Source organism: Salvelinus namaycush, chromosome 34 (assembly GCF_016432855.1).
Source record: "Salvelinus namaycush isolate Seneca chromosome 34, SaNama_1.0, whole genome shotgun sequence".
In the NCBI taxonomy this organism is placed as follows: domain Eukaryota; kingdom Metazoa; phylum Chordata; class Actinopteri; order Salmoniformes; family Salmonidae; genus Salvelinus; species Salvelinus namaycush.
Genome location: NC_052340.1, coordinates 12637237 through 12766729, shown reverse-complemented (window position 1 = coordinate 12766729; position 129493 = coordinate 12637237). Strand labels below are relative to the sequence as shown.

Below are 129493 nucleotides of genomic sequence, written 5' to 3'. Positions count from 1 at the left end.
TTAGCTGCTGCAAGCCTATGATATGAAGGCAGTGCGCCCCGGAGCTCCAACTGACTGACAGTTCAACTTGAGGTGAGGAGGTCTATTTCAGGTCTACCAGAGTTACTCCTACAGTGGGGAGAACAAGTATTTGATACACTGCCGATTTTGCAGGTTTTCCTACTTACAAAGCATGTAGAGGTCTGTAATTTTTATCATAGGTACACTTCAACTGTGAGAGACGGAATCTAAAACAAAAATCCAGAAAATCACATTGTATGATTTTTTAGTAATTAATTTGCATTTTATTGCATGACATAAGTATTTGATCACCTACCAACCAGTAAGAATTCCAGCTCTCACAGACCTGTTAGTTTTTCTTTAAGAAGTCCTCCTGTTCTCCACCCATTACCTGTATTAACTGCACTTGTTTGAACTCGTTACCTGTATAAAAGACACCTGTCCACACACTCAATCTTGGTCAGGCAGGTGACCAAGAACCCGATGGTCACTCTAACAGATTTCCTCTCTGGAGATGGAAGAACCTTCCAGGAGGACAACCATCTCTGCAGCACTCCACCAATCAGGCTTTTATGGTAGAGTGGCCAGGCGGAAGCTGCTCCTCAGTAAAAGGCATATGGAGTTTGCCAAAAGTTTGGAGTTTGCCAAAAGGCACCTAAAGGACTTGGACCTCTGGATTCTCTGGTCTGATGAAACCAAGATGGAACTCTTTTGCCTGAATGCCAAGCGTCACATCTGGAGGAAACCTGGCGACATCTCTACGGTGAAGCATGGTGGTGGCAGCATCATGCTGTGTGGAAGTTTTTCAGCAGCAGGGACTGGGAGACTAGTCAGGATTGAGGGAAAGATGAACCGAGCAAAGTACAGAGAGATCCTTGATGAAAACTTGCTCCAGATTGCTCAGGACCTCAGATTGGGGTGAAGGTTCACCTTCCAACAGGACAACGACCCTAAGCACAGCCAAGACAATGCAGGAGTGGCTTCGGGACAAGTCTCTGAATGTTCATGTGGCCCAGCCAGAGCCCGAACTTGAACCCGATCGAAAATCTCTGGAGAGACCTGCAAATAGCTGTGCAGCGATGCTCCCCATCCAATTTGACAGAGTTTGAGAGGATCTGTAGAGAAGAATGGGAGAAACTCCTCAAATGCAGGTGTGCCAAGCTTGTAGCGTCATACACAAGAAGACCCGAGGCTGTAATCGCTGCCAAAGGTGCTTCAACAAAGTATTGAGTAAAGGGTGTGAATACTCATGTAAATGTGATGTTTCAGTTTTTTATTTGTAATATATTTGCAAAAATTTCTAAAAACATGTATTTGCTTTTTCATTATGTGGTATCGTGTGTCGATTAATGACGGGGAAAGAAACTATTCAATCCATTTTAGAATAAGGCTGTAATGTAACAACATTTTGAAAAAGTCAAGGGGTCTGAATCCTTTCCGAATGCACTGTATGTATTATTTTAACTGACTAATAAAATGAATCAATCAATCCAAACTGTGCAGCAGCCAACTGATGAATTGAAAAGAGACATCTGTTACAAAACACCAAGTTTAAAGAAATTCGGAGATTGTCAAGCCAAGCCTTCAATACTGGGTAAGCCTACAAGGTAGGGAGGGATGTATTTTCCGTTTGTTGAGATTTTCATAATCTATTTATTTTGGTGTTGAAAACGCAAACCATGATATTGAAGTGCTCTAAGTAGTCGGCGGTATACTTTGTTTATTGGTTGTGTGGTGCATTGGCACAGAAACCTGTTGGTTGGAAAATTTGTTGTATAGGTTTTATAGAATTATAAATATGGCATCAAAATGTACATCTGATTTCCCCCTTGCTGATCATTGTCTGCAGCTGGCTCTGATCGTGAAGTAATAAAACAGGCAGGGAGAGTCTCGTCTGCGGTGGTCGGCGAACCCTCAACCTTCAGGCCCCTAGCCCTGTGTGGCATTGACAGTGCCACAAAAGCATGTTATATCCACATTTATAAAGACATGGTCGCTACAGTTATTGTTAATTTTGGTCGTAAACATTCTTTTGGGTTAATTCTATGAAGGGGGAGGGTTTTCCATTTATTTTACAGTACAAGTGGAGGCTCATGTGAAAAAACATGTTTAATGTTGGGGAGGGAGGTGCATCATTTTTTTATGACATCTTGAGTTGGACCATCCCATCCCCCCCAGTAAATTTCGATCTGTCCCTAACCTACATTAACGTTCCCTACACACCTGCAAAGCAATCCCTGGATTCTTTGGATGTGCAAGTACATTTCACTTATGTCAAAATAAAAATTTCCGTTGGTGATGACTGATGACTTTTTGATGCATTTGTTTGTAATGATTTCTGCGATTTTTGTAGTGTACGAAATATTCTGTAACACAATAATCACAATCTACCAGTACATTTGCCACCAAACATCACTCTTTCCGATATAGCTAATTTATAAGTGAAAACAAAGTTACTTTTATTTTGAAAGACTAAAAACGGTTGTCACGACATACCACAGCCACAAAGTCATAAACCCCACCCATTTGTACAATTTATCTTCTTGGGTTTTTAAACTTAACCTTAACCACACTGCTAACTCAATGCCTAACCCTAACCTAAAATTAAGACCAAAAAGCAAATGTTTGTTTTAATGAATTTTTATGATAAAGCCACTCTGACTTTGTGGTTGCAGTAACTAGTAGAAACCACTAAAAACCCATGCCTCGACCCGGAAGAACATGTGACCTATGCCGGTCGAGTTGTTTTAGGTCAGTCGGACAACAACACTGCTAACAGCACTAGCGACACTTATTTTGTAGCTAACGTGACATAGCGCTAGGCCAACTTGGCTAATAGCGCGTATTTACGAAGATTTGTAAGTGCGTTGTGATTTTGACAAAAATGTCAGTTTTGCAAGGACAGATTGGCTCCATTTTGGAGATAATGGTTAGAGCGACTGTTACAGAAATTAGCAAAGTTATCGAGGGTTCTGCCTCGTCTGAAGTACCAACAACGGGAGATAACGCGAGTGAAGCCCCAAACGAACAGGTATATCTGCTGATTGTGTAAAGTAAGGCATTTTGTAAACTAGCCCGCTAGTTCATTGCACCGACGTTGCAGCCTCCACTCCACTCTGGGGCGCAATCATTACGCCGAAACCGTTTACTCCAAACGGAAAATGTATACGAGAGTTTCTATTGGACAAATTCAAGAGGAGACCTACCCATTTCGTTCAGTTTGGTTCTGCGCTATGCAGAAATCGCTCCGCCATTTCATAGTTTCTGAAATTCTGATAGTTCGCCTAGTTTTAGTTTGTGACAAAACAATTAAGTATAGACTGTACTTGCTTGTTTGTAGAGAATCATTGTACCATCTAAACCGCTGTGAAATCTCTTCCATAACCAAAAATATTGTATTTACCAGTGGTGTAAAGTACTTAAGTAAAAATACTTTAAAGTACTACTTAAGTAGTTTTTTGGGGTATCTGTACTTTACAATTTATATTTTTTGACAACTTTTACTTCACTATATTCCTAAAGAAAATTATTTCTGAGTATTGGAGTGTGCCCCTGGCCTGGGGTGCAATTTTCACTGGGGATGGGGGGACTTTTGCATTTTGACACCCCCCCCCCCCCCCCCCCCCCCCACACACAGTTTTATAAGTGGAATGTGATACAAAACTAGGCAAAGGTGTGCTTTAGGACCATGCGGTCGGGTAGGCTGTTTGGAGTGTTTTATCTGACTGGATTTAGGGATCGGCGTTCATTAACGGGACAGTTGTAAATCATGCAGCGCCTTGTGTGACGATCACAGATTTTAGAGAAACAACAAATGTTGGTACATATAAGTGTCTTATATTGGCTGAAAGCTTGAAATTCGTTAATATAACTGCACTGTCCAATTTACAGTAGCTATTACTACTAACAAATGCCAAGCTATTGTTTGAGGAGAGCTCCTAACAAAACACATTTTTTTCACAGCGATAGGTTTGATAAATTCACCTCTGAAGGTGAATTGTGTACTTACACTCTGAAATCTTGCTCTGATTTATCATCCAAAGGGTCCCAGAGATAACATTAAGTGTCGTTTTGTTAGATAAAATCCTTTTTCATATCCTAAAAAGGTCCATGTAGCATGCACGATCGAGTTTGTATTTCCACTCGTTCAATTTGCAAAGAAAGGAATCTGTGAAAATCTAACCCTAAATGCTGTTTCAACCAGTCAAATCACGTTCATATGTATTCCTCAGAGATCCTAGAACGTAACCAGAATTCACTATATCATTAAGGGTGTAGTATATCCTATAGGACACCAAATTTGGTCAGAGAGCGACGCCTTCATGGCACGCCGATGACGCGGCCGGTCTTTATTTGATCTACAGTATCTTTGTCAAATAAGCACCAATCGGGGTCAAACAAAGCTAGCTAGATAGCCTATGAGGTGGGCTTTACGGTAGTATCCGTAAACGCTGTATCTGTCGCAAAATGTAGATGCTATCCTTTTGCGCCAGCATGCCTTTTCCTTTTGGACAAAAAATATACAGTTACGCATCCTGCGTGGCGCAGTGGTCTAAGGCACTGCATCGCAGTGCTAGCTGTGCCACCAGAGACTCTGGGTTTGAGCCCAGGCTCTGTCGCAGCCAGCCGGGCAAATGTAGCTTGGGCGAATGTTCCCATTGACTCCGTAAGGCCAGCAGGCTAGTCTTTTCTTTTTTTAAATGTTTTATGTCTCATTATTATTTTTATTGGTACGTAACTGTTATGAAAGTTGTATTGTCAATTTTGTTTTGTATTTAAAGGCCACTTTAAATGTGTACATGACACTGCAACAAAATTTCCCCATGGGGACAATAAAGTCAGTAAGTAAGTATAATCAAAGTTGCGCCCCTACCCCTGACTATCACTAAACAATTTGCAACAAAAAATTGTGTAGTCTGGTTTGCTTAATATAAGCAGTTTGAAATGACTTTTACCTTTTGATACTTAAGTATATTTAAAACCAAATGTTTTTAGAGTTTTACTCAAGTAGTATTTTACTGTGTGACTTTTACTTGAGTAATTTTCTATTAAAAGGATCTGACCCCTCTTTCAATTTTCGCCTAAAATGAGATGCCCAAATCTAACTGCCTGTAGCTCAGGACCTGAAGCAAGGATATGCATATTCTTGATACCATTTGAAAGTAAACACTTTGAAGTTTGTGAAAATAGTTTAGGAGAATATAACAGATTAGATCTGGTCAAAGATGATACAAAGAAAAAAACATGTTTTTTGTACCATGTTTGAAATGCAAGAGAAAGGCCATAATGTATTATTCCAGCCCAGATGCAATTTAGATTTTGGCCACTAGATGGCAGTAGTGTACGTGCAACATTTTAGACTGATCCAATGAACCATTTCATATCTGTTCAAAATGTTGTATCAAGACTGCCCAAATGTGCCTAATTTGGTTTATTAATACATTTTCAAGTTCATAATTGTTCACTCTCCGCAAACAATAGCATGGTATTATTTAACTGTAATAGCTACTGTAAATTGGACCGTGCAGTTAGAGTAACAAGAATTTAAGCTTTCTGCCAATATCAGATATGTCTATGTTCTGGGAAATGTTCTTGTCATGCTACATCATGCTAATCGCATTAGCCTACGTTAGCTCAACTGTCGTACTGGGGGGGAAGCGATCCCGTAGAGGTTAATCTTTACTTTTACTCAAGGATGACAATTGAGTACTTTTTCCACCACTGGTATTTACAGCTGTTTGTAGCTGGTTTACAAGACGCAAAAACGAAACTAAAGCACGGGAAACATAGAAATAGCTCACATAGAACAGATCTCCCGCTTCTTATGCTTTCTTTCAATGAGAATGACGGATCAATGAGAACGATAGATCTATAACTCATGCCTTTGCAGATTAATTAAGACTGTTTTAGGTATGAACCGGTCCACGGGGATACAAGTGTATTGCGGCTGAATACAATGCGTTTTGGATGGTAAGATGAAACCATCAGTATCGCCATCTGACAGCCTTTGGGCTACATTCTAAACTGAAGACCATGATTAGTTGATTATTGGAGTCGGGTGTGTTAGTAGGGGCTGGGGCAAAAGTGTCACCAAACAAGCCCAGAGGACTGGAGTTGTCCGTCCCCAAAGAGGAAGAGGCGAAGCGAGAGGGATATTTGGGATCAAGTTTCGTAATGATTAGGTTGACATAAGTAGGACACGTGACATCCCGGCAACATTGAGCTGTGCCTGGTCGTCACTAGTTACCACAGCCACAAAGTCATAATCCCTGCCTGGTTCTACAATTTCTCTTCTTAAAATGTGATTTTAAAGTCTAGCCCTTACCATAGCCATGCTGCTAAACTTAAATGTTTTTCATACATTTTGATGATATAGCCAATTTTGACTTTGTGGCTGGTGTAACTAGTGGCAACCATTGTGCCTCTTATTCACACGCATATCTGCACTTTCATTGGCTAGAATGGTCCCACCTGATCTTGGTTCGTCCTGATCTTACCGCCTCCTGACTGCTGTTCCATTTTTGAGGATATTTGTTTTTATTGTTACAGTGGCCGCAAGAGTATCTGGTCAATATAATAGATAGTCTGTGCCATCCCTTAGCCCGCCCTACCATACCTCCTCTGTCTCCGTATGTATGTTTAGCCCAAAAATAGTATGGCATGTCATACTCTTTTTGGCTAGATAGCATCCGATACCTGGGCTACATATAGTAAGACGGGAGTGCTTTTTCAGTTGCTCGGATGCTTTCTTGGGTGAAATGGTAGTTTCAGACACTTGCAAATTTAAGGGTAGTTGGCGGGTACACTGTTCGGATGCTGGAATTATTTTTGGACAAACGTGCGAAGATATTGTTTGACAATCAGATGAAAGCAAGACTGGTTGTGTTCATGCCACATTGAAAGGTAATACATTTTTACAGTTAAAATTATGTCTTTACTATAAACCCACACTAGAAGTGCCTGCATCCGTAATGGGTCAGCGGTCAAACGACCTCCACTCATCACTGTCAAATGCTCCCTGAAACACTTCAGTGAGCAGGCCTTTCTAATCGACCTGGCCCTGGTATCCTGGAAGGATATTGACCTCATCCCGTCAGTAGAGGATGCCTGGGTATTTTTTTTAAATGCCTTCCTCACCATCTTAAATAAGCATGCCCCATTCAAGAAATTTAGAACCAGGAACAGATATAGCCCTTGGTTCTCTCCAGACCTGACTGCCCTTAACCAACACAAAAACATCCTGTGGCGTTCTGCATTAGCATCGAACAGCCGTGATATGCAACTTTTGAGGGAAGTTAGAAACCAATATACACAGGCAGTTAGAAAAGCCAAGGCTAGCTTTTTTAAGCAGAAATTTGCTTCCTCCAACACAAACTCAAAAAAGTTCTGGGACACTGTAAAGTACATGGAGAATAAGAGCACCTCCTCCCAGCTGCCCACTGCACTGAGGATAGGAAACTCTGTCACCACCGATAAATCCACTATAATTGAGAATTTCAATACGCATTTTTCTATGGCTGGCCATGCTTTCCACCTAGCTACCCCTACCCCGGGCAACAGCACTGCACCCCCCACAGCAACTTGCCCAAGCCTTCCCCATTTCTCCTTCTCCCAAATCCAGTCAGCTGATGTTCTGAAAGAGCTGCAAAATCTGGACCCCTACAAATCAGCCGGGCTAGACAATCTGGACCCTTTCTTTCTAAAATTATCTGCCGAAATTGTTGCAACCCCTATTACTAGCCTGTTCAACCTCTCGTGTCGTCTGAGATTCCCAAAGATTGGAAAGCAGCTGCGGTCATCCCTCCCTTCAAAGGGAGGTACACTCTTGACCCAAACTGCTACAGACCTATATCTATCCTACCCTGCCTTTCTAAGGTCTTCAAAAGCCAAGTCAACAAACAGTTTACCGACCATTTCGAATCCCACCACACCTTCTCCGCTATGCAATCTGGTTTCAGAGCTGGTCATGGGTACACCTCAGCCACGCTCAAGGTCCTAAACGATATCTTAACCGCCATCGATAAGAAACAATACTGTGCATCCGTATTCATTGACCTGGCCAAGGCTTTCGACTCTGTCAATCACCACATCCTCATCGGCAGACTCAATAGCCTTGGTTTCTCAAATGACTGCCTTGCCTGGTTCACCAACTACTTCTCTGATAGAGTTCAGTGTGTCAAATCGGAGGGCCTGTTGTCCGGGCCTCTGGCAGTCTCTATGGGGGTGCCACAGGTTTCAATTCTTGGGCCGACTCTCTTCTCTGTACACATCAATGATGTCGCTCTTGCTGCTGGTGAGTCTCTGATCCACCTCTACGCAGACAACACCATTCTGTATACTTCTGACCCTTCTTTGGACACTGTGTTAACAACCCGCCAGACGAGCTTCAATGCCATACAACTCTCCTTCCGTGGCCTCCAACTGCTCTTAAATACAAGTAAAACTAAATGCATGCTCTTCAACCGATTGCTGCCTGCACCTGACCGCCCGTCCAGCATCACTACTCTGGACGGTTCTGACTTAGAATATGTGGACAACTACAAATACCTAGGTGTCTGGTTAGACTGTAAACTCTCCTTCCAGACTCACATCAAACATCTCCAATCCAAAGTTAAATCTAGAATTGGCTTCCTATTTCACAACAAAGCATCCTTCACTCATGCTGCCAAACATACCCTCGTACAACTGACCATCCTACCGATCCTCGACTTCGGCGATGTCATTTACAAAATAGCCTCCAATACCCTACTCAATAAATTGGATGCAGTCTGTCACAGTGCCATCTGTTTTGTCACCAAAGCCACATATACTACCCACCACTGCGCCCTGTACGCTCTCGTTGGCTGGCCCTCGCTTCATACTCGTCGCCAAACCCACTGGCTCCAGGTCATCTACAAGACCCTGCTAGGTAAAGTCCCGCCTTATCTCAGCGCTCTGGTCACCATAGCAGCACCCACCTGTAGCAAGCGCTCCAGCAGGTATATCTCTCTGGTCACCCCCTAAGCCAATTCCCCCTTTGGCCGCCTCTCCTTCCAGTTCTCTGCTGCCAATGACTGGAACGAACTACAAAAATCTCTGAAACTGGAAACACTTATCTCCCTCACTAGCTTTAAGCACCAGCTGTCAGAGCAGCTCACAGATTACTGCACCTGTACATAGCCCATCTATAATTTAGCCCAAACAACTACCTCTTCCCCTACTGTATTTATTTATTTTGCTCCTTTGCACCCCATTCTTTCTATTTCTACTTTGCACATTCTTCCACTGCAAATCTACCATTCCAGTGTTTTACTTGCTATATTGTATTTACCTTGCCACCATGGCCTTTTTTTGCCTTTACCTCCCTTATCTCACCTCATTTGCTCACATTGTATATAGATTTATTTTTCTACTGTATTATTGACTGTATGTTTGTTTTACTCCATGTGTAACTCTGTGTTGTTGAATGTGTGAAACTGCTTTGCTTTATCTTGGCCAGGTCGCAATTGTAAATGAGAACTTGTTCTCAACTTGCCTACCTGGTTAAATAAAGGTTAAATAAAATAAAAAATAAAGTCATTTGGACTGCTCATGAATTTAAAAAATGTTTTATTACTCTGTCATTTTTAAAGTCATGCCCCTCTCCATCCTTGACTATTCCTTAAGTCTATAAAACACACTGTCGTTGTTAGAATCATATCACAAACAGAACTGGTATTATAAACAGTTTTAGGTGGACATGTCTTTTTAAGTGGTTTTCCACTGTTGCCTCTCCTCCCGACGGTAGGGCCTGCGCCCCTCCCAATAGTTGAAGGTGCTTTGTCCACTTGATAATCACCCTGATGATTGCCTCAACTGAACCTAAACTATACCACAACTAATTTCACACTTATCACAACAGATCAAATAAATGAAGTAAAGTATGATGGGGAGAATCGGTGAGTGAGGGGACACGGACGATGCATAATTATGTAATCACCAATTGTGAATGAAGATCAGGGCGGGCCATTGTATTGATCTATCCTAATTATAATCGGTCCAGCGAATCCAAGCGGTCCTATCAGTCTACTCTGGCCTACTTGGAGTAAACAGTCAGTGAGGGCGTGCATCATATACAATGGCAAGAAGACCAAGACAAATGGATGGACATGCTGTGTTAGCGTTGCTACCAAATTTGAATGAAAATGACTGATGGTGGGGTAGAAATTCATCTTGATGACATCTGATATCAGCACAAAACGTTGTAACAGAGAGCAGTCCCTATAAAACATTAGCAACAAACTCATCAGCTTTCGTTGTTTATGTGCATGCTTTAACTGATGCCATTGTGTGAAGACGCACACCATGTAAGCACGAGCTGACAATAATTGACTTTTTGACTGCTGTCATATCAACACTTATATTCATTAAAAAGCCATTATTGCTTTTGTGCAGATGCTCACTATTTATCAAGCACACCTGACGCTTATAATGATGTTTAGGCTACTGATGTTTTCATCATTCCACCGCATATGTTGCTGGCAGTGCGTCTCGGTGGTTGGGGTATGGTTATAAAAAATGATCTGTTACTTTCGTTCCAACACATGCTTTCTTTTTCATAGTTATAACAAAGGCACTCCATGTACAATTGACTGAAACCTTGTGCGTTTTTTTAATTATTTAATTTTGTGTAGAAATGTATCCTACAGTAACAAACTAATAAATGCTTTTGTGTTATTTGAAAACAAAATGTGTTCATTCTGTTACCTAAGACTTTCATGGACACAACCAAATGATTATTTTTGCGATAGTGTATATGAAATGTATTAATTACATTGCTAGAATGTTGCAGTCAGAATGACTGCTCATTAGCTTGAAGGGGGGATCCCTCAAGGCCCAGCGGTTCTAGGAGGTCCCATGAAAAAACAACATGCCCCCTATGGAAATCGAATGCCCGCCAACTGATTTGTTCTGGTGCCGGCCCAGCCTTAGCCTGGAGACCTGACATTTGATTTTCATTCAATTCAGCATCGGGCGTAAATGAGTGTTTGGATCAGTAAAGTTTCCTCTCATAACCTCTACAAACCGGAATGTGAAATAAAATTACATTTTAACTTACTTTACCGGTTGTCTGTGTGGTTGGTCCTTTTGCAGGTAGGAATGTAGTATAATTAAATCAACTTTTCAAAGCTTTGGTAGTGCGTTCGGATTTCTATCACCTGATGTATGAGCACTAGATGATAATGCATACTTGCCAAGCTCATGAATGTGTTTACATGGTTCTGCGCATGCTTCATGTGATAGAAATCTGAACACACTACCAGCGCTTTGAAAAGTTGATTTAATTATACTTTCCTGTGGATATATTATCTCACATTCCTACCTGCAAAAGGACCAACCGCACAGACAACCGGTAACGTTAAAATATCATTTCAACTTTCTGGCTTGTAGAGGTCGTGAGAGGAAACTTTCCTGATCCAAACGCTCAATTAAATGAAATTCAGCTTTGGGGTTTTAGGCTACCCATCCCTGACCTAGGGTATGTGTTCTACGTCTTGTTAATTGAGCTAATCCATTACGCTAGTACTTGCCACAGGGTTGGCTCAACTGGAAACATGTTTGTATATTTTAGATCTGTAAGCATTTATCATAATCGCCAGAAATACTTGTCAGAGACGTTTATAATGGTAGCTAGCTAGTTAAGTAAACTGAAGTTTGTTCTGTATGCCCTAAACTTGCTTTTGCTCTTTTTACTCAGTTTACCCAGTTGACCTCATTCATGGAGATACTGGCAAAGGAGGCTGTGGACCAAATCTGCAAGCTATTCAACGAGTGCTCCTCCGTTCTGCATCTGGAAGTGTCTCGGAGTCAAACTGAGAATGAGGACTTGAAGAAGAGGCTAGATGCGGTTGAGACCAAACTGAGGACTGTCTTAGAAGGGAGTGGAGGACAAGAGAACACATCAGCCAATGGCTGCTGCAGTGAAGTCAAGATCATCCACCAGTTAAAAGGCACACAACCAGGTGAGAGTTGGCATTATTTCAGATAAGCCATCAATCTGGTTTTAGAGTGCTTTGGTACACTGTTACTAAAACCAGTGCTTTTGAATTCAATATAAACCTTTTTGATTTTGACTGCAATATTTTTCAGGCGTATGCGCTGGTGATGCAGAAGTGAAACGATCCCCCATCCTCCACCTGTGGAAAGGGAGACTTCCCTCAACTGTAAACGAGGTAGGCTTATTTGCCTAACTGACAATATTCTGTGGGAAGTTTAGATCTTGGAAAGCTGTCTGGAATTACTAGGGGGTACAGAAAGTAATAACCTATTTACTTGTCTGTATCATTATACACCATTTGGTACCAGGTAGTTACCAATTGTATTTAATTATTGGAAGTGAGTACAAGAAGAAGCATTTTATCCCTTTGTGAAGAGTTCTGTTGTTTTATAATATTATATGGATATAGAGATATATACAGTGGGGCAAAAAAGTATTTAGTCAGCCACCAATTGTGCAAGTTCTCCCACTTAAAAATATGAGAGAGGCCTGTAATTTTCATCATAGGTACACTTCAACTATGACAGACAAAATGAGAGAGAAAAAATCCAGAAAATCACATTGTAGGATTTTTTATGAATTTATTTGCAAATTATGGTGGAAAATAAGTATTTGGTCAAAAACAAAAGTTTCTCAATACTTTGTTATATACCCTTTGTTGGCAATGACAGAGGTCAAACATTTTCTGTAAGTCTTCACAAGGTTTTCACACACTGTTGCTGGTATTTTGGCCCATTCCTCCATGCAGATCTCCTCTAGAGCAGTGATGTTTTGGGGCTGTTGCTGGGCAACACGGACTTTCAACTCCCTCCAAAGATTTTCTATGGGGTTGAGATCTGGAGACTGGCTAGGCCACTCCAGGACCTTGAAATGCCACTCCTTCGTTGCCCTGGCGGTGTGTTTGGGATCATTGTCATGCTGAAAGACCCAGCCACGTTTCATCTTCAATGCCCTTGCTGATGGAAGGAGGTTTTCACTCAAAATCTCACGATACATGGCCCCATTCATTCTTTCCTTTACACGGATCAGTCGTCCTGGTCCCTTTGCAGAAAAACAGCCCCAAAGCATGATGTTTCCACCCCCATGCTTCACAGTAGGTATGGTGTTCTTTGGATGCAACTCAGCATTCTTTGTCCTCCAAACACGACGAGTTGAGTTTTTACCAAAAAGTTATATTTTGGTTTCATCTGACCATATGACATTCTCCCAATCTTCTTCTGGATCATCCAAATGCTCTCTAGCAAACTTCAGACGGGCCTGGACATGTACTGGCTTAAGCAGGGGGACACGTCTGGCACTGCAGGATTTTAGTCCCTGGCGGCGTAGTGTGTTACTGATGGTAGGCTTTTTTACTTTGGTCCCAGCTCTCTGCAGGTCATTCACTAGGTCCCCCCGTGTGGTTCTGGGATTTTTGCTCACCGTTCTTGTGATCATTTTGACACCACGGGGTGACATCTTGCGTGGAGCCCCATATCGAGGGAGATTATCAGTGGTCTTGTATGTCTTCCATTTCCTAATAATTGCTCCCACAGTTGATTTCTTCAAACCAAGCTGCTTACCTATTGCAGATTCAATCTTCCCAGCCTGGTGCAGGTCTACAATTTTGTTTCTGGTGTCCTTTGACAGCTCTTTGGTCTTGGCCATAGTGGAGTTTGGAGTGTGACTGTTTGAGGTTGTGGACAGGTGTCTTTTATACTGATAACAAGTTCAAACAGGTGTCATTAATACAGGTAACGAGTGGAGGACAGAGGAGCCTCTTAAAGAAGAAGTTACAGGTCTGTGAGAGCCAGAAATCTTGCTTGTTTGTAGGTGACCAAATACTTATTTTCCACCATAATTTGCAAATAAATTCATAAAAAATCCTACAATGTGATTTTCTGGATTTTCTTTTCTCATTTTGTCTGTCATAGTTGAAGTGTACCTATGATGAAAATTACAGGCCTCTCTCATCTTTTTAAGTGGGAGAACTTGCACAATTGGTGGCTGACTAAATACTTTTTTGCCCCACTGTAGGTATAGATATGCAGTACCAGTGAAACGTTTTGACACACCTACTCATTCAAAGGTTTTTCTTTATTTTACTATTTTCTACATTGTAGAATAATAGTGAAGACATCAAAACTATGAAATAATACCTATGGAATCATGTAGTAACCAAAAAAGTGTAAAACAAATCAAAATATATTTGAGATTCTTCAAATTAGCCACTCTTTGCCTTGATAACAGCTTTGCACACTCTTGGCATTCTCTCAACCAGCTTCACCTGTAATGATTTTCCAAGAGTCTTGAAGGAGTTCCCACATGCTGAGCCCTTGTTGGCTGCTTTTCCTTCACTCTGCGGTCCAACTCATCCCAAACCATCTCAATTGGGTTGAGATCGGGTGATTGTGGAGGTCAGGTCATCTGATGCAGCTCTCCAGCGGTCCTCAAGAGAGCCAGTTTCATCATAGCGCTTGATGTTTTTTGCGACTGCACTTGAAGAAACTTTCAAAGTTCTTGAGATTTTCCGCATTGACTGACCTTCAAATCTTAATGTAATGTTGGACTGTCGTTTCTCTTTGCTTATTTGAGCTGTTCTTGCCATAATATGGACCTGGTCTTTTACCAAATAGGGCCATCTTATGTATATCACCCCTACCTTGTCACAACACAACTTATTGGCTCAAACGCATTAAGAAGGAAAGGAATTCCACAATTAACTTTTAACAAGGCACAACTGTTAATTGAAATGCATTCCAGGGTCCTCATGAAGCTGGTTGAGAGAATGCCAAGAGTGTACAAAGCTGTCATCAAGGCAAAGGGTGGCTACTTTGAAGAATCTCAAATATAAAGTATATTTGGGTTTAACACTTTTTTTGCTTACTACATAATTCCATATGTGTTAGTTCATAGCTTGTAGAATAATAGTGAAGACATCCAATGTAGAAAATAGTAAAAATAAAGAAAAACCCTTGAATGAGTAGGTGTGTACTAACTTTTGACTGGTACTGTAGATGGATATAGATGGGACTCTAAACCTGCGTTCCATTAAATCACTTTCCCTCTCATCTCAGCACTCCAACATGGAGCACACGATCGAGTCAGTTATTATCAAAGAAGAAGGCTTAGAAGATTACCTGTACAGCAGCACCTCAGACCCAAGTTATTTTTTAGAGAGCCAAGCCCAGGAGTTGAGTGACCCAGAGAACCCCTCAGAGGACCCAAAGGACAGAGGCGGCGCCGCAGGGCCAAAGCATTTGAGAAAGCCAAAGATCACTGGGGCTCGTCGGGCAAGGCCCAAAAAGGAGAAATATCTTAGCTGCAAGCACTGCAGGAAGACATTCAGCAAACTGATCCAGCTGAAAGCTCACCAGGCGATCCATGCAGCAGCGGAGAAACCTTTTAACTGCAAACAGTGCGGTAGAGGTTTTTCCTTTAAACGCAGTTTGGATGCACACCAGCTGCTTCACACAGGAGAGCGACCACACACCTGTGGCGATTGTGGTAAAGCTTTCACCCTAAAGCAGCTGCTCAAGAATCACCAGAGACTCCATGCAGGGTTGAGACCGTTCCGCTGCGATGAATGTGGCAAGAGCTTTAACCGGGCCCACGGTCTCAAGATGCACCAGATCGTCCACACGGGAGAGAGGAAATACAGCTGTGAGATCTGCAAGAAGAGTTTCAGCATACCAGGAAATCTCCACAGGCACAAGCGTATACACACTGGCGAGAAACCGTTCCGTTGCGATACGTGCGGGAAAAGCTTCAACCAGGCAGACACTCTGAAAGGACACCAGCGGATCCACACAGGAGAGAGGCCATTTACCTGTGAGACGTGTGGGAAGTGTTTCATTCAAAGAAGTGCACTGAAAATGCACCAAAGAACCCATGCAGGAGAGAACGCCTTCCTCTGTGTGGTGTGTGGGACAGTACTGGCTTGCGTCAACTCTTTCAAAACACACCTTCAGGCTCACACAGCAGAGCTGCCTTGTATTTGCTCAGTGTGCGGTAGTAGTCTCAGTTCACTCACTCACCTCAAATCGCACCAGCAACTCCACACTATGGAGAAGCCGCACAGCTGTGGCCTATGCAACAAGAGCTTCAAGTCAGTCAGCTACCTGAACATACACATGAAAACTCACACTGGGGAGAGACCGTTCACCTGTGACGTGTGTGGAAGGATGTTCACTCAACACAGCAGCCTGAAAACCCACCAGGCAGTCCATACTGGGGAGAAACCTTTCAGCTGTGGAACGTGTGGGAAATGTTTCAGCAACACTGGGAACCTCAACAGGCACCAGCGGATACATACTGGAGAGAAGCCTTTTAGCTGTGACCTCTGTGGGAGGAGCTTCAACCAGGGCAACAGCCTCAAAGCACACAAACAAATCCACACAGGGGAGAAACTATTCATGTGCGACAAATGCGGGAAGAGTTTTTCCTACCTGAGGAATCTGAAAGATCACAAGTGCTACTATATCTAAAACCAATAGGCATAGCCTCGTATTGCGATGGACCACACTTGGTTTGAACAATTGTCTCGGCATTAAAAATGCATTTATAGGTCTACTAACATATGAAGTGTACTGATTAGATTGGTTGCCAAAAAAGCCTTTTTTTCAAAGTTTTTAAATTTGTATAACCAGTTGCCTTTCTGGGGTAGACATACTTTGAGTGGATTGGCTGGTGGTCCAGTAACTGTTCAATGAAGCAGAGCCTAATTTATTTGAGAAGGATGTACATCTGTGTTCTTTCTTGTCTTGTGTACCTTTTATTACTGTTGTTATCTCGTAATTTGTGTGCCAATGGTAAATAAAACTCCTGAAATGAGTCCTTTGTGGGTGTGTTGGTGTGTGTGTTTGTTGTTGCTATCCGTGCATATAGTTCCTCTAACAGCTGCAACATAACATTAATGCAAATTATCGGGTGCCTATAGGTTGGTGTCCCTCTATGGCGCCTTGTATGAAGTGCCTCAGATGAGACTGATAACAGACTCGTATGGATATTACGTAACAAGGAGAAACAACAGGAAAATAAACCTGTATTTCAGTTCATTTTTGGCACCGATATAGCAGATCATCCATTTCACATGAAATTAATTCGAATTGTGTCGATGCATGAATTCCTCCGTGAACAGATTCTTGACTGTGGACTTGTGGTGTGCCGCCCATCTACATGTCTGCATTACCAGCAACTGTGTTCCCAAGCCATACCTCAGCCAATGTCACTATGATAGAAATGTGCAACGCTCTCTTGCACAGTATGATAGAACTGTGCAACGCTTTCTTGCACAGAAAAGTAGATGTGAGCCAGTGTCCTGAATGGAGCCAAACAAGTTTAAAAAATCTATGAATAAGCCAAGGCAACACTGTGGGTGATGTCAAAGGAAGTGTACATGTGACCAGAAGATGATTATCTTCAGCACTAATAGAAGTTCATGTGCTGTGGTAGAATGAAATGGTTCTGTATTATGCCTGCATATTCATAATTCATGTTAGGTTACCTTGGGCACTTCAAATATGCAAATCCTCATAGGGTAATCAATGAAAGATGTTCCTAATATTGTTGCACACTTCACATTGATTCATTCATTTAATATGTGGTTATGGTGGTCTGCCTCGCACCCATCTATGGTCATCCTTCCCTCCAATCCTCATTCCTGAAAATCACAAGTCTACATATGTTGCCTGTCAGTCACATTGATGGGTATGGCATAATGTCTATGTTTAGACCAAACTCACCAAGACTGAAGATCTTTAATTATTTTCCCCAACGTTCTCTGATGTACTCCATGCACATAATAGCAGATAACTTGTCATATATATATTAAGGGGCACTTCCTTGCCACCCAACCACTCTTCAGCAGCACCCCACCTAGAATGCAGTGCAGGAGGTGAGGGACCAAACCTTGTGTTCCGCTGTCAGGAGCCTGACCTGACCCTGTGTTCCACAGTTTCCTAAATTTCTTTCCATTTAGGGTTAATCACATTCAACCTCAAAAGGTTGACTCAAGGCTCCCTCATGAACGCTCAGCAGTAATGCCCCTCAGCACTTGTAGGTTAATGTATCTTTGAATCTGCACAGTGGGTACGCAGTGATGTCTAGTGGCATTTAGAAGAACAAGCAGTTGTATCTCTGAGTGTGCGACTGCATGTCTTGAGTTGGAAAGAGTATGTTTTGTATCCATGGATGGGCGTTTAGTCATAGATTATAGAATAAATGCCTCAAGTTGATTAATTCTGAACAACACTCCTAGTCTAATTCACATCAAGATCACACATGGCAGATATTGTAAATTATCAAGAAATTAAATGAAATTATTTGTTTTACTTCAAAGAAAAGCATGAATTTTCAATAAAATATTTAACACCATTCCATGGTATTTTAATCTTTACACTATATCACTTACTCTTTACAATGCATGTGCAATAGACAGTTGCATGAAAGCATAACCATCTGAAAACAAGAAAGAAAACCAAAATGCTGAAACTGCAAAAGTATGTCAAAGAAAACCGCTAGCTAGAACCCAAGCTGTAAGCACTGTCAGCATCTCTAGGGGAAGTTGGTGTCTGGGGAAGCATGCAAAGCTCACACAGGGCTTTAAAACGTGTGCAGGCTGTGAAATGGGTCGGTTGAGTGTGGAACACATGGGTTCGTCCTGTAACGTCTGGGTGTTGTTGATGATCCAGTTACTGATGTACAGGATGGGTGATCTGCAAGAGCAGTCCCAGGGGTTCCCCTCCAGGTGGAGGACCTTCAGGCTCTCCAAAGGCTCCAGTGTCCCATTCAAAAGAGTACTGAGGCGGTTTGATTTCAGGTGAAGTTTCTGGAGACGGTGAGGGCCTTGAAACATGTCAGGGTGTAGCTGTTCTATCTGGTTGTTGTCTAAGTCAAGCTCCTGTAAGTCGGCCAGGTGTGCGAAGACTTGAGGGTGCAAGGCCACCAAGCGGTTGTTCTGGAGATGGAGTCTACGTAGGTCAGTCAGGGAGCAGAAGGTTGCATATGGGAGATCACGGAGCTGATTGAAGCTGAGATGAAGCTCCTTTAGTGTACCTAACCCATCAAAGCCTGCAGGAGTCAGTGCTGAGAGGCGGTTGTTATCCAAATCCAGCATCTTGAGGCTGCGAAGTTTAGAAAATACGCCTGTGGGAAGATCTTCGATCAGGTTTTCATTCAGCAGGAGCTCTCTCAGGTTTCCAAGGGTAGAAAACAGCTCAGGTTTGAGAGCTGTGAGACGGTTATTGAAAAGCTTCAGGGAGTGGAGTTTAGCCAGACCATGGAAGATGGACTTAGGGAGAGACCTGAGGTGGTTATTGTTCAACTGTAGCTCCCTGAGGCTCTTGGTCTTGTGGAATAGGCCTCTGGGAATCTTGCTTATTGCGTTGTTGTCCAGGTAGAGTGTCCGTAGCCTGCTCAGTCTGGAGAACAAGGCATTGTGGAGGTCAGCTATCTGATTGTTGTCCAGCTGGAGTTCCCTTAGCTTAGACACCATGTGAAAGAGCCCTGGTGGTATGTATGAGATCTTGTTGCTGTCAAGTTGCAGCTCTCTCAGCAGAGTTAGGTTGTGAAACAGGTTCTCTGGAAGGTATGTAAGCCTGTTGTGGTAGAGATCCAGAAGCTCCAGTCTGCCTAGATATTGAAACACTTCAGAAGGGAGGGATTGGAGGTTATTGTAGCTCAGATCCAATTGACCGAGATGGGCTAGACCGCTCAATGAGTCCTTAGCCATTATGCTCAGGTGGTTATTATTCAAAACCAAAATCCTTAGATGGCTGAGCTCAGAGAAAGCATCTTCTGGTAAAAAGGTGATGCTGTTCTTCTGGAGGTACAAGCTGTGCAGCTGTGACACATCCTTCAGGGCAGCAACGGGCACAGAATCTAACCTGTTTCCACTGAGGTCCAGATGACTCAGGTTAACTGCTCCACTGAATGTGCCATTCCCAATGCTAACCAAGTTGTTCTTAGACAAAATCAGCTTTACCAATTTGGATGAGTTCTCAAACACCCCTTCCTCGAACTCCGCAATACTGTTGCTGCTCAGGTGAAGGTCAGTGAGTGCCGGGGCTCCACCCAGTGCCCCGTACTGCAGGCTGTTGATCTGGTTCAGTGTTAGAATGAGCGTCTTTAATTGACCAAGGCCTTGTAGGGATCCTGGTTGCAGGGCCTCCATGTTGTTCTCACTGAGGTCCAGGAAGGTGAGTGCTGAGAGGCCTTGGAGCTGCCCAGGGCCCAATGAACCCAGGTAATTACCCCTGAGAAACAGCTTGACCAGGCTGCTCATGTTGGGCCAGATGAAGTTGGAAGTCAAGGAGACATTGAGACAGTTCTTGGTGAGATCCAGGAACTGCAGCTGCTCCAGTCCACTGGTGGGGAATGCCTGGATCAGGTTGTGGGCCATATAAAGCTCCTCAGTACCATCTGGGAGGTTAGGGAACTTCTTCAGCCTCTTGTCCGGGCAGCTGACTGTGATGTTGTCCAGACATTCACATGGTGAGGCAGGGCAGGTAGCAGCTACTGAGATGAGGGCCATGATGACCGTGCTTAAACTCACCAACATTGCGAGGAACTAATGTTGATATGACAGGAAAAGAAATTGGGTCAATGTGAGATCTGAAACAAATATATGAAACTTCTGTTGTGACATAATTCCTGTTTACCAGTACGCATCCTGCTCAACCGTGTCAATGTAATCTATGCGATTTCATTGTTCCTTTCTTTGGATATTCAGCACAATGTCTTGTTAATTATGTGAAAATCTTGCGACACTACAAACTTGTTGGACACATTTGCAGTTTGTTTTGGTTGTGTTTCAGATTATGTTGTGCCCAATAGAAATTAATGGTAAATAATGTATTGTGTCATTTCAGAATCACTTTTATTGTAAATGAGAATATAATCTGTTTCAGAACACTTCTACATTCTTGTGGATGTTACCGTGATTATGAATGAATAATGATGAATGAAAAAGTTACAGGTGCAAAAAGATCATGCCCTCAAAACATGCTAACCTTTTTGGAGGGGGGGGGGGGGGGGTATGATATTTATGGTAGCATCTACATTTACAATAAAAGTGAGTCCAAGATACATAAAGTGCTTTCATTTCTAAACGATAAAACAGATGAAAATACGCTCAAATGAAATGTGACATTCTGTACTGTACATAAATACTGTACTGAATGAAAACATTTGATCACAAATCCAAAATGGCGGAGTATAGAGCCAAATTAAAGGTTTGTCTATAAACATATCAGTACTGTATAGCAATGAGTACAATATAATTACACTGTTTTCCAACTTAACAAATATATAGTTTCCCTGTCACTTATTATAAAATGGGACCCAACGGTTTGCTTGGGAGTGACACAATCTGTCTTTACAGTAGATTCCCGTATGTAAAATTCCATGATTAAAACTTTTGAGATTTAAGGGTCAACCTGCAGTTCAAACAATAACAAGCGACACCCCGCCACTCTTTTGGTTAAAAGCTGAGGGATGGGGCTGCAGAAATGTAACACTCAAATTCATGGACATAGCTATGGATACAAGGAAAAGTATAGTTTAAACCATGTTTTGAGGCTTTACATTGTTAGTTTACAAGTACAATGTTTACTAACAAAGGAGTAAAACAAGCTTATATTTTTGGTCCTGATGGGGTACGACAGTTGAACTAAGCTAATGAGGCATCCATAAGTTATATTCTTCAAGAATCAATGGGTATAATATCATTAATTTTAAAGTCTAAAAATGGATGTAGCAAGGCCAATTGCCCCTTTAAGGACTTGCATGTTTATCATATTTTAGTAATGACAAGAGTGTAAAATATGTGCATGCATTTCATTCTCACTTTGAAAGTAAGAGTAAATGCACAGTTGCATACAAATATTTAACCAAAAATGATATTCACTAATCATAAGTCATCTTACCTTTGAGGAGGAGAGATTTGTGCTGCATGTGATTGTAGTGAAGTCATAAATTGTCAAAGGCACTTGCTTTTATAGGTGAGGGTTTTAGGTGTCGGAAACTTTTTTTCAGAATATTACAATTTGTCAGCACAAATGTTGTGGTTTTAGAGCCTCTATCTGTGACATCAGATCAGTCTCATATTTGATTACCACAGAAAGCTAAGCAGGTGTCTAGAGGTGAGAGATGCATGTCAGTACCAAGAAAATGAAATAAACCACTTCAAAGCTTCGTCTGTGACTGCACTGCAATCAGTCTAGTCTGTGTCTATGGTAAAGTATTCTGATAATATCTTGCTGTGTTTGATAATGTAGAACAGGTATTCCCAAACTGGGGTACGCGCAATGCTGTCAGGGTACGCCAAGTAAAAATGTGATTCACAAGTTCATTTAAAAAAATATATATATATTCACATTTTCAAACAGTCCATTTATATTTTCCAACGGGGCTATACATCTGGGTGAGGTTTTTTCTCACCTGAGTAGCCTCGTTTCACTGCCAAAAATAAAATTAAACTATCTAGTGTTCAGCGAAATAACAACACAATGTCAAATACAGGTAGCCTAGTCAAATAATTAACATCCAATCACATTAATCGTTACTCTCTCGCGGGAATTTATGTAGCCAAACGTAGCTGCTGCTCATTCCGTTTGCTCGAAAAGGAATAAATGGTTAAAAAAAGTAAGGCATCCATAGAGACACATACCAGCTCTACTGGTAGTACTGCTACTACCATCAGTACTACACCTGCACCTGTCGACGACACAAGTTGTTCTGCTTCCACGAGCACATCCAATGCTAGCATCAGTAATTCTACATTAGTTGTTAGCCCAGCTAGCATTGACACTGACAGTTGTGAATCTGATGCAGCCGGAGAGCTACTGTTCCCTTACCCAGGAAAGCACTGAACAACAGACAGGGACGTTGGACCATCGAAAAGGCGCAAATATGATGAGAACTACATTGATTTGGGATTCACTTATATTGGGAGTAGTGCCTTTCCTCAGCCACAGTGTGTTATATGTGCAAAAGTACTATCTCACAACTTAATGAAACCTTCACTCTTGCGCAGACATTTAGAAACAAAACATACCAATTTGAAAAATACGCCACGGGAGTTTTTGAGCGAGAATTAAGGTGACTTTCGAGTAGTAAGATATGCATAAAAGTAACAGATACCATTAATATGAAGGGGCTAGAAGCGTCTTATAAGCTACCGAGTGGCTAGGTCAGGCAAGCCCCATACTATTGTGGAGGACTAATTCTTCCTGCTGCTGCGGATATGGCTGGGACAATGCTGGAGGAAAGGCCAAAAAAAACTATACAGACAATGCCTTCATCAAACAACACTGTTTCACGACGCATCAGTGACATGGCAGGGGATGTTTTGAAACAATTACTTTGCATACAAGCCAGTGAATTCTATGCATTACAGCTGGATGAGTCAACAGACGTGGCGGGCCTGGCACAGCTCCTGGTATATGTCCGTTACGTTTATGGGGGGTCAATTAAGGAAGACATCCTCTTCTGCAAATCACTGGAAACCAGCACAACAGGAGAGGATATTTTTAAAGTACTGGACAGCTTTGTGACATAAAATGGACTTTGGTGGTCAAGATGTGTTGGTATCTGTACTGATGACGCAAAAGCCATGACAGGGAGACATAGTGGAGTGGTAATGCGCATGCAAGCAGTTGCTCCCGACGCTACTTGGGTACACTGCAGCATCCACCGAGAGGCTCTTGCTGCCAAGGGAATGCCTGACAGCTTGGAAAGACTTTTTGGAAACTACAGTGAAAATGGTTAACTTTGTTAAAGCAGGGCCCTTGAACTCTAGTATATTTTCTGCACTATGCAATGATATGGGCAGCGACCATGTAATGATTTTACAACATACAGAAGTGCTGTCTGCAACTATATTCAATGTGCGGGACAAAATTGAGGCTATGATTAAGAAGTTGGAGCTCTTCTCTGTCTGCATTATCAAGGACAACACACAGGTCTTTCCATCATTGTATGATTTTTTGTGTGCAAATGACTCAAGCTTAAGCTTCGCTATGTCAAATGTGACATAGCGAAGCACCTGAGTGATTTGGGTGTGCAATTACGCAGGTACTTTCCCGAAACGGATGACACAAACAACTGGATTCATTATCCCTTTCATGCCCTGCCTCCAGTCCACTTACTGATATCTGAACAAGAGAGCTTCATTGAAATTGCAACAAGTGGTTCTGTGAAAATGTAATTTAATCAGAAGCCACTACTAGATTTCTGGATTGGACTGCTCTCAAATCAAATAAAATTGTATTAGTCACATGCGCCAAATACAACAGGTGTAGATCTTACTGCCTTGGCAAATTGCGCTGTTATGACACTGATGCCCTTTGCAACCACGTACCTATATGAAAGTGGATTCTTGGCCCTCACTAGCATGAAAACTAAATACAGGCACAGACTGTGTGTGGAAAAAGACTGAAACTCTCTCCAATACAACCCAACATTGCAGAGTTATGTGCATCCTTTCAAGCACACCCTTCTCATTAACCTGTGGTGATTTATTCACAATTTTTGATGAAAAAATAAGGTTTTATATATAAGATGGCTAAGTAAAGAGCAAAATTATTGATTATTATTATATTATTATTTGTGCCCTGGTCCTATAAGAGCTCTTTGTCACTTCCCACGAGCCGGGTTGTGACAAACTCACACTCATTCTTATGTTTAATGAATGTATCCTATAGTGTGTGTGTGGCAGGCTTACAATGATGGCAAAAAATAACATTTGAGAGTGCGCTGACACTGGTGCTAGAGGGGGTACGCAGCTGGAGGTTGAATGTTTGAAGGGGTACGGGACTTTAAAAAGTTTGGGAACCACTGATGTAGAAAATGCAAAAGGCACACACATTTTGATGGAAAATATACTATTTGTAAACAATTATCTGATACTTTATTATAACATAGTAATGTAGTGTGCAGAGAGAGCGAGAGAGCGAGAGGAAGAGAGAAAGGAAGAGAGAGAGTAAGAGAGCGAGAGAGTAAGACAGAGAGAGAGTGAGAGAGAGTGAGAGAGAGAGAGTAAGAGAGAGAGAAGCCTGCCACACACACACTATAGGATACATTCATTAAACATAAGAATGAGTGTGAGTTTGTCACAACCCGGCTCGTGGGAAGTGTAAGTAAGAGAGAGAGAGAGTAAGCGAGAAAGAGAGATAGAGAGAGTAAGAGAGAAAGATAGAGAGAGAATGCAGCAATGGTCTGTTTAGCTGGTTCACTTCCTATTTATTTTTTCCTTCTATAATGTATCAGTTTCAATCACCAAGCGTATATCTGAGAGCCTTGAAGCATGGCAAGTAAGGCTATGCTAGATGAAAGTGAGACCTTTTTGTAAGATGTCTTTCCAGGCTCTTTTTCGAGTGGCTCTTGTCTTTTTCACCCTTTTAAGCATTTTGTGATCAAGTTGATCTCATAATAGATGCAGACATTAAGGTTAATGGTAGAGAGTGGGACTATTCAATTTGTGACCCAAAATGTGGCAAGAGGTCTAATCTAAATGCTGAAACTTGAAACAAGGATGAAAGATTAAAGTACTGTAGGCCAATGTGCTTCCCCGGCTGTTTTGAATAGGCCTCCCTGTGGTTCCAGTTCAAACTCACACCAGTTCGGAGACTGGAAGTATTTTGACTACCTGATGCTGCACTCTACCCTCTCTCTTATATAGACTACACAAATGGAAGAGGGTTTTCGGGCTCAAAGCAGCAGGCGATCACCATGTCACAATTATAATGTTAAAAAGGGGGTTTGCTGACGATGCAACAGAACACTGCCACCACATAACAAGTAAAAGAAAACAGAATCATTGACAACCACAAGATGACGCCATCACAACAGTTATAAGGATGCCTCTGGCCATGATGAGGCTACTACTCCACTAGGTGGCCCTCTATAACGTAACACAATGTGCAACACAGCACAGAGAGCAAACAGGATGACATTGCAACTTCTCACTAACAAGATGTTATTTAAAAATGTCAATCAACAAGGTAAAAATAACAAGCAAAACTATGATAATTATACATGAGATATTAGAAAAATAATTTCAAAAAATGCCAATCTTGCCTATTTCAATGTTAACCTAACCAATGCATTATTCTGTTGCCCATATACTCTTGAAAACCATAATGTATACAATCAATGGTCTTTATTTGTATCCATTTGATTCCTTTAACAATTTGCATTCAAATTAACAGTTGGACAACATCTTCAAGCATATTTGAATTACAGCCAAGTCTCATCAAATATAATGATTCTATTGCCTGATTTTGATCACAAAAAAGGTATTTGTAAACTTTGAACAACAACATCCTGGGGTTCAGGGACAGTCAGGATTAGACAGACACTTGATCAAGGGCAGAGCGTAGCCTCCAATGTGCCTCCAGACCTCATAATCTCTGCCAGATTAGAGATTAATGCAGTGGGAGGCATGGGGGGATGGCCGTGGTACTGCCTACCAACAGCTGTAATTAGAGCATTGAGATGACTAGGTCTGAAATACAGTAGGTCAACTGGAATAGAGAGAAGTTGCAGTAGTTTGTAACTCTCCTCCATTTGTGTCAGCGCAGAAACAACCAGCCTCTGAGGATATGTAAAGCTTTTTGGTTAACAGCTGATACTGTTCATGTTGCCATGTGATATATAGGTCTACACTGAGTATGCATGTTTTTTAATAATAATGTAGAAGCCAAATAGTTCACATGGTTCAATACTCTCTCAGCTGAAGTTGTAAGGTAACATGTTTGGAATGAATGGGCTACTAATGGGTTATTAATACAGTACTAATACTATTAATTTATGAAGCTATATCAAATCAGATCTGCCAAGAGTCTTGAGTCAGACAGTGGAGGCTCTGTTGTACAGCGGACCTGACTGGAGGTGGTTTGTGTTCCGTTCCTCAGGGTCAACCAGGGTTGCAGTGGTGGGGCTGGGCCCTGGTCGATCACCCTGACCCGCTCCGTGTGCACACATCACTTACAATCATGTCTAGGCTCTCTCCATGGTACATGGAAAGAGCAGCACCATCTGACACCCACACTTTACCTGCCTTCGCACATACTCCATTAGGAGTATTGAAAATTCCACATAAAGTGGTTCCCAAATGATTTGGTCCCAAATGACTGCCTAATGATGCTGAGGGACTAGATGCTGATTAGAGAGAGTTTGACGTGTGGAACTTGTCAGGTTCACACTGTTTCTCAATAGTGACTCACTTTCACACACTGCTCTTCTGTGCTCTCATACTGCTCTATCACCCATGCGAAACCAAGAAAAGCGCTAACACAACATTCACTATATGCCTATCTCAATAACAAAATACCAAGTGCCCGGGGACCACAGCAGAATGAGGTGTTCATGGGCCCGACCCTCTCGTGTCCGATTTGTACAGGTGAGACTATAGTCTTTGGTGATGTGCTTCTGCTGTCATCACCCACAATATAGATAGATTAAAACATATACATTATATACACCAGAGAACAGATGGTTTGTTCTCACAACAATATAAATTACAAGTGGAGAGAAAATTACATAAAAGTGCAGTAGTTTGTTGCTTTGTTAAAGTGTGTCTTCTACAGACAGGGCCCTGTCGCCCCTGTTGTCAAATGCCCAAGAGATGCTGTCTGCAGCGTCAAGTGATGACATTACTGTACAGAATATTGCTTGCCACCGTGGTTGACGTGTGGCTGGTGCTGGTAACTGTTGTTCTACATATGAATGAATGGGGGGATTGTCTCTTTAAGAATATGGGGGAAGGGTGTGTTACTGAGCCTCCGACGCAGCCCTGCCTATTATTTCTCTTGACGTTCTTCCCTTTTGCTCTTGTCATACAGTTTGGTGATGCCGTTTTCTGTAGGCAAATGTTTCAACTGATAGTTATGTAGGATATCTGCGGTAGTCAAAGTTAAATCATTTTTCGAACGTTGAGTGTTATTCGACGGCTACTTTTTCAGGAAGTGGTCCATCACGTGCAGAAAGAGAAAGGGGGTAACGGTACATTCGCCGATGCTCTATCCGCAATTGTCATGTCGTATTGTTTCTTTTGACGGTTAATTCTTTATTAATCAACTATGAAATGTGGGCTGACAATTAGGCTTAAGTCGTTCAGTGTTTTGCCTTGGGAGTGGTTGGTTTTGCGAGCATCATTTGGCACCCCCCCCAAAAATACATATTTTTCAACGACAGACATCCACCCATGGTCGTGGTACGCGCAGACTACCTGACCAATGTTTTTTGTTTTTTCAATTGTTTTTTTTATCGGATCTAACAAACTGCTCTGTTCCTGACATACACCCACATTCATCACTGGAAACAGAATTGCTTTCAAAAAAATGTTTTAGTATAGTAATGGTGCGATAGTGACAAGAAACATATTTTGGGTTCATTTTATTTCCAGAATGAGGTATATCATTGATGCCTTTCTTCACATGAATCAACCAAACATGAAGTGGATAGCCTAGAAGGCTATTCAGACAGTTTTCTAGACAATTGTCTGTATATTGTCGTGTTCGGTGTTGCCTTTTTACAATGAAAATGAGTATTTGAGGATACAATTCTGTCTCACTGCTCTCGAACCTGGGGTTGCCGGTAGGAAAGGCGTCTATTGCCTTGGCACACTGGCTAGGCGGTGGAGCGGCCAATGTCGACTGTTATCTTCGGTAGAATATAATCCTGTATATAACTGTTACCTACATAAAAACCAAGTAGCCTAATAGAAAGGATACCTCAGGGACAATGTCTTCTCGTGCAGCACTACCTGGGAACGAGCGGAAATCGGACCTCGTAAGTATTTAATACATTTTAATGTCTTATATCATCTTTTGTAGAGGTCTGACTGTCATGTGCATTACACCCTTTAAATGAACGGAACAGTGGCATGGAATCAAGCTTGGTGACATATCAACGTACTAAAAAATGACAGGAGGATGCATAAAGCAGATACAATCATTGATTGCTGGCTGGCTGTAGCCTATTTGCACTGCTGTTAAAACCATCGTTCATTCACTCTGTACATGTTGTTCAAGTGAACAGAATAACCCATAATACATCATTTTGAGAGAGCACATGCTGTGCCTAGAAAATCTGGAAATCAATAATGATACATCTATAACACTGTCATACCATTATGTAATAATATGTCAATTCAATGTGACACACATGTGGCCTAGCTAATGCAGTGGCAGGTTTGTATACAGTCTCCCAGGCACAGATATGTCACTTTGGTTTCATTGTTTGCTTCACACACTTTTTTTAGGAATGGTGAAAAGAGAACATTCCGTTAATCATCATCGAAAAACTCTATACCTCTTCTAATTCCAGTCAATCATGAAGGGGATGTTTGGCTTGAGTCTAGTCTGCTCAGTACGGTATGATGTAGAATAACAGAGCTTAAAGGACAAGTAGCTCACCAGTTTTGCACAGACCTTCTTGACGGATGACTGGCATTTAAAGACGTGGATGTTGATTAAGACAGCCCCCCGCACCTCTCTGATTCAGAGGGGTTGGGTTAAATGCGCAAGACACATTTCAGTTGAAGGCATTCAGTTGTACATCTGACTAGGTATCCCCCTTTCCCTTTAAAGCTAGCCCGTTTTATATGTTTATTGACAGTGATCCTCGGCCAAACACTTTTAGAAGTGTGAAAATCCACCCTGTATTTTGATCACAACATTGGACAGGCCCCAGTTTATTTCTTTATTTACATAGACGAACAATAGATAGATAGACAATTATATTAGGCCATGCCCACATAGCATATTACAGTCTGCTGATTGTTGTTGCTTTTATTTGTTGATCATCCTCTGCTATAATAAATATCCATTAAAATCCTATATCTAAGCAGGTCTCACATTATCATGCCACTGACTTGGTCCTTCCAGGAAGGAATGGCATGCAAGAGTGACACCCTCAAAGGCAGATAGATTCACTACAAAAGCATTTGAGTTGAATTGACAAAGCATTTTTGACAGGTGGATATATCGGAGAGGTGTAGGGTCTGTCTAACCCTGCTGTGCCCACCCTCATCCATAATATTAGGGCATGTCAGGATGTTGGTTGATTGGTGTGGGTGCAGGGCTAAATTAGGATAATATTACGCTACTACAATACATGGCGTGAGCTTACATTGTTTTTCAAAAATATTTATTAAAAGAAAGGGCATAGAAATCTTCGAGACATTCTTGTTGTCCTTTTCAGAAACTTCCAGAAGGACTTCCATTGTTTGTTTACATCACATCAAGTGACTAGACGAGAGTAAATTTTTGATAACATGATTCTTTTAATTACAACCTCTATGCTCGCTTCGAGGAATACAACACAGAGTCTTGTGTGAAAGCCCCTGTTGTTCCAAATGACTGTGTGATCTCGCTCTCCGTGGCTGAAGTGAGTAAAACTTTTAAACAGGTTAACACTCGCAAGGCTGCCAGGCCAGACGGAATATCAGGGCATATTCTCAAAGCATGCGCAGACCAGTTGGCAAGTGTGACATTTTCAATCTGTCCTTGCTTGTCCTAGTCTGTAATCCCAAAGACAGTTTTAAAGAAGCATGATATGAAGAAAATGTAGTCAAAACAAAATCAAATGCTATTTGTCACATGCGCCGAATACAATACACCTGTATTCGGTGCATGTGACAAATAGCATTTGATTTTGTTTTGACTACATTTTCTTCATATCATGCTTCTTTAAAACTGTCTTTGGGATTACAGTGAAATGCTTACTTACAGGCAGTCCCTTAACCAACAATGCAGTTTAAAGAAAACTATGAAAAGTCTATTTCAGAAAAAAGAATAGCATACTTGTCCTTATGTGGCTATGCCAAATGGTTGTGGGCTACACTAGTTCATTTAGCAGACAAAATTTGCTTATAATTCCATGGCATTATTTTTTATTATTTATAGTATGAAGAATACAAAGCTGAATAAAATAGAAACATTTTCTCAAAACGATTTGAGGGAGTGCACTCATGCGGCTATTCTGTGTTGAGTGGTTAACAAAGAAATAGGTACTCCTATATGCTTCATTTAGAGTTATTAATGTAACTTTAGTTGTTCTACAAACGTTGGGCTATATGTTTTGATTTTTAATACATTGTGAGGCTGCATGATGAGACGAATGATTTGAAAGAAGTTGCTTGAAAGCAACTTCTTTTTGCGCATGCTGTACACACTCCAATAGTCTCATTCGCAATTTGACAAGGACTTCATAATGCCTTGAATTTCACGGTGGCATTCCCCTTGATGGCCGTAATGCACCCTAAAAAATCCATGCCTTTTGCACCCCGGAGTGTTGCGTTTTGCCCTTCTCCCTGAGTGTGCTGCGCAATCCGAAGCGTCTATCACTCACACGGCTTTCCGTCATGTGATCGGGTCTTTCTCACAGGCTACAAGTTAAGACAGACACATTGGGGATACAACTGCACGTGTACTTATACAATCCCGAGGTGCATATTGAAAATATTTGAAGAACTGTCCACATTTACTTTTCGTCAGCCAAGAAGATGAGTAGGCCTAACGAACAGCAAAAGCACTAGCCTATGTCAATCTACTATCCCCCATAGTACAGAAATCGACCTATTCTATTCTGTGCGAGAATTTTTTTTCTCCAAACATAGCCTGGTACGGTTGTGGGATGCGATAGATCCCAAATTATTACAACCACTAGCATCAAAAAAACTTTGTTATGCAATGTGGCTGACGCAACGGATCAGAACGGTTTGCTTAAAATGTTAATAAACTATTAGGCTATTTCTTCACATTATAAGCGCAGCAATGCGCACATGGTAGTAGTCCGTAAGCATGAATGTTCCATTAGCGGAAAACACCATTATCAAAAGTGACCACAAATGCAATTATGCATGTACAGTTGAAGTCGGAAGTTTACAAACACTTAGGTTGGAGTCATTAAAACTAGTTTTCTACAAATTTCTACAAATTTCTTGTGAACAAACTATAGTTTTGGCAAGTCGTTTAGGACATCTACTTTGTGCATGACACAAGTAATTTTTCCAGCAATTGTTTACAGACAGATTATTTCACTTATAATTCACTGTATCACAATTCCAGTGGGTCAGAAGTTTACATACACTAAGTTGACTGTGCCTTTAACCAGTTTGGAAAATTCCAGAAAATTATGTCATGGCTTTAGAAGCTTCTGATAGGCTAATTGACATCATTTGAGTCAACTGGAGGTGTACCTGTGGATGTATTTCAAGGCCTGCCTTCAAACTCAGTGCCTCTTTGCTTGACATCATGGGAAAATCAAAAGAAATCAGCAAAGACCTCAGAACAAAAATGTGTAGACCTCCACAAGCCTAATTCATCCTTGCGAGCAATTTCCAAACGCCTGAAGGTACCACGTTCATCTGTACAAACAATGGTACGCAAGTATAAACACCATGGGACCACGCAGCCGTCATACTGCTCAGGAAGGAGATGCGTTCTGTTTCCTAGAGATGAAAGTACTTTGGTGCAAAAAGTGCAAATCAATCCCAGAACAACAGCAAAGGACCTTGTGAAGATGCTGGATGAAACAGGTACAAAAGTATCTATATCCACAGTAAAACAAGTCCTATATCGACATAACCTGAAAAGCAGCTGAGCAAGGAAGAAGCCACTGCTCCAAAAGCGGCATAAAAAAGCCAGACTACGGTTTGCAACTGCACATGGGGACAAAGATCATACTTTTTGGAGGAATGTTTGGAGGAATAAGGGGTAGGCTTGCAAGCCGAAGAACACCATCCCAACCGTGAAGCACTGGGGTGGCAGCATCATGTTGTGGGGGTGCTTTGCTGCAGGAGGGACTGGTGCACTTCACAAAATAAATAGCATCATGAGGAGGAAAAATTATGTGGATACATTAAAGCAACATCTCAAGACATCAGTCAGGAAGTTAAAGCTTGGTCGCAAATGGGTCTTCCAAGTGGACAATGACACCAAGCATACTTCCAAAGTTGTGGAAAATGGCTTAAGGACATCAAAGTCAAGGTATTTGAGTGGCCATCACAAAGCCCTGACCTCATCCAATAGAACATTTGTGGGCAGAACTGAAAAAGCGTGTGCGAGCAAGGAGGCCTACAAACCTGACTCAGTTACACCAGCTCTGTCAAGAGGAATGGGCCAAAATTCACCCAACTTATTGTGGGAAGCTTGTGTAAGGCTACCTGAACCGTTTGACCCAAGTTCAACAATTTAAAGGCAATGCTACCAAATACTAATTGAGTGTATGTAAACTTCTGACCCACTGGGAATATGTTGAAAGAAATAATAGCTGAAGTAAATAATTCTCTCTACTATTATTATGACATTTCACATTCTTAAAATAAAGTGGTGATCCTAACTGACCTAAAACAGGGAATTTTTACTAGGATTAAATGTCAGGGATTGTGAAAAAAACTGAGTTTAAATGTATTTGGCTAAGGTGTATGTAAACTTCCGACTTCATCTGTAAGTATTCAGACCCTTTGCTATGAGACTCGAAATTGAGCTCAAGTGCATCCTGTTCCCATTGATCATCCTTGAGATGTTTCTACAACTTGATTGGAGTACACCTGTGATAAATTCAATTGATTGGACATGATTTGGAAAGGCACACATCTGTCTATATAAGGTCCCACAGTTGACAGTGTGTGTCAGAGCAAAAACCAAGCCATCAGGTCAAAGGGAATTGTCTGTAGAGCTCTGAGACAGGATTGTGTTGAGGCAGGGTCCCCCAAGGGTCCCCCAAAAAAATCTGTGTCATTGACGGTCCCCAAGGACACAGAAGCCTCCATCATTCTTAAATGGAAGAAGTTTGGACCACTAAGTCTCTTACTTAAGCCAGTCACCTGGCCAAACTGAGCAATCAGGGGAGAAGGGCCTTGGTCAGGGAGGTGACCAAGGACCTGATGGTCACTCCGAGAGAGCTCCAGAGTTCCTCTGTGGAGATGGGAGAACCTTCCAGAAGGACAACCATCTCTGCAGCACTCCACCAATCAGGCCTGTATGGTAGAGTGGCCAGACAGAAGCCACTCCTCAGTAAAAGGCACATGACAGCCCACTTGGAGTTTTCCAAAAGGCACATAAAGACTCTCAGACCATGAGAAGCAAGCTTGAACTCTTTGGCCCCATCCCTACTGTGAAGCAAGGTGGTGGCAGCATCCTGCTGTGGGGATGTTTTTCAGCGGCAGGGACTGGGAGACTAGTCAGGATCGAGGGAAAAACAAATAGAGCAAAGTACAGAGAGATCCTTGAGTGGCCCAGCCAGAGCCTGGAATTGAACCCGATCGACCTGAAAATACGAGCAATGGACATTAGACTGGTGGAAATCTGTCATTTGGTCTGATGGGTCCAAATTTGAGATTTGTGGTTCCAACCGTCGTGTCTTTGTGAGACGCAAAGTAGGTGAACGGATGATCTCCGCATGTGTGGTTCCCATCGTGAAGCATGGAGGAGGAGGTGTGATGGTGCTTTGGGGTCACTGAGAAATGTCCTTGTTTTTGAAAGAAAACCCATTTTTTTGTCCATTATAATAACATAAAATTGATCAGAAATACAGTGTAGACATTGTTAATGTTGTAAATGTCTATTGGAGCTGGAAATGGCAATTTTTTTATGGAATATCTACATAGGCGTATAGAGGCCCATTATCAGCAACCATCACTCCTGTGTTCCAATGGCACGTTGTGTTAGCTAATCCAAGTTTATAATTTTAAAAGGCTAATTGATCATTAGAAAACCCTTTTTCAATTATGTTTGCACAGCTGAAAACTGTTGTTCTGATTAAAGAAGCAATAAAACTGGCCTTCTTTAGACTAGTTGAGTATCTGGTACATCGGCATTTGTGGGTTCGATTACAGGCTCAAAATGGCTAGAAACAAGACCTTTCTTCTGAAACTCGTCAATCTATTCTTGTTCTGAGAAATGAAGGCTATTCCATGTGAGAAATTGCCAAGAAATTGAAGATCTTGTACAGCGCTGTGTACTACTTTCACAACCAGAATAGAACGAGGAGTGGGAGGCCCCGGTGCACAACTGAGCAAGAGAAGTACATTAGAGTGTCTAGTTTGAGAAACAGACACCTGTTTGTGTCATGAACAAAGTAGATGTCCTAACTGACTTGCCAAAACTATAGTTTGTTAACAGGAAATTTGTGGAGTGGTTGAAAAATGAGTTTTAATGACTCCAACCTAAGTGTATGTACACTTTCGACTTCAACTGTATGTAAAACACAGGGACATCCAATTCTCTTCTGCACTGGCCCTTTAACTTCTCTAGGATATGTGGGACGCTACCGTCCCACTTGGCCAAAAGCCAGTAAAAATCCAGAGCGCCAAATTCAAATATATTACTATAAAAATCAAACTTTCATGAAATCACACATGAAAGACACCAAATTAAAGCTACACTTGTTGTGAATCCAGCCAACATGTCTGATTTCAAAAAGGATTTACGGCGAAAGCACACCAAACGATTATGTTAGGTCAGTAGATAGCCACAGAAAACACAGCCATTTTTCCAGCCAACGAGAGGAGTAACAAAAAGCAGAAATAGAGATAAAATGAATCACTAACCTTTGATGATCTTCATCAGATGACACTCATAGGATTTCATGTTACACAATACATGTATGTTTTGTTCGGTAAAGTTCATATTTATATCCAAAAATCAGAGTTTAGGCGGGACGCTACTGTCTCACTTGGCAAAAAGCCAGAGAAAATGCAGAGCGCCAAATTCAAATTAATTACTATGAAAATTACTATAAAAATCAAACTTTCATTAAATCACGAAAAAAAAGAAAGTTACCAAAAAAAAAAAAAGAAAGTTACCAAATTAAAGCTACACTGGTTATGAATCCAGCCAACATGTCAAAATTCAAATTGGCTTTTCGGCGAAAGCAAACAATGCTATTATCTGAGGATAGCGCAATAGTAAACAAAGAGAGAAAAGCATATTTCAACCCTGCAGGTGCGACACAAAACGCAGAAATAAAAAATATAATTCATGCCTTACCTTTGACGAGTTTCTGTTGTTGGCACTCTAATATGTCCCATAAACATCACAAATGGTCCTTTTGTTCGATTAATTCCGTCAATATATATCCAAAATGTCCATTTATTTGGCGCGTTTGATCCAGAAAAACACTGCTTCCAAATTGCTCAAACATCTCAAAGGTTACCTGTAAACTTTGCCAAAAAAATTCAAACTACTTTTGTAATACAACTCTAGGTATTTTTTAACGTTAATAATCGATAAAATTGAAGACGGGATGATCTGTGTTCAATACAGGATTAAAACCAACTATAGCCAGCGTTCTGCTCACGCGCTTCTATCTAACAGGACACTTAATGTGACTCTCATTCAAGATGGCCGTACTTCTTCATTACACAAAGGAATAACCTCAACCAATTTCTCAAGACTGTTGACATCCAGTGGAAGCGGTAGGAACTGCAAGCAGGTCGATTAGAAATCTGGTTTCCCAATGAAAACTCATTGAAAAGAGAGTGACCTCAAAAAAAAAAATCTGAATGGTTTGTCCTCGGGGTTTCGCCTGCTAAATAAGTTCTGTTATACTCACAGACATGATTCAAACTGTTTTAGAAACTTCAGAGTGTTTTCTATCCAAATATACTAACTATATGCATATCTTATCCTCTGGGGATGAGTAGCTGGCAGTTGAATTTGGGTATGCTTTTCATCCAAACGTGAAAATGCTGCCCCCTATCCTAGAGAAGTTAACAAAAACCACATGTTGGTTGTCCTTTATGTGACAGAAATGTTGCATGCCAGGGATCAAAATGATTGACCTGCTCTTGGAGTCAACTGGGTCACACACTCCTCTTGTTTGAAATCTCTCCATGGAAACCCAGGAGTGTTTTGCTTCCCAGTCCACTTTCCTCCCAGTTCGACATCTATGCTGAGTGAAAGGTGGTGGCATAAAATGAGAAAGCCCACACCGGTCTCCTCCCTAACATGTTGATCGCGCCATACCTCCCAGAAAGCCCCATCTGTAATTAAAATTATTTTAGATTGTATCGTCTTCCTCGGTCTCGTTCCCTGGGACATCCTGGGGGTGTGTGGGAGAGTGAAAATGTGTTGCATGGAGGTTGACGTAGTGTATCAGGATATGTGCACAGTAGGGTGGGACGGGGCTTCGATATACTTAAGATTTTGGTAAATCATTGGTAACAACAAACCAGACCTGTGAGGCTGTTGGCCTAAAATGAAGAATTTCTTGAGGGTAGCATATTTGGCTCAGTAAACAGTTGATACAACCACCATTTTCAATATTCACATGAGTTTTTCTGCTAGAATAGATAATAGGCCTACACATTGAAGTAGACTACTAACCAGAAGGTGACATGATGTTCAAACTCCAAGTGGGGTTTCACTTGTGTTGTGCCCTTGTGTAAGACGTCTTCCTATATCCTTGTACATCAATCTGTGTAAGCCTAATCATTGTAATTCCATGTCTTTAAAGCAAAGGAATTTGTTATGTAGGTCAGGCTAATGATGCTTATTCAATGGAATATTATCTCCCTATCATCATAACTTGAAAAATAAACCTAACAACACACATGGTGGCACACATTAGTCATCCAGATTTGAGATTTGCATAATCGCACTTGCTTCGCACCTCCCGCTCCAGCATGTCCCAGGGATCCAAGTCGTTATGAGTCAGGCCACTAATGCTGTCTTTGCGCTGATACAGATTCGCACCCCTCTGCATTGTGACATCCTCTGTATGCCCCTCATTCTCTCGCTTCTATCAGCACTATCTGGTAGAGGGACCTTTACTGTCACTCTCCAGTTGCCCAGCCAGTCCCATGAATGGAGCCCATGTAGGCCTCGTTTCTGTTGTTTTGATCAGTACCTTTACTTACCTCTATACATTTCTTATCCAGCTCAGCTTGCAAATTCGGCCGATATACAAATAACCCTCCATATTGTGAACAAACTCTTAGTCATACATTTTGCATATAAACTTTTTGTTGTATTTACCTGTCAATAGTTTATGGCCCTTTTGCAAATAATTCACATTCCTGTATAATGCAACCAGATGCAGGTCTGAATGAATGAACAGGTTTTTCCTGGTGGCACAGAACAGAGCCATTGTGTGGCCTTGCGTTGATGGATTCATGATTTGGCTGTCTCTAAATGGAAAGGACTCCTCAAATCCCATTGGAGCCATGCAGGTCACGTAGGAATGGTCACAGTCTGTTGAATTGCATTGAACAGAACCTCGTATCAATGGTGGGCTATACATGACCTGCTCATCTTGGTAAAGATGACTATCATCTAGTAGAAATTAACTTGATTTACTCCCATTTATATGACCAAGTAAGCCTAAGTATCAGGCCAGTTTTTGGTTGTGTTGAACTGGTTTATTTGGAAAGCTGTCAGGACAGGAGTCTATTTGAATTGCTTCAAGAACATTAGCACACAGCTCCCTGCACTGTTACGTAAACGCTGCACTCTGGTGTCACTTTACCTGTGTGTCTATAGGGCTGAGTAAAGGGCTGGGCGATACTGTATATCGTGGAGACTAGTATACCGGTATGGATTTTTACAATACCGTCTATAAAGGTATTTTGAAACAATGCTAAATAAATGCAAAGTTCTACAAATTTGACTATTTCACTGTCAATGTTGTCCTAGTTTGGTTGAGTATAAAACCAAGAAAGACCAATAAAAGAACCAAGAAACCAAGAAAAGAACCAGAACCAAGAAAGACCAATAAAATCACTTTGAAATAATGTGTGGCCTTTCTAGAGTCATTCACTACTTATAGAACTTATTAAGATCTTGTAATATTCAGAAACTTAAGATACCGCCATACCGTGAAACATATTGTGATGTGATATTTTGTCCATATTGCCCAGCCCTAGCTGAGTGGGTTACCTAGCGATGCATAAGACATCTGTTTCACCTGGGCCTACTGTCGCTTTCCAGAGCGACTAGGCTGCGCTAGAGCATTCCACTCCTGTGTTCGACCGCTACTCGTTATTTGTTTCACATTTTCATTGTTGGATATAACAGACTGTAAAACACCAGGAAATCAGCTCCCAAGTGATTTTAATTTTGGAAATCTTTTCCCAAGTATTCCCATGCATAATAGAGACATATTTGATCGTATACCAATAATAATAATTGATTGGATTTATATAGCATTTTTCTACCAACTGAGGGGGGAAATGTGTAGCACCCACCTCAGTGATGAACGCCGACCATTTTTGTGACAGAACGCTCACCACACATCAGCTATCAGGTGGAGAGGTGAGGAGTGATATATATACCTATTAGGAATGAGGGGGGTGAGTAGGTGGCCATGAACACTGGGGTGAAAACCCCTACTCTTACAGTAAGAGACATCTTTAATGACCATAGAATCAGGACACCTGTTTTAACGTCCCATCCAAAAGACGGCACCCTACGTCGGACAATGTTCCCAAATGTAATCAAGGTTTGAAATGATTATGTTTTAATCAAATATTATATCTGTTGAGGCTTCTTGTGGTCAATTTGCAGTCAAAACATATTTATTTCATTATGTTCCGGCCCCCTGACCATCCGCTCAAGCAAAAATTGGCCCGCGGCTGAATCTAGTTGATGATCCCTGCAGTAGATGGTAGAGTCATGAGTCCTAGTTTCATTTCATGCCTAGTTTCATACAACAAATTATAGTGGACTCATAGAATGTGGTAGGATCTATCCTGTTTATATAAGCCTAGCTAGTTTCACTGCACAGTACTGCTCGTCCTCCCCTGGCCTCGGCGTGGAGCGTCTGTTGATGTTGGAAACGTCGCATGACATGTCACAGCACTCCACAGAGATTCTGCAAAAGTGAAGTGGAGGGGCCTCCCGAGTGGCGCAGCGGTCTAAGGCACTGCATCGCAGTGCTAGAGGCATCACTACAGACCTGCATTCGATCTCAGGCTGTGTCTCAGACGGCCGCGACCGGGAGACCCATGAGGCGGCGTACTATTGTCCCAGTTTCGTCCCGGTTAGGGGATGGTTTGACCGGCCGGGATGTCCTTGTCCCATCGCGCCCGGGCGCATGCACGCTGATTTCGGTCGCCAGCTGTACGGTGTTTCCTCCGACGCATTGGTGCGGCTGGCTTCCGGGTTAAGTGAGCAGTGTGTCAAGAAGCAGTGTGGCTTGGCAGGGCCGTGTTTTTTGGTGGACGCATGGCTCTCGACCTTCGCCTCTCCCAAGTCCGTACGGGAGTTGCAGCGATGGGACAACACTGTAACTACCAATTGGATTTCACGAAATTGGGGAGAAAAAGGGGTAATAAGTACAACAACAAAAAAATGATGAAGTGGAGATGGAGAGGGAAATGGAAGCAGAAGTGTCAATTGCGAAAAAATGATCTGGTAGATTATGCAAACCTCTTCTGTCTAGCCACTGTGAGAGTGTATGTAAACAGAGGGAGACTGAGACAGTGAATCTGCTCTACAGGCTAATCTAGGGCAGTTAATGACGCTATATCTCCGCTGTATCTCGTAGTCCTGCTACTTAGCCCCAGCAGACCCTATGGAGCCATTCATTACTTTTTAATCTGTGCTTGAGTTGCCCATGGGCCATCTGCCTTGTTCATGTATGAAACTAAGCGAGGTCCTGTACACAATCAAGAATGTTTGGGTCTTCAGCAGAAGGTCAGATAGGTATGTGCCTCCTGTTTGGGGTTATGACCAGAGCACAATTGCAAAAGCTAAGCGATATGGTAGGCTTACAGTGTTAGGCCAGTCTAGTGAAAGCAGTTTGTTATGTTCTGGTTTCACACGTTGCACACTGTAGTAAAATTAACTTTCCTATTGAAGACTAATGGCCCTGTTTCTCTGAGCCAGTGCTCCTGTGTTCTTGCTGGTGTTTAGGCTGTTTCATATGGCAGTGCCGTATAGATGAACTGTATAGGCTGTGCAGTGCACTGTAAGTGGCTTTGGATAAGAGCATCAGTTAAATTCATTTCAGGCTTCTAAGATACATCGATTAGAGAACCTGACTGAGAACTCGTGCGTGTTTGGTTTGTGTGTCGTATGTGTGTGAAACCAGAGAGCCATGGCGCCCTGTTTCTGTGTCCACTAGAGGATGAGAGAAAGAGAGAGGGATATCCGACACAGGAATAAATAAAGCAACATAAATAAGCAGTAGTGCTTGCTGGTAGAGTTCAGTTCCCTCCTTTCATCTGCCGTTGGTGATGTGTGTTTGTGTGCACTAGCACATGCCTATGAGTGTGGGGGATTATTAGACATGTTGCAATGATACAAATTAACTTCAAAGGAAGGAGGGAGTCTGCCCTGTCACTCTTAATTAATGGGTTAAATGACAGTGAGTGCAACTCCCCAAACCTGGGATTTGTATCTGTTATTCGCTTAGTTTGTATAGAGGCTTATCATATGAGAGATGGAACATTTCCTGCTTTGAAAGCGAGATACACTCTCTCTCTCTCTCTGTCTGTCTGTCTGTCTGTCTGTCTGTCTGTCTGTCTGTCTGTCTGTCTGTCTGTCTGTCTGTCTGTCTGTCTGTCTGTCTGTCTGTCTGTCTGTCTGTCTGTGTAAGGCCATTTTGTTCTAGAACATATTTGTTGAAGAAGTACTGAACGAGAAAGCTTCAGGCACTCTTAGAGGCAGATTGTTAAGTTACTCAAGTTTGACCTGCATTCTCTTCTGCTCTTCATATAAATACCTTTAGGAAAGACTTCTCACCTCTTCGGTTGCTGAGATATACTTAGGATTGAATGATCCTGACGATAGCTTTAGGGAAAGGAAAGGGGGATACCTAGTCAGTTGTACGACTGAATGCCTTCAACTGAAATTTGTCTTCCGCATTTAACCCAACCCCTCTGAATCAGAGAGGTGCGGGGGGCTGTCTTAATCAACATCCACATCTTCGGTTCTTCTTCTAACATTGTATTGGTTAGGTTCCAAGCCCTGAGGGGATGGACCTTTCCTGCTGTATTGTTCTTTGCCATAAGCATATGGTCTTTACATTTCAAGGTTTTGTTTGACGCCAAGGTGAGACTTGTGCTGTGAACCACACCGGCTGCAGTGGCTGTGTCTCTAGTGTTCTGAAGCCATTATCCCCAGTGGCTTCTCAGCTGTGTTGCTCATGGTTTTGGTAAAAACCCCAGTGGTAGTTTACCGACTGGACTGACTGAGGAGAGTTCATTCAGTCATGAGTCATGCTGTAGAATTCACAGGCAGGCAGCTGAGCAGACTGTCTGGGACTCCCAAAGAATAGAGCATGTTAGGTCATTGCTGCAAACTAATCTGCCCTCAACCAACACAACAGGATTTTCCAAACGTTCAGTAAACGCTCTGGATTAACAGCAAAGCAAGTTTTATTTGAAAATGTACTGAAATGTAACTGCTGTAGAGCTAAAAGTTATTGAAGAGGATTGATACTGGCAGAAGAAACTACAGTTTACCAGCTCAGAGTCTGACCTCTGCACGACATAGCAAAAGATCTGTCCGAATGTAGCTAGTAGCTTGGTGCAAATGAATAAAGTAGCCTAATGTTGGTTCTATTGGGATAATATGTTTTGGACGCTGTCTTATTCACACTCTGTTTTTTAACCAAGCTGGATTTCCTTGTCAACCAGTCTAGGAAACACTGCACAGTTGTATGACATGTGACAGTGTGGCATGTCATGTGCTCTTCAGGACAGTAAGTGGCGCTGGCTACGGTCACAACTTCCTGTTAGATGGGTGCTAGCTAGGCTATATATCAGACATTTATGAACAGAGACATTCCAACTATCCACATTTGTACAAGGGACATAGATTTTGTCATTGGTAACACTTCCTATACCATCATATTTTTATTGAGGCTACAGTGAGATTCTACTCTATGGACATATCCAGCCTGAAAAACTGTCATCACAGGCAGAGAGAGGAAGTCATGGGGGGGAGGCCATTGTGTAAGGACAGGATGTTGTAACCTTGACCCATCCTCAACCCTCCTATTGTTTTGCCGCACACCAGTCATGTGATCCAATGCAAAGATAGACACAAACCAGCCTTACTCAGACGGAAGTGGTTCACATTTGACTACAATGGTAGAGATTGCCATGTAGTCTATTAGAATGACTTATATAGGTTAGCAATCATGCTAACCTATGCTACAGGCTTTTGTACATAACTTGTAGGTTGCCATACAGACCTAGTATTTCAGGGATGGCCTCACCCAGTGATGCACAGGAAACTGAGTGTGCCTCCAGGCTGCCATTACATGACTGGGTCATGACAACTTTCCTCTTTAGGAGGTGTAGCCTTGACCCTGAAATTCTTTCTCTGTTTACCAGCTCTGTACTTCCTTTCATTTATTTATTTAACCTTTATTTAACTATGCAAGTCAGTTAAGAACAAATTCTTATTTACAATGATGGCCTAGGAACAGTGGGTTGAGCCTTGTTCAGGGGCAGAATGACAGATTTGTACCTTGTCAGCTCGGGGATTCGATCTAGCAACCTTTCGGTTACTGGCCCAATGCTCTAACCACTAGGCTACCTGCCACCCCTTTACAAGAAGATGGTGGAGAGAGAGTGAGAGAATGGCATACTTGTTGGGTGTACTTGTGTTATCATATCACACCTCCTGTTGTTGTAGTTATAGTTGCGTGCTATGACATAACCTGTATCTCTTTCTCTATAGTTGACTATGACTAATTATGGTTTGACCCAGCAGGACCTTCCATTTATTTCAGCTGCTTGAATGTTATTTTGTCGAACATTTGCGATTCTATGCATTCCCTATTGTTTACACTCAAACGGATCCAATCTCTTACACTTGATTATTCTGGCTTTCGCCCTCCAGGGTTCTCATGGCCCACACAGAACATTGTTGTTGCAACAAACAAGTAAAAATCACATGCATAGAGTCACTTGTTTTTTTCTTGTTCACGTTTTTTGTTGTTGTGGTGTTCAGTTTCACCTCCAAGACCTGTCTGTGACCCTGCTCTGTTGAACTGCTACAACACACATTCATGTCTCTCTAGTCTTGCCCCCCAGTCTGTCTATGTATGTATCAGCGACTCCATCTCGTACTCAGCCCTCTGCCCTCAGACTTCATCCCACTATCTGAATACATTGACGTGGCAATTGGACGGAGAGAGTGAGAATCGATGGGCTCTCCTTGAAAGGGTCAAATGGAAAGGGGTGAGAAGAGAAGAGAACCCAGATTGTGAGGTTGGCTGAAAATGAGAGAAGTAAGCAACACTAGACACAAGGGGATCGGGGTCGGGTGTGGAGAGGAGAGGAGAGAGAGACTAATTGATTTGTTTTGGGGGAGGGGAGGGGGAGATGAAGGGGAGAGGGCTAACTGAGGGCTTGTCACACCCAGTGAGATGGGGATGCAGGCGGGACATAGGGGCTCGGTCGGAGGCGATGCCCAATAGGAGCTCTCCTCTTTCCTGTGGGAGCGAACGAGCGAGGGACACGACATGGGAACAGGTGGATGAGAGGAGTGATAAACCTGACTGCGGCAGGGTGGGAGAGAGAGAGGGATGGGGAAGGGATGAAAGGGCTCTGCCAAGAGTAGTCTGATGCAGCACCAAATGCTCTGTTTCACCTGATGTGCTGATCTGGGGTTAAGGCTTATGCGCTTGCGTGTGCATTGCACATTTATGATAGCATTCTGTGTGCGCGTGTGTGTGTTGGTGTCTCTACGCGTGTGTTTTAAAGAAAGACTGTCTCAGTCAGGCAGCGGGATCTTTCCTGGGAGTTAGGGTGCACTATTCTGTCTGAAGGTTATACAGTATGCATTATTATACACTAGAGGTCGACCGATTATGATTTTTCAATGCCGATACCGATTATTGGAGGACAAAAAAAGCCGATACCGATTAATCGGCCGATTTATAAAAATAAAAAAAAGAATTAATATATATATATATACTGTATATATATCATACACACACACACATTTTTGTAATAATGACAATTGCAACAATACTGAATGAACAATGAACACTTTTATTTTAACTTAATATAATACATAAATACACACACGCACACAGCTCTGAAGTGACAATGATACTGAAGAGTCTGCTTAGGAGACAAATACTCTCAACTGTTTGAATAAAAATAGAGTTTAAGTTACCTGTGATGAATGTTGAAAACAAAAACTTTAATTTCTATATGCAGGAAATCCTATTTTAATAATGGGCATGGTAAGAATTGACAACCAAAGTGCGAGTCATAATTCCCATGACGCCTAGCAAAATCTGAAAAGCGGTTCCTTCATTTATTCCATAGGATATTTTTAGATTCACTTAAAATAAGGTCTGTGTTTCGTGTAGGCTTACATCACCGTGACAATTTTATAACTGTAGATATCCATAGGACAAGGTAACTCTGATCAATATTGGCTAAATATAAGCGAAGATTTAAAAAAAATGTAGAGTGGATTTATGAAAATATGTTGACAAACGTTACCTTATCCTAGTGAGATTTACACGGGTATCAAAACGTCGAGGCGGTTTAAGCCTGCACCAAACACAGACCTTATTTGAAGTAGATCAAGACATTCTCTATGGAAGACATGAACGGTAAAATAACGAAGGAACCCCTTTCAAATTCAGCCGCAAGTTATTACAGGAATTATAATGTGTCGACTATTTCTCTCTAAACCATATACCTTTGACTAATCCGGAAACTATCACCTCGAAAACAAAACGTTTATTCCGTTCCGTATTTTATCTAACGGGTGGCATCCATGAGTCTAAATATTCCTGTTACATTGCACAACCTTCAATGTTGTCATAATTACGTAAGGTTCTGGCAAATTAGTTCGCAAAGAGCCAGGCGGCCCAAACTGTTGCATATACCCTGACTCTGCGTGCAATGAACGCAAGAGAAATGACACAATTTCACCTGGTTAATATTGCCTGCTAACCTGGATTTCTTTTAGCTAAATATGCAGGTTTAAAAATATATACTTGTGTATTGATTTTAAGAAAGGCATTGATGTTTATGGTTAAGTACACATTGGAGCAATGACAGTCATTGATTGATTGTTTTTTATAAGATAAGTTTAATGCTAGCTAGCAACTTACCTTAGCTTACTGCATTCGCTAACAGGCAGGCTCCTCGTGGAGTGCAATGTAATCAATGCAAGGTTGGACCCCCCGAGCTGACAAGGTTAAAAATCTGTCGTTCTGCCCCTCAACGAGGCAGAACGTTCCTAGGCCGTCATTGAAAATGAGAATGTGTTCTTAACTGACTTGCCTAGTTAAATAAAGATTAAATAAAGGTGTAAAAAAAATCGGCAAATCGGCGCCCAAAATACCGATTTCCGATTGTTTTTTTTTTTATAATATGTTTATTATTTTCCAATAAAAATAAAGTAAAAAAGACAGCAATACAAACAATGACATTCATTGTACTGTTGGATGGGATGGCCAGTTTAGAGGACAAAACAAAAGTTAACTCACACATACACAAAATAAAACAAAATCCTATTAGGTGGTACATGTATAAGAAGACAGCATATAGTCATTACAAGCAGTGTAGTTCAGCCAAAAATAAATATTGAGTGGAGTACAGCACAGAGTAGCAGCAGATCGTCAGCCCAGTTATGAAGCGGGACTAGACCATTTATCCAGTATCGGCTGCCATATTTTGTAAAACAATGGACTTCTATTGGAGGTGTTGTATCGAATCTTTTCCATATGGATTACATTCCCTAAATCCCGTAACCACATTTCAAAGGTAGGTACAGTCTCCAATTTCCAAAATTGCAATATGAGCCTTTTGGCTAATAGAGTACAAAGAGAGACAGCTTTCCCCTCCTGGTTATTCCCATCAACTGTACCAAACAGAGCGATCAATGGGTCTGGGGCTAGAACTCTATCAAAGGCCTTAGATAAGTAATCAAAAATGAGAACCCAGTAAGCATGTAATTTAGGGCATGTCCAGAATAAGTGGGTCAACGTCCCCTCCTCCTGCTTGCACCTCTCACACAGTGGTGAGGTGTCCGGGAATATTTTATGCAGTTTTACTTTTGAGTAGTGTAACCTGTGTATCACCTTAAACTGTACAAGGTTGTGTCTGGCATTCACTGAACTGTGGTTTATATTCCTGAGAGCTTCTATCCAGTCCTCATTTGAGATTTCTGAACCAAGTTCTTGTTCCCAAGCCCTTTTAATGGTGTCTGTGGATACCTCTATGTGGGCCTGTAGCACATCATACAGTCTAGAGACCGACCCTTTTGAATGGGGTTTGACAAGGATCAAGCTATCTAATGTAGGACTATTTGGCTTCATGCCATACTGTGGGATATGTGTCCTTAAGAAATTCCTGATTTGGAGGTATCTGAAAAAATGTGTTGTTGGCATGTTGAACTTTGCCTGTAATTGTTGAAATGAAGCTAACTGACCGTCTATGTATAAATTACCAATTGTTGTGAGCCCCTTCTCCCTATACTGTGAAAACACCACATCATCCAATGCAGGGTGGAAAGCATGATTCAGGCTAATCGGGCTGTCTATGTAAACAGTGGGTATGTTAAGAAAATCCCTAATCTGTTTCCAGATCCTAAGCGTATGACAAATGACTGGATTGGAGTCATAAGTGGCTTTTTTCACATATGATGGGCTATTAACAAGTGCAGGGAGTGAGGAACGTTGACAGGAGGCCTGCTCGATCAAAAGCCATGAAGGCATATCCTTCTGTCTCATCGCAGGTAAACTTTCCCTCCAGAAAGACACAATGTTCAGATTAGCAGCCCAATAATACAGTTTGAAGTGAGGAAGGCCAAAGCCCCCCTCTATCTTGTACTTGCATAAATGCTTCTTTGAAATTCTGGCTGCCTTGTTATCCCATAAAAATGGAGTTACTATTGAATCCAGTTTCTTAAAATAGCTTTGTGGTATGAAATTGGGTAGACATTGGAAGAGGTAAAGAAACCTGGGTAGGACAACCATTTTAATAGCGTTTATACGACCAACCAAGGAAATAGGCAGAGTTTTCCAGAAATCTATATTTTGTTTAAGCTGATATATTTTCATGTCCCAATTCACTTTCAATAGCTGGTCAAGGTCTCTTGTCACTACAATGCCAAGGCTTGTGAACTTGTCCCTCACTGTTCTAAACGGGGTAGATTGCAGAAATTGCATATCCACAGGCCGTGATATTGGCATCAACTCACTTTTTTGCCAGTTTATCTTGTAGCCAGAGAAGGAGCCGAATGTGTTTATCAAGTTAAGTAATGGTGGAATAGAAGTTTTAGGCTTGGACAAAAACAAAAGAACATCGTCTGCATATAGGGAAATTTTGTGCTGTGTGTCTTTTATTTTAACAGAAGCTATATCGGCACATGCCCGAATGCGAGTAGCAAGGGGTTCCATGGCTATAGCGAAGAGAGCAGGCGAAATAGGGCACCCCTGTCGGCACCCCTTGAACAGGCGGAATGACTGCGACATTTCCTGATTGGTCACCACGGACGCCATTGGGTGTGCATAAATAATTCTTATCCAATTAATAAATTCCTTTCCAAATCCGAAATGCTCCAGAACCGACATCATATACTTCCACTCAATCTGATCAAACGCCTTCTCTGCATCAAGAGCTATTACCACTGCCTCAACTTTATGATCATGATACATTACGTTGAAAAGGCGTCTCAAATTGTAGTATATATGTCGGCCCGGGATAAAACCTGTCTGGTCAGGGTGTATGATGTCGGAAATATATTTTTTCAATCGGTTTGCCAATATCTTTGTCAACACCTTGTTTTCTATGGGGAGTAACGACACGGGGCGATACGACGACATCTCCATGGAATCTCTATCTTTTTTCAAGATCAGGGCTATTGTAGCCTCATACAGTGTTTGCGGGAGTTTGGCATTTTCTTTTGATTGTTTAAACATTCGCAACATAAGTGGAGATAGACTAGCGCAGTACTTCTTATAGAATTCTATTACATATCCATCGGGCCCAGGGGCCTTGCTGTTTGGAAATTGTGCTATCGCTGTGTTAATTTCATCTAAGGTTATCCCTGCATCGAGTGCGGCAGCTGCCCCCCTGTCTAGTTTAGGAAGTTCACATTCAGCGAGAAAGCGTTCCATAGTTTGTGGATCAGTAGCATCGCATTTTGATTGGTATAGCTCTGAGTAAAACTGTGCAAAGCATTTATTAATGTCCTGCGGATCTGTTACTATTTTACCCTTCTTGTCTTTTATTTTGTGAATAGCTCTAGATGCTTGTACATGCCTTAGCTGTCTTGCTAATAATTTATGTGGTTTGTCCCCCAGTTCAAAATAACTTTGTTGCGTTCTAGCAAGTAAAGAGCCCACCCGTTTCGAAAGGATGGTATTGTATTCATACTTTAACTTTGTGATCTTCTCAAGGACTGTATACGAGGAATTTGTCCTAAAAACGTTCTCCTGTTCCCCTAACTCTCTTTCAATTTCTCTCAGCCTAGTATTGGCACGTTTCTTCCTCTCTGATGTATAAGAAATAATGTAACCTCTAATCACAGCCTTTAGAGATTCCCAAAGGGTGGAGTCGTCAACATCCCCCGTGTCGTTAGTACTGAGGAAAAAGGCAATCTGCTCCTTCAAATACTGACAAAAAGCCTCATCTTTCAACAGGTATGCGTCTAAGCGCCACGGTCGCCGACCTGTCGACATATTGTCGAGTTTCAGCACCATGGACAGAGGAGAGTGGTCCGTAATTAGAATGGGGTGATAGGTAACCGACTCAGCTGCTGAAATTAGTTTGGAGTCCAACAAAAAATAGTCAATTCTGGAATATGATTTATGAACTGATGAAAAGAAAGAATAATCCCTGTCTGTTGGGTGCGTCAGTCTCCAAATATCGACAATGTTAAGGTTTGTCATCAATGTATTTAGACAGACACTGGCATTTGATTGTTGAAGTGACCTTGATAGCTGTTTATCTAAAAGAGGATCTAACGTACAGTTAAAGTCACCTCCAACAATAACACTTGTATCCGAGATATTTGGTATGGCCTTAAATATCCTTTGAAAAAATAATGGATCATCGAAGTTGGGTCCATATAAATTGACCAAGGTTATTGGTTTTGAATTCAGTGTACCAGCCACAATAATATACCGACCATTAGGATCTGAAATCGAGGTTGAGTAAACAAAAGGAATGTTTTTCCTTATCAGGATTGCTACCCCTCTCGCTTTTGCATCAAAGTTAGACTGGTATATCTGACCGATCCAGCCGACTCGTAGCTTGGCCTGCGCGGAGCGTTTAATATGAGTTTCTTGAAGAAGCACTATGTCAGCACCCAGTGATTTAAGATGAGAAAAAACCTTAGCTCGTTTCACGACATGCCCTAATCCATTACAGTTCCAGCTGACTATCTTTATTCCACCTGGTCTACTCTGTGCTCGGTCACTATGTGGCATTTCTTATTTTAAAGCAAATTGCTGCTGTCATACAAAACCCAGAAGAAAAACGTCCCGCCGTGCGGGAGCTTGTCATGCCACCTGTACTAATAAACGTGAACATAAAACACAGACCCCATCCGCCCTCCCGTCCCTTTACTGAGTGACTTCCCCAAACGAAGCACTCCTTGGCTAACACACAAACGTTAGGGTGTCTAGACATAAAGCTTGAACTAACTCGTCGTCTATAGATGCTCCGCATATAAACTAATATTAAATAACACTTAACTTAACTCTCACGTTAGGGGGTGAGTGGCGCTAAAACATGACATGCCAAACAATGCTATATTAGCCACAACATCTCACCTATCATATAAGTCCCAATTTCTGATCTTCTGATCGAAAAGACATAGGCCGGAAATTCAATTCACACACATTCCTGGCCTGTATTTGGCCATTTAGCCTGCTGGCACAGCCGTTCTGTATCCTCAGCCGGGGAGCTTGCTTGTCAAGAACAGATCGGCCTCTTTTGCGTTGTCAAACGTACGTGTTGATCCCTCGACTGTCACCTTAAACCGGGCTGGGAAGAGGAATCCATATCGGATGTTGGCCGCCCTGCATTTGTTGCGTACCTCATCATACTCTTTCCGTTGGTTCCTCACCTCCAAGGTAAGATCTGGGTAGAAAGACACCCTGGCTCCGTTGTAGTTAAGGGGGAACTTTTGACTAGCCAGCTTGAGGATGAGATCCCTGGTGTGGGGATAGTGCAGCCTTACAATGAATGGCCTTGGTGGCCCGCCCTTGGCCGGCTTCGTTGCCTGTGCTCTGTGTGCGCGGTCGATCAGGATGGCCGTTTTGAAGTGTTCACTCCCCAGCAATGCCGGTATCAGCTCCGAGACAAATTCAGTGCGTTCCCCTTTCTCAGTGTCCTCCTGGATCCCACATATTCGGATGTTCTGGTGTCTTGAATGCGACTCGAGCATTGATTTCCGATTGTTATGAAAACTTGAAATCGGTCCCGATTAATCGGCCATTCCGATTAATCGGTTGACCTCTATTATACACTATGCCTTCCCTATGCTAGCCTACCACATGGCTGTGGTGTGAAGCTGGGAACTAGTTGTGCTTAGGGCTACTGATGAGATCGTGGGCCTCACCCCACCTGCATCTCTTTTCAATCTCACCGTCTATCTCTCTGGGTGCATTCGAATAGTCATTTGAGGCTGGAAGTTTTTGACAGGTAACAAGGAAAACCGCTTTCAAATGTATTGAACAAGGGAAGGACGCTCTATCAGTCCTTACCTACCTTCTTTAGCCAAGCATGTAGAGGCAGCGTTGTTGATTAATGTCGTCATAACTCCGCCAAAATATAATGACGTGGTTTGACAGTTTAAACTAATTTCGGGACGTTCTCTGAAGCATTGGCTTAACACGATTTAAATACCACAAAATCATCATTATCTTCATTGTAGTGAGTTCCTCAATAAATATGGATAAATAAATCCTTAAAATGTTACTTCATTCATGCTTTATATTTCATTCAAACTCAATCCTCTTTCCTCAGCGACTTTTCCTCCCCTCTTTACCTTGAACACTGTGATCTTTTCAAATAAGGTCACGGTAAAGTCACTAGGAAAGGAAAAAGGCCATATCTTAGAAACCACCATCTCTCCTGCCCTATTCCATAACGGGCCCCACATTTCCCTTCCCTCACCACACCTCGCCTAAATTATTCAGTTGATTAAAAATAGTTTTACCTCGTCCCTCCACTTCTCCCTTCTCTCCTCCCTCTCTTTGTCTTAATGCTCCTGCATTGGCACTGTATCATAAGGTCATTATTGATACTACGTTGGGAAGTGTAATTTCTCTGAAATGACACTGTTGCTTCAGGAACACCATGCTGTGACTCTATTCCAAACTATTCTCTAAACGTCGTTAGGGATTTGAAATGATTCAACCAAATGCTGTCATAGATTGTGTTATCCAAACTGTCCGTTTATGCTTTGTTGACTTGGAACATGCTGCGATGGGTAACCCATCGAGCCAGGGCACCGTGTAGGAGGAATGTTGAGCCGCCTTGTCGCGTTGGCGTGCGAACGCAGCTCGCCGTACGCTACAGTGTGGTGTCGGGCATTCCAGAGCAGATCGATTAGGAGATGCTGAGTTGCACCATGCCACCCGTCTCTATTTTATGACCTCAGAGGAGCATGCATGTGAAGAATGCCAGCAATGTGGGGTGGAATGAGATTAGCTGCCTTCCTTGGCTTCCATAGGCCTCATGAGCCACTGCTAACCCATACGTGTTAATGTGTTAGCCTGTTAGCTAGCTTGGCACTGCTCAGTATTTACTGTCAGCCCAATAGCTTTCTCTAATAGCATTAACAGGTTTTTCACAACAGACCTTGATGAATTACTCATGGCCACTCAACACTCGACATTAACAATTCCATTCCACTAAGCCCTCTATAAATGTTGGCTTTGGTAGTTTCAGACGTGTAGACATTTGGGGGTTCTAGTTCACCAGAATTTCTTAGCTGATGTCTGCTTAAATCGCTTGTATGATTTCTAGAATCATTTATTGGCAGAGAATGTGATTTCACACCATTGATGTCAAGATGCGATGCAGCTAGATGATTTTGCATTTTGTTTATGACCCCTTTCTCTTTTCCCAGCATACCTCTCTCTCGACGAGTCGCTCGGAGAAGAGCACTGGTTGGTCAAGCAGATCACTCGGAGCACGATGCCGGAACTCTATCGCCTCGTGTTCGGACGAGCAGCCGCACATCGGCAACTACCGTCTGCTCAAGACCATCGGCAAGGGCAACTTCGCCAAGGTCAAGCTGGCCAGGCACATCTTGACGGGCAAAGAGGTGAGACTGGACTGGGCTGGTGGTGTGGATGGGCTAGACTGAGGGGTGAGGCTGGGGTAGAGAAGTGGGTACTTGACTGAAGAATGGGGTTAGGCTGGTAGGAATAGTGCACACGGCCAATGAGGTTTGTAATAGGCCATTTGACAGGTTGGTTGTGGTGAGAGCATGGAACATGTGGGAGGGATGGATGGTAGTTGTAGTTTTAGAGAAACTTTTGGAAAGAACAAGACTGGGTTTGTTCTTCTAGTCTGTCATGACTTTTAAGGCCAGTGTAGTTGTAAACATAATGTAACGTTAGCCCATAAAGCCCACATTTTTAGGTGCATAATTCCACAGGGTTGTTAAAAGTTCAACCTAATAACATGGAATGGGATCATGTGGAGAGCAGTGTGTAGTGAACCATATACATTTACAGTCTTAGTCTCACTCACACTTTGACCGAGACAAACCACGCTGTTAAGCCACTTATGGGGAATTATAGCTTGTTGGTTTGTTTTAGAGTTTGAGCTTTGGGATCTATTAAAATGCCCTTTCATATATCACTGTTTTGATATCACTGATCGTAATGATTTGTCTCTCGACGTTTCAGGTTGCAATAAAGATCATTGACAAAAATCAACTCAACCCGACCAGCCTACAGAAGGTGAGTGCTGTTGTGTGCATGTCATGAGAAACGGTTTGGAGAATAAAAGTCTTGTCTGGCAACGAGGCCGAAAAAGCATGCGACGTCACACAGTTTTACAAGACACAAACAGCATCAAGAGGCATCAAGAGAACCATAATCTTCATGTCATTTGAGATAGGGATGGTTAGGAGCAGAATTTATCAGCTTGAATGCAACCTTCCTAATGTCATGGTTTTTGTTTCAATATTAACTATATTATGCTGACCTGCAGTCTGTCTGCGCTCTCTCCCTACACAGCTGATAACTTGCTCAACACCTAGGCTAGTATCTAGGCTAAACAACTAGGTTAAAATCAATATACTGTGACAGGAAGTGAACTCCTGTGTACTTGTTTTGGTGGATATTTGGCCAGTGAGATGGTGTGAGGATTCAATGGCCTAACCTTTGACCTCGTTCTGAGTTCTACTGGTCTAGGAGGCGTATAGTGTCTGGGATGTTATGATGGTTTTGCTGCGGTCCCTGAGGTCCAGAATCCTGGGGGGGTCCCTACCCCATCTGAAGTTGAAATTTTAGAATGGTTAAGGTTATGGTTATGGTAAGACAGGGTTTCCCAAACTCAGTCCTCGGAACCCCAAGGGGTGCACATTTTGGTTTTTGACCTCGCACTATACAGCTGATTAAAATAATCAACTAATCATCAAGCTTTGATCATTTGAATCAGCTGTGTAGTGTTAGGGCAAAAACTAAAACGTGCACCCCATGGGGACCCAAGGACCGAGTTTGGGAAACACTGGGGTAGGGGTCAGGGTTAGGGTCATGGTTTAGGGTAGGGACGTCCCAAGGATCCCGAATAACATTAACAATTTTGCTGCAAACATACCAGTGATTTCAACGCCATTTAAAGGGGAAATTGTTGAGTTTCTCCCATTCTTTTCTGTAGATCCTCTCAAGCTCAGTAAAGTTGTATGGGGAGCGTCGCTGCACAGCTATTTTCAGGTCTCTCCAGAGATGTTCAATCATGTTCAAGTCTGGGCTCTGGTGGGGCCACTCAAGGACATTCAGAGACTTGTCCCAAAGCCACTCCTCTATTGTCTTGGCTGTGTGCTTAGGGTCGTTGTCCTGTTGGAAGGTGAACCTTCGCTCCAGTCTGAGGTCCTGAGCATTGGAGCAGATTTTCATCAAGGATCTCTCTGTACTTTGCTCCATTCATCTTTCCCTCAATCCTGACTAGTCTCCCAGTCCCTGCAGCTGAAAACCATCCCCACAGTATGATGCTGCCACCACCATGCTTCACTGTAGGGATGGTGCCAGGTTTCCTCCAGACGTGACGATTGGCATTCAGGCCAAAGAGTTCAATCTTGGTTTCATCAGACCAGATAATCTTGTTTCTCATGGTCTGAGAGTTCTTTAGGTGTCTTTTGGCAAACTCCAAGTGGGCTGTCATGTCACTTTTACTGAGAAGTGGCTTCTGTCTGACCACTCTACCATAAATGCCTGACTGGTGGAGTGCTGTAGAGATGTTTGTCCTTCTGGAGGGTTCTCCCATCTCCACAGAGGAACTCTGGAGCTCTGTCAGAGTGACCATCGGGTTGTTGGTCACCTTCCTGACCAAGGCCCTTCTCCCCCGATTGCTCAGTTTGGCCGAACGTCCACCTCTAGGAAGAGTCTTGGTGGTTCCAAACTTCTTCCATTTAACGATTTAAGAATGATGGAGGCCACTGTGTTCTTGGGGACCTTTAATGCTGCAGAAATATTTTGGTACCCTTCCCCAGATCTGTGCCTCGACTCAATCCTGTCTTGGAGCTCTATGGACAATTCCTTCGACATCATGGCTTGGTTTTTGCTCTGACATGCACTGTCAACTGTGGAACCTTATATAGACAGGTGTGTGCCTTTCCAAATCATGTCCAGTCAATTGAATTTACCACAGGTGGGCTTCAATCAAGTTGTAGAAACATCTAAAGGATTATCAATGGAAACAGAATGCACCTGAGCTCAATTTTGAGCCTCATAGCAAAGTGTCTGAATATTTCTGTTTTTTATTTTTAATACATTTGCAAACATAAAAAAAAAACTGTTTTCACTTTGTCATTATGGGGTATTGTGTATATATTAATTAGGGGGGGAAATTATTAAATCAATTTCCGAATAAGGCTGTAACGTAACAAACTGTGGAAAAAGTCAAGGGGTCTGAATACTTTCTGAATGCAAAGTATATGGTAACTTTCTTAGATATACAGGATAAAGTTGATCATTTCATATAGACGACAGCAATGACATGTGCGAGGCGCACTGCATGGCCGAAGAGGAGAAGAGAAGATCACTCCATAAAAACTTCCAAAAGGTCAAAACTATTTGATTTTGAATTGTGGGTGAAATCCAAAGGTGTGCTATATTTTCATTGGCTATGTCATAGCTAATTTAGAAACAAGAAATATTGATACATTACTAGCTCAAACACTTAATCTGCAAAAATGACAACTTCATTAGTGGGTGATGGTGATTTCAGAATCAAAGTAGGGGGACAAAAAACTGTCTACATTGCCCCCCATAATCTGGTTGTGGGGTGGTAGAATCCTGGTCTCATTGATGGCTCTGCTCAGGTGCTTACATAGTACATACACCATAGATATCCATCATTTACACACCACACACAAACGTTCTCTCATCGCACTGAATCGTTTCAAACTAAAACATGTCGTTCCTGTATCATATCGGAGTCCATCTAGATACGTATCGAATCGTCTTGAATGGGAAATATGCACATCCATATAATCCATAGTTCTGTTTTCTCTAAACAGCCATTACAAACTTCAGCTAACTTCAGCCACCACTAGCTACAAATCAATGGGAGTGATGGGGGCAATGATTTTGGAACATTGACAACTACACAATGATAATGTTGCTGTCCAAATGAGAGAGAACTGTAGGACTGTGCTGCTGTATCATGTGTTGCCCCTCAGTGGAACTAAGTGGATTTCTATTTAAGCACGGAGCGATGCACATAACTGTCCAGTGTGGTCAGAGTTCATGGACAGACAGAGCCTATGTATAGATACATTGCATAGCATAGCTGTATTAAGGTTAGTATGCTGGCCCGACTTCATATGACTGTAGTAGGCTTTCTTCAGACAAAACCAATGGAGGACAGAGACATGTATTGAATTGTGTATGAGTGTCCCTCATCATTTTGAGGCAATTGAACAGCAGGCTTGAGCTTGGTTTGACCACACATACACAGGCTTATTCCCATTGTGCGTCTGTCACGCCCTGACCTTAGAGAGCCTTTTTATGTCTCTATTTGGTTTGGTCAGGGTGTGATTTGGGTGAGCATTCTATGTTCTTTATTTCTATGATTTGTGTTTCTATGTTTTGGCCAGGTATGGTTCTCAATCAGGGACAGCTGTCTATCGTTGTCTCTGATTGGGAATCATACTTAGGCAGCATGTTTTGCCACCTTAGGTTGTGGCATGTTGTTTTTTGTTAGCTCTGTGTAGCCTTCAAGACGTGACGGTCGTTGTTCTTTTGTTGTTTTGTTTGGTGTTCGGTTTTAATAAAGAAGTATGATCACGTACCACGCTGCACCTTGGTCTCATCCTTCCGACGGGCGTTACAGAACATCCCACCACAAACGGACCAAGCAGCGTGGTAAGGAGGACTGGACATGGGAGGACATCCTGGACGGCAAAGGATCCTGGACGTGGGAGGAGATCCTGGCCGGAAGGGATCGTCTCCCATGGGAACAGGTGGAAGCAGCTAGGAAGGAGGAGGCAGCTAGAAAGGGGCAGATGACGTTACGAGGGGTTACGAGGGGACACGGCTAGCACGAAAGCCCAAGAAGCCACTCCAAAAATGCCACTCCAAAAAAGCCACTCCACATTTTTTGGGGGGGGGGGGACACGAGGAGATTGGCTGAGTCAGGTTGGAGACCTGAGCCAACTCCTCGTGCTTACCGTGGGGAGAGTGTGACTAGTCAGGCCCCATGTTATGCGGCTCGGCGCAGTGTGTCTCCAGTGCGCACTCATAGCCCGGTGCGCTATATTCCAGCTCCCCGCATCGGCCGGGCTAGAGTGGGCATCCAGCCAGGACGAATGGTGCCGGCTCAGCGCATCTGGCCTCCAGTGCGTCTCTTCGGTCCAGGATATCCTGCGCCGGCTCTGCGCACTGTGTCTCCGGTGCGTGTCCACAGCCCAGTACGTCCTGTGCCAGCACCCCGCAGTTGCCGGGCTAGGGTGAGCATCCAGCCAGGAAGGGTGGTGCCAGCTCTACGCTCCAGACCTCCAGTGCGCCTCCTCGGCCCAGTATATCCTGCGCCGGCTCTACGCACAGTGTCTCCGGTGCGCTCTCACAGCCCAGTGCGTCCTGTGCCAACGCCCCGCAGTTGCCAGGCTAGGGTGAGCATCCAGCCAGGAGGGGTTGTGCCAGCTCTGCTCTCCAGACCTCCAGTGCGTCTCTACGGTCCAGTGATGATCCATGGCACGAAGCCTCCAGTGATGATCCATGGCACGAAGCCTCCAGTGATGATCCATGGCACGAAGCCTCCAGTGATGATCCATGGCATGAAGCCTCCAACGACGGCCTCCAGTCCGGAGCCTCCAGCGACGGTCCCCAGTCCGGAGCCTCCAGCAATGGTCTCCAGTCCGGAGCTTCCTGCGACGTTCTCCAGTCCGGAGCCTCCAGCGACGGTCCCCAGTCCGGGGCCCGGAACAAGGGTCCCCAGTCCGGAGTCTCCAGCGACGGTCTCCAGTCCGGAGCCTCCAGCGACAGTCCCCAGTCCGGGGCCCGCAACGAGGGTCCCCAGTCCGGGGCCGGCAGCGAGGGTCCCCAGTCCGGGGCCCGCAACGAGGGTCCCCAGTCCGGGGTCGGCAATGAGGGTCCCCCGCACCAGAGGCGCCACCAAAGTGGGGTGAGCCAGAGGTGGAGCGGGGTCTACGTCCCGCACCAGAGCCGCCACCGCGGATAGATGCCCACCCAGACCCTCCCCTATAGGTTCAGGTTTTGCGGCCGGAGTCCGCACCATTGGGGGGGGTACTGTCACGCCCTGACCTTAGAGAGACTTTTTATGTCTCTATTTGGTTTGGTCAGGGTGTGATTTGGGTGGGCATTCTATGTTCTTTGTTTCTATGATTTATGTTTCTATGTTTTGGCCGGGTATGGTTCTCAATCAGGGACAGCTGTCTATCGTTGTCTCTGATTGGGAATCATACTTAGGCAGCATGTTTTGCCACCTTAGGTTGTGGCATGTTGTTTTTTGTTAGCTCTGTGTAACCTTCAAGACGTGCCGTTCGTTGTTCTTTTGTTGTTTTGTTTGGTGTTCGGTTTTAATAAAGAAGCATGAACACGTACCACGCTGCACCTTGGTCTCATCCTTCTGATGAGCGTTACAGTGTCCCTTTACACTATATAGGGAATAGGGTACCATTTGAGACGCAACCCCAGTCACCCATTATAATCAACCCCAGTCACCCATCATAATCAACCCCAGTCACCCGTCATAATCAACCCCAGTCACCCGTCATAATCAACCCGTCATAATCAACCCCAGTCACCCGTCATAATCAGTCCACTTGCTACTGAGAGGGTCCATACATGCTGATGATGGCTCCTCTAGAGACCGCTGTAGGCTTTGTATGAGCATGGCAACGCATTCATGCCTCCAATGTGAGAATTGATGCAGATGACATCACACTCATGCTTCCCTGTTGCTAGGCGAACATGTTTTGATCAACCATCTTGTCACAGGCATCTGACGAGGTGATCTGTGTCCGGTGCACATATTTGTATCAAAGCGTCATCTGCTGACCAAACTTTAGCCTCGTTGTCAGCACAACAGGAGCAGGCTCTTACTTAGGACAATTACATCAATATAAAACACGCTGCTATCGATTGTGGCTCTGTTTAAGGTATTATTTGCCTCCCGCGGATAAAGATATGGCTGGCACCAGCCACAGCAAATTATACTGTTCACAATTAGTTAGCTACTATTGCTTTGCAGACATCCTGTAAAGTAAACATATTCGTAGACCTTTTGTTATTGCTTGCAAGAAACTCCCATCGTAAGTTTTCAGTGATGAAGTGGCCACCATAGAGTTAAAGGGGCAATCTCGATTGGTACATCCATTTTGGACTTTAAATAATGATATAGCCATTGATTCTTGGAGAATATAACTTATAAATGCCCGCTGTTCCAGGCTGCATCCCAAATGGCATCCTATTCCCTATATAGTGCACAACTTTTGTCCAGAGCCCTATGAGCCTACATCGAGAGTAGAGTGCCATTAACGATGCACCCCTAGTGTTGAGTGGTTTCCTAGTGGGGACTGGGGATGGATGCCGGGAGGGATGGGAACGGGGGTGGTTTGTGATCTCTGCATGCAGAGGTGCGCTGGTGGATGGATACTGCTGCAGTAGCGCAACGGCAGACAGTTGTCCTGTCAGCACTATTCTCCTCCCATTCAGGACACACTAGACCAGAGCACCAGGTGACTCTCTCTCTCTCTCTCTCTCTCTCTCTCTCTCTCTCTCTCTCTCTCTCTCTCTCTCTCTCTCTCTCTCTCCCCACACTGTGTCCCTCCCTATCCTGCTCTCTTTTGTATTGCAACATTCCCCTCTCCCACCCTGTCTTTTTCTCACCCTCCTTCTCTCACCCCACTCTCTGACCTCCTCTCCCTCTCTATATGTCACCTAACCCACTTTATTTCCAGTTTCTGTCTATCTTTCCCTCCCTCCCTTCTCTCATCACCTCTCTTCAGGCACTGCAGAGTAACCACAGATGTACTCTCTGGTGTTTTTCTGGAGGCTGGAGGCTCTCCCTCTAATCCCATTAGGGATTAGAGGGAGACCATGGGGGATCCCCAGCAGCTGATACACACTGAGCAGGACAGACACTTGCACCCATCCTAAAACAACTGCCTGATGTATCTGAAACACCCCCAACCACTAACTAACCCCATGCATATCTATCTCATACCCCTAAATACTACCTCCCACCACCTATGTTTGTCTCCTTCCTACCCCACCCCTCACTCTACCTCCCACTCATTCCCAGTCCCAACCTCCGATCTATTCCACACTAGGCCCTTTAACTTTAAACCCCGTCTCTGTCATCCTTCACGTCACTTCTGTCCCTCACACCTCACCCACCCTACAGCCTCTCTGTACCCCCTATTCCCCTCATCTTCCACCTCTCTCTCTGGTCTGGATGTTGTCACGATTTTCTCAAGCTTCGTCACTGTCAAGAGTGTGCATAAGTCTGTCTGTGAGAGCCTGTGTGAGAGTCTGTGTGTGGGTGTGGGGGGTAATCCTTCACCATGTAGTGCCCCTTCAAAAGAGTCTGATGCTACTTTGAGGGGGGGGGGGGATCCCTCTATCAGGCCCCTTCAGCCAGGAGCAGCATTCCAGACAGACAAACAATGGGGACAGCCGAACCCAGAGGAGGTGGGGTCCTCCAGGGGGCCAGGGCACTGGAGCTGGAATCCTGAGAAAGCAAGCGACCATGAGATGAGGCAGAACCAAAGAGCACAGACCGTGTGTGTGTGTGGGTGCACACGTTTGTGTGTGTGTGTGTGTGTTCTAGAGAAAGGCATAAGGACGCTGCCTGACAGTATGTTTGTTTATCAGTGGGTAGTGTGTATCATTAAGATATTAAAGGAATTAATACAGAGGGAGCAGGATATTTTCCCACACTGTTGAAGGATGATGGGAAGAGTGGTTTTCATTCTGTTCATGCAGGGGTCAGAATATGTGCAGTAATCCAGTTTCTGAGTTGCTGCCTAAGAGTGCGTTCCAAATGGCACCCTATTCCCTATATAAACTCAGCAAAAAAAGAAACGTCCTCTCACTGTCAACTGCGTTTATTTTCAGCAAACTTAACATGTGCAAATATTTGTATGAATATAACAAGATTCAACAACTGAGACATAAACTGAACAAGTTCCACAGACATGTAACTAACAGAAATTGAATAATGTGTCCCTGAACAAAGGGGGGGGGGGGGTCAAAATCAAAAGTAACAGTCAGTATCTGGTGTGGCCACCAGCTGCATTAAGTACTGCAGTGCATCTCCTCCTCATGGACTGCACCAGATTTGTCATTTCTTGCTGTGATGTTACCCCACTCTTCCACCAAGGCACCTGCAAGTTCCTGGACATTTCTGGGGGGAATGGCCCAAGCCCTCACCCTCCGATCCGACAGGTCCCAGACATGCTCAATGGGATTGAGATCCAGGCTCTTCGCTGGCCATGGCAGAACACTGACAGTACTGTCTTGCAGGAAATCACGCACAGAATGAGCAGTATGGCTGGAGGCATTGTCATGCTGGAGGGTCATTTCAGGATGAGCCTGCAGGAAGGGTACCACATGAGGGAGGAGGATGTCTTCCCTGTAACGCACAGCGTTGAGATTGCCTGCAATGACAACAAGCTCAGTCCGATGATGGACACACCGCCCCAGACCATGACAGACCCTCCACCTCCAAATCGATTCTACTCCAGAGTACAGGCCTCGGTGTAACGCTCATTCCTTCGACGATAAATGCGAATCCGATCATCACCCCTGGTGAGACAAAACCGCGACTCGTCAGTGAAGAGCACTTTTTGCCAGTCCTGTCTGGTCCAGCGACGGTGGGTTTGTGCCCACAGGTGACGTTGTTGCCGGTGATGTCTGGTGAGGACCTGCCTTACAACAGGCCTACAAGCCCTCAGTCCAGCCTCTCTCAGCCTATTGCGGACAGTCTGAGCACTGATGGAGGGATTGTGCGTTCTTAGTGTAACTCTTTGTGTAACTATTCCGCAGGTGTGATGTTTGGATGTACCGACCCTGTGCAGGTGTTGTGGTCTGCCATGTTGGCTGCCACTGCGAGTACGATCAGCTGTCCGTCCTGTCTCCCTGTAGCGCTGTCTTAGGCGTCTCACAGTACGGGCATTGCAATTTATTGCCCTGGCCACATCTGCAGTCCTCATGCCTCTTTGCAGCATGCCTAAGGCTTGTTCACGCAGATGAGCAGGGACCCTGGGCATCTTTCTTTTGCTGTTTTTCAGAGTCAGTAGAAAGGCCTCTTTAGTGTCCTACGTTTTCATAACTGTGACCTTAACGGTCTTAACGACCGTTCCACAGCTGCATGTTCATTAATTGTTTATGCTTCATTGAACAAGCATGGGAAACAGTGTTTAAACCCTTTACAATGAAGATCTGTGAAGTTATTTGGATTTTTATGAAATATCTTTGAAAGACAGGGTCCTGAAAAAGGGACGTTTCTTTTTTTGCTGAGTTTTGTACACTACTTTAGACCAGAGCCCTATTCCCTATATAGTACACTACTTTAGACCAGAGCTCTATTCCCTATATAGTACACTACTTTAGACCAGAGCTCTATTCCCTATATAGTACACTACTTTAGACCAGAGCTCCATTCCGTATAAAGTACACTACTTTAGACCAGAGCCTTATGGGAATAGGGTGCCATTTTGTGAGGCAGACATGGACTGTTTTGTCTTCTCTCTTTGGGATCTAATGACTGTTGTTGCTACCCTTTACAGGAAACAATTTAAGCCAGTTGCTGTAGTTCTGGATAGGCATGTGACTTGGATGTGCTTTATTGCTTCTTGCCAAACAGTAAAGGTTGTACTACCTCATGCTCTGTGTGGATTTGACTCTGTCAGCTTCTCAGTGTTAACAGTTACATGATAGGACATTCAATCCTAAACTATGGTCAAACAAACATGAGGTGAATTCCTGAAATAAACTATTGTTTATTATTACTGTCCATGAATCATTCAAACACTTGAAGGTATATTGTAGCTGAGGCTGGAATTATGCTATACCAATTTGGCCACAAACAGTCACCAGTGTGTGTTTGAACTTTGAGCCCAATCTACCCTCATGCATTTGGGTGCTACACAGGGCAAACTCAATCCGGGTGGAAGCACCTGTAGTCCTGGCCCCTGGGGACGCCTCACCTGAGCCCTGGCCCCTGAGGCTGCCCCTGCTGGGGCCATCTGTCTGCCCCCCGTGGTAGAACTCAGCACTAGTTTTAGATCGGCTTGTAACGAGGAAGCTCCGGGTCTGCTCCTCATCACCATGGTCTCTGTTGAGGGGCCATGTTGACAACAGCCGGGGCCTTGAAACGCCATGATCCACCATGTCCAACATGAAAGGGCTCCCTTCTGCATAATCACACCCCCTTTCCCAGAGGAGCAACCTGGGTCCCACAGGGACCTGAAGGGGGGATGGGGTTGGGGTGTATGGGGAGAGAGGGTTAGGGCAGGGAGGGAGGGGTATTCTGTTGGTTAGGTTGGGGGGTGGGGGGATTAGGGGCAGTGTAGGCGGTGGCACTTGCATCAGATGTTATCGTTATGCAGGGAGGGAGGGAGCAGTCATTCATGGGCGATGGCTTGCTTGGCCCTTGGCGTGGATAGACGTCTCTTTCAGAGACAGAGCAGGTTATTCAGTGGCTCTGCTGAGTCGTTTGAGAGGGGAGCCTGTGTGTTCCGTTTACCTCTATCGCTCTCTCTCTCTCGTTGTCTCTCTCTCTGGTCACGTGACAGTGTGGTCAGGGGGATGAGGGGTGTGTGACTGTGCGTGCGTAATGTGGTTGTGTAAAATGTCTGTGTGTGGGTAAAGCGAGTGTATATGTGTGTGTCCTATGCAGGCATATTTTTCCCGTGTGTGAGTGCAACTATGCGTGGGATTGTTCAGGCCAGAGCTCGGACACAAGGCCTGGATTAACTGGTCAGAGTGAGGCACACAGACAAAAACACTGCCTTGTGTTCAACAACCGCCTGTGTCCACCGCTGACTGACCCAACGGTAACCTCGACTCACAATGACACACAGAGAGTACGGGAGAGAGAGGCAACTTAGTAAGCTGCTTTGTGCAAATCCCCATGCAAAACAGAGGAGAAAAACCAGAGGGAGCTCAGAGGTTGATTAATTCTGCCCTTTTGTGCTCTCTCTGTGCTTTCTGCTTCAGAGCGAGATTGGCTTCCGGTGTGATGTACAGGGTGAGAGGGATGTGCAGGGATGAGACGGGGAGAGAGGGTGGAGGAGGGAGGGAGGACTGCATTAGACAGATGCACACTGTTGATGGGCTGTCCGTTCCCTTGGCCAGTCATGTGCTGAGGGTGGCAGGCAATACAGGGCATGGTTGGGCAGGGGTGGGGCGGAAGCTCCCCTGGGAAGACACTTGCCTGGGGATGAGACTAGGACTATAGAGTCTGACATGGGTTGGCATGGCAACAGTGACGTTGGGCCATTGCCAAGGGAATGGACCAGGAAGTCATTTATGGGCGTGTGAGAGAGGGAGAAAGTGGTAGATAGAAGGGAGGGGGATATGACGGAAGAGAAAAAGATTAAGGGGGTGGCGGGAGAGGAGAGGAGAGACGGGCTTATCTGATTATTTTTCTTTAGAGCTCAGGTGAACAGCTGATGCGCTCTGCTCTCCTCAATTCAATTACAGACAGTCTCAAGGGATGTGTGTTTGATTTGGATTGTATGTTCACGCATGGAGCTGCATCATGTCACTGATGTGTGTTTGTGGACACTGAATGTATACTTGTGTACTCTATGTGGCACTCACAGTAGCCCTGGTCCACATTAGCCGCATTACTATGTAACACGTCTGCTTCACACAGGCTGATTCTCTCGGTGAGTCTGTACGGGACGGGACACATGTACACCATCAGATTTATGGTTGCGTCCAGCTGCCCTGTACTTTGGCATTGGAAAAATGTATAACAAGGGAAACAGTGAGTCCGATTTTCTGCCTTTAAATAGTTTTTCAAGAACTAGGTTTCTCTGTACAGTGTTTAATCTCACTAGCCTATATCCGACAGTCATGTATCACTAGCCTATATCCGACAGTCATGTATCACTAGCCTATATCCTACAGTCATGTACCACTAGCCTATATCCTACAGTCATGTACCACTAGCCTATATCCTACAGTCATGTACCACTAGCCTATATCTTACAGTCATGTATCACTAGCCTATATCCTACAGTCATGTATCACTAGCCTATATCCTACAGTCATGTATCACTAGCCTATATCCTACAGTCATGTACCACTAGCCTATATCCGACAGTCATGTATCACTAGCCTATATCCTACAGTCATGTACCACTAGCCTATATCCTACAGTCATGTATCACTAGCCTATATCCTACAGTCATGTACCACTAGCCTATATCCTACAGTCATGTACCACTAGCCTATATCCTACAGTCATGTACCACTAGCCTATATCTTACAGTCATGTACCACTAGCCTATATCCTACAGTCATGTATCACTAGCCTATATCCTACAGTCATGTACCACTAGCCTATATCCTACAGTCATGTACCACTAGCCTATATCCTACAGTCATGTATCACTAGCCTATATCCTACAGTCATGTACCACTAGCCTATATCCGACAGTCATGTATCACTAGCCTATATCCTACAGTCATGTACCACTAGCCTATATCCTACAGTCATGTACCACTAGCCTATATCCGACAGTCATGTATCACTAGCCTATATCCTACAGTCATGTATCACTAGCCTATATCCTACAGTCATGTACCACTAGCCTATATCCTACAGTCATGTACCACTAGCCTATATCCGACAGTCATGTATCACTAGCCTATATCCTACAGTCATGTACCACTAGCCTATATCCTACAGTCATGTATCACTAGCCTATATCTTACAGTCATGTACCACTAGCCTATATCTTACAGTCATGTACCACTAGCCTATATCCTACAGTCATGTATCACTAGCCTATATCCTACAGTCATGTACCACTAGCCTATATCCTACAGTCATGTATCACTAGCCTATAGTCCATAGTATATTTGTTGGGTCTTGATAAATATTTGCATTCAGTGCAGGTGTTATGGATACAAATGCACAAGACATTACAACAACACATAAACTAGCCCTCTTCTTGAAGGTGTACTTGGTGAACAAAAATAGGACTGTGGACACCGCCTGCTTCAACATCATGTGGCCCAGTGACAAACCGATCAATATCTTGTGCTGCATCACATACTCTGTGTTTTTCTGTAAGCATGTCTCCATACTGGTCTAGGTAGGTCATTTTAAAGTGCAACAGCACGAAAGGGAGAGTGTGGCTATTGTTCCAACGATAGGCGCTACATGGAGTCTGTCCATGCTGCAGGTTGGGTAATCCATCGCCTCAGGCAACACTAATTATTACGACATCCTCCTTGTATTATTACATCACTACCAGGAAGTAGACAGTCATGCTTGGTAGAACTTTCCCCTTGTAAGTAACACCACAAACAAGCAAAAGCAAAAAATAATCATCATCTATGTTCATATTTTTGACTTACCCCCCTGGCCATATCCCTAGATATTTTTCCTTGTATTATTTATAGATATTTTTTTGGTCTGAACTGAGAAACACTGGCTGTTTTGAAAGCGCTTCACCTCAGTAGGTATGCTTATGTGCTCCAACGGGCCAAAAACTATGCCTCTGTCTGGCTACATGGGAATGTGTGTGTGTGTGTGTGTGTGTGTGTGTGTGTGTGTGTGTGTGTGTGTGTGTGTGTGTGTGTGTGTGCGCGCGTGCGTGCGTGCGTGCATTGACCCCACCTTACAAGGGCACTGCACACCAACCAGCCCGTTCTGTTTATTTGAGAAATTAGTAATTTGCTTGCACAGTCCCTGAGGCATACACATTTGAATCATTCTCAGTTTCCTTCTCTCTGTTTCCCTCTGTCCTCAAGGCAATCCAAAATATATATATCATCCTAACAACTTTACTCTTGCCACTTCCGTGTACAGATATCTTGTTTGAAAGCTGCCGCAGAAGGCCAGAATCACGGGGTAGAGCATAGGGGGGCTAAGAGAGAGGCATGGGGTGGGGGTGGCTGAGAGAGAGGCATGGGGTGGGGGTGGCCGAGAGAGAGGCATGGGGTGGGGGGGCTGAGAGAGAGCATGGGGTGGAGGGGCTGAGAGAGAGCATGGGGTGGGGGGGCTGAGAGAGAGCATGGGGTGGGGATGGCTGAGAGAGAGGCATGGGGTCGGGGTGGCTGAGAGAGAGGCATGGGGTGGGGGGGCTGAGAGAGAGGCATGGGATGGGGGTGGCTGAGAGAGAGGCATGGGGTGGGGGGGCTGAGAGAGAGCATGGGGTGGGGGTGGCTGAGAGAGAGGCATGGGGTGGGGGGGCTGAGAGAGAGCATGGGGTGGGGGTGGCTGAGAGAGGCATGGGGTGGGGGGGCTGAGAGAGAGGCATGGGGTGGGGGGGCTGAGAGAGATGCATGGGGTGGGGGTGGCTGAGAGAGAGGCATGGGGTGGGGGTGACTGAGAGAGGGGTGGGGGGGGGCTCCAGAGAGAGAGTGAAAGAGAGAGGGACAGAGGGGGTGAGACACAGCTCCCTGGGTGACGCTCTGTGTTTTGGAAGAATGGGCTCGAACTTCTAAGAAAGCTGGCCACCTTCTCACACAACGATCAGCACATTCCATCCATTGTGTGTGTTTCTTTCTCTATCCTTCCTGTCTTTCTCCCTTACTCTCCTTCCTTCTCTTGCTTTTGCTCACTCATTCATTGTGAAATCTAACTTTGTGTTTGCCTCTATTTCTGTCTTTATTGAAGTATTCCCCTTTCCACAAACCCAGCCCTTGTAACACCGTCTCTCACTGATTCCCTTTTACCTGGTCAGAGCAAGCCGATGCCTCGTCACCCAGTCTCACCATATACAGTTCAAAGAGAGGACTCTATGGGCTGGTGCACACATACACTATAATTATCCCCAAGATGCTTATATGTATGCCATCAGCGCTGCCCGTTTCCCCACTTACAGCAGATGTCACAACCAGGAAAGGAGGCTTATGAATGTGTTCGAGGGAGGGCCGTGTGTGTGTGTAAATACGATCGTGTGTCACCTCATAACCACAAGGCATTGAATCACACACAGCAGCGGCAGACAGTGCCCGTGCCGCACCACCGTTGCAGCGACTATGTGGTGTGGCGCCCCCACTATTCCTAGAAAGAGAAGAGGCTAAAAGCAGCAGCACCTCCATGATGGATGAGGGAGCCCTGTGGGGAGAGAGGCTCTGCCCAGGGGGAGAGGCGCTCTGTCTAGTCAGGCTGTCCCTGGAGTGGTCCACTCTCTAATTAGCAGGAAGCCAGCTAGTATTGGAGGGGGAGGTGTCCATTTTCCGACAAGCAGCTGAGCTTATTTATGAATGAATAAATGAGTGACAGGGGTGGAGGCGGGCTAACCTCCTCCTATCCGCCTGTCTGATGTTCAGTTCTTATATTATGAATCAGGAATTTTGATCATCCCCCACTTTCATGCCTATCTTCACATACGCTATATATATCAGTGTGGCTGTGAAGACTTGAATAATGAAATAACATTCTTTTAACTCGCTTCTTCTCTCTCTCTTTCCTCCAGCTCTTCAGAGAGGTACGCATCATGAAAGGCCTCAACCACCCAAATATCGGTAAGTGCCTCGGCTATACTAATCTTCCCAGCTTCCAGGGTGTAGTGCCGCAGGGCATACCCGACCCCAGAACATCATCAGCCTAACACCCATCCTCACGCAATGTTCCCCTTCACTGTCAATACAGCTGCTGAGCAGGAATCAGGACTTGTGATATGGATAATAGTCCCCCACTGAGCTCAAAATGATCCTCCTTTCCAGGAGGGTACAGTCTCACTGAGGGATGCCCAGACCCCCTCGCGCTGCCCCTGTAATGGCCAGAGACTGTGTCCCAAATAGCACCATATTCCCTATGGGCCCTGGTCAAACATAGTGCACTATAAAGGCAATAGGGTGCAGTCGCTCATGTAAAGCCAGGACAAATAGACTTCCTCCATTTTTTTATAATGCACACGGTCACATTTAACACTGCATGCAGCTGAAACATAAACTGCTGTACCATACTGTTGTGCATTTACGGCACATCTTCCTGTTCTAAGGAACACACAGTAAATCACTTTGTGCAACTGTGTGTGTTGTTTGTCTGTGCCACTATACTGAGGTGTCTATGTATGTTTGTGTGTTACAGTGCAGCTGTTTGAGGTGATCGAGACGGAGAATACACTCTATCTGATAATGGAGTACGCCAGTGGGGGTGAGCAGAGTAACTCCCCTCAATCCCTACACGCTCCTCCATTTCTCTCTCATCTCTTTTCTCTCCCCCCTTCCCTCACGCTTTCCCAGTACCGCTGACCCATCGATTGTCCTCTGACCGCCCTCCTCCCTCCCTTTGCACTCTCCTTTTCTCTCCCCTTCCTTCATGTTCACTTTCTGTCTATTCTTCTCTTTGCTTGTGTCCCCTCCCTCTTCTAATCCCCACTCCGCTTGTTTGTCAATTTTTCCTCCCATTCTGTTTCTTGCCAAATAAGGAACTAATAGCCAAGCATGTGCCCCCTCCTGATCTCAACCTCGCTGCTTTTCTCCCAGTGGATGTGTCCTCTAGCATGAAGCATGTACTGTACAAAAACACAACACACACTCATACATTCATTCATTCAGTCACTCTCTCTCTCTCTCTTTCAACTCTCTCACACCACCACCATATATTCCCAGACACATGCATGGGTCACAGACATGTAGACATGCCCATGCAAAGTCAAACATTAGGCCAGGGATCACTGAGATGAATGAGGCCCTATAGGCTCAATGATGAAGATACTGATCCCAGATCAGGCTCAATTTAATAATCCATCTCACTGATGATGCTACTGCTGCGTATGCTCTCCTTTGGCTTAGGGGGCGCCATACTACTATGGCTGACCCTGTAAAACAACACATTTCACTGTACCTATCCGGTGTATGCGACAATAAAGCATATTTAAAAATATATATATATTCTCTCTTCATATTCTTACATTACAATTTCTTTTCACTCACTTAATGTGTACATCATATAAATACAATATAATTATATTATAGAACTTTAATGAATACACTATATATATATTAGTGGTGCGCGGGTCAGCTGTTTGTTCAACCACCCGCAATAGCTAATAACCCATCTGGTAAAGTAAAAATCTGAGGCCCACACCCGACCCTAATACGCTAATATAGAAAATCTGCTGTGCAGTCAGAGATGGTGGAGCTATTTTGGGGGGGAGCAGGCCTTTTTAGATAGGCCTATGTCTCTGCTTATAATTTCCAACATTTTGGCCGGCTATTTGTTAGTCGACTTTTAACAACTTCTATAATTAGATAAATGCAGCTTCTCTTCTGTCGTTACTTGTTGCCCTGGAAGACTAAATAAACCCTGCTCACCAGAATGACGTCATAAATCAATAGAGTGGATGCTTCAATCTAGTTGATATCGGTAAAGTGTTCTCTTTCATCGCTGCTTCTCCCGCGCACTCGCCGGAGAGAAAATGCAATAAATACATTTGTGGAAAAGGGAAAGATTTAACCGGTTTTAAGAAAATGTAAGAACATTTCGACCCGACATGTTTCTGATAAGATTTCAGTTCGGCTTGGATGCATATTTTTTGTGGTTGAAATAGGCTACTATCAGCTTTTATGATGCTGATAAATATAGTCCCTTTACAGACCCTAACCCCGCATTCATTCTCTCAAGATGCTGAAAGAAAGAAATAATATTACAGAGTCAAAATGTACATTTGGTGTATCATTTTACTGCAAGAAATGCTTCATTTTGCAAGCGTTAGTGTTATATTGGGCTATGTGAGAGGTTGTAGACCTACAGTCAGGGTCCAGGTTTCAGACTACTATTCCGTTTAACCCATCTGAACAGTAGTTCCCTTGACGGGCCATTTGGAAGTCCCCGTCTTGTGACTGTTGAATTTGTATAGCGCCTCACAATCATCACACATAACATAACACTGCTATCATCTTACCACTTCACCAAATCTTCCCTCAACATTAGACTACTGCTCTGGCCCTCCCTTCGATTTATTTTCAACTTTCCATTTCGCAGCTTTTCTCTTATTGAATTAAACCCTGACATTGTCATTTTTGCCTCAGTGGACCGAAGTTAACTTTTTCTGCTCATGTTCCCAAGAGCATTTGGCGATTGCCGTGTATCCGGTGAGCGTACAGTTAGGCGCTAAAGCTTAGTCTGCATGCTTTCGCCAGATAAAAATAAGGAAAGAAAAACCTTAATGTAGCCTCTAGATATGATTTGCACAAGAACGATACATTTATAGATTCATCCACTCAATATTTCATGACCATTTACCCACCCGCCCCGCGGATATAACCGTGGGGTCTGCGGGTTATGAATCAACTCGTGCATCACTAATATACAGTATAAGTGCCTCAATTACACACTGTATTCAACCAGACGGTGTTGTAAGCCTGATTCTCTGTCTGTTGATGTGGTTTTTTTCTCTCTTCCTCAGGTGAAGTGTTTGACTACCTCGTGTCCCATGGGAGAATGAAAGAGAAAGAGGCGCGGGCCAAATTCCGTCAGGTGAGATGTGACCAAAAATGTATAATCACAACAAAACCCAGTGAATGGTGCTAAGTTGGCCTGAATTACATTGCAAGCTTTATTATAAGTTTGTATGTGTCAGTCTATGTGTTTGGCTTTTTTTGCTGTGACTTGTCTCACTCCCCTTCTTTCTCTGTCTCTCATGCTCCCCCCCCCCCCCCCCCCCTCCTCCCCCTCTCTCTATATATATCTATATCTATCTATCTAGATTGTGTCTGCTGTACACTACTGTCACCTGAAGAACATTGTTCACAGGGACCTTAAAGTACGTGACCGGTTCAGACCTGAACCCCTTTTCATTGTCCAAAATGACAACCACTCATTGATATTAAGTATACCATTATCAATACATTAAAAAAAAGTCAAACACTGATAATCTCTTTCCTGAAATGAGCATACAGACTCAGCCTGAACTGAACAGACTCTCAGTCCTTAAAAGCTGCGCTATCTTCACCCGTCTCTGCAGGCTGAGAACCTCTTGCTGGATGCCGACTCCAACATCAAAATCGCAGACTTTGGCTTCAGTAACGAGTTCACCATGGGCAACAAGCTGGACACATTCTGTGGCTCCCCTCCCTATGCCGCACCGGAGCTGTTCCAGGGGAAGAAGTACGACGGGCCTGAGGTGGACATCTGGAGCCTGGGGGTCATCCTCTACACGCTGGTCAGCGGATCACTGCCCTTCGACGGGCAGAACCTCAAGGCAAGACACCCCCGCAGCGCAGCCAAATGGCCTTTACTTTGTCTGAGTCTGAAATGGCACTCTATTCCCTAAATAGGGCACCACTTTTGGCCCGGGCCCATATGGTGTGGTCAAAAGTTGTGTACTATATGGGGAATATGGTGCCAAATGTGACATGTTGGATACTAATGCTGCCTGTGGTACTGAAGGGTTTCGTGCTGATTACTTCATGTTCACATTTTATTTTCATGTTCAGTTAATCAAGAGAAGGGACACATTGTCTTTTAGTCCCTTTGCCATTATTATGTCTCATGTTTTTGTGTAACGTTATATAACGTTGTGTGCACGTTTTGTGTAACGTTATCTGTATGTGTTGTTCCCCAGGAGCTGCGGGAGCGTGTTCTGCGGGGGAAGTACCGCGTGCCCTTCTACATGTCCACCGACTGCGAGGGCATCCTGCGCAGGTTCCTGGTGCTCAACCCCACCAAACGCTGCACCCTGGAGGTGAGGAGGGCAACGGCAGGCGGCACTCATCTTTACAGTACACGCAACCACTCACACCCTGTTTGTGCACTCTTTAACACATCGTTTTATCCCTGATTAGCAAATCATGAACGACAAGTGGATTAACTCTGGCTACGACGGAGAAGAACTGAAGCCTCATATAGAGCCCCTGGAGGACCATAATGATGGCAGCCGCATCGGTGAAATACCTCTCTATCTCCCCTCTACTCCCTACCTACATATCGTATTCTTCCCAAATTGCACCGTATTCCATTTTTAGTGCACTGGCCCCTGGGAGTAGTAGTGCACTGGCCCCTGGGAGTAGAAGTAGTAGTAGTGCACTGGCCCCTGGGAGTAGTAGTAGTAGTAGTGCACTGGCCCCTGGGAGTAGTAGTAGTAGTAGTGCACTGGCCCCTGGGAGTAGTAGTAGTAGTAGTGCACTGGCCCCTGGGAGTAGTAGTAGTAGTGCACTGGCCCCTGGGAGTAGTAGTAGTAGTAGTGCACTGGCCCCTGGGAGTAGTAGTAGTAGTAGTGCACTGGCCCCTGGGAGTAGTAGTAGTAGTGCACTGGCCCCTGGGAGTAGTAGGAGTAGTAGTGCACTGGCCCCTGGGAGTAGTAGTAGTAGTAGTGCACTGGCCCCTGGGAGTAGTAGGAGTAGTAGTGCACTGGCCCCTGGGAGTAGTAGGAGTAGTAGTGCACTGGCCCCTGGGAGTAGTAGTAGTAGTAGTGCACTATTGTAGGGAATAGGATGCTATTTGGGACACGGCCTTCCTCTTCTTTCTTTGAGCCTGTATCTCTGTCTAACGTCCCTCATCTCTCCGCTCGCCTTCAGAGGTGATGGTGGGGATGGGTTACACCCGTGACGACATCAAGGACGCTCTGACCACTCGGAAGTACAACGAGCTCACCGCCACCTACCTGTTACTGGGACGCATGAATGAGGTGAGGCACAACGAGACAACGTGTGTGTGTGTGGGAGAGAGAGAAAATCCTTCATCATTAATGCTTTCTGTGTTGCCCGGCTGCCTTCTCAGTGTTCCCCCTAAAATGTTGAGTTTTTTAATATATTTCTGCCGAGACACGCTCTTAAAGGGATAGGTTGAGATTTGGGGAATTAATTGCCAAAGTCTGGCACTATCCCTTTAAAATCAGTATATTTGTAGGAAACAGAGCAAGCAGTGGTGTGAATGAGAGCCACCGCTTGCTCCTCCTCATCTCCTTACAGTGCAGTGGCGCCACCAGTTACATTTCAGATGGTGTCAACATCATTTCATTTCCATGCATTTTAGAGTAGAATGTCCTTTTAAAAAGTCACCAGAAGTGACCTTCTCACAGTCGTTCTATACAGAAATCCCCCTCCGCTACCTTAGCCACCGCTGCTAATACAAATCCCAGGGGAACACCTGGCGTGCCAGTCTGCTACAATACGTGTGTGTGTCATGCCTGTGTGTTCACACTGTCCACAATCACCTGAGTTCTGATCCTAACGTGTGTGTTTCTCTGTGTGTGTGTGTCAGGTGGAGGGCAGTGAGTCTCGGTCAACCAGCAGTCTGAGCCTGGCGCGGGTACGGCCCAGCACCGTCACCAACGGCACCAGTAAACAATCCACCTCCTCCACCACCTCCGCCTCCTCCTCCCACAGCAAGACCACCCAGCGCAGCGCCTCCACCTACCACCCCCGCAGGAGGCACAGTGACTTCTGTGAGTGGGCTGTCTCTTAGTCTGCGTCCCAAAATGCACCCTATTGTGAGGTCACCGGTCGTGTGTGAGATCTTTATAATTTGTGCAGTCTATAATATCATAACATGCTGTTTATCCCAAACGACTTACAGTAGTCCATGCAGAAATGTACATATGGGTGGCCCCAGCAGAATTCAAACCCACAATCTTGGTTTTACAAGTGCCTTGCTCTACCAACTGAGCCACACAGGACCAGACTTTGATTCTCATGTCGTATCCTCTGCCCTGTCTGCCTGTTGTGCAGGCGGTCCAGCAGCGCCCCCATCCCACCCCAAGCGTAGCCCCAGCAGCGTGGCGGGGGCAGACAGGGAGCTGAAGGAGGAGGGGGGGCGCATGGCGTCCCGGAAGGTCAGCAGCAGCGTGGTGGGCAGCCGTTCCATCCAACCCCCCTCCAGCCCCATGGTCAGCAGCGCCAACAACCCCAACCAGTCAGAGATCCCCGACCGCCGCAAGGAGATTAACACCGCCACGGTGAGCACACACACACACACACATACTGTTACGTTCGTCTTGTGGTGCATGAACAGACCAAGGCGCAGCGGGTGATGAATACATAACGATTTATTTAAATGACAGACGAAACACGAAAACACTAGAACAAACTACAAAACAATAAACGAAGGCAACAGACCTGAAACAAACGAACTTACATATAGACGAAGAACGCACGAACAGGAACAGACTACCTAAAACGAACGAACAAACGAAACAGTCCCGTGTGGTAAACACAGACACAGGAACAATCACCCACAAACAAACAGTGAGAACCTCCTACCTTAATATGGTTCTCAATTAGAGGAAACGTCAAACACCTGCCTCTAATTGAGAACCATACCAGGCCACACATTAACCCAACATAGAAAACACATAACATAGACTACCCACCCCAACTCACGCCCTGACCAACTAAACACATACAAAACAACAGAAAACAGGTCAGGAACGTGACACATACACACACACACACACACACACACACACACACACACACACACACACACACACACACACACACACACACACACACACACACACACACACACACACACACACACACACACACACACACACACACACACACACACACACACACACACACACACACACACACACACACACACACACACACACACACATAGGCCATGTTCCAGGCTCTTTCTGAATTTCACCAAATCACAGTGAATGTGTTATCTAACTGTCATTCTCCCTGCCTTCCAGAACAACGTCCCAGCAAGTGCCATGATCCGCCGGAACACGTACGTGTGCACCACGGACCGGAACAGCACAGACAGGCCCTCCCTGCTGCAGAACGGCAAGGAGAACAGGTGAGCAGAGCGTTTGGGTTTCGTGTTTGTGTTTGAGCGTTGTACATGTGCTTCTACATTTGTTGAGTCCTTGAGAATAATAGCAGGGATACATTGACTTTGTCAACATTGTGTGCCTACATAACCTATAACCTATACCATAACACATACCTGTGTTCTGACTGTACTGGAGTGGTGGTTTTGTGTGTATAACATTCATTACGTCTCTTGACTAGGGGATAAAGAGCTTACTGGTATGTGCCAGAAGGTGGTGGTTATCATGTGACCTACGGTCCTAGCACTGGGGGAGGGGAGGGGAGGGGGAAAGCGGTGGCAGGCCTTGTCCCAACTTGACCAGCAACCGCCTTCTAGGCCCTGTCAATGCAATGCATCCGCCTTCTAGGCTCTGTCAATGCACTGCAACCACCTTCTAGGCCCTGTCAATGCACTTCAACTGCCTTCTAGGCCCTGTCAATGCAATGCAACCGCCTTCTAGGCCCTGTCAATGCACTGCAACTGCCTTCTAGGCCCTGCAATGCAATGCAACCGCCGTCTAGGCCCTGTCAGTGCACTGCAACTGCCTTCTAGGCCCTGCAATGCAATGCAACCGCCTTCTAGGCCCTGTCAATACAATGCCACACTAGACGGGCTGACGGGACACACACGTGCTAGAGCACACACAGTGCAGCCGCACAAACAAATACACCACCGCATACACACAATGACAAAATACACAAACCAACACACTCGGAAACAGACACAATAATCGTGCTCATACAGACCTGCATGCTGTCATACAATTACATGCTATGTATTACATAATCATGCATTACATTCTACACATTTTCAGTTCCTGCCCCTGGTCTCTTTTGCTTTGGGGCTCAGGTTGAGGGTAAATGATTGTGCTCTGAAACGGCTGCAAATCAACCAAAGGACTCTAATGTGTCTGCCCTACTCGGCCCCTCTCCCTGTGGGTGTGTGTCTGTCTATCAGAGCTCTGGTTATTTAGAGCGTTAAGTAAAGCGGCCCCAGGCCAACAGGGGCTCAGCCAGCCTAGCTAACCCGGCCAGTCAGGGAAAACTGTAGGGAGCGGGCCAAGGGGACGAGGGGAGGGGAGCTCTGCCAGGTGGATGAAATGATGCAGGGTTAAGGAGAGGGGGCTACTGCTGGACGTCCACAAGCCTCCAAGCAGATGGCTGAAATCTTCATTTTCAGTCTGTCGCTCTCCCTCAAGTCCTCTCCCTCAAGTCCTCTCCCTCAAGTCCTCTCTCTCTATCTCTCACCCTCTCTCTATATCTCACCCACTCTCTCTATCTCTCACCCACTCTCTCTATATCTCACCCACTCTCTCTATCTCTCACCCTCTCTCTCACCCACCTTCTCTCTATCGCTCACCCTCTCTATCTCTCACACTCACCCTCTCTCTCACTCACCCTCTCTCTCAATCTCTCAACCACTCTCTCTATCTCGCACCCCTCTCTGTATCTCTCACCCTCTCTCTGTATCTATCACCCTCTCTCTCTATCTCTCACCCTCTCTCTCTATCTCTCACCCTCTCTCTCTCTCTATCTCTCACCCTCTCTCTCTCTCTATCTCTCACCCTCTCTCTCTATCTCTCACCCACTCTCTCTATCTCTCACCAACTCTCTCTATATCTCACCCTCTCTCTCACCCACCTTCTCTCTGTATCTCTCTCTCTCACTCACGCTCTCTCTCTCCATCTCTCACCCTCTCTCTCTGTATCTCTCACCTTCTCTCTCTGTATCTCTCCCTCTCTCTCTATCTCTCACCCTCTCTCTCAATCTCTCACCATTTCTCTCTATCTCTCAACCACTCTCTCTATCTCGCACCCCTCTGTATCTCTCACCCTCTCTCTCTATCTCTCACCCTCTCTCTCTATCTCTCACCCTCTCTCTCTATCTCTCACCCTCTCTCTGTATCTCTCACCCTCTCTGTATATCTCACCCTCTCTCTCTATCTCTCACCCTCTCTCTCTCTATCTCTCACCCTCTCTCTCTGTATCTCTCACCCTCTCTCTCTGTATCTCACCCCCTCTCTCTCTGTAACTCTCTCCCTCTCTCTATCTCTCACCCTCTCTCTCTATCTCTCACCCACTATCTCTCACCCTCTCTCTCTGTATATCTCACCCTCTCTCTCTATTGCTCACCCTCTCTCTCAATCTCTCACCCTCTCTATCTCTCAACCACTCTCTCTATCTCGCACCCCTCTCTGTATCTCTCACCCTCTCTCTCTATCTCTCACCCACTGTCTCTATCTCTCACCCTCTCTCACCCGCTCTCTCTGTATCTCTCACCATCTCTCTCTGTAACTCTCACCCTCTCTCTCTGTAACCCTCATCCTCTCTCTGTAACGCTCACCCTCTCTCTGTAACTCTCACCCTCTCTCTCTCTGTAACTCTCACCCTCTCTCTTTAACTCTCACCTTCTCTCTGTAACTCTCACCCCCTCTCTTTTTAACTCTCACCCTCTCTCTGTAACTCTCACCCTCTCTCTCTCTCTGTAATTCTCACCCTCTCTCGCTCTGTAACTCTCATCCTCTCTCTGTAACTCACCCTCTCTCTCTGTAACTCCCACCCTCTCTCTCTGTATCTCTCACCCTCTCTCTGTAACTCTCACCCACTCTCTGTAACTCTCACCCTCTCTCTCTGTAACTCTCACCCTCTCTCTCTCTGTAACTCTCACCCTCTCTCTCTCTGTAATTCTCACCCTCTCTCTATCTGTCACCCTCTCTTTTTCTCTCTTTCCCTTTCTATTTCTATGCTCACTTTTCTTTTCTCACTTTTTACCAGCATACCAGTCACACCCCTCCCACATCCCCCTTTCCAGTCTGTCCTTCCCTCCTCCTCCCTGATCCCCCTCTCCCCCTCACAGTCTGTTTCCACCAAAGGCCCAGTTCTGATTTGGCCTCACCAGCCTTCTCTCTCTGTCTGCTGAAAGCCAACACAAGTGGATGCTCCTACCCTGGGACTCTGTAAAGGTTCACCATCCCTCTGCCAGATCCAAACTAACTCTAGCTAAAGCCTTTCTGGCTCAGATCGTTTGTCTCAACGATACATTAGAACGATGAGATGCCCTGTGCAAATGCTTTTTTTTAGGCTGGATCATGTTGTTGTATTGTATTGTTGTATGTTTTATTTATGTCATGTATTGATTGTTGCTGCCTTCTTGGCCAGGTCTCCCTTGATAAAGAGACTCTGGGTCTCAATGGGCTTTTCCTGGTTAAATTAAGGTTAAATAAAGGTTAAAAAAATAATAATACATTATGAACTGAGCACCTCACTGTTAATGATTGAGTGATGGATGAACGGGATGATGATCTGATTGTTTTGTCGTTTCTGCTTTCTCCTCTCTCAGCTCCATGTCCCACCGGCTGCCCCCGGCCTCACCCTCCACCCACAGCATCGCTGGGGCCTCGGGGACCTCCTCCTCTTCGGGCTCCCGCCTCACCCGGGGCTCCAGCATTCGCAGCACCTTCCACGGGGGCCAGCTGAGGGACCGGCGGCCTCCCTCCCACGCCCCCCCCACCTCCCCCACTCTGTCCCACGACGCCAGCCCCCTGCCCCACGCACGTACCCGCGCCACCTCCAACCTGTTCAGCAAGCTCACCTCCAAGCTCACCCGCAGGTAAGAGGAGAGTGAAGGAAGTGTGAGGAAGGCCTCAGCTTTAGCCCCCCCAGTATAAGTATGACAACACTTCTAGGTTAGTCAATAGTGAGGGTAGAATTCTTAGCTTGAACCCTGTTGACGGATATTGAAGGAATTTCAGTAGAAACATCAGAAGTGTAAGCAATCCTAGTCTAAACAGCTGAAAGGGACAGGCAGCGTGAAATTGGGAGGATTCTAATAGATGTTAGTTCTAATTATGCGATGCTGCGCGCGACATTGTGAAATTCAACACTCGTCAGGGATAGCGACTGCAGTTTAAGCAATTAGATCAAATAAAGATCATACTACGGTCTAGCAAGGACAAGGATTACTGTGAGCGTTTGCTCCTGTTATGCCCCCGTGTTATTTTAAGTGTGAAAATCTGGGGAGCTCTTTGTTTAGCGAAGCCCAGTAAACTGCTCATCAGTGTGAACTGATGGAGACAATCAGGCCTGATAGCATAAATGAGACTAGCGTGTAGTAGAGGCCTGTATGGGTCCAACAAGTTAGACGCGTTCCGAAATGGAAAAATGCAAAAATACATTTTTCAAATAAAGAGACCCGTTCCAAACGGACCCGAGGACAACTAGACCCTTTCCGTATAGACCTGGTCGGATCCAGACCCGGTCCGATCCGAGTGAAAGAAGCAGCAGAAAAGTCAATTTTTAACCTACTTTATTAACCGGAAGTGATAAAGCGTGAAGGAGAGGAGGTAGAGAGAGGTGACGCTCTAGCAGGGGTCGTGCTGTGTGTAGGCTACTGTGAGTGTGAGTGAGTGACACGGGAACAGGGAGGAGCGAGGGAGAGGAGAGAAACGGCAACCAACCAAGCCAACTCGCGCTATAGTAGACTAATAGCTTCCATAGCTAGGTTATTTATCATCCAAAATGTTTACGTAGTACCTGTCTTGACTGCATCAAACCGGGAGAAGCTAGTTAAGCTAGCAGCTAGCTAGGCTAATTGGTGTTGCATGCTATTTCTCGTCCCACAGTTACAAACAACAACAACTCCATTCAGAATATAAATTAGCTGCCTACCTGTTGGCTCTTGGTCGTTGTAGCATATCCTTCTCCTTTAATTTTTAAATCCATCATTTTAATTCCATCTTCCATTGATTAGATATTTCCTAACCTTCGTCCCGAACAGAGGCTCTATGACTATAGCCTATTGTCGCTTTGATGACTTATGATTGACCAACAACAAGCTTACACGTGCCCCTCTCGTGAAAAGCAAAGAGTAGCAGCATCAATTATACAATTACTGTAGCAGTCGCGTTTGGATCTGTATGGGTCCTTCTGGAAAAGTCAGTTAAAATGACACATACCCGTGACAATCAGATCCGACCCAGACCCGTGACATAATTTAGAATTCTTGATCCGGAACCGCTCGGGTCCTGGATCGGGTCTCGGGTATTCGGATCCGTGAAGAACTCTAGCGTGTAGGCTACAGTGTAAGATAGTGTGTTAAGGACAATATAGTTAGGCAACTGTAGAGGAGGGCACACAAAGCCCAAGACAGGTGACAGTGACTTCCTCAATATGGAGGGCATTCGTCTTATCCCTAGAGACACAGCGGAGTCAGTAAGGTGTGTGTGTCTGGCCATCGGTACTCAGACTTACACTGCTGGAGGGTCCGAAATGCTTCTGACGTCCCCCTCTCTCACTCTCTCCTTAATCTGCATTGACTTTACTCAGGCTTACTTCCTCCTCTATTAACCACAGGCTTCAAACCCCCCACTTACCTAGTTCACATCTCCCTACTTCCTACTACACTCTCTCTCTCTCTTGGCTTCAAACCCCCCACTTACCTAGTTCACACCTCCCTACTTCCTACTACACTCTCTCTCTCTCTCTTGGTCTTGGCTGTTTTTTGGGGAGGTACTTAATGTTTTTTTCTGTTTCTTAACTACTTTGCTTTTCCTTGTTAACTTTACTTTTCCTTGTTAACTTTACTTTTCCTTGTGAACTTTACTTTTCCTTGTTAACTTTACTTTTCCTTGTTAACTTTACTTTTCCTTGTTAACTTTACTTTTCCTTGTGAACTTTACTTTTCCTTGTTAACTTTACTTTTCCTTGTTAACTTTACTTTTCCTTGTTAACTTTACTTTTCCTTGTTAACTTTACTTTTCCTTGTGAACTTTACTTTTCCTTGTTAACTTTACTTTTCCTTGTTAACTTTACTTTTCCTTGTTAACTTTACTTTTCCTTGTTAACTTTACTTTTCCTTGTTAACTTTACTTTTCCTTGTTAACTTTACTTTTCCTTATGAACTTTACTTTTCCTTGCCAATCAGCTGCAAACTTTTATCCTTCTTTTTTCCCCTTTATCCATATCTCTTTCTCTCTCTGTCTTTCTTTATCTGTCTCTCTATTTCTCTGTCTCTCTCGTTCTCTTTATTTCTCTCTCTTCTTCCTCGTAGGGTCAATCTTGACCCCTCTAAGCGTCCCAACTCAAACAAGTCCGTCTCGGGCTGCACTCTTCCGCAGGGATCAAAAACAGTTAGTAAGTTCTTCTTCCCATGTTTCTGGCTCCTTCTCTCTGCCTGCCTGTCAGTCTGTCTGCCTGTCTGCCAGTACCCCTCACCCTGTCTGTTTTCTGGGTTCAGTACAAGAGCGCACCCTAGAGGCCACAGGTGACACAGCATACCCTTGACAACAACAGAACAACAGCCAGAAAGGACCCTGCTTTCCAAAGGCTTTTAAAATGAGCGCAGGCTTATACATTCTTCTTGTATTTTCAGTTCAATTAAAAGCAATTGGTTAATGGATTTATTATTGTATGGATATCTACCAACTGATTGTGGCACTTCAAACAATAATACATGATTGGACATGAAACATTTCTTTATTCTTATCTTTGAAAATCAAAGGGGTCTGATGTGACTTTGGACTCTAAGGGCTGTTCTTTACCTTCTCCTAAAGCTTTAGGGTGCACCTCACCCTGATGACCTCACCACTCATTGTGCAGTTCTATGCCGTCCAGTTGTACTTTTGAACGCAGTTGTAAGACGGTGACTCATTTAATGAACTCCATATATTCCTTGCATTGTTAAAACACCATCAGTCTCAGAGCCAGTACTGTGAAGCTGTTTCAGTGTTTTTGGTTAAGCCTACCTACCTCTTTGCCACAACACAACGGTATCACAAAGCCAAGGGGGTACAGATTGGTAGAGTTTTGTTTGTAAGGAGCTGCTGCCATGCGTCCTTAGCATCGCTGACACTTTAAACCAGGATTAGTTGCTTAATAGAGCCTTTATCCCCCCTCTTAACGGGATCCTCTTCACAGTCCCAGCCAGAGGCACAGGCTTGTCATTCCTTATCCTCCCTCTCCACTACTCTCCACTCACCATGGGCTCCACTCACTCCCTCTCTCCCAGAGAGAGATTTGACCCAACATGGTAGCCCAGACACTATCCCACTGGCAGGTTTGTTTTAAGACACTCGACAGCTCAGATCTCTCCACTATCCTGTTAGATGGAGATTTTCTAGAAAAAAAGCTCTAGTCCTTTCAAGAAACGCCTAGTTTCTGGAATGGCATGTGGTTTGCCAGGTTCTTGGGGACGACATTTGAAATGGGAAGGTTACGAACATGGGCGACACTCTTTGTGGTGCTTGAACAGCAGCGCCCCCTTGTGTGTGTTAGATGGATGTGTAATGGGACATCTCAAAACCTGTCCATACTTTAGTGGTAGTAGACATTGGGCGAACACCATGTGCTTTCATATGCTTTTTGTCTGAATTTATGGTACACATGTTCTACAAACCCACATAAAATCCATCACAGCACAAGTTGTCCAGTTATGTCACGCATTGCAAGCAGTAGAAGCTTTCTAGTCTCTTGGCAGACACCCAAACCTGCCCCCAGCCCTTTCCTCTAAAATACCTTTCTAGTGTGGCTTCAAAGTGTATGTTTTTATTTATTTAATTTCATTTCCTTGCATTTCGGAAGGTTGATGTCACTCTGGCTCTGATGAGTTGATGGTGTTGTTGAGTTGGTGTTGTTGTTGATGTTGCCTTGCTGAGGGAAGGATTGGAATAGGAAGGGGAGGGATTAAGGGATATTTCTCTATTGGCTGATTCATTCCTAACACGCACCTTTGTCTTCCTCTTGAGGGTCACAGACGAACCTGAGAGAGTCTGCAGATCTCCGGTCACAAGGTGAGTGTCTACAATACAGTATGTCCCACTGTGATGAGAACCTCTTTAATTACTGGCCCAAGATCAGTTTCCCCAAACCCAGTTGTAACCACATTCATTATGATCATACAATGATCACGCAAAACTGACCCCAGAGCAGTTAGTTAGTTGTGATGAATATCAATCAAAGACATTCTTTATCACTCCATGTCTGCCCACCATTGGGCAGTATGACAGCTCCAGGACCAGTAGTACTAAAGGCATTTCTATTCTCTCCCTCACAATGTAGCCTCGGCTGCACAGTCTCTGGTCAGACAGTCTCTGGTTAAAACCAGCAGGTAAAGCTCAGAGCATGGGTCAATGCAGCATTAGCTCTAAATGCCCTTGGTGTGACTCGTAGATAGTAGATGTGGTACCCTGTGCTAGATGCCTGTGATTGAGTGCCTCTCTAATTATTTTCTGAAGTAGGATCCTTGTGTGTTTTAAGAAGTAGGCTCCTCAGTGTGTGATAATAACAATTTAAACTCCCCATCCTTTGACATGAACCTCATTCTCACTTACTCAAATTATTTGAATAAATTAATAAATACCCATAATGTAGACATGCAGAATACTTACGTAGCTTCCATTTCATAACTTCCAGTCTTAGGTGTTGGGTTGGTGGTGATGGTGTGTGCGTATAGTTGGTAAGTCATGCTGTTGAACTTGCCTAGGTTTCCAAGAGTAGTACTAGTACTAGTGTTTGGGATCCTGGCTATGTCCACCCCTAAACCTACACCTACTTACACAGCAGATGTGTTTTTGCTAGCTTGTGACTGAGCAAGGTAAGATACCATCTCAAGCTGATTCTGTGACCCACCAGGACAGCATTCCAAAGAAACATTTCTGCTTTAAAATGTATATCAATCCCAACTTAAATTAGCTGTGCAAACCACCAGGGCTGGGTTCAATTTCATTTCAATTCAGGAAGTACACTGAAATTCCAATTTTCTTCAATGCTTTTCAATGATTTTTAAAGATTAGAATTGGAATTTGGTTTAATTTCTGAACTTACTGAATTGAAATGGAATTGACCACAACCCTGCCATCCAAAGACACCTCCAGAAGTACTATTGTAATGACCAGAATATACAGTGCATTCAGAAGGTATTCAAACCCCTTACCCTTTTCCACATTTTGTTATGTTACAGCTAAAATGTATCAAATCATTTTTTCCCCTCATCAATCGACACACAATACCCCATAATGACAATGCGAAAACAGGTTTTTAGAAATGTTTGCTAATTTATTAAAACAAAAAAACAGAAATACCTTATAAACATAAGTATTCAGACACTTTGCTATAAGACTCAAAATTGAGGTCAAGTGCATCCTGTTTCCATTGATCATCATTTCGATTTTTCTACATCTTGATTGGAGCCTACCTGTGGTAAATTCAATTGATTGGACATGATTTGGAAAGGCACACACCTGTCTATATAAGGTCCCACAGTTGACAGCGCATGTCAGAGCAAAAACCAAGCCATGAGGTCGAAGGAATTGTCCGTAGAGCTCCGAGACAGGATTGTGTCAAGGCACAGATCTGGGGAAGGGTACCAAAAGATATCTGCAGTATTTATTGAAGGTCCCCAAGAACACAGTGGTCTACATCATTCTTAAATGAAAGAAGAAGTTTGGAACCACCAAGACTCTTCCTAGAGCTGGCTGCCCGGCCAAACTGAGAAATCGGGGGAGAAGGGCCTTGGTCAGAGAGGTGACCAAGAACCCGATCGTCACTCTGACAGAGCTTCAGAGTTTCTCTGGAGATGGGAGAACCTTCCAGAAGGACAACCATCTCTGCAGCACTCCACCAATCAGGCCTTTATGGTAGAGTGGCCAGATGGAAGCCACTCCTCAGTAAAAGGTACATGACAGCCCACTTGGTTTGCCAAAAGGCACCTAAATGACTCTCAGACCATGAGAAACAAGATTCTCTGGTCTGATGAAATCAAGATTGAACTCTTTGACCTGAATGCCAAGCGTCACATCTGGAGGAAACCTTGCACCATCCCTACGGTGAAGCATGGTGGTTGCAGCATCATGCTGTGGGGATGTTTTTCAGCGGCAGGGACTGGGAGACTAGTCAGTATTGAGGGAAAGATGAACCGAGCAAAGTACAGAGAGATCCTTGATGAAAACCTGCTCCAGAGCGCTCAGGACCTCAGACTGGGGCGAAGGTTCACCTTCCAACATGACAACGACCCTAAGCACACAGCCAAGACAACGCAGGAGTGTCTTCGGGACAAGTCTCTGAATGTCCTTGAGTGGCCCAGCCAGAGCCCGGACTTGAACCCGATCTATCATCTCTGGAGAGACCTGAAAATAGCTGTGCAGCGACGCTCCCCACCTAACCTGATAGAGCTTGAGAGGATCTGCGAAAAAGAATGAGAGAAACTCCCCAAATACAGGTGTGCCAAGGTTGTAGCGTCATACCCAAGAGGACTCCAGGCTGTAATCACTGACAAAGGGTCTGAGTACTTATGTAAATGTGATATTTCCGTTTTTAATTTTAATGCATTTGCAAACAGTAAAAAAAAATATTTTTTTGCTTTGTCATGGGGTATTGTGTGTAGATTGATGGGGGACTATTTAATCAATTTTAGAATAAGGCTGTAACGTAGCAAAATTTGGAAAAAGTCAAGGGATCTGAATACTTTCTGAATGCACCAAGCATACATCATTGAGTGGGGCATGACTGTAGCCTGGTCTAATGAATTAGGTATGATGGTGCAGCATCACTTAGAATGTTGTTGCCTTGAAGAACACGTGTCCTCAAAAAGGTAAAATTGTGTTGTTGACTTGCCTAACTTGTGTTGCTGCCTAATATTTAATTTTATTGCACTCTGGTATCCTCTGAATTGTGCACCACAGATGTATTTTTCTAGAATTGTCTAAATTATGGCAGCATTTGAAGATGGCGATGCAGCTTGTGTGTGTTGTGGATGCTACATCCACTCTTCAGCGAAGACTGTTAAAAACATTTTATATACTTTCATTTCTATTGGCCTTGTTATCTATTTTAATGGATTTCTATTGCTGTTGATAAATTAAGAGTAGTGGCTGTTAAACCAAACCCTATTTGATACTAATCTATTTCTCCCCTGTCCCCTTCTTCCCTTCCACTCACCCACATTAATGCATCGTCTCACCCACACTCCACCTGCATCCTCTTCTGTCATTCAATCTCTCACCCCCACTCACTCCCCCACTCCCCACCCACTTTGCCCCTGCAGTCGCCATCTACCTGGGCATCAAAAAGCGGCAGAGCCCCGGACCCCCCGATGCGGCTGGGATGTGAGGGTGCGGAGCCCGCGGGACCCAGCGGAGGTGGTGCTGGCGCTGCGCGAGGCGGCCCAGGGCTGCGGCTGCCAGGTCCACCTGGCTGGGCCCTTCCTGCTCTCCTGCACCCACGGGGCGGCTGGCTCACGCGTGGCCTTCGAGGCTGAGGTGTGCCAGCTGCCCGCAGGCCCCGCCGAGACCAGCGGTGTGCGCTTCAAACGGCTGTGGGGGGCGCCGCTCGCCTTCCGGGACATCGCCACAAAAGTGTCCAAGGAGCTGGAGCTCTGAGGGCGACAGGGGGTGGGGCAGAGGGCTTCTACACTGGACAGACTGACCGAGGGGGCGGGAGAAGGAGACGGGCAGAACCCGCTACCCCCACTGCCAACCTCGCCTCACCCCCGCCAAAGACCCGCTTCAGGTGCCACACGGACATACAGACGCACAGGCGTGGATGGTCCGGGCCCGCCACTCACAGACCTATGACCCACAAACCCTGCTAAGGCACCTCAATATTATGTGAATCTACGGAGTCAAGCAGTTATTTTATAATTCCATATTTGCAGATGAAGATATTTTTCGTCAATGTCGTTATGATTATATTTGTTGTCGTTCCTTTTTAACAGCTGCTATTTAAAAGTTTTTTTTCGCTTCAATGAGTGATTGACGCAGACTGAATGCATATTTAAGAAACAAGGGACCAGCCCTTTCCTAGACAGAACTCTGGGCTATAGAGCAGGGGTGTCAAACTCATTTTGCCCTGGAGGCCGCATTCGGTCTTCAACAAGGTCCGGAGGGCCGCACTGAAAATGTGTTATATTTCTTCGCCGTCAATTTTCCAAAAATAGTCCTCTATCCATAGTTTTTTAAAATGATTATGCTCCCTGACTGTCTAGCTTTATTTGGGAGATTATTAACAAGCTGGACAGTCAATAAACTGTATGAATGTAGGTCCATTATCTTATCATTTCTACACAGTTTCAATTTGGTTGTAGTCATTTTAAAGTATACCATTGTTCTGTTTTGTTTTACTCAAACCCGCGTGTTTTGTATATACCGGTATGTTGGTTACCAATGAGCAAAGCTGTCTGACTTCAATGTCCAAAACGGAATAGGCGATGACTGCTCTTCTGAGCCACTAACCCTTTGATTTTCTACGTTTCAGCAGGTAATGTACACAGGCATTCTACACGTTCTTCTGGTAGCACTTTTGGTTTAGCAATATCACCTCTTCAATTGTATTTCCTCTTAAATGGTACAGCACATCCACCAGGCCAAGATTCCAAACATGATTTGATATAAGCGGTGTTTAGTATAATGTTGGGGTATGTCGGTTGTCACATTTCAAGGAATCACAATGGATCACTTTTTTGTATAAAAGAGAATTGGATCAACTCCTAATTTTCTGCTCAAAAAGAAAATAGTATAATTGATTACACAGACTATAACAACTACAGCAACGCTTGTTGAATTGCATTCAGTATTTCAATTGGTCAGCAAAACAGGCGTTATGTAGCCGCTTCCCTTCTGGTAACCAATCAGCCTTCTGTATTCCTGAGTGACGTATGAGAGTGAGGTTGGTAGTTTAGAATGTGACCCTGGGTGATGTTGTTGAAATCAACCCTGACACTCTTCTATAAATGAAGCACGCTCCCAAGCTCCTCACAATAGATCCAAGTCAGGTAGATAGTCACTCACTCAGGCCTTGACTGTTTGTCACTGGCTTTGGTTTGCACCAATAAACAGTAATGATCCTTGTCGCCTGGCAGTGGGTCACAGCAGCAGACATGCCAGAACTTCATTCCCAGTTGGTGCAGTGAGCTCTTCTAGTTTAGATCTCAGAACCATGTTTCTATTTTCTCAGCTCAGACTGTTGGTGTCGCTGAATGTTCCTCAACCTTTCTTGTTTGCTGAAAGTCTGTCTGGTCTTTAAATGGCTCAAAGATTCATCAGCAGTGGACGATGTTGTCAGTACAGAATGTGTTTGTCACTGTTCCAGTATGACATTTCTACAGTATGTAACATCCCAGTTATATTCCGTAACCTGTGACACCCCTGACCATCTTCGCCAGCCTGCCCACACTGGACTGCCTGCCCAACACACTCACAAATCTTCAGTTGTTTTCAAACTCCACCATTTTCCACCTTATTCCTTTTGGCAAAATTTGTATTGCACACGTGTATGGCAGTATTACATAGTAATCCATGACACTGCTATGAATTCAGTTTGCCCGTTGCAAGGAATCATGGGAGTTTTTAGTTGCAACAGGTGGCCACAAATGTCTTAAAATGTGAAAGCTGTGATTTAGGGCAATTCTTTTACAACTTTGCCCAAAATAGCACCCCTCTTGCCCAACAATTCCCATCTGTATTGCTAAAAGCTTAGGACTATGCTTCAAGAGTAGGAAGTAGTTGTGCGTTTGAAGCAGTCGCTGTTATCGATAAAACGGGGTGCAACTATGGAAATTACTGACCTGCAGTCCTGCATGTCTCCCGAGGAAAATTGTATGAAGCAAAAATAAATTCTCCTTTCAAATTCTGACATTTTGGATCAAGTTTATTTTTGTCCTCAGTGGGGTTGATGTGGTGTCAATAGATTACAGATTGGTCATGTTATATGTTTGTTTATTGTACCATGGTTTTAGGGCATTTACGAGGCTGCTGTAGCGTGTGTGTGTGTGCGCGCACTTAGTGTGGGTGTGCGCCCACTGAGTGTGTGTGAGTGTGTATGTGCATGCACCGTGTGTTTCGAGACCATACATCAGACAGTGGGGTTGATTGTTAACTGGGCCTTGTTTTATTTGCTCAATACATTTTACAACTAAAAAAATGATTTCAAGATTAGGTGCATGGCCCATGGCACCAGACTATGCGATGGTACTTTGATCCCAGGAAAGAGCGGGAGAGATGGAAAGTGACCGTAGGAAGGAGAAAAATAAATGATGAAGAGAAAGAATGAAGGATGGAAATAAAAGTTGGATCAGAGTGGAGTGTATTTAGGAAAAGTCCAGGGAGTCCAGTCTCCTGCCCGCGTAACGAAAAGGCTAGTCGTTTTTATGATACAAAAAACACTGAAACACAAGTACCGCTTTACTTCTGGGCGGGGATCATGCCATCGATGGCCTCTCCCTTCTCCAGCTTCTTCTCCATCTCCACCATGAGCTTGACGCCATCCACCACCATCTGCACCTGCTGCACCTCTGAGGAGCCCAGACGATCAGCGTTGGAGATGTCGAAGATTCCACCCACGGAGGCCGTGTCCACACCACCTGCAGGCAAAGAGGTCAAAGCTGAATCTTCATAATCCTCTACACTGGTACTCAATGATGTACATGTCAGGTTAAATATGGCTTGACTAGTCACCTCAGAGATCCATATGTAATGGCAATGTAATTACATTCTATGGACTATTGCATTAAGACAGTAAAGTGAGTTTGAGAGTAGCTCGTACCTGTGCCGCGCTTCTGCAGACGCAGCCTGGTCAGGATCTCCTCAAACTTGGCGTGTGTGCTCAGCTTGGGCAGCTTGACGTGCACACCACCGCGCAGGCCAGTTCCCAGGTTGGAGGGGCAGGTCAGCACGTAGCCGAGATGCTCGTTCCACATGAAGCCGTGGTTGTGCTTCTTGAAGACCGCCTCAATCTGCATACGGTGGAGAAAGACAGGAGACGAGAACGTTCCGGTGAGTGCGTTTTCAGGTGAGAATAGCCAACCGAAAGTGATGTGTGTTCGACTACTGACAATAAGAAAAGCCAGCTGCCATCGTTGTGAACGAGCAATAAATAACAATCTAGGTATTGACAGTGTGTCAGTCCTGTAGGCTCTGTGGCAAGCGTACCTTCTGCAGACCAACGCAGAAGCGTCTGAAGACCTCCTTCATGTTGCCTCCCTTCTCCATGGAGATGACACGCAGGTGATCCTCCTCGTTCACCCAGACCAAGAAGCTCTTGGCATCGTTGTGCCTTCAGAAAGGAAGGAGTACTTATTACATGACACACCACTATGATACACCGTGGGACATACTGTACATACATTATCTGGTTTCACAAATGGTATTGTTTTGGTTCGGGTATTGGTATGGGCCTGTGTCCTGGGAACTTACCAGATTCCTCTTGCGTCTGGCCAGTCACGGGCCATACCAGCGGACAGCAGCAAGGGGGAGACGGGCTTGTCAAACAAGAAGTGGTCGGCGATCAGCTGATCCTGCTCGGCATCGGTCATGGCGTTCAGGGGGTAGTACTTTCCCTTGAACTCACCATCCAGTGTGGCCAGGGCTGAGGGGAGAAAGACATACACATGAGATTGACATGGTCGTGCTCCAAGGCAGCACAGCTGACCCTGATTTATAGTGCTGATTTTACTGAGTGCTCAGACACTCACCCTCGATGGACAGTTTCTCAACCATTCTGCGCTCGCCACGGCTGTTGTGGGGGGGCAGGGTGTATCCCTTGATGCTGCGTCCGGTACGCACACGGCTGGACAGGACGTAGGCGGGGTCAAGATCATCACCTCCCTGCAAACGGGGAAATTAATGATATTTCACTCTAGACATATAACTCATTCAAATGCTGTCTAGTCACCACAGTCCACTGCAGCTTTATATATTAACTTTAAAAATCAAGCTTGCAAAAGGAGCAACGCCAATGTAGAAATGTGATTGTCATGACCACTTTCTTCACTCACCTTCAGGTTCTCGAAGTTCAGGTCGGTCTTGTGCTTGTCGGTGGGCTTGTAGCCTCCGTGACGGTCGGAGATGATTGGGTCGAACATATCCTTAAAGACTTCGTAGCACTCTTCATCACCAGCAACGCAGCCGACGGTCATGATGAAGGGGTGTCCTGCAGACAGAAAGAGAATAAGTGAGAACTATTACCACAGGAAAACTACATGTAACAGGCTAACAACAAAGTGCACTATCAACAAAGTCCACGAGCAACAGTCTCATTTTTCATGCCAATAGTGTATCAGTTAATATCACTAAGAATATTTTGCTTTGAGGTGCCCTTATCAGCCACCAATCAGAGCTGATCAGGGCATGCCTATCCTGTGGCCTCAGGGCCCTGACGAGTCTTCCTGTGTGTGTGCTTCCGAGTCTTACCAGGGTTGTCCACACCGGTCTGGGTGCAGTCGTCCAGGGTGAAACCGGAGGGGGTAGACTTGCTCCTCAGCTTTTTGTACATGTCCTTGTTCAGCACCTTGGCCATGTGGTTGTTGTGCAGGGAGAGGTCTGGGAACTCCTCATCCTCTGAGAATTTCATCTTATAGTCATTATGGCAGTTCTTCGTCATGATTGCAGCTCTCTTTTGTCCTGCTAAAAGGAGGGGGGGGGGGGGAGAAGTGTGAATATATGTAGGATGATCTGGCACACAGTATTGAAAGCCCTCCCAACTAAATATTCAAGAATGGTGAAAGAACAATATCTAGCAACAGAATTGTGCCACAATTTGTAAAAGAGAGCATGATGGGTTTTCAGAAAAACAATCACAAGGAATTGTCCTAGCAATGGCCTAACAATGCAACAAATTCCACTAAATTTACCATCTTTTGGGTTTTGTAGTAATGAGTCTCCTAGTGTCTTATCTATCAGTCTCCTGGCCCCCTCCAGCCACCGCCTCATATTTCCACAGAGAGTGACAGGGGTGTGATCTACGTGCTTTTATGCACTTAGCAACAGAAGGTATTTTTAGACCAGGCTATCCACCCTACACCCTCTTGCTGTGGCTATACTCTTGACACTGGCATGCAAGCCACCTTTCCATTCCTTCAAGGGAAACACCACCACTGGAGCCTAGTCTGGCTACCCCCCAGTAGGCGGTACCAGAGAGTTCCAGAGACTGACTTGATTCATTCTCCGGTCATTAGCACAACTGACCTTCATATCAGAATGAATAGGATCTCAGAATAAAAACATCAGAACTACAAACATGCTGAGGAACAATTGCAGACATTATAGAAATTCGATACTTCACATTGCATGTTTTTTTCTGCAAAATATCTAAAATGACTCGGTGTCATCTATAGATCACCACTGGTAACAAATCAACCAGCCGCTGTCCTGGGACTATCCCTCCTCTACAACAGCCGTTAGTGATCATTGCTGTTTTCAAACCAGTGCTCTCTTTTACCGACAAAACGTTTAACAAAGTTACAGTTTGCACTCAAGAGGATGATGAATAAAAACCCATAAGTAGTAATATATCTTCCATTTTAGGAAACGCTGCAACAAACTGAAGAGGGGTCCAATGCAAAAAACAAGAATAACCGATTTCAGGATTCCAAATGGTGCAGCGACGGAGAGGTTTCAATTGCCTAAAGTGTTTGTTTAAAATTCCTCTTTTCTTTTTGTGCTGTTTTTCAGGAGTTCTCCTAATTTCTACTTAAAACCATTTTCCAGAAGCTCGCTGCCTAGTAGGTTTACCTGCACAGAAGAAAAGAAGGAGGTAATGTTCCTGGGATCCACCAAAGCCAATATAGGGGTTGCCCAACTTTGACAGGTGTTAGACCTTAGCTTATATACCCAGACCTTTGCACCCATTGGCTGGTTTGTCTCTGAATTCTCTCAATCGATTGGACAGCCACAACCCCTGATGTCCAGTTGAGTTTCTAAAAGGCAAGAACTTACATCACAACACCCGAGACGGTACAACAGCTGTGCCTACCCCCTGAACGGCAACGTCCCCCTCCTCCTCTTAATAGCTAGTTGAGGTGGGGGGGGGGGGGGGGTTGAAAAACACAGTTGAAGTAAAGCGACAGTTGTAAAAAGACACTTTCTCCGTGGACACTTATGTAAGTGTTCACACTGAGAGATTGAGGGATCCTGGGGAACAAATAACTACTAAACTCAGCAAAAAAAGAAAGGTCCCTTTTTCAGGTCCCTGTCTTTAAAAGATCATTTGAAAAAAACAAATAACTTCACAGATCTTCAGTGTAAAGGGTTTAAACAATGTTTCCCATGCTTGTTCAATGAACCATATACAATTAATGAACATGCACCTGTGGAACGGTCGTTAAGAAATTAACAACTTACAGACGGTAGGCAATTAAGGTCACAGTTATGAAAACTTAGGACACTAAAGAGGCCTTTCTGCTGACTCTGAAAAACACCAAAAAGAAAGATGCCCAGGGTCCCTGCTCATCTGTGTGAATGTGCCTTAGGCATGCTGCAAGGAGGCATGAGGACTGCAGATGTGGCCAGGGCAATAAATTGCAATGTCCGTACTGTGAGAAGCCTAAGACAGCGCTACAGGGAGACAGGACGGACAGCTGATCGTCCTCGCAGTGGCAGACCACGTGTAACAACACCTGCACAGGATAGGTACATCCGAACATCACACCTGCAGGACAGGTACAGGATGACAACAACAACTGCCCGAGTTACACCAGGAACGCACAATCCCTCCATCAGTGCTCAGACTGTCCACAATAGGCTGAGAGAGGCTGGACTGAGGGCTTGTAGGCCTGTTGTAAGGCAGGTCCTCACCAGACATCACCAGCAACAACGTCGCCTATGGGCACAAACCCACCATCGCTGGACCAGACAGGACTGGCAAAAAGTGCTCTTCACTGACGAGTCGCGGTTTTGTCTCACCAGGGGTGATGGTCAGATTGCCTTTTATCGTCGAAGGAATTAGCGTTACACCGAGGCCTGTACTCTGGAGTGGGATTGATTTGGAGGTGGCGGATCCGTCATGGTCCTCCACCTGTAATGCTCATCCTTCGACGATAAACGCGAATCCGACCATCACCCCTGGTGAGACAAAACCGCGACTCGTCAGTGAAGAGTACTTTTTGCCAGTCCTGTCTGGTACAGCGACGGCGGTGTGTCACAGCATCATTGGACTGAGCTTGTTGTCATTGCAAGCAATCTCAACGCTGTGCGTTACAGGGAAGACATCCTCCTCCCTCATGTGGTACCCTTCCTGCAGGCTCATCTGGACATGACCCTCCAGCATGACAAGGCCACCTGTAAGAGGTGCGTGACTGGCTGCAGGGAAGTCAGGCGCAGGAGAGCAGAACTGGGTAATAACCAGAGCAGTTTAATAAGAAAAAATCAACGGCACCCAGAACAACAAAATATGGGTACAAAATAACCCGTTGCGAACCAGTCAGAGTGCACAAACACTTTACAACAAACAATTTCACACACAGACATGGGGGGAACAGAGGGTTATATACACGACAAGTAATGAGGGAATGTAAACCAGGTGTGTGGAAAAACAAGACAAAACAAATGGAAAATGAAAGGTGGATCGGCGATGGCTAGAAGACCGGTGACGTCGACCGCCGATAGTCGGCGGAAGTCGTGACACCACCAGCAATACTGCTCGTTCTGTGCGTGATTTCCTGCAAGACAGGAATGTCAGTGTTCTGCCATGACCAGTGAAGAACACGGATCTCAATCCCATTGAGCACGTCTGGGACCTATTGGATCAGAGGGCTAGGGCCATTCCCCCCAGAAATGTCCGGGAACTTGCAGTTGCCTTGGTGGAAGAGTGGGGTAACATCTCACAGCAAGAACTGGCAAATCTGGTGCAGTCCATGAGGAGGAGATGCACTGCAGTACTTAATTCAGCTGGTGGCCACACGAGATACTGACTGTTACTTTTGGGTTTGACCCCCCCCCCCCCCCCCCCTTTGTTCAGGGACACATTATTCCATTTCTGTTAGTCACATGTCCGTGAAACTTGTTCAGTTTATGTCTCAGTTGTTTTTTGGTTTTTTTTAACAGTATTTTTATTGGAATTTCACAATTTTCACCCATATTAAGAGATACAACAACAGAGACAAAGCAACAAAAAAAACAGCACTCACTTACACATACCTGCGCATATATATATATACATATACATACACATACATACATACATACATACACACCCACACACACGCACACCATTTTCCTCTCCCCTCATCTCCATCATTGCGTCTCTCAATACATACATTTTAAACAAACTTACAAACAGAAATTAAACAAAAAAGCTCAGTTTAAACTAAGAAGTTAGGTTCGACACATGGAACGTACAGTGTAATTCTGAAATGCATAGATCACCACCATTCTAAGAGAATCCTTGCAGCATAATAGCTGATACCTCAGGTTCTAGGTAATTTAGATAGGGTTCCCATACTTTGTAGAACTGATCTGTTTTAGAATGCAATGTACATGTCAAATATTCCAGAGGCACCCATTAAAATAGTGTCTTATGCCAATCTTTAATAGAAGGAACCTTATCACTAATCCACTGTAAAAGGATGTTTTTCCTCGCTGCAAAGGTAAGGATGTTGTAAAGCCTCCTCTTACCCACAAAAGTAACATGCCTACTAGGGAGACCCAACAGTAAAGAAACTGGGTCCAATTCTAGATCAACCCCTAGGATCTTTTCAGTTTCTTGCAGAACACCAGACCAGTATCTTTGTATTTTGGTACATGACCATCAAATCAAGTTTATTTTATATAGCCCTTCGTACATCAGCTAATATCTCGAAGTGCTGTACAGAAACCCAGCCTAAAACCCCAAACAGCAAGCAATGCAGGTGTGGAAGCACGGGAGCCACCATAAACAATGTGTTAGGGTGCCTGTATCAGTTTTGCATTTAAGACACTGAGGAGAAGAGGAAGAGGGGCTAAAAGCATGTCTGTGATTTGGGGATATATGCAATCTGTGTATTATTCTTAATTTAATTGCTCTAGTACGATTACGTATAGATATTGTTTTTGCATATCTCCAAATGTCCTCCCACATCTCTTCGTCAATAGTAACAGACAATTATTTCTCCCACACTTGTTTCACCCTCTGTGTGTCGACAGCAGAAAAGGACCTTAAAGCATCATAAAACAGACTTACAGACATTTTCCTTAGTGGAAAAAAAGCATTATTTCAATGACAGACATATCAGGGTTACCAATTAAGGTGGTGCTCTTCACAATATAATGTCTTACTTGTAGGAAGAGGAAAAAGTCCTGCTTTGGGAGTCGATATTTCTCCACCATCTGCTCAAATGACAATAAAATGTTATCAGCAAATAAGTCATTTAGTCTGCGTATGCCCTTATTAAGCCAAAAGTTAAAGCCAGCATCCAGCAATCCTGGACCAAAATCTGGGTTGTTAAGAATTGGGGTAAGAGCAGAGGTTAGTTTGGACCTTCCCAGGAAGCGCTGAACTGACCTCCATACTTTGAGTGTGTTAAGTGTAATAGGATTATTGCAGTGATCTTCTACAGACTTGAAACTTCTGAAAAATAAAAGATCCTGTAAGGGTTTTTTTGAAAGAGAAGTCTCAATGTCTAACCAAATAGAGGAGTCATCGTTTGTGATCCAATCAGAAATATAACATAGGTGGGCACACCACTGATAGAACCTGATATTGGGCAGATCCAAGCCCCCCATAGAACTTGGCAGCTGCAATATTGCCATCTTAAGTCTTGGCTTGCGTTTACTCCAAGGAACTTAGCCATCCATTTACATCCTTTATTACCTTATTGGAGAGTAATACTGGGATCATTTGGATTGGGTAAAGTAGTCTAGGTAAAATGTTCATTTTCAAGAGGTATATTCTACCCAACCAAGAAATCGTGAGAGAGTTCCAGCACTCCAGATCCTGTCTTATTGTATCAAACAAGGGAACAAAATTGGCTTTGTACATTTGCTGGAATTTAGGAGTTACAAATATACCCAGATACATAAAACCTGAGGGAGACCATTTAAAAGGGAAGGGGGAGAAGTATTAGGTATAGAGTGAAGGTTACCAAGTGGCATAGCCTCTGATTTAGTTAAGTTAATCTTGTAGCCTGAGAATTCGCTGAATAATTCAATAATATTAATAAGAGATGCAGTTGAAGTCTCGAGACTAGAGATGAATATCAGGACATCATCAGCATACAAGCTTATTTTATGGTGAACATCACCAATGAGCAGCCCCTGTATAACAGGCGTTACCCTGATGGCCTCGGCCAGTGGTTCCATAACGAGTGCAAATAGGAGAGGGGACAAAGAACAGCCCTGTCTGGTACCTCTGTATATAGAGAAGCTATTTGACCTTAGCCCATTATTAAGGACAGCAGCCTGAGGATAATCATATAAAACTTTCACCCATTTTATAAAGTTGTCCCCTGGACCAAATTTATTTAGAGCAAAGAATAGGTAAGACCACTCCACACGATCAAATGCTTTCTCGGCATCTAGGGAGAGCACAAGACCATCCCTAGCACTTTGTTGGTAGGCTTGAATTACATTAAGAAGCCGCCTGACATTGTTGCATGACTTACGGCCCTTAATGAAGCCAGTTTGGTCTCCTTTCACAATTAGTGGCAGTGAGTCCTCTAATCTTGTGACTAGAATTTTAGAAAGCAATTTTCTATCCACATTCAGAAGGGAAATTGGTCTGTACAAGGAACAAGACTCTGGACATTTTCCCTTTTTGAGAATAAGTGATATGTTGGCTTTCCTCAGCGTTTGAGGGAGCTGGTCATTTGAAAATGAGTGGTTAAACATATCACGCAATGGCTCAAGGATCAGGCCATGGAACTCTTTATAGAACTCACTACAAAACCCGTCTGGTCCTGGGGCCTTACCATTTTGCAGATTCTTAATTGCGAACATTATCTCTTCCTCGGTAATAGGGGCATTAAGGAGAGACCTCTGTTTTTCGGAGATAGTAGGGAGCTCAATCTTAGAAAAGAAGTTCTCCATTAATTTGGGTGCATCATTTGGCAGTTCTGAGGCATAAAGATTTGCATAAAATTTCTTAAATTAGTCATTTATCAATTTATTTTCATATAAATGATTGCCATCAGAATTAGTAATAGTAGCAATTGACTGTGAGTCAGCTCTCTTTTTAGCTAGGTACGCCAAGTACTTTCCTGGCTTATCGCCATGTTCATATAGCTTTTGCCTGACAAATCTCATTTTCTTTTCAGCGTCCTGTGTTAGGAGAGAGTCCAACGTTGATCTAAGAACTGATATTTCCTTTAATAGGGCAGGAGTGGGAGTTTTAATATAGTCCTTCTCTTTAGTTCCAAATTCAGCCTCTAACGTTTTTTGCTTTTCACGCTTTTTCCGCCTCTTAGTGGCTGTGTATGACATAATCAGACCCCTGGCGTACGCTTTACAGGTTTCCCAAAGGAGCGAGGGGTTATCTGTTGATTGAGAGTTAATAGAGAAAAATGCTTTAAACTCTGTAATAAAATATGATGTGAACGTATGGTCTTTAGGGATGGTTGTATTCAACCTCCAATGTCTTGACAGATTGGATGCCCCGTTGAGTTTTATGTCCAGGATCACCTCCGCATGATCAGATATGACTATGCTTCCTATCCTAGCGGATAAAACAGACTGCAAAGACGTCCTGGGCATAAAAAAGTAATCTATTCTAGTCTGACATCCATGAGGTGCAGAGAAAAAAGTGAACTCTCTGTTGGAGGGGTGAAAAGTTCTCCAAACATCAGCATACCCCAGATCATCACAAATAGCTTTAAGTAAGTGACTTAGCTCGAGGAGAGAGTGGAGCTATACCGCTGGGAAACTTATCAATAAGGGGGTTCAACAAACAATTAAAATCTCCTCCAACCACTGCAGTGTCTGAGTTTAATTCTGAAAAGTCTAGAAATACCTTAGTGAGGAAATCAGGGGGGTGGGCAGGGGGGAAGTAAATATTCATTATGGAGATATTCTGCCCTTGTAAAGTACCATTAATTATAACAAAGCGACCAAATTTATCTTTCACACAGTTCAAGACCTTAAGTGGTAAGTTCTTTTTCACAAGAATTGCTACACCTCTACTTCTGGATGTAAATGATGAGAAAAACACTTGACCAAACCCCCCTTGTTGTAATTTCAGATGCTCCTTATCATCCAAGTGAGTTTCTTGCAACAGAGCAATATCAATATTTTATTTTTTCAAAAAAAGACAATACCTTCTTCCTTTTAATGGGGTTATGGCTCCCTCTAATGTTCCATGTACATACACGCAGTCTGTTACCTGCCATTGCACTTTGACCATTCAATATCCAGACTGAATCCTACTGTAAAAGTGGGGTGGTACCTTTTTCCGTGTGTTGAACTCTCTTCTATCTCACCGAGCATAAACAAACGATATGAACCCTGAACTCGAACTATACTAAACCCAAAAATTAAACATGTAAAGATCCAAAAGGGGGTTTTCCCACTAGCTAACATGCAGGGGATTTCAACTTTCCAATGTAGACTCTTAAGTCTGCATTGCCACTCAATAGCCTCATCCTTTATATATATGGAAATGAAAATCAATAGGAGATTGAGGCTCTTCCACCTAAAACCAAGCCTGGGCACCAATATAGATTCACCCATATCTCAGCCTACTTACTTTAGCAAGAAAAATAATAAAAATATGAATATTACTGAACCGGAGCACGTGAGAACTCACACCACTGTTTCATGATCAGATTCAAATAAAATAAAAAAGTTATCCAATGCTGCGGAGGTGCAGCTTAAAGTTATTTACCCGAGAGAGTCAATAAGCGCAGCAGCCTCTTCAGGTGTGTAGAGTTTCTTAGGCGATCCGTTGACCATAATCTTCAATGTGGCCGGGTACAGCAGTGCGTAGTCCATCTTCATTCTCTTGAGTCGAGCCTTCGCATCATCAAACTCTTTGCGTCTTCGTACAACCGCTGTGGAATAATCATTGAAGAATGAGACCTTTGGACCTTTACGTTGACTACCGTCAGAACCGATGTTCCTAGTCGCATTCATGACGCGCTGCTTGTCGGTGAAGTTGTGGAACTTTATAACCACTGGCCGTGGGCGCTGGTTGGGACCGGGTATCAGTGCTTGAGAGCGATGGGCTCTGTCCAGCTTCACACGACCAGCCTTAGTGTCCATTTGTAGGTAGTCAGGGATCCATTCCTCAAAAAAATGTACATTTTTTTTTTTCGGGAGTCCCACAACACGAATATTGCATCTGCGTCCTCGATTATCCAAGTCGTCAATGTGCTCCGCCATTTCGCGCACCTGTTTCTCAAGTGCTTTTATCTTAGTGTCCATAGATGTAGTTGAAGCTTCCACTGTAGCAATTCTTCCTTCCGCCTCATCAACACGTTTGACAACCCTCTGTAGTTCAGCTGAATGGCCTGCTATTGCTTCCAAGACCGTTCTAATCTTAACATCGATCACTTTAGTAATGTTATCCATCATCTTTTGAATCACCAGGTCCATTGTGCCTGAATCCGCAATGGTGTTAGCTTCGCTAACGTAAGCTAGCTCCTTCTGCACATCTACAGGGATGGTGGTTTTGGTCGAGTTCTTAGTAGTTCTGTTGGGCATGTTGTCAGAGATTTTTAAGAAATAGCCGTCAAGACTCATTGTAGGATAACTTATTTAGCCAATTCTACCACTTTTTCAAGCTAGGAGATTAATGAAAAAATATAAATTTACGAATGCCACGGGAGCTCGCTGAAACACAGTGTTCTCTCTACGGCGCCATTTTGTCCCCCCATGTCTCAGTTGTTGAATCTTGTTATGTTCATAGAAATATTTACGCATGTTAAGTTTGCTGAAAGTAAACGCAGTTGACAGTGAGAGGACGTTTCTTTTTTTTGCTGAGTTTGTCTAAAAGCGTCTGCTAAATGGCATATATTATATTACTAGTTGTGGGATTTCATGGGAGTTCTCCCCTACAGTCATTGGAGCTCCCTCTCATTCATCTGTAGTGTGTTTGGTGTGTATTCCCACCCCCTTGGTCCTAATTTGAATCAGTCAAAGTAATATGATTTTGCATAGGAATATGGTTGTGGTCCCTTGAGAGAGATGGAGACCCGAAGAGGAGAAAGCCACTTCATAGAGCATTTCATAAACAGTATCTGACAATATCAACCACAAACTGGAACTGTGTGACACACTCCACTTGGATTCAGAGCAATTGGTCTTCACAGAGGTTGATTGTTTAAACGAGGAGATAGTTTAAAACAAGTCATCCGCACAGTGCCACTGTGTCTCCCAGCTCAATGACTAGATGGAATGAACAAGTGGCACAATGTTAGTCTGATGTAAACAGGCCTATTTTGGGTGAATTTAACAAACTAGTGCTTAATATCAAGAATTGTCAAGGTCCAAATGTTGGTGAAGATGATGTGATTCTATCAGAAATTATATCTTATATTTGCTGATATTTTTACTAGTCTCCCTCTTTTCCTTTGTCCCTCTTCGCAGTATCCTCCATATTCCCATCCAGTTGAATCAGGGATGCCAGTACAGAACATTCCACTGTCTTTATACCTTGACACAACCTAGTTGGCGAACGTTACCACTTTTTGGCTTTAACGGTTATCGTTGGTTTTGTACAGACGGGCTCAGGAGGGGGGCATCTTCTTTTGTCTCTATTATCAGATGAGAATAGTGAGAACTACAACTGTAATACTGAGCTTTGGCATGAATCACTAGATGACTAGGGGTGGCAGGTAGCCTAGGGCTTAGAGCGTTGGGCCAGTAACCGAAAGGTTGCTAGATTGAATCCCCGAGCTGCCAAGGTAAAAATCTGTTGTTCTGCCCCTGAACAAGGCAGTTAACCCACTGTTCCTAGGCCGTCATTGTAAATAAGAATTTGTTCTTAACTGACTTGCCTAGTTAAATAAATAAAAAACTATGCTAAAAAGTCCAACACACTAGCAGAGCTGTTGCTGTAGATTGGGCACACAAAAGGATGAAAGTCCCACACTTCAGTGTGCCTTACTCACAAATCCACGCTGGCCACCCTTAGCTTTTGTGCCAACCATTCTGTCAGTACACATCTCCCAACTGTGCTAGATAATATATGCCTTCGTGTCTATTTCTAGCAGCATGCCAGGGCCCTGCCAAAGAAAAATACTGTGTCCCCATGGGGTGATAGTCATAACAAACATGCACACACAGAAGAAGAAGAAGGTGTCTTTCTTTGGTTGGAAGTACAGCATAAGATTTAATTGAAAGCATCTACTGTCTACAACCAAAGTTTGCTGAAGCAGATTTAGAGACGGTAAGAGGGATAGAGGTTGATTGTCAAGACCTTGTGCACAAGCCTCCTTCAGTATATATTATCAAAAGTATTATTAAGTTGATCATTACAAATGCTTGTATGGAAAATTAACCTTACATACAAAAAGGAAATTGGCAATAGTTGCCAGCCAGTGGTTTTATATAACATTATTTTGAGGTGTTCAGCAGGAGGATGAGATGTTGCAGGTGCCTTGTGTCTGAGATCTATTACATATCAGTAGTGCAATTACTGATATTAAATCAAAGAGAGCCCATGTGACAACAAAATTGTTGATGGGTGTGACGCAAACACTACTAATCCCTCCCATTATGCAAAGTAGAGGGCAGCCAAGAGAAGCTAAGCTTAGTACTTATTGACGTGCTCAGGGGTTTTCTATTGCAACGCTACTGAGGGGTCCCGGTCATAGCAATGTAATAACCAAATGTGTGATGACTCAATGACCAGGTTCATATTTCTTAATGAGGGAAGTGGAATGTGTCTCTGCAATATGTTTTAAGCTTGCTATTCTCTGTGGTACAAGGAAGATGCGACTCTGATACACATGGGAATATCTTTGGTTTGTCATTATGAAGCTGAACTATGAATTTCCAGAGGCAAGGAGTCAAAGAAATTTGACTTTGCTTGGGAAGTAATCTTATACAATGTGTGACTCTGTCACTATCAATTTGATCTATTCACTTTCTGTCAAATAAAATATGTATAATTAAATTGAGGGTTCATATAAATTATCATAATAAAAAATATTTGGTGGAATAATACACTACATGACCAGAAGTATGTGGACACCTGCTCGTCGAAAATCGCATTCCAAAATCATGGGCATTAATATGGAGCTGCTATAAACAGCCTCCACTCTTCTGGGGTGGCTTTCCACTAGATGTTGGAACATTGCTGCGGGGACGTGCTTCCATCCAGCCGCAAGAGCATTAATGAGGTTGGGCACTGATTTTGGACGATTAGGCCTGGCTCGCAGTAGGCGTTCCAATTCATCCCAAAGGTGTTCGATAGGGTTGAGGTCAGAGCTCTGTGCAGGCCAGTCAAGTTCTTCCACACCGATCTCGACAAACCATTACGGTATGGACCTCGCTTTGTGCACCGGGGCATTGTCATGCTGAAACAGGAAATGGCCCCAAACTGTTGCCACAAAGTTGGAAGCACAGATTTCCCTTCACTGGAGCTAAGGGGCCTAGCATGGACCATGAAAAACAGCCCCACACCATTATTCCTCCTCCACCAAACATTACAGTTGGCACTATGCATTCGGGCAGGTAGTGTTCTCCAGACATCCACCAAGCCCTGATTCGTCTTTCGGACTGCCAGATGGTGAAGCGTGATTCATCATTCCAGAGTACGCGTTTCCACTGCTCCAGAGTCCAATGGCGGCAAGCTTTACACCCCTCCAGCTGCTTGGCATTGCGCATGGTGACCTTAGGCTTGTGTGTGGCTGCTCGGCCATGGAAACCCATTTCAAGAAGTTCCCGACGAACAGTTCTTGTGCTGAAATTGCTTCCAGAGGCAGTTTGGAACTCGGTAGTGAGTGTGACAGACAATCGTTATGCGTTACACGCTTCAGCATTCGACGGTCCCGTTCTGTGAGCTTGTGTGGCCTACCCCTTCACGGCTGTAGCTCCTAGATGTTTCCACTTCACAAAAACAGCACTGACAGTTGACCAGGGCAGCTCTAGCAGGGCAGAAATTTGACGAACTGACTTGTTGGAAAGGTGGCATCCTATGACGGTGCCACGTTGAAAGTGACTGAGCTTTTCAGTAAGGCCATTCTACTGCCAATGTTTGTCTATAGAGATTGCATGGCTGTGTCCTCGATTTCATACAACATCTGTCAGCAACAGGTGTGGCTGAAATGGACGAATCCACTCATTTGAAAGGGTGTCCACATATGTGTATATAGTGTATGTCGGGAAATCTGGTCTAGACTTTAATTTCCTTATCCATTATTATTATTATTAAATAGTCATGAGTCTTGTTAAACTACGTAGAATTGCAGGAAATGAGCTTCAAAACAACAGTCTCCTAGGTCCCTCAAATTAAACTAAATCAAGCTGGTGGTGTATTTAATATAGGCTATCTCAATTAATCAATCAAATGTATTTATAAATCCCTTTTTTTTACATCAGAAGAGATGTCACAAAGTGCTATACGGAACCCCAGCCTAAAACCCCAAACAGCAAGCAATGTAAATGTAGAAGCACGGTGGCTAGGGAAAACTCCCTAGAAAGGCAGGAAGATGGCCATTTCAGTACATGGCCATTTAAGGCCAGATTGTTCTTCAAGATGTTCAAATTTTCATAGATGACCAGCAGGGTCAAATAATAATCAGTGGTTGTAGAGGGTGCAACAGGTCAGTACCTCAGGAGTAAATGTCAATTGGCTTTTCATAGCCGAGCATTCAGAGGTCGAAACAGCAGATGCGGTAGAGAGAGAGAGAGTCGAACACAGCAGGCCCGGAACAAGGTAGCACGTCCAGTGAACAAGTCAGGGTTCCTTAGCGGCAGGCAGAACAGTTGAAACTGGAGCAGCAGCACGAGCAGGTCAACTGGGGACAGCCAGGAGTCATCAGGCCAGGTAGTGCTGACGCATGATCCTAGGGCTCAGGTCCTCCAGGAGGGGAGGGACAGAGAACTAGAGGGAGAATACTTACATTCACAATAATAAATGGGGAAAAGGGGGCCCTGTGGGAAAGGTTTGCACTCAACCCTTTGTTGTTGAAAGGAACAGCAGAGAAGCAACTAGACAGGTTTAAGTCTGTGTGTGCATGTGTACATGTATGTATGTGCCGTGTGTAACGGGCTTCCTCCTTCTCTTCATCCGAAGAGGAGTAGCAAGGATTGGACCAACGTGCAGCGGGGTGTGAATTCATAATGATTTATTAAACAAAAACGACGAAACACGAAATAACACTTAGAAATACAAAATAACAAAAACGAATGTAGACTGACCTAAACCATGAGAACTTACATATAACACGAAGCACGTAGGAACAGGTACAGACTATAACAAACGAACGAACAAACGCTACAGTCCCGTGTGGTGCGCAGACACAGACACGGACGACAATCACCCACAAACAAACAGTGAGAACAACCTACCTTAATATGACTCTCAATCAGAGGAAACGTCAAACACCTGCCTCTAATTGAGAGCCATACCAGGCAACCCAAAACCAACATAGAAACAGAAAACATAGACTGCCCACCCAAAACTCACGCCCTGACCAATAAACACATACCAAACAACAGAAAACAGGTCAGGAACGTGACAGAACCCCCCCCTCAAGGTGCGAACTCCGGGCGCACCCCTACAACTCAAGGGGAGGGTCTGGGTGGGCATCTGTCCGCGGTGGCGGCTCCGGCGGTGGACGAGGACACCACTCCACCACTGTCTTTGTCCCCCTCCTTAGCGTCCTTTGAGTGGCGACCCTCGCCCCCGACCATGGTCCAGGAACCTTCACTAAGGCCCCTCCTACATAGAGGAGACAGCTCAGGACAGAGAGGTAGCTCAGGACAGAGAGGTAGCTCAGGACAGAGAGGTAGCTCAGGACAGAGAGGTAGCTCCGGACAGAGAGGTAGCTTAGGACAGAGGGACAACTCTGTACTAATGGCAGCTCCGGACTGGGTGGCAGCTCCGGACTGGGTGGCAGCTCCGGACTGAGTGGCAGCTCCGGACTGAGTGGCAGCTCCGGACTGAGTGGCAGCTCCGGACTGGAGGGCAGCTCATGACTGGAGGGCAGCTCATGACTGGAGGGCAGCTCATGACTGGAGGGCAGCTCATGACTGGAGGGCAGCTCATGACTGGAGGGCAGCTCATGACTGTAGGGCAGCTCATGACTGTAGGGCAGCTCATGACTGTAGGGCAGCTCATGACTGTAGGGCAGCTCATGACTGTAGGGCAGCTCATGACTGTCTGGCGGTTCTGGCAGCTCCTGACTGGCTGGCGGCTCTGGCAGCTCCTGACTGGCTGGCGGCTCTGGCAGCTCCTGACTGGCTGGCGGCTCTGGCAGCTCCTGACTGACGGACGGCTCTAGCGGCTCCTGACTGACGGACGGCTCTAATGGCTCGTGGCAGACGGACGGCTCAGAAGGCGCTGGGCAGACGGATGGCTCAGAAGGCGCTGGGCAGACGGATGGCTCAGAAGGCGCTGGGCAGACGGATGGCTCAGAAGGCGCTGGGCAGACGGATGGCTCAGACGGCGCTGGACAGACAGATGGCTCAGACGGCGCTGGACAGACAGATGGCTCAGACGGCGCTGGGCAGACAGATGGCTCAGACGGCGCTGGGCAGACAGATGGCTCAGACGGCGCTGGGCAGACAGATGGCTCAGACGGCGCTGGGCAGACAGATGGCTCAGACGGCGCTGGGCAGACAGATGGCTCAGACGGTGCTGGGCAGACAGATGGCTCAGACGGTGCTGGGCAGACAGATGGCTCAGACGGTGCTGGGCAGACAGATGGCTCAGACGGTGCTGGGCAGACGAGCAGTGCAGGCGGCGTTGGGCAGAAAGCCGACTCTGACCTGCTGAGGCGCACAGTAGGCCTGGTGCGTGGTGCCGGAACTGGTGGTACCGGACTGGAGACACGCACCTCAAGGCTAGTGCGGGGAGCAGGAACAGGGCACACTGGACTCTCGAAGCGCACTATAGGACTGGTGCGTGGTACCGGAACTGGAGGTACCGGGCTGAGGGCACGCACCTCAGGGCGAGTGCGGGGAGAAGGAACAGTGCGTACAGGGCTCTGGAGACGCACAGGAGGCTTGATGCGTGGTGCCGAAACTGGAGGCACTGAGCTTGAGACACGCACCACAGGGAGAGTGCGTGGAGGAGGAACAGTGCGTACAGGGCTCTGAGGACGCACATGAGGCTTGGTGCGTGGTGCAGGCACTGGTGGTACTGAGCTGGGGCGGGAAGGTGGCGCCGGATATACCGGACCGTGTAGGCGTACTGGCTCCCTTGAGCACTGAACCTGCCCAACCTTACCTGGTTGTATGCTCCCCGTCGCCTGACCAGTGCGGGGAGGTGGAATAACCCGCACCGGGCTATGTAGGCGAACCGGGGACACCATGCGTAAGGCTGGTGCCATGTAAGCCGGCCCAAGGAGACGTACTGGTGGCCAGATATGTAGAGCCGGCTTCATGGCACTTGGCTCAATGCTCAATCTAGCCCTACCAGTGCGGGGAGGTGGAATAACCCGCACCGGGCTATGCACACGTACAGGAGACACCGTGCGCTCTACTGCGTAACACGGTGTCTGCCCGTACTCCCGCTCTCCACGGTTAGCCTGGGAAGTGGGCGCAGGTCTCCTACCTGCCCTAGACCCACTACCTCTTAGCCCCCCCCCCCCCCCAAGAAATTTTTGGGTTGTACTTGCGGGCTTTTCAGGCTTCCGTGCTAGACGCGTCCCCTCATAACGCCGGTTCCTCTCTCCGGTTTCCTCCGCTCTCCGAGCTGCCTCCAGCTGTTCCCATGGGCGGCGATTCACTCCAACCTTAGCCCATGGTCCTTTTCCTTCCATGATTTCCTCCCAAGACCAGAAATCCTGCTTCGTGCGCTGTCCGTTAACCCGCTGCTTGATCCGGGTTTGGTGGGTGATTCTGTAACGGGCTTCCTCCTTCTCTTCATCCGAAGAGGAGTAGCAAGGATTGGACCAACGTGCAGCGGGGTGTGAATTCATAATGATTTATTAAACAAAAACGACGAAACACGAAATAACACTTAGAAATACAAAATAACAAAAACGAATGTAGACTGACCTAAACCATGAGAACTTACATATAACACGAAGCACGTAGGAACAGGTACAGACTATAACAAATGAACGAACAAACGCTACAGTCCCGTGTGGTGCGCAGACACAGACACGGACGACAATCACCCACAAACAAACAGTGAGAACAACCTACCTTAATATGACTCTCAATCAGAGGAAACGTCAAACACCTGCCTCTAATTGAGAGCCATACCAGGCAACCCAAAACCAACATAGAAACAGAAAACATAGACTGCCCACCCAAAACTCACACCCTGACCAATAAACACATACCAAACAACAGAAAACAGGTCAGGAACGTGACACCGTGAGAATAGGGGGAGGTACTCTCAGTGCCCTGACTCTAAGTCAGGTGTGTCAAACGGATGGTTTGAGTAAAAATAAATAAAATAAATTTTAAAAAATTACTATAACCAAATCCAAACTGTGTAAAACGATAATGGACCTACATTCATAGTTTCTTGACTGTGTCCAGTTCACTAATAATCACAGAAATGAAGCTAGACAGTCAGGGAGCATCGGAAATTACAAAAACGATTGATAGAGGACAATTTTTTGCTAATTTTGACGGCAAGGAAATATAACATATTTTCAGTTCAGCCCTCCAGACCTTGTTGAAGACCTAATGTGGCCTCCGGGGCAAAATGAGTTTGACACCCCTGCTCTAAGCCAATGCTCAGGGTCCAGTTTCAGAGCTGTGCCGTGCCTATCCTCCCCTAACATGACTGACCAAATTAGTCTCTGTCCATGTCCCCATGCCCCTTCCGTGTGCCCCTGTCAACCCCATAAATCCCTCCATGATTAATGCACCATGGTCAACAGCATTACCATGACTGCATGTTGGGCACCACTCACTTCTGCAGCTTATTTGAGGTTCCCTTTTCAAATTTTCATCAACCAATCAATAAAACACATTCAATCAGTCATTTCATTTGTCATGGTCTTGATATTTGTAGTTTTGCCTTTTCAGTTTTGACCATGTAGAACAAAATACACCTACATGCTGAACACTGTCCATGCATAGGTTTTATGTTCTTACTATTCGTGTGTTATTCTGCATTACGTCTACACACCTGCTCTGCCAGCTGAGGCCTCCATGACACATGCTGGTCTCTCCACCAGGGTGCCTTGGCCCTGCTTGTCTCTGTGCTGGTTTGAAGCCAGACCAGACAGGTTCTGCTTGTCTTTGTGCTGGTGTGAGGCCAGACCAGACAGGTTCTGCTTGTCTCTGTGCTGGTGTGAGGCCAGACCAGACAGGTTCTGCTCGTCTCTTTGCTGGTGTGAGGCCAGACCAGAAGCCAGACCAGACAGGTCCTGCTTGTCTCTGTGCTGGTGTGAAGCCAGACCAGACAGGTTCTGCTTGGTGAGGATTCACTGAGGAGACGATAGAGAAGGAAAAGAGGAGACAGAGGGACGCACTCTGGGCCAGTGTCAATTTAGCCTGCCACTTTATCCTCTCTCTGGCTCCAACTGTCTGGGCTGGCAGTGTTCATTCATTGTTGTTTTTTGGTGTTCATTCTAAAATAAATTAAGATGTACACTTTCCACGCTGCGCTTTGGTTTCATTCTGGAGACGGACGTAACAGTTGTTTGATGTGTTTGGTACCATTCCATTGATTCCATTCCAGCCATTACAATGAGCCCGTCCTCCTATAGCTCCTCCCACTAGCCGCCTCTGGTGTACCATGTATGTGTGTGTGTGTGTGCACAACAAAGTATTTATGTATTTTTGTATGTGACGAAGTGTTCAAGTGCTGCTATGTGTGAAGAGTGAAATATGTTGGTAGAGTGACAGTTGCTAACATCATAGTCCCCAGGTCCAAAACTAATTTAAAGGTAACACACATTATTGTATAGAGCCATGGCTACATGGAACGCCCTTCCATGTAGCACTGCCCTTCGGCTGTTCTTGTCTATTATTGTTCTGCATTATGTCATGTTTTGTGTCGACCCCAGAAAGAGTAGCTGCTGCTTTTACAACAACTAATGGGGATCCTAATGAAATCCTAAATCCTAATGATCTATCAGTGCATGCAATTGTGAAAATATTGCTTTACAAATCAAATAGAACATTTAAAAAAAACTAATAACACAAGGAATAAATGCACAGTGAGTAACGATAACTTGGCTATATACACAGGGCACCAGTACCGAGACGATGTGCAGGGGTACGAGGTAGTTGAAGTAGATATGTATGTACATATAGGTAGATAGAGTGACTAGGCAAAGGGATAGATAAAAGACAGTAACAGCAGCTTATGTGATGAGTCAAGAGAGATTAGTACAAAAAGGGTCAATGCAGATATTCCAGTTAGGTATTGGTTAACTATTTAGCAGTCTTATAGCTTGGGGGTAGAAGCTGTTCAGGGTCCTGTTGGTTCCAGACTTGATGCATCGGCAGTAGCAGAGAGAACAGTCTATGACTTGAGTGGCTGGAGTCTTTGACAACTTTTAGGGCCTTCCTCTGGCACTAACTGGTTTAGAGCTGCGGCCTTGTGAATGTTAACCCGTTTAAAGGTCTTACTCACATCGGCTACGGAGAGCGTGATCACACAGTCGCCCGGAACAGCTGTTGTTCTCACGCATAGTTCAGTGTTACTAGCCTCGAAGCGGGCATAGAAGGTATTTAGCTCATCTGGTAGGCTCACGTCACTGGACAGCTCGCAGTTGGGTTTCCCTTTTTAATCTGAATAGTTTGCAAGCCCTGCCACATCTGACGAGCGTCAGAGCCATTGTAGTAGGATTCAATCTTGGTCCTGTATTGACACTTTTCCTGTTTGATGGTTAGTCGGAGGGCATAGCGGGATTTCTTATAAGTGTCCAGATTAGTGTCCCGCTCATTGAAAGCGGCAGCTCTAGCCTTTAGCTCAGTGCGGAGGTTTCCTGTAATCCATGGCTTCTGGTTGGGATATGTACGCACGGTCACTGTTGGGACGTCGTCGATGCACTTATTAATGAAGCTGGTGGCTGATGTGTTAAACTCCTCAATGCCATCGGATGAATCCCGGAACATATTCCAGTCTGTGCTAGCGAAACAGTCCTGCAGCTGATACTGACACTGATTGAGTATTTGCTTGTAAGCAAGAATCAGGAGGATAGAGTTATAGTCAGATTTGCCAAATGGAGGACAAGGGAGAGCTTTGTATTAAAGTCACCAGCCACTAAGAGTGCCGCCTTTGGGTGAGCATTTTCTTGGTTGCTTATGGCCCTATACAACTCGTTGTGCCGTCTTAGTGCTAGCGTCGGTTTGTGGTGGTAAATAGACAGCTACAAAAAATATAGATGAAAACTATATTTAATAAATAAATAGTGTGGTCTACAGATGATCATTCTAACTCAGGGAGCAGAACCTCTAGACTTCCTTAAAATTAGGCAGGGGTGTCAAATTAATTTGATGTAGGGCCTAGTCAGTGGCGGAACTAGAGTATTATACATGGGGTGGCAAAGGCCACCCCAGGGGGTCCATAGACCATGACAGAAAATGAGTGTGTAACCCTTACCTGGCATCTAAAGAGCATGAATGAATCCTATGATTGCTGATTAGAGGTAGAAGTGATAATTCACTTAACCCCAGAGTTCTTCAATGTAGCAGATAGTGTGGTCTAAAAGGGTTACTCCACTAGAATTCTTTCACATACTATGAATAGTCAGTGTCTCTACCTCAGAACTGCAGCTCAATTTCACATACACACTGGAGAGACTTGGGTCACTCTGTTGTCATTAATATATCATCTGGGTCTAAGTGTTGAACATCCAAAATATTTTCAGAAAATAAAGCTCAACCAAGGAGATAAGATAGCATTTGTGTGTTACATAAATTGCATCGTTTATTTACAAAAAAGTACATTTACATAAAAACACTGCAATTTGACATGGACTTGAAAAATAAAATAATTTTGGTGGCCATCAAAATTACAAATTTACAGTATCACATTTATGCTCATATATATTATGTTAACTAATAGCAAAGAAAAGTTTTGGAATTGGCCTAATCAAAACCAAATTAAATCTGTGTGACATGATAACCTTTGTATTTGTAATTTTAGAATGTCAGTGTATTAGTTAGTACACAGTGCAGGTTTTAATCATGACCAGAAGGACCGCCTAAGTGCCAAATTATCCTAGGTAGATTTAAAACAGCATAATTCTGCGGTTCTGTTGAGAACTGGCAAAATGTTTCACAAACTCATCCATGTTGAGGGAGTGTGCCCTCCTTGACTCAACACTGAGAATTCCGAGGTGACTTAACCTGTCATCAACCATTGTTGTCCTAAGGTGGGTTTTAATCAGTTTTAAAGCTGAGAAGCTTCTCTCGCAAGAGGCACTGCTGACTGGTGTAACAACAGAAATCTTACAAAGTTGAAATAGCTCATGAAAGACCTCTTTATAAGGTTCTAGAAACACAACAAAGTCAAGGAGAGTAGACGGTCTCCTCAACCTCTTTCCATAGTTCTCCAAAGTAACCCTCACTTCTGTAGTCCTGTAATGTGTCTGTAAGGGCACCTACTAGATCCACAGCCCTTGCTAGGTCAAGAGAGCTTGATTGGAGCATGTCAGAAAGACATTTGGCATCACCAATCACTTTACAAAAGGTAACCAAAAGCGCTATGAAATGTAAATCTATCTGAGAAAGAAAGCCCCTTGCCTGTGATATCCTGTAGCACTCTCAGAACTGCTGGAAGCCTGTCCCTCAGATTACGGCATGCCATGTATCTGCATGCCCACCTTACATCCGTAAGTCTCTGTAGTTCCCTGGGCTGCTGCTGTGGATACAGCTCCTTCTGAACTGCAAGCCACTTGAGATGAACGTACGAGCCAGATACAAAGTTATAAAGCTTCTGCAGGAGAGCAAAAGTGAACTGCTTCAGGCACTGATTTTACAGCATTGACAAGAACCAAATTCAAACAATGTGCTTTACAGTGCACATCAAATACAAATATTGCACTGTTTTTAATCCGTGCAGACACACCAGAATGCTTTCCGCTCATGACAGATGCACCGTCATAGCCTTGCCCCACAAGATTATTTCTGTAGTCCAGACCATGTTTTTCAAGGAAATCAACTATCATTTCTGTGAGTCCTGCTGCATCTAAGCTTTCAGCTGACTGAAATTGTAAAAAGCTTTCGTGGATGGCCCCATTGTAATAGTACCTCACAGGTAAAGACATTTGTTATTTTTTCCTTAAATCTTTAGTTTCATCTGCAATTATACTAAATACTTCACTTTCTTTTACTTCTCTTATTATTTAACTTTGTACCATCTCAGCTAAACCCTCAAGAACTTTGTTCTGGATTTGGTGGCTTGTGTACTTAGCATTGCCACATGCATTCATCCTTTTCTCTATGAGAAGGTCATGCTTTGCTATTTCTTCTAAGATTGTCAAAACATTACCCTTGTTGTGAGAGTCATCAGACTCTCGATGACCTCTCTGCTCAATATTTTGAGTTAATGTAAGTACTGCTGTTGAAAGCCCTTTTCCTAGTACCATGCTGATTTCTGGGAAATGTTTTCAAACACGGCTGTACAGGACCATCTTCTCTGGATCTTGAAATGTCTGAAATACACGTTAAATAATGTGTCATATCTCTATGGAAATGTATAAATAAGGGATCCACAAGATTAGATACTAACAGCTGCTAACTAAAATGTGTAGTTTAAAGTATAGTCCAGGCCTACTATTGTGTCCTTTTGGAACAGCATATCTGGTGCTTGATGCAGTTGGGAGGGGCTCGATGACATCTCCTGGCAGCTCTGGCTCACTGTCTTGCTCAGAGGTCTCTGTGTCATCCCTTGATACATCTATTACATTAAAATAACACAAGAACCATTAGTGTATAATCACAATAAAAATGCCACAGCCATCAAAACAAGAACACACATGAATCATCAACCAACATTTTAAAGTGAGGCTTAATCTGACAAAATCATCTATTACAAGCTGAAGCTAAACTTAAAATCTGAACTGACCTGGTGGTGGTAGACTGGGTCCTTGTGAAGTCTGACCACACGGACTCTGACTAGCCTCAGGTAGGGAGCTGCTCTGGGGTCCAGTGGTGATGCAAGGGCTGGTGTCTGTTTGCACCTGATCTGCCTGTTTGTGCTTCTTTAATAAGAAGTCTGATCTCTCCCTTTCTTTTCATGTTTAATTGACCCGATGCAAAAATAAATCAGTCTATGGTTGCATCGAAGCATCCAATTACCCACATTTTAGTCCAATCTCAAATCACCATTATCATAACTGTGCCTAAAAATCCCCGAGGTAAAGAAAGTTTCAGGTTGGATATTCGTGTCACGCCCTGACCTTAGAGATCCTTTTTATGTCTCTATTTTGGTTTGGTCAGGGCGTGAGTTGGGGTGGGCATTCTATGTTTTGTGTTCTATGTTTTCTCTTTCTGTGTGTTTGGCCGGGTGTGGTTCTCAATCAGAGGCAGCTGTCTATCGTTGTCTCTGAGAACCATACTTAGGTAGCCTTTTCCCACCTGTGTTTTGTGTTGCTGCACCTGACAGGACTGTTTCGTTTCGTTCATTCTCTCATTCTCATGTTATTTTGTTTAGTGTTCTGTTTTAATAAATTAACATGAACACTTACCACGCTGCGCTTTGGTCCGATGATTCCTCATCTTCAGACGACGAACGTTACAATTCGCCTGTAGTTCACCAACAGCAGTTAGGGATGGTCAGCATAGTGATAAATCAAATGTTTCTAATTTCAATAGCTCTTTAACCATTACTCCTAAAACCTTCAACCCTGGTTGTAGCTAACCCGATGGCATAGACACACATTGAACACACTTTTTTTGTCGATTTTTGACCCCCCCTACCCTTCTATATTACACACACTTTAGTTTGTCCATTTTCATCTCAAAAGATTTTACATTAATTTTTCCAAATTTACAATTTCAATAGCTCCTTGGTCATGTGACCGGCTGACTTCAAACGAGGTTCAAAATGTCCACTCAGTGGGCCTACACATTGCACAGATGGGCTATGTACAGGTGCAATGATCTGTAAGCTGCTCTGATAGCTGATGCTTAAAGATAGTGAGGGAGATATGAGTCTCCAGCTTCAGTGATTTTTGCAATTCATTCCAGTCATTGGCCGCAGAGAACTGGAAGGAAAGGCGGCCAAAGGAGGAATTGGCTTTGGGGGCGACCAGTGAAATATACCTGCTGGAGCGCGTGCTATGGGTGGGTGCTGCTATGGTGACCAGTGAGCTGAGATAAGGCGGGGCTTTACCTAGCAAGGACTTATAGATGACCTGGAGCCAGTGGGTTTGGCGACGAATATGAAGCCAGGGCCAGCCAACAAGAGCATACCGGTCTCAGTGGTGGGTAGTATATGGGGCTTTGGTGACGAAACGGATGGCACTGTGATAGACTGCATCCAATTTGCTGAGTAGAGTGTTGGAGGCTATTTTGTAAATGACATCACCGAAGTCAAGGATCGGTAGGATAGTCAGTTTTATGAGGGTGTTTGGTAGCATGAGTGAAGGATGCTTTGTTGCGAAATAGGAAGCCGATTGGAGATGCTTAATATGAGTCTGGATGGAGAGTTTACAGTCTAACCAGACACCTAGGTATTTGTAGTTGTCCACATATTCTAAGTCAGAACCGTCCAGAGTAGTGATGCTGGACGGGCGGGCAGGTGCGGGCAGCAATCGGTTGAAGAGCATGCATTTAGTTTTACTTGCATTTAAGAGCAGTTGGAGGCCACGGAAGGAGAGTTGTATGGCATTGATGCTCGTCTGGAGGTTAGTTAAGTGTCCAAAGAAGGGCCAGAAGTATACAGAATGGTGTTGTCTGCGTAGAGGTGGATCAATCGTGGATTGTACAATTGTACGCAAACGTGAGGGACTTCAGCGCCTGAAGCCATCTGTGCTTTGCTCTCGTCGGCAGGGCTCGGATCATGTTTCTGTTATGATTTTTATGAATAATGACTAAATGATGTATACATTTAACGTAGAACTATAACTAACAGAATTCTACCCTGTCACTGTATGATTGTATGAAATCGATTATAATCATAAATCTATAAATCTGATGTGTGTAGTTTTAGTCAGAATTAGAACAAGGACTTTTTGTACCTTTTTAGTATGTAAGCAGGGTGCAAGTGTGAAACAAATGATAAGAGGCGCTATCGACAGACAAGCTGTACTACTGTGTTCCTTTCAGGACATTCTGTCCCCACCCAGGGAGGGGAGAGACCTTGGGCTTGTAGTAGATTGTATAACAGGTGGCAGACAATGTATGAGAAGCAGAAGACTTGTGAAGTATATTGTCATTGTCTTAGAGGAGGAGGGACAGTTATGACGAAATGAGAGGTATATAAACCAATGTACATGTAAGGATGGGCAGAGCTCTCGTAAATAAACATGCTGACTATGGTAGACTGGCCTCTGTCTGTTTCATTTTAATAAGAACCTTACAAATTCTTAGTAACAGACAGAGTATTTTAATTGAAGTTCAGTTTATGAACATTGAGAACAAAATTCTCATGACAGTTTCCCAACGTCCTATTCATCCTTTCGCAGGACCCGTTCCCCATCAGATGGTACGGCGTGGTGTGAGACTTCTGAACACCTGCAACACTCAACAGTTCGGCTATTAAAACGCTCTCAAAGTTGGCTCCCTGGTCTGAGTGTATACGGCGAGGCATCCCGTAGACACAGAAATAGTTGTTCCACAACTGATGAGCTACTTACTTAGCAGACTGGTTCGGACAAAAGAAGGCACGAGCCAATTTGGTAAAGTGGTCAGTAACAACGAGCACATCCAAGGACTTCTTTGAAGAATCTTCTGCAGACTAAAAGTCTATGCACACTAGTTCAAGAGGCTCAGTTGTTATTATGCTCTCAAGAGGAGCTCTTACTTCCGGATCAGGAAGCATCTCCTGCAGCACTTCACATATGCCTTTACCTCTCTCTCTCCAGGCCATGCCAGAAGAACCTCTGTCTTGTCAGGTAGACTGTTCTCTGTTGGCCCTGGTGGCCAGCTTCATCATGGACACACTTCAACACCATTGCTTTCATGGAAGCTGGAACCACATACAGATATACGTTTTCCTCTTTGTAACCACATTCTTCGAAACACGATACAGTACACCCATCTTCAGGTCAACTTGTCCCAACTTCTGAGAAGACACAAAACCTCAACACTCTCATGGGCACGCTCTCTCCGGGATGGTCTTCTCCCCCTCTCCACAAAGAAGATCACTCTGCTGATCACGTTGTCATCACACTGCTTACTCATCAGTAGTTCGTGTGGCAGAACATCAACATCGGCTCTGATGGCATAAGCTGTGGAAGCTGTGGCAACAGCAGTGCATGTGAGCCCACTTCACCCACCCAGCACCTGTGTGAATGAAGAACAGCTGCAACTTCATGTCTTGATAAAGCACCAGATGAGGGGTCAATAGTAGCCTGGCAGCTAATCACCACTTCGTTGGAGTCAGAGGCTTTGTCAAAGGGGTGGCTGGACCAGCGAAACACATCTTGCACTCTGTCTGTGCGCTCAGCGTTAGCTTCAGCTAGTAAGGTCTCGTACGGGAACCTTGTCAGGCGATGGAGTGCACTGGGTCGTACGAAGGGCTCTCTGCTCAAAGCATCTGCAACAACATTTATTTTTCCAGGGATGTACTTGATGTCAAACTCGTACGGTGCCAGCTTGGCGACCCATCTCTGTTCACAAGCATCAAGCTTTGCTTTGGTCAGAATGTATGTCAAGGGATTATTATCCGTCCATACCGTGAACTGCTGTCCCCGTAGCCAGTGGTGGAACTTGTCACAGATAGCCCATTTCATGGCAAAGAACTCGAGCCTGTGCGCAGGATACCTCGACTGCGCATAACTGAGGGACTTGCTCGCGAAGGCTATAGGTCTCGCTGTAGCTCCCTGTTCCAGCACCTGGGACAGCACAGCACCTAAGCCGTTGCTGGACGCATCCACCGAGAGTAGAAAGGGTTTGTCGAAGTTGGGGTGGGCCAACAAAACCCTGTCCAGTAAGGCTTGCTTTAGCTGGAATAAGGCCTGTCTGCATTCTGTTGTCCAGTCGGCAGCCGTCAACTTCCTGACAGGTGAGCGTCGCTTCTTTTTCCAGCGTGGAGCCGTGTGTCCAGTAGTCAATCCAAAGAGAGGCTTTGCGATGGTTGAGCAACCTTTAATGAACTGTTGATAATACACCACCATCCCAAGGAATGACCTCAATTTCTTCTGAGATGGAATGTCAGTGCCATCTTCCATCAGATCAGCTTCTGTTACTCCTGTAATGGCCCTCACCTTCTCAGGGTCTGTAACTACACCATCCGCACTAATGATATGCCCCAGAAACTTCACAGACCTCTGCAGAACGTTAACCTGAAGTTGGCGCCAAAAAAGTGTGTGAGCCTTGAGACGCTCAAAAACCATCTCCAGACGCTGTATAGCCAGATCTCCAGTGAGCGCATAGATCAAGACATCGTCATGGTAACACAGCAGGCTAAGAAAGTTCTGATCCCCAAAGATGTTTAGCATCAACCTCAAAGGTTGCCAGACTATTACATAACCCCTGTGGCATACAATTGTATTCGTACAATCCAAATGGCGATGTAAAAGCTGTGAATCTCCGGTCATCCTCATGCACTTCCACATTGTAGTAGCCAGAGGTAAGGTCCATTGTCGAGAAAAAGGCATTTCCACCTAAAGCAGCCAGCGCGTCAGCCTGGTGAGGGAGTGGGTGGGCGTCTTTGATGGTGCGAACATTGAGCAAACGAAAATCAGTACAGAGTCTCAGGTCTCCAGACTTCTTCCATACAAGGACAAGGGGAGAGGCGAACTCACTACTAGACTTCCTTATGATTTCACGTTCTTCCATCTCATTCAATGCTTGTTTGAGCTTCTCATAATGATTTGGTGAAAGGTAGGGCATCCGAAAGGGTTTCTCATCACTCAGTTGAATGCGGTGAAGACATCCGGAAGCTTTTCCACAATCCAACTTGTGCCTGGAAAAAAATGGACTGGTACTCAGCTATGAGCTGGATGAGTTTCTTCTTACCAGCAGGAGACACTTGACAGGAGTCGACATCAATATCAGTCAACCCTAAGTCACGTAAGACCTCAGGACTGCTTGAACTGTCAGGTCCGTCAGTATCATCAAGTCGGCTGGAACCGTCATCAGTCAGTGTCAAGTCATCTTGGCAGTCAGTGAGTATATCAGCCGTTCTCTGCACTTGCTGCTGTAAAGCTGCTGATGAATCATCATTCACACACGAACAGTCAAAGTCCTCTAGAGCCATGCAAGGAAAGACATCGGCTAGAGTGGCGTTTCGTCTCAATGTCACTGTCTTCTGAGAAGGGTTTATCACTCTAACAGGGAGCCACCCATCCCCCCACAATAGAGCTACTGTCCTCCCTACCAGGATTGAACTTGGTGTTGACCTTGAACTGCTGGGCTCAATGAGAACAGCACTGCCCACTGATAGATTCTGAGTGTTTCGTAGTCTGCCCCAGACTAAGTGCTCCTGCATAGGCTCTAGAGTCACAGCCCCTTTTAGTCACACAGTTCCAACTTTGTCAGGTACTTCACTGGCTCTCCATCTCTCCACATTAGCCATCATGTTGATTAGCTTGCTCTCCTCACCCCCGTCACACACAGGAGTATAAACCCTCTTCCAGAGATCTCCATTAGTCTTCAGGTGGCGAATCAAGTGCTTTAGGAGATTGCTGCCCAAGATGAGGTCATCACTCTGGCCTTCAACCACCAGTGTAGGCACGGCAACTCTACATCCGTACACCTCCATCTCCAGCTCACATACTCCCAAAGGCCTCGTCTTCAACCCACCACAACCAACCAAGACTACCTCTGTAGGACTCAATGATGGACTTTTCAACACTCCTGCATGCAACAGTTCGGGTAAGACCCTAGAGCTCAAGGTACAAGCCATGGACCCACTGTCAAGCATAGCTCTCACTTCCACTTCTCCTCCTATTAACACCTTGGCATAGAATAAATCATCATATGGGGAAAGTCTCTGTGTGTTCTGCATTATGATACTCTTCTCAGTCTCCATTTCATCACAAACACTTTTATATACAGACTCCAAATCAACAGCTCTCACCAATGGGGACACTACAAAAGGCCCAACACTCTCCCCTTCTACATGCAGGCCTACTAGTTTTCCGGAAGCTGAGCAGTGATTACTGTAGGGACTCCACCAGCTGTGCTCAGAGCTGCGGCCTTGGGGCACTGAGAGCGTGCGTGGCCAGCTACATGACAAAGAAAGCAGAGGTGATTGGCCCTGCAGTGAAAGTAAGTATCATGTCCAGCATCCCCACACACGTTACATGGCCCATTAGACTTCACTTTGCTCCTATTCCCTTTTTGGAACTGACGGTCAGACTGTTGTGGCCTCTGCTCCAGCACACGCTCCAGCATTGCAAGGATACGTTCCATCGGCTCAGCTGAGCCCTGAATAGTCTAGGCTGGGTAAGGCAACGCATTGGGTATTTCCATGTGGGGCCTCACAGCAGGCATGGTGATTGGCAAGACATCACCAACTTCCTGCTTCATTGTTGCGATGGCTGGGGTCACCTTAGATAAGTGAGAGTACCTCTGCTCCCTCCTGTATTCATCCAACCTCTCATGAACATCTGCAGCGGTCCACTGCTGTAATGGCTTGCACTTAAAGATAAGGGACAGTTCAGCGTTAGGGCAATGTCTGATGAACATGACTGTGAGCTCACGAGATGGGTCTTCAACACTTTTTTTTGTCTCTTTAGACAATCTTCAGCAACCTCCATAGCCCTGTTCAGTCTGAGCCAATATTCAAATGGTTGTTCATCAGTCAGAGGTAATGTGGCATAAAAGTCAGAAAGGGGCATGCTTGAAAAAGCAGTGTCACTAAAATGTTGTTTCAGTATGTCAAAGATGGGACTCAGGCATTTAGATAAATCAATGGAGGGATTGCTGCGTATGCCCACTTTAACAACATCGCGGGCCCTTCCCATAAGCCTACCCATAACCTCAACTGCTTGGTCCATCACAGATACGCCCCTCTTACGCATGTAAACCATGACCATATCCTCCCACTCATGCACTGTGCACTTTTCAGAGCCATCCCCCCAAAAGTACACTGGTTCCCTGATATCAGACCATAACACCAGGTTCGGGCTGACACATCCATACCCCTAGAGCTGCATGCATTCCCCATAACATTGTCCCCAACATGTCCAACAATTGTCTTTGACTCCAAACAGGAGGCAATGTTCTCCCCAATGGAATGACCAATCTGCTGTACTATGCCTGCTATGAAATCCATGGAGACCTCCCCACTCCCTGTATTTGGCAAAACTCTTTCATACACATCCTTGGGCGTTTCCATGGGTAAACTATCATCAAAACTCCCAAAACCCTCCAGTTTAGGCATAGAAGCAACTGGAATTTTGGCTGAACCTCTACCAACAGATGGTGACAGATTAAATGTCAGGAAACCCCTATCTCTCCCAACACCTTCCATCTTAACAATCAACACACTAATAAAAACGTAAATAGCAAAAAAGTATATATATTTTTTTTAACCTCACGTCAAAATCTAACCTATATCTAGTACACTGGTAAAACTCACCCTACTTACATCAGATATACGTTAGAATTGCAAATAAACAAGTAACACAAAAGTTATATCGTTTATCTGTGGAGTCTCAGCCAGAGAAATCATCAATCGATAAAATAAAATAAACGTTGCAGTAGCGCCCTCCTGTGGCGAAATGCGAAATCGCCATAAACTGCACCAGCAACGTCTTATCTGATTCTTCAACGGCAACCACTGCGAAGTTGAGATGGAAATCCACCGAAGGATGATCCGATCCAGAAGAACGGTCACGGCACCACTGTAACAGTACTCTTTTTGCGTTGTGTACAATCAATCATCGACACGGACTCCAACTTGTATCACCTGTCATGGAGCTTTATTCTGATAGAAACAGCACAAAATTGCACGCCATGCAATGCACGTCACGCACTGTACAAAATATACGAACCCCCCTACCTGACACAGTAAGTTGCTAGCTAGTATTAGCGGGAATTCTCTACAACAAAATGCACAACAAATATTCACCAAAAAACGCTGCATCTTATGTGTGATGTTCGAATAACATTTACAAACAAATGGATATAAATTGTACATTTAAATCATCACTTGGGAGTATAAAAGTCACTTTTGACGTACGGTGCTTTGCAACCAACAACTTACCGCTGGTTTGGTGCTTGTTCACTGGGACGATTCTAACTGAAACATCCTTGTAAGCAAGCTACGCAAACCAGCCAATAAGATGCCATGTTGAGTAGGTGAAGGCAAGACAAAACTAAAACCAAAAACCCATTGGCTTAACAATAAAGTGGCAAGGGGAATCACCAATATAACCCTGTTACATATGCGTGTATTACTAGCACAGATGTAAACATAATGTTAAGCTAAATTGGGAACCGAGGTCTCATATCTGATTAACTGTCTGTTAATGGAGCCAAAGGTCTAACATTAACTTACACAGCGACTCAACTTTCGTAAAAGTTGTTCAGGAAACCTAAACCTGATGCTAAAACTTACTTCAAATATGATGCTTTCGCCAATCGTGAAAAGAGCTGTGGAACTATTCTCTCTTCTTCTGTATCTCGCAACCAACTTTAATATTCTCTCGTCCTCGATTTGAAAACGTCAAAATAAATGCTTCTTTCAACAAGAGGTGAAATGAGATGTCAATCAGCATCAAACTGCCAGTAGCAAATGAAATTTTGGCCAATCAGATGGCAGGGGTGTCCAGTGCCACCCCGGATACCCCTCTGGCCTAGTGTCTGCAGGATTTTGTTTTTTCAATTAATTAGTGACCTTAATTCATCAATAAAGTACAAGGGAGGAGTGAAAACCCACAGCCACCCGGCCCTCCATGGAATGAGTTTGACACCTGTGATATTAGAGATCGCGGACCAGTTGTTGCTAACAAAGAGACACCCCCTCTCTGAGCTTCCCTGACGCAGCCATACTGTCCTACCGATGTATAGAAAACCAGCTATATTTATATTTATAATATCCTTGTTCAGCCACTACTCTGAGAAACATAGAATATTAAAGTTCTTCAGATCACGTTGATAGGATAGTCTCAAACGGAGCTCATCCAGTTGATTCTCCAGTGATTGCACGTTTGCCAATAGAACAGAGGGTAAAGGCGAATTATCAACTCTCCGACTTGCTCTCGTCAGGTATCCCGCACGTCGGCCTCTATAGCGCTATCTCCTCCTTCGAGTGTCAGGGATTTGGGTCTGGTCCGTAATAGTCAATATGTCTTTCGCCTCTGACTCATTGAAGTAGAAGTCCTTGTCCAAATGGAGGTTAGTGATAGCTGTTCTGATGTTCAGAATCTCTTTTCGGTCCTAGGAAATGATCAGCGCAAAAAAAATACATAAAATAGCACAATTGGTCAGGACGACCGCCAACGACCAGCTTGTTGCTTATTGAAAGTAAAGCACGAGTAACAGGTGTCACTGTGCATGCGTAACAGTTAGCGCTAATGGGCGTGATCCCGAATACTCTGCTTCGCAAACTCACGTGACCGCCCTCTTGAAAATGTTTTTGCCAACTACGCTACCGAAAATCTAGCAATTTGATAGCGCATGTGTAGACATTTCAAGCTGGGGAGTAAGGATAGAAATCCAACTCCGTTACACATGCACTGAGGGATAATACATTGGCTTCTTAAATAGGCTACTTTTAAGGAAAGCCTAGAAGGTTAGAGGGTAGAAGAACCTGGAAGAGGCTGAAAGAGCAGAGAACTCCCCTAGAAGCGATGATGGCTGTACTACATGAAACATAGAATATGAGACAGGAAGTTAACGCTGGGCTACAGTGACACCTTCTTTGGAATCGACACATGGTTTGACCTCTGAGCGCCCAGTGTCAAACGTGTATACCTATGTAGAAAAAAGTGTGTTAGAAGTTTGCAGACCCTACAAATAGATCCAGCCTTTGAAATGGGACACCGTCAACATATGTGACTATGTTGCATTTGTTGCAAAGTGGAATAGACTGAAGTGGCGTTCTAAAGACTAGGCAGAGAAGTGGGGGTTGGTGTTGTATAGGTAAGGTCTCACTGTCTGAATTTCAGATGCCTTCTAAGATATTGGGTAGCATTGTAGTACCATGTACAACTAGATCGTATAGATATTTGGAAAGCACTACAATGTGTTTAACATTCAATTTCACATAGCGGTGTCAAAGCCTCACCACAGTACAGCAGCTTCCCATTACCATCACTATTTGAATACTTTCACACATTACAGAATCAAAATAACCTTGGCAGATTATGTGTGGATTGCTGTTGCTATTCAAAAACATGTTTAAATGTTAGTGAATGGCAATGGAAAGCATCTCAGGGCCCTATATTAAGAAATGTGTACTGTACACGTGACTACATAATGTATATATGACTCATACACATTATTTAATATTCTGGTTGGGTTGAGGAATATCATGTCATTGTCGTGCTGTCGGCACCAGAGTTTACCAGCCATGGTCAAAATTAGCAGCAAGCTAGGAGCCTGCTATCAAGAATTTCTCACGACCCCACTCCACACCAAATCTAATGACACAACCTTAAAGTCTATACATTTAGATTTTTACATCAACAAATAACCTTTAAATTCATTACTTATCAAAATGAAAAGAAACCAATAAATACATTTACTCAATTACATTTTATTTTCAAATGATCTTTCTCAAAAACGTTTGTATATTGTCAAATACAACGATCTGTACCCCCCCAAAAAATCATACAAAAATGACATTAAATTGGCGACCCCACTGCAGTTCCCCTCCACTAGGGGTCGGGACCCCGACTTTGAATACCTCTGCCCTAGATACTTCTTGGTAGCCTAGATCTAAAAGGATCAAATAGGTATGGCAACAATATATGGCAACATCAGAATGTGTCAAAGGGTAGGGGCTAGCTAAACTACAGGTTTACAGTGCAGTTGAAAAGTATTCAGACCCCTTGACTTTTTCCACATTTTGTTATGTTACAGCCAGTTTCTAAAATTGATTAAATCGTTTTTTTCCCTCATCAATCTATACTCAATACCCCATAATGACAAAGCAAAAACTGTTTTTTAACAAGTTTTGCAAATTAAAAAATATATATTAAACTGAAATATCACATAAGTATTCAGACCCTTTATTCAGTACTTTGTTGAAGCACCTTTGGTAGCGATTGCAGCCTCTGGTCTTCTTGGTTATGACACTACAGGCTTGGCACACCTGTATTTGGGGAGTTTCTCCCATTCTTCTCTGCAGATCCTCTCAAGCTCCGTCAGGTTGGATGGGGAGCATCGCTGCACAGCTATTTTCAGGTCTCTCCAGAGATGTTCGATGGGGTTCAAGTTCGGGCTCTGGCTGGGCCCCTCAAGGACATTCAAGACTTGTCCTGAAGCCACTCCTGCGTTGTCTTGGCTGTGTGCTTAGGGTCATTGTCCTGTTGGAGGAAGGTGAACCTTCGGCCCAGTCTGAGGTCCTGAGCGCTCTGGATCAGGTTTTCATCAAGGACCTCTCTGTACATTGCTCTGTTCACCTTTCCCTCGATCCTGACTAGTCTCCCAGTCCCTGCTGTTGATAAACAGAGATGGTTGAGTGCTGCAGAGATGGTTGTCCTTCTGGAAGGTTCTCCCATCTCCACAGAGGAACTCTGGAGCTTTGTCAGAGTGACCATCGGGTTCTTGGCCACCTCCCTGACCAAGGCCTTTCTCCCCTGATTGCTCAGTTTGGCCGGGCGGCCAGCTCTAGGAAGACTCTTGGTGGTTCCAAACTTCTTCCATTTAAAAATCATGGAGGCCACTGTGTTCTTAGGGACCTTCAATGCTGCAGAAATGTTTTGGTACCCTTCCCCAGATCTGTGCCTTGACACAATCCTGTCTCGGAGCTCTACCAACAATTCCTTCGACCTCATGGCTTGGTTTTTGCTCTTACATGCACTTTCCACTGTGAGACCTTATATAGACAGGTGTGTGCCTTTCCAAATCATGGCCAATCAATTGAATTTACCACAGGTGGAGTCCAATCAAGTTGTAGAAACATCTCAAGGATGATCAATTGAAAGAGAATGCACCTGAGCTCAATTTCCAGTCTCATAGCAAAGGGTCTGAATACTTATGTCAATAAGTTATTTCCGTTTTTTTTTTTTTTTTGCTTTGTCATTATGGGGTATTGTGTGTAGATTCACGAAAAAAAGGTTTTATCAATTTTAGAATAAGGCTGTAACATAACAAAATGTGGAAAAAGTCAAGGGGTCTGAATACTTTCCGTATATGTGACTGGTCCAAGGGTGATTGAGAAAGTACACATTGTAATGTATTAATAGGATAACATATTATTCATTCACAGAGTCAAGCACTTACACTACCGGTCAAAAGTTTTAGAACACCTACTCATTCAAGGGTTTTTCTTTATGTTTTGTATTTTTACTATTTTCATTGTCCTGTTTTTCAACAGGACAATGACCCAACACACCTCCAGGCTGTGTAAGGGCTATTTGACCAAGAAGGAGAGTGATGGAGTGCTGCATCAGATGACCTGGCCTCCACAATCACCTGACCTCAACCCAATTGAGAATGTTTGGGATGAGTTGGACCGCGGAGTAAAGGAAAAGCAGCCAACATGTGTTCAGCATATGTGGGAAGTCCTTCAAGACTGTTGGAAAAGCATTCCAGGTGAAGCTGGTCGAGGGAATGCCAAGAGTGTGCAAAGCTGTCATCAAGGCAAAGGGTGGCTATTTAGAAGAATCTCAAATATAAAATATATTTTGATTTGTTGAGCACTTTTTTTGGTTACTACATGATTCCATATGTGCTATTTCATAGTTTTGATGTCTTCACTAGTATTCTACAATGTAGAAATAGTACAAATAAAGAAAAACCCTTGAATGAGTAGGTGTGTCCAAACTTTTGACTGGTACTGTATATTTTTCAGGTTTTTGGAAATTCTCCCGCAACTCCATTTTCATATCAGGCGACCCCTAGTTTGGGAACCGCTATTATAATATATATTGTTTTGTACAGGCCCTATATGTTTTTTCTCTCAGGATTTTGGAAATTCTCTGAGACCCCATTTTTATATCAGGCGACCCCTACTTTGGGAACCGCTGATGTACATAGACAACCCACTCAGCCATTCCCCATCTAGGCTACGTAATATTTGTTTATATAACCTTTATTTAACTAAGCAAGTCAGTTAATTAAGAACAAATCCTTATTTACAACGACGGCCTACCCCGGCCAAACCCTAACCCGGACGACGCTGGGACAATTGTGCGCCTCCCTATGGGACTCCTGATCACGGCCAGTTGTGATACAGCCCGGGATTGAACCAGGGTCTGTAGTGACACCTCAGACCGCTGCGCCACTCGGGAGCTGTTGTTGATGTAATTTGAGAAGAGTGTGGGGCCTAGGATCAAGCCTTAGGTTACTCCCTTGGTGACAGGCAGTGGCTGAGACAGCAGATGTTCTGACTTGATACACTGCACTCTTTGAGAGAGGTAGTTAGCAAACCAGGCCAAAGACCCCTCAGAGACACCAATACTCCTTAGCCGGCCCACAAGAATGGAATGGTCCACCGTATCAAAAGCTTTGGCCAAGTCAATAAAAATAGCAGCACAACATTGCTTAGAATCAAGGGTAATGGTGACATCATTTAGGACTTTTAAGGTTGCAGTGACACATCCATAACCTGAGCGGAAAAATTCTGGTCAGTAGAAATCCACTGTTCTAATTTCACATGTCACGTGGAGGAGTGGAGGTATGGGTAAAGAGACTATAGACAGAAAGACAGACAGACTGACAGCTGAGTCGATGCAATTTAATCAGCCAATCTGGCACTGGTGGACGGAGAACATTACACTGTGGCACTAAACTTAGCCCCTCCAGCACAAGTGACTGAACTGGCTCTGGTTTCAATGGATGCAATTTCATCACCAGACACACAACACACCCAAACGGAGAGTCATTATTTTAATGGACCTGTTTCCAAAGATATATTTTGTTTACTGTTTATACACTACCGGTCAAAAGTTTTAGAA

At 44.4% G+C, this 129493-nt stretch overlaps 4 protein-coding genes across 4 annotated transcripts; 2 read left to right on the top strand and 2 right to left on the bottom strand.

The window, feature by feature from the left end:
- The first annotated feature begins 2746 nt into the window (after window positions 1-2746).
- LOC120029017 (gastrula zinc finger protein XlCGF57.1-like) lies at window positions 2747-16825 on the top strand. Its single transcript, XM_038974302.1, has 4 exons — window positions 2747-3031; window positions 11717-11981; window positions 12109-12191; window positions 15070-16825. Exons 1-4 carry the CDS (start codon window positions 2885-2887, stop codon window positions 16477-16479), a joined length of 1905 nt encoding a protein of 634 aa, XP_038830230.1. The 5' UTR covers window positions 2747-2884; the 3' UTR covers window positions 16480-16825.
- A 1672-nt stretch (window positions 16826-18497) lies between these two features.
- On the bottom strand, window positions 18498-20276 carry LOC120028659 (leucine-rich repeat-containing protein 15-like). The gene has a single exon (XM_038973870.1). The coding sequence runs from the start codon at window positions 20274-20276 to the stop codon at window positions 18498-18500; it is 1779 nt and encodes a 592-aa protein (XP_038829798.1).
- Window positions 20277-27842: 7566 nt separating this feature from the next.
- On the top strand, window positions 27843-90168 carry LOC120028690 (MAP/microtubule affinity-regulating kinase 4-like). Its single transcript, XM_038973918.1, has 17 exons — window positions 27843-28786; window positions 53014-53211; window positions 53801-53854; window positions 69250-69298; window positions 69867-69932; window positions 72190-72260; window positions 72490-72546; window positions 72748-72984; window positions 73348-73467; window positions 73568-73667; window positions 74300-74409; window positions 74985-75168; window positions 75452-75678; window positions 76426-76532; window positions 79886-80155; window positions 84288-84332; window positions 87584-90168. The coding sequence occupies exons 1-17, from the start codon at window positions 28739-28741 to the stop codon at window positions 87915-87917; spliced, it is 2277 nt and encodes a 758-aa protein (XP_038829846.1). The 5' UTR covers window positions 27843-28738; the 3' UTR covers window positions 87918-90168.
- Window positions 90169-90400: 232 nt separating this feature from the next.
- LOC120028689 (creatine kinase M-type-like) lies at window positions 90401-94094 on the bottom strand. Its single transcript, XM_038973917.1, has 8 exons — window positions 94044-94094; window positions 92724-92936; window positions 92309-92463; window positions 92006-92138; window positions 91728-91899; window positions 91464-91587; window positions 91078-91267; window positions 90401-90895 (listed from the first exon to the last, which is right to left on the bottom strand). Exons 2-8 carry the CDS (start codon window positions 92911-92913, stop codon window positions 90717-90719), a joined length of 1143 nt encoding a protein of 380 aa, XP_038829845.1. The 5' UTR covers window positions 92914-92936; window positions 94044-94094; the 3' UTR covers window positions 90401-90716.
- Between the last annotated feature and the right edge of the window lie 35399 nt (window positions 94095-129493).

Bases quoted from the DNA above. Each gene is read 5' to 3' on its own strand.
- LOC120028689 (XM_038973917.1), bottom strand. From the start codon at position 92,913: ATGACGAAGAACTGCCATAATGACTATAAGATGAAATTCTCAGAGGAT. The intron at 91,588-91,727 runs GTAAGTTCCCAG...TCCTTTCTGAAG, and splicing joins CCAGACGCAAGAGGAATCTG to GCACAACGATGCCAAGAGCT. The intron at 91,268-91,463 runs GTACGCTTGCCA...CACCGTATGCAG, and splicing joins TCTGCGTTGGTCTGCAGAAG to ATTGAGGCGGTCTTCAAGAA.
- LOC120028659 (XM_038973870.1), bottom strand. From the start codon at position 20,276: ATGAGCAGCCTGGTCAAGCTGTTTCTCAGGGGTAATTACCTGGGTTCA.
- LOC120029017 (XM_038974302.1), top strand. From the start codon at position 2,885: ATGTCAGTTTTGCAAGGACAGATTGGCTCCATTTTGGAGATAATGGTT. The intron at 3,032-11,716 runs GTATATCTGCTG...CTTTTTACTCAG, and splicing joins GTGAAGCCCCAAACGAACAG to TTTACCCAGTTGACCTCATT. The intron at 12,192-15,069 runs GTAGGCTTATTT...CTCTCATCTCAG, and splicing joins TTCCCTCAACTGTAAACGAG to CACTCCAACATGGAGCACAC.
- LOC120028690 (XM_038973918.1), top strand. From the start codon at position 28,739: ATGTCTTCTCGTGCAGCACTACCTGGGAACGAGCGGAAATCGGACCTC. The intron at 53,855-69,249 runs GTGAGTGCTGTT...TCTTTCCTCCAG, and splicing joins ACCCGACCAGCCTACAGAAG to CTCTTCAGAGAGGTACGCAT. The intron at 75,169-75,451 runs GTGAGTGGGCTG...CCTGTTGTGCAG, and splicing joins CAGGAGGCACAGTGACTTCT to GCGGTCCAGCAGCGCCCCCA.